Source organism: Megascapheus bottae, chromosome 25 (assembly GCF_031878675.1).
Source record: "Megascapheus bottae isolate mThoBot1 chromosome 25, mThoBot2.hap1, whole genome shotgun sequence".
Classification (NCBI taxonomy): domain Eukaryota; kingdom Metazoa; phylum Chordata; class Mammalia; order Rodentia; family Geomyidae; genus Megascapheus; species Megascapheus bottae.
The window spans coordinates 23,342,043-23,457,380 of NC_143533.1; the positions used below are offsets into that span (position 1 = coordinate 23,342,043).

Genomic DNA, 115,338 nt, shown 5'->3' on the forward strand with positions numbered 1-115,338 from the left:
TCTATCCAATCTTCCTTCTGCTCTCATCCCTTCATACTTACTGGAGTTGTTTTTATTGACTGAAACCCCAAGAAACACAAACGCCATCCGGGTTCTTTCCACCCGGGCTCAGACAGGGGAGTTTCTGAGCGCAGGCGCGAGTCTGAGTGGCAGCTGCAGGGAGGGGAGGGAGAAAAAGGGAACTACGGAGTCAGGGATTGGTGGAAGAGCCTAGCAGTCAGCCTCACAGAGGAAGTCCCGCCCCCAGCAGGCTCGACTTCCGGCCGTAGCGGTCTGGGGCTGTAGCTCACTGGTGGGCCGTGGCGCGCCGCCATGGTGCTGTTGGAGAGCGAGCAGGTGAGTCCAGACGTGACGGGCGCCGGGCGCAGGTCGTCGGGGGGCTCCGCTGGAGACCTGCCTCGTTTGGCGGGAGGGACGGGGCTGGCTCTGAAGTGTCCTCACGGGGCCGGGCCTGTTGTGTTGCAGTTCCTGACGGAGCTGACCAGGCTGTTCCAGAAGTGCCGCCCGCTGGGGAGCGTGTTCATCACCTTGAAGAAGTGTGAGCCTCGGGCGGGGCCGGGGAGGTGGGCGTGGCCAGGGGAGGGCGGGGCAGGGAGGCGGGGCCAGAGGTGGGCGTGACAGGGAGGCGTGGTCGGGAGAGGGCGGGGCCGGGTGGCGGGCGTGGCCAGCCGATGGGCGTGGCCTGGGTCCGCTAACCACGCCCCCACGCCGCTGCCGGCCGGGAGCGGGTCCTGGGCCCCGGGAACTCCGCGGGGCCCCCTCCAGGCGCGTCGCCTCTTGGGTAAGGGAGCACAGCTGCCGCTGTTGGATTTGTTCATTGTCCGGTCAGGGCCCGCTGCTGTCTCCCAGATTTTGGTTTTTTTTTTTGCTCTGTGACAGCATCACTTCCAGTTTTCTGATGGTTAATTGGAGTTTGGTTGACTTTCCTGCCCTGGCTGGCTTCGAACCTCTCGCCCTGGGCCTCCGGAGTAGCTAGGATGACAGACCCGAGCCAACTGTGCCTGGCTCATTTGCGAGGTCTTATATGCTTTGACGTTAGTGTTTTCTGTGGTTTGCCCAACCCCGAGATGATGGATGGTGTGGTTAACAGAATTAGGGCAGTGTCATTGGGTTAGGTCACCTGTGTCAACTCCTACCCCTGCCCTCAATAAGGTATTCTGTAGCTTGAGCCATGCCTAGTGCCCCCCCCTTTTTTTCTGTTTTTCAGATAGGGTCTCAGCTGTGGGGAGGGGGCACAACTCCAACTTAGTTGGGATCCTCCTCCCATTAGAAGCTTATCACCTCATAGTAATGTTCACCATGTTGTCTTCTTCCTGCAGATGATGGTCGGACAAAACCCATTCCAAGGAAGGGTTCTGTGGAGGGTCTTGAACCCGCAGAAAATAAGTGTTTGTTGAGAGCTACTGATGGGAAGAAGAAGATCAGCACTGTGGTGAGCTAGAACATTCTCTTTTGAGACAGGGTTCTGGTCATGTAGCTCTAGCTAGGCACAAGCTCTTTACTTTCCTGTCTGTGCTCCCCAGTGCTGGGATTACACGCCATGCCTGACTGTATACAAGATTTTAACAGCACTGAGGACCAGGGCTTCTTTAGTGGCCTGCTTCTATCTGCCACGTCTTGGTGCAGTTCTCCTGTAGAAAAAGATGCTACTGGGCTGGGAATTTGGCCTAGTGGTAGAGCACTTGCCTAGCGTGCATGAAGACCTGGGTTGGATTCCTTGGTACCACATACATAGGGAAAAAAAAAAAGCCAGAAGTGGTGCTGTGGCTCAAGGGATAGAGCTCCAGACTTGAGGAAAGCCCAAGGACTAAGGACAGTGCTCAGGCCATGAGCTCAAAGTCCAAGACTGGCAAAAAAAGAAAAGAAACAAGACACTACTTTGCTTATTCTCCAAAGGAAGTGGAGTAGAAAACGTCTTTAGAGCCTTCTGACCTGAAGCTGAAGTTTTAAGATTAGAGCCAGGAACTGTGGCTCACTCCTGTAATCCTAGCTACTCAGGAGGCTGAGATCTGATGATTGAAGTTCAAAGCCACCCTGGGCACTAAAGTCTTAAAGTCTGTGACTTTTTTTTTTTTTTGGTGGATCATGAGGTTTGAACTCTAGGCCCAGGCACTGTCCCTGAACTCTTCAGCCCAAGGCAACCATTCTATCTTGAGCCAAATCCCACTTCCTGTTTTCTAGAGGTTAATTGGAGATAAGAGTCTCTGGTCCCTTTGTGCCTGGGCTGGCTTTGAACCTTGATCCTCAGATCTCAGCTTCCTGAGTAGCTAGGATTACAGGCGTGAGCCACCTTACCTGTGCTGGCTTAAGTCCATCAATTAATCACTACAAAATTGGAAGTGGGGCTGTGATCCAGGGGTAGGGCGGTAGCATTAAGCTGAAAAGCTCAGGAAATGTTGTCTTCATGGAGGCCTTTTGAGATGGAGGGGAGCCAGAGGGTGACTTCTTTTTCCTTCCTTTCCAGGTGAGCTCCAAAGAAGTGAATAAATTTCAGATGGTGAGTTCCTAATGTTTCCCTGCCCCCTTCTATGAACTGTGACTTGCTATCTGGTTCACTGCTCTCCTGTTGTTTTACCAGTATTTTCTAAATAAAAGCCATCAGGGCTGGGAGTGTGGCCTAGTGGTAGAGTGCTTGCCTAGCTTGCACGAAGCCCTGGGCTCGATTCCTTGGTTATCATATACACAGAAAAAGCCAGAAGTGGTGCTGTGGCTCAAGTGGTAGAACGCTAGCTTTGAGCAAAAAGTGTCCCAGGACAGTGACCAGACCTTGAATTCAAGCCCCAAGACAGGCCCCCCCCCCCAAAAAAAAACAAAAACAACAAAAAACCCACCCACCCGGCTGAATGTCGCCGCCGATATTTTTGGTGAGGTTTTCCTATCTTAGACTTGATGCTACCTCTAGTGCTGCTGAATGAGAAGCTGCTTGTCCCTTCCCTTTACTTAAAAACCAATGCACCTGCAACTCAGTGGGGCGGGGTGAGTTGCAGAGCTGCAATGATGTGAGCTTCATGTGCACGCTGTTTGCACTGGCCAGCCCCTGGGACGCTTCCCTCAGTCCACTGTGGACGAAGGCAGCTGTCCTGTCAGTGTGCCCTCTGCGTACTGTGCTTGTGCTCTGTCCTCCAGGCTTACTCAAACCTGCTCAGAGCTAACATGGATGGGCTGAAGAAGAGAGACAAGAAGAACAAGAGTAAGAAGGCCAAAACAGCCCAGTGAAGAGCACCAGACTCCCGCCATTACCAGCTAATTACAGAATTGCTGTTTTTCCTTTTTGGCTTTTCCTTTCTCCACTGGTAACTGTTCTCCAGGAAGACAAGGGTTGTGATGTTTCCAGGGTCACTGGTAGGAAGCCAGTGTGTTTGGGATCTGCACTGCATGGCTGTATATTCCTGTTAAATTTCTCTGGGAAGAGCAGTGTATCATTAAACCTGTCTCGTACCGACTATCTTACTTACTCCTCTTTCCACCCTATTTTAATAGTCTTGGTAGCAGCTAGAAATTCTGGGAGTCACATTAATGAGCGGGTTTTAAGATGTATACTGGACTTGAAGTCTGACAATTTTATAAACATTTTGTATCTTATGGAAATACTTCTTACCTGCTTGTGCAGTTTTGCCATCACAGTGCCTTTGGCAAATGTAAATGAAGACTGGGAATGTGGCTTAGTGGTAAAGTGCTTGCCTGGCATGCATGAAGCCCTGGGTTCAATTCCTCAGTACCACATATGCAGAAGTGGTGCTGCGGCTCAAGTGGTAGAGCTCTGGCTTTGAGCAAAAGCAGCTCAGGGACAGTGCCTGGGCCCTGAGTTCAAGCCCCACAACTGGCAAAATAAAAGTAAGTGAGTTACACCAAATAAGAGTGTGCCTAACATTAGGGCAAACATACTGTGAAGCTGTGAAAATGGAAGGTTCTCTGGGCATGGTGATAGATGCCTGTAACCCTGGTGCCCCAGAGGCCGAGGCAGTACCATGAAGAAGAGTGTGGCCTCAGCTGGGCTACACGGTGAGACACTGTCCCAAAAAACCCCTCCTCCAAGAAACAAAAACAATGCGGAGCCCAAGGTAATGAGTTTTGGTCTTTTTAACCAATTTGGAAAAAAAATATTAGTATTCTTCACGTGCTTGCACATTGGATCAAGGGAAGAGCAGGACCCCTGTGTCTCAATTCCATAAAATCACAGTGTTAACAATAGATTCCTAGCAGAAAAGCAGCAGTTATATGAAAGCATTTATTACATCCAAAAAGATAAATTTATAATACATTACATATGAAAAAAATGACAAAGCTAAACTTGGCAGGACAGTTTCCTAGAATTTAAAGTTAATTAAAATGACCCCGAATGTACAACATTCCATTCACTATTCTAGTGTGGGCCGTGTGTGTGTGAACTCCATCCCAGTGACCGTCCCGTGGGGTCAGAACAGAATTCTGTAGTAGTCATCTCTGTAGCTGTACAGGAACAGCACAGAAACTCTGCAAAAGAAGTATTTTTAGAACACACGGTAAGCGCTTTGGGATGATGGAGGGGAGTCAAGCCTCTAAGCTGACAAGCTGTGGCCATCATGGGTCTGCAGTGAGCGGTCCTAGTAAGGAGACCCTTCGTCCCTCCTACCCTCCTCCTGGTCCTTTGAGTGGGACAGTGACACCAAAGGTTGGCATTTGATACTCGACGTAAGGCTAAGTGAGCGACAAGGGTGATGTCTGCTGGGGCTCGCTGTGCTGATACACGACTGATGAGCTGGTTGCCAGCTGTGGTCTTAACAACACACTTTACTCTGAAGCTCTTCTGTAAACTTTTTTTTTAAAGTGCAGGCAAAGTACATGGAAGTCTTCGCTTTTGTGCTCAAGGCTAGGGTTCTACCACAAGCTCCTGCTTCTGGCTTTTTGGAGTCTAACTGGAGATAAGTGTCTCATGGACTTTCCTGCCTAGTCTGGCTTTGAACCACAATTTTCAGATCTCAGCCTCCTGAGAAGTTCGGATTATAGGTGTGAGCCACCAGAACCTGGCAGTTGTCTCCCACTTTTAAACCATACTTTTCATGTGCATATATAAAGTACTTTGCCTACAACGGCTCTATCACTCTTCCTGTCCTACCAACAAACAGTCTTGCCTTTTTTTGGGGGGGCGGGGGAGGCTGTTCAAGATCCCACACACGAGTGACAATGTGATCTGTCTTCTGCCATGTGAAACCTGCCAGACTGAAGAGATGACTTACTTTTTTTCAACTTTGATGTTGTAAATTTCATCACAGACTAGTTTGAGGTATCTTTGCTTTGGCAGGCGAGACAGCAGCTGCTTCACAGTCATGTTAAATGCCTGCTCATCACCATCCCACTAGGATGAGAGAAACACACACACACACTTGGCAACATGGCAGCTGGGTTCTGATTCATCACCGCAGTGCTCATGCCATTCTTCCCTTTTGATGTGCCAGTATAGTGAAATGAGAGGAACACAACTGGAGCCTGCATCGTTTGTTTTTCCTGGTTCTGGGCCTTGAACTCTGGATCTGGGCACTGACTGTAAGCTTCTTTTACTCAAGACTCTACTACTTAAGCTACAGCACAACTTTGGGCTTTTTCTGTGATTAACGGGAAATAAGCCACCCCTGCCTGGGCTGGCTTTGAATCAGATCTCAGCCTCCTGAGTAGCTAGGATTACAGGTATGGGTCACCAGGGCCAGGCTGAAAGTTTATTTACACGATTGGATGATAAAAGTATGTTTTTGTAATATACACACACACACAGGCATACATACATACATATATATGTGTATGTGTATGTGTGTGTGTGTGTACACACACACGAAAGGATCTATGTAGTTTTTTTTTTTTTTTTTTTTTTTTTTTTTGCCAGTCCTGGGCTTGAGCTCAGGGCCTGAGCAATGACCTTGGATTTTCTCAAGGCTAGAGCTCTACCACTTGAGCTCAGCACCACTTCTGGCTTTTTTCTATGTATGTGGTACCGAGGAATCGAACCTAGGTCTTCATGCATGCTAGGCAAGCACTTTAACCACTAGGCCAAACTCCCGGCCCGATTTTTTTTTTTTTTTCCCCAGTCCTGGGCTTGAGCTCAGGGCCTGAGCACTGTCCTTGGACTTTCTCAAGGCTAGAGCTCTACCACTTGAGCCTCAGCACCACTTCCGGCTTTTTCCTATGTATGTGGTACCAAGGAATCGAACCCCGGTCTTCGTGCATGCTAGGCAAGCACTTTAACCAGTAGGCCAAACTCCCGGCCCCTTATGTAGTTCTTATCTACAAATGAATTTCCTTATCTGGGATGGTTTGAGACAGCATGGTCAAACCTCAACAGGACAAAACACATTTCGTGCTGAACTTCAGCATGAATTTAACCTCATGAGATTTTTTTTTTTTTGCCTAAGTGGTGACTTCCCAACTTCAATGTTATAAGATAAAACGTAGATCTACTTACTAGCTGGGTATCATGAATTTAGTACTAATTAATACCTAAAAGTACCAACATCATGAAATTTCTGCTAGACAAATAGTATCTGTTACAAAACAGAATGCCATTTTCAGTTTTCATTTTCCCTTTTTTTTGTCAGTCCTGGGGTTTGAACTTATGGCCTGGGCACTGTCCTTGAGCTTTCTCCCTGTATGTGACAACCCAAAAATCAAACCCAAGGCATGCTAGGCAAGCATTCTACCACCACGCCACACTCCCAGTCCCATTTTCAGTTTTCTTTTAGTAAAGTAACAGCAAAGGACACAGTATAGCAGAGTTCACATCACTTACCTCTAGTGATAAGAACTGCAGGATTGTTTCTTTGGGCAAGTCGACCTGTGAACACACAGAAATGCGTATCAACTGCGGGAGGACTCAAAGCAGCCTTGTTGACTTGAGATGCTGTCACTTTGATGGCTGGTAGCATGTGAAATGCTACTGGGCTAAACTTAGAGCACGCAGTAATAACATCTCAGCATAGCGGGGCTAAGAAGCAGTGGGGGCCACAGCCCAGACCCATGCCCTGAACCTCAAAGCTTTGAAACTTCTGCAGGTACTTGTAAGCTTAGTAAGGAATGATCTGAAACAGAAAAATTATTCTCCTCCTCCTCCTGTTTCAGAGGAAGAAAGAAGCAACAAAGAAATCTTCCATTCCCCCTCCCCCTTTTTTTGGGCCGGTCCCAGGGCTTGAACTCAGGGCCTGGACACTGTACTTGAGCACTTTTGCTTAAGCCTAGCACTCTACCACTTGAGCCACAGCATCACTTGTGCCTTTTTCTGTGTATGCGGTACCAAAGACTCAAACCTAGGGCTTTCATGTATGCGAGGCGAGCACTCTACCACGAGGCCCCACTCCTGGCCCCTCCCCACTTTGTATACGTTTAGATTTGTGTATGGCTCACATCAGAACAACCAAGTCTGCAGACATAAAAGTGCCCGGAGTGCTCAGGGCTTCACCGACAGCATGGCCAGTGCTAAGGAAGGACTTACAGCCAAAATTTCAATTTCACTGCTTTTCTGATGTAAGTTGGCAAGGGTGGTCTGAAGTCGGGTTTGTACCTAGTAAGACGAAAGGAAGTGCACGTTAAACCAAGATGTCTTCCCAGACAACAAAGCCCAGTGTTTAGGGAAGTACTCTTACTCTGCCTCAGAGAGGCGGGGATATCTAGCCTGTGATCTCATGGAAAAAAAGATTCTACAACTATCTTGATCATCTACGAATCCTTCATGCTGCTTGTTGCTTGTGTCGAAATGAAATGATGCCAGGTAATGGCTGGTGCGGGGGGGAGGGCATGCTGGTGGCATGGCTCAGGTGGTAGAATGCCAGACGATGAGTGTCAGGCTGGAAGTTTGAATCTTGGTCTCAGGCAATGGGGAAAAAAAAAAAGCTCAGTGCAGTGAACCTGTGCTCATGAGAGCATCGAGTTTTAGGGCTGAGATTTCAGCTCATTTAGGAAGGTGACAGGAGATAAAACTGAAGGGTAGTAGGTGATGGTGGCAGCCAGACAGGAAATGGATCCCAACCAAATCCCAAGAACCAGCTTGGAGAGCCCAGAAAGAGAGGTTGCTTGACCTTCCACTTTTATTTTTGGCCAGTCCTGGGGCTTGGAACTCGGGACCTGGCTGCTGTCTCTGAGCTCCTTTTGCTCAAGGCTAGTGCTCTATCACTTGAGCCACAAGTGCCACTCCTGGCTTTTTTGAGTAATTTATTGGAGGTAAGAGTCTCACTGACTTTCCTGCTTGGGCTGACGTCGAGCTATGACCCTTAGCTCTTCGCCTCCTGAGTAACTAGGATTACAGGCTTGAGACGCTGGCACCTGGCCGTTGCTTTTTTTCTTCCAGCTGCTCAGGGCCCTTTTATGCCCTTCCCACACGTCCTCAGCACACTCTAACATTCACGCTCCCTGCACCGAGCTCAGCATTCTATCTTCATCTTGTCCAGATGGTGCATACACTTCCCAGGCTGCAGTGCCTTGAGGACTAGGCTTGTGTCAGTGTTTTACCCAGCCTAGGGTAGCATCAGGTATACAGCACATAGCAGAACATATGCTTTGCGCCTTGTGATTGACCTCCAATGTTTTGAGAAACCAACCGGCCCCAACTGGGAGACTGGAAAGATTGTGTTAGCAGCAGGCACGCAGACGCCAGTTCCGTATTGTGAGGCCATGGGGCTGAATCCTGCCATCAAAAAATGCTCTGCGCTGAAGACATGTCAGAAGCCACCAGGGCAAGGAAAAGGGAAGACAACTATCTCCAGGAAACCCATGTTTCTTGTTTTCCTTCCTTGCTAGAGCCAAGGGGGAGGGGGGGTGTCGGGCCCCGAGTACCTGGGTCTCATACCGCCGCCTCGTGCTGGCTGACAGCTTCTCTGGGGCTACTACACTCACGATGGGCACAACTGGAGCTCCGTGAATCTCAAACAAACCTGAAAAAGAAAGTGCCAAGGGTACAGCCTTGTCTGTGCTCAGTTTCTAGAGAACACTAGAGAGAGACAGCGGTTTCTCAGCAGACATCCTGCCGTGCTTCTAAGGGCTTGATCACAGTGGGCTTTGCATTGTTTTATTCCTTATGTTTCTGAGATAGCTCAATCTGGCCTCAAACTCCTCATCTCCCGCCTCAGCTTCCCGAGGACTGGGTTTGCAGGTGAGTACCACCATACCTAGCTTGAAATACTTCTCTTCAGTTTTCCTTGGTCTGGTCAAAGTTGTCCACATTCCATCTACTACAATAAATGGAATCAAAGGAAGAATATACAACTTGTAGGAGTGTGACAGGGGGGCCGATGTACCACACCACACTCGCAGTGCTTCTTGGGTGTGGGCTCCGCTGCTTCGTGGAAGGAGTGTGTTCCATGGGGTGCACTTTACTGTAGATGTTACTTTGGAAAGATAATTCCCATGTCCCAAGTGACACACCATCCCCAGTACTTCGGGCAGATGCATGACATGTTCACGATGTAATTAGTCATTATACCTGAAGTGTTAGAAAATGACCCCTTCAGATTCTGCACTGCAAGATTATCGGAAGCTTCTCTAAAAATAAGCAAACAGAAACAATTAGAAACAGTGCATAAGGCAAAAAGCAACAGGTAACCCAGCTGACAGAGTTCCCTTTGCCACTTTTTCTACTGAACACTCTCCTCTTGGTTATTAGTGGGGTGTGTAGGGGGTGGGGGAGGTAAAAAATAAAAAGCCAAAACAAAAATTGCATTGAGTTATGCTTTTGGTCAAGAGCAAGTAAAAGAAGTGTAATTTCAAGTTAATAAATGCCTAAAGAACATTCTGATTTCTCAGCTCGGCAAGCCTGAAATCCTGGCTCTAGAAGGAGGTGTACCAGAGGGCTCTTTCTGCTCCCCACAGGAGAATGTACAGCAAAGGGCATCTCAGAAATGGACGACAGTGCACTTTCAAGCTCTGAGTTAATTTACAGCGTGTAGGAGACACAATAGGACATCGAGGGGAAATGATAATCATGTGCATGGAGAAAGATGCCCGTCCTTTTTTTTTTTTTTGGGTCAGTCATGGGGCTTGAACTCCGGGCCTAGGCGCTGTCCCTGAGCTATTTTGCTCATGGCTAGCACTCTACCACTCTGTGCCACAGCGCCACTCCTGGTTTTCTGGTGGTTAACTGGAGATAAGAATTCCACAGACTTCCTTGCCAGTCTGGCTTTGAACCAAGATCTTCAGATCTCAGCCTCCTGAGTAGTAAGGTGACAGGCGTGAGCCACTGGTGCCCGTCTCCTCTATGCGTCATCGAAGGTCCACCCAGTTACTCAGTTGTGTTATAGGAAGTACGTCAGACAAGAAGTCTGAGAACTATTATAAAATATGTCTTCAGAGATACCTTAGCCGTTCTCCAGTGGAAAAACAATACTGTAGCTGGCATGGTGGCTCACACCTGTTATCCTAGCTGCTCAGGAGGCTAAGATCTAAGGATCAAGGTTCAAAGCCAGCCCTGGCACAAAAGGACTTGAGACTCTCATCTCCAATTAACCTCTAGAAAACGGAAGTGGGGCTTAGCTCAAGGGTGGTAGCCTTGAGCTGAAGAGCTTAGGGACAACACTCAGGTAGAATTCAAGCCCTATGACATTCCCCCCCCAAAAAAAAACCCCAAAAAACAAAAACAAAAAAAATTATAATGTAACTTTCTGAAAGTGGAAGTGTTACATTTATTTGATATCCATCAATCATCTGCCTCTCTTATCAATCACCTGTATTGGAGCTAGGACTTGGTGTCCTTCGTTTTTTGCTCAACATCAGTGCTCTGGCTTTGAACTGAGATCCTTAGACTTCAGCTCCCTCAGTAGCTAGAACTGTAAGTGGGAGCCACAGTGCCCAGCGTTCCGTTTATTTTTAACGCTTTATATTCCTTCGGTAAAAGTGGATTCAGGTGGCTGAACATCTCTCACGCTCTGAGAACATGAGCTATTTTTCCATGACACCAATCAAGGTCCATGCAAAAAATGCAGCCCCAGTCAGCCATTAACAGACTGAAGCAGCAGCAGCATGCACGCGTGGATCCTCGCTTGGAAGCATTCCCATGCTGGGCTGCAGCTCGAGCGTGTCCTTCAAAGGTTCATGTCACAGAGGCTTGGTCCCCAGGTGCAATGGGACATGGTGGGAGTGATAGGAAATGATAGGCCATGGAGGCTTCCAGGACCCAGCTGGGGTTCTTTGTGATAGCAAGACAAAACAGATGAACTCAGTTATGGAAAACTAATGTGGAAAGTGAGGTATGACCCGAAATCAAAGGCCAGATAATTCAGTCATACTGACTGATTGCACAGAAGGAACACAACTGTGAATTCAGGTAGATGCTCGGATTTAAAGTGATCCTGACTTGTTTTGATTTCCCAAAAGAATTACCTTTAAAACTAATCACAGGTATTTTCTGCCAATCTTCTGGGCTTTCGTTCACTAAGTTACCTGGTATTCCTCTCGTCGCTGACTTTGGTCCTCAGTTTTTGCAAAACATGGTCCACGAGATCGGACTCCAAGACACGCTTCTCGGTCTGCCTTTCCTTCTCAAAAGACTTCACCTTAGAAAGGAGGCCATGAGCTTGTCATGTGGGGGTTCCTGAAGCCCACCTCAGGTTTGGTGCCAGTGTTGGGTTTTTTTTGGCCAGCTTTGGGGCTTGCTTGAGCTCAGGCCTGAGCACTGTCCTTGGACTTTCTCAAGGCTAGAACTCTACCACTTGAGCCTCAGCACCACTCCCAGCTTTTTCTATGCATGTGGTACCGAGGAATTGAACCTTGGTCTTGGTGTATGCTAGGCAAGCACTCTAGCACACTGATCTGATGACACAAGTGGTTCCTTACACTTTCCAAAAATGAGATGCTACTGACCTACCATAAGTGGAAGCACAAGTAACATTCAAAGGAGCTTGACAGGCTTAGTGATGTAGCTAAATGAACCAGAAATAAACATGAAGTCCTGTACTGGAGCCTTCCTTCTGAAATGCCAGCCAGACGTGGGAACTGTGGAAGAACCATACGGGTGTGAGGTGGTGGTGAGTTCAGTATGCACCGAAAGAGCTGCATGGTTGCTAAGGACCTGTTCATCCGCAGGCTGCATTAGGAGTATGGGTTCTAGAGGCAGGAGATCAGAGAGCTTCCCTATGCAGTCAGAGCATGCTCAAACACTGCAGAATTCCAGTGTCACCCGTAGAGACAAGTTGCCAAAGCATTGTGGGTTCACAGCGAGCAGAAGAGGCTCACCAGGCAGTGGAGGGTTTGGAATGCATGCCACCATGCTAGTACCTGGCATGTCTAGGTCAGAAAAGAGGATTCTTTGCTGGGGAGATGTCAATTATTCCCTAAGCTTTGTTTTGGAGAAGGAGGAAGTTATTTTGACTATACTAAAGGGCAGATGTAGCACCAGTTGATGTAAAATTTAGGAACCATGTCCTGACTCTTCAGTTTAAGTTTGTTAATAGTCAAAGCAGTGTACTATGATTCTGGAATTCTCTACCAAGTGCCAGAAATGGTAAGTAGGTAGGTAAAATATAAACGATACCCCTAAGCTGGGCACTGGTGGCTTACGCCTGTAATCCTAGCTACTCCGGAGGTTGAGATCTAAGGATCACAGTTCAAAGCCAGTCTGGGCAGTAAAGTCTCTGAGATTCTTATCCTCAATTAACCATTAGAAAACCAGAAGTGGTATTATGGCTGAAATGGAACAGTGCTAGCCTCGAGAAAGCCCAAGGACAGTGCTCAGGCCTTGAGTTCAAGCCCCAGGACTGTGAAAAAAGGAAAAAGAAGAAAGAAAGAGAAGGAAGGTGGTGGCTCAGTGACAGCACCCAGGCCCTGAGATCAAGCCCAATACCTGACCAAAAAAAAACCCCAAAAAACAATTTTAGAAAGCCCTTTATGAAAAAATAATTAAATTTAAAAAGCATATTTATAGTTCCATGAAGTAGCTCATGCCTGTAATTCATCTTCTCAGGAGGCAGAGATAAGGAGGACTGTAGTTCAAGCTCAGGACAGGCAAAAAGTTTGAGACCCAATCTCAACCAACATACTAATGTATGTCTGTCATTCTAGCTACAGTGGGAATTGTAAGAGGATCACATATAGTTCAGGTCTGCCCAGGCAAAATCCAAGACCTTATCTGGATAACAATGAAAGTAAATGGGCAGGGGTATGGCTCAAGTGGGAGGTGGTTTCCAAGACAAATGTGAATCCTCAAGTTTGAACCCCAGTAGCAACAAAAAAATTATATATATATATATATAACATATATATATATATAACATACATATGAGATATTATGGGGCACAACACAAAAATATTTGGCAATAATAGCACAGAAGATGAGGGAGAAACAGAAGCATGCTGTTATAAAATGCATATATATATGTATATGTCTCATGATAGAAATTAAATACTTTCACATTTGAAATTTCCTTTTTTTTTTTTGGTCCAAGGCTGGGAATTGAGTTCAGTACCTTTTTGCCTTTTTGGTACTGAGTTTACTTTTGGTCACTGGCTGGTGCTATACCCACTGAGCCATACCTCCAACCCTTGAACTTTTTTTCTTTTGGTCATGATTGCGTAAATCCACTCATAAGGCAGGCTTACAATACAGCTTTGTTATTCTTTTTTATTTTTTTGTCGGTCATGGGACTTGAACTCTGGGCCTGGGCGCTGTCCCTGAGCTCTTCAGCTCAAGGCTAACGCCCTACCCCTGGAGCCTCAGTTCCACTTCTGGGCTGGCTTTGAACCAAGATCCTCAGATCTCATCCTCCTGAATAGCTAGGATTACAGGCCTGAGCCATCACACCCGGCTTTGTCTGTTATTCTTATTCTTATTTTTATTTTTTTTTTTTTTGCTAGTCGTGGGGCTTAAACTCAGGGCCTGAGCACTGTCCTTGGGCTTTTCTCAAGGCTAGCATTCCGCCACTTGAGCCACAGCACCACTTCCAGCTTTTTCTATGTATGCGGTACCAAGGAATTGAACCCAGGTCTTCATGCATGCTAGGCAAGCACTCTTACCACTAGGCCAAACTCCTGGCCCATATTATTATTTTTTAAGGTGGAGAAAGAACGAGGGAAGAAAGCAGGAAGAAACTCAATCACAGTTCTCCCTGGTTTTGTTTCCAAGCATGGCAAGTGCTCAGGTACCCCTCCTCACTGTATCCCCTTTCCCCAGAGTGACACAGGATAGGGCCAGCCACCGCATGGGTGTCCCGCCTCCCCTGCAGCCGGCACCCCCGTGGCCTCGGTGCCCAGGCAGGTGGTGCCCAGCTTGGGAAACGCGTCTTTACCTTGACGTGGCTTCCTTCTTTATCGGAGACCAGCGCCACGTAGGTGATCTCGTGATGGCGGCAGTGCTCCTGCAGTTCCTCTAGGGACTGAAACACACGCAGTGGAGCCGGGTCAGGAACGAGGGAGAGGAGAACAAGGCACGCACGCTCATTTCAGGGACGTGAGTATTGCGCAAGAAGACCCAGGACGCAGGGCAGGCGGGCTGCTAGGGGTGTGAGCAACTGTGCTCACGGTGCCTTTGAAGTGCTGTAGCCAGGACATGGGCCCTGCAAAGAGGCTGCCCCGGCCAACCGTGGCCCGAGCGCCGCTGACTTTGACCCCCGGCTTTCAGAAATGCAAGTCACCCAGCTGTGAGGCAGTGTGTGGATGGGGCCACAGGCCATGGCAGGCGCCCACGGCTGTTACCTGTGACCAGTCGTACATGACTTCCGCCGTGATGCCCGCCGCCCAGAGTTTCTGGGTTAGGGTGATGGCCCTGGACATGGACATCTGCCCGACGCTGACCACCAGGAGGTCACAGGAGCTCACTGTCACCTGGTCAGACACAGAGGGCGACACTGAGAGACAACCGTACAGGTGTGGCAGGGTCCCCACAGTGGTGCCCATGGGCACCTAGGCACTTTTGGAATTCTGAGCCACAGCCCAGTTGTGGATGGCTTTGCTTTTGAAAAGGACATTGGTGCTGGGAACGTGGCTTAGTGGTAGGGTGCTTACCTAGCATGCATGAAGCCCTGGGTTCCATTCCTCAGTACCACATAAGGAGAAAAGGCCGGAAGTGGCACTGTGGCTCAAGTGGTAGAGTGCAAGCCCTGAGGAAATGAAGCTCAGAGACAGTGCCCAGTGCCTCTCACTTTGGCTTTTTGCTGGCTAACTGTAGATAAGAGTCTTGAGGATTTGTCTGGCTTAGAACGCCGACCCTGAGCTCTCAGTTTCCTGAGTAGCTAGGATTACAGGTGTGAGCCACGGGCGCCCAGTCTTGCTTGACATTTTTGCTCTAGGTTGGAGTTCTCCCACTTACGCCACAGCTACAGTGGAGCTTTTCTGGCTTGTTAATTTAGTAGAGTCTTTTGGAGTATTCTACCTGGCCTGGCTTTGAACCATGATTCTCAGCCTTCAGCCCCCAAGCAGCTAGGATTACAGGTGAGGGCTAGCTTCAACTATTCAGCTTTTACGACAGGAATGGCTTTACGACCCTGAGCCTTGAGGACCCTTCCTCTGGGAAAGCCGTGCTGCCCGAAACACAAGGAAAGAGAACCGTGTGTAGCTTTCCAGGCCACAGCGGGATGTGTGACCAAGACGTTTGGCAAGTCTGCATGGAGCACACCCACAGTGCACTGCAGATGTTTGCAGGAGGCTTGGCGGGAGGAGCAGCTGAGGAAAGTCACCAGCTGGAGAGCCAAGGACATGGCAGGGGATGCTGGGGATGCCAGGACTGCTGCCCTGGCCCCGTGGAACGGCAGACTACGCTGCCACATCTGAGGCCTACTCATGTCCCAAATCCAGGGAGGACTCATAGTTGGTCTATCAGAAGCTACACCACCTGCAGCATGCATCTCAAAGTGGCTCCGGGTGGGGAGAAACAGAACCGAGTTGAATTGGAGGTGGGTGGCTCATGCCTATAATCCTAGCGACGCAGAAGGCTGAGATCTGAGGGTGGAAGTTCAAAGGCAGCTGGGGCGTGAAAGTCCTTGAGACTCCTATCTCCAATTAACCACCAGAAAACTGAAAATGACACTGTGGCTCAAGTGGTGGAGCGCTATCCTTGAGCTAAAGAGCTCAGGGACAGTGCCCATGTCCTGAGTTCAAGCCCAGGACTGGCAAAAGAAACAAAACCAAAAGAAACACAAGTGAGCCGAGCACAGCCTCTGTGGCACTGCTGCAGCATGGACTAGCGAGGGCATGAGGACAGGAGAGGCGCTTAGCCCGCCTCTTGCGCTTAGCCAGGACAAGCAAACGTGGCGCGAGGGATGGGAAGGTCCGGCACACTCACAGGATCTTCTGTGTTGAGGACAGCGGCAAATATTTTGTCTATGGCGATGCTGACACCAATGGCAGTAGGAACGGGCCCTAGAGCCTGTGGGCCTCGAAACTGGGGGATCTGTGGAGGGACCCAGAGTTCTGGTTAGGAAATAGGAAATCAGATTACAGGGCAAGAAACTCTTAAAAAGCAAGGTCTTACCATTATTGCTATGTATAGTACCTGTAAACCCCACTTTGGAGGCAAAGATTCAGAGTAAAAAGCAAAGAAAAAACAAATCCCCCCCCCTGCCCCCGAGATCCAATTAGAAAAGTAACTAAAGCAGAAAGGGCTCGAGGGTATGGCTCGTGTGATGGAGTACCTGACCTCAAACCCTCGAAAGGCTGAGATAGCAAGTGCCAAACTTGGGGAAAATTCAGAACTGAAGGGAGCTCCAGAGAAGCCCAACCTCCAGAGTCTCCTGGAGCTGGGGGCGCCAGGGGGTTTTCGAGGCAGACACAGACTGTTGACCAGAAGCGGGGACAGTGGTATGTGCCTGTCACCCCAGCTACATGGGAGGGTGACATCCCAGGCAGAAACATCTGCAAGAGTCCATCTTCACAGAAGAAGCTGGCATGGTGGGGTGTGCCTGTCACGGGCAAGCCTGGCAGTAAGTGAGACCCTAGCTCAAAGATAACCACTGCAAACACTCAGGTACACTGCCGCTTCAACGTTTTGCTTAATTCCTCACCAGCAGGTCATATCTGCCGCCGGCGGCGAGGATTTCTGGCACAGCCCTCTGCCTCCGCCGGATGAATGCCACGAACTGGAAGATGATCCCGCTGTGCTGCTGCACCTTGTAAACCAGGCCCAGGTTGACCAGCACCTGCGGAGATGGTGTCACACAGACCTGTCACAGGCTGACAGGTCCTGCCCTGGCCTGGCTAAGGGTGGGGCCTGCCGCGCAAGCGACGCTCAACCTCTCAGGCTTCTGTACAAGGACAGGATCCCTCTCCAAAACAACCAGATGGAAACAGAACCGAATTCTAGGAATGTAGGTCTTCTGGCATCAAGGAAGCGAACCCATTCGAACCCTGAATCCCTGCCAGGACGGAAGAGTTGCCAAACCTGTAACTTGATGCCAAATTTCTTCAGCAGGCCGATAACCTCCTCTAGGTCTTTTAAGCCGTATTTCACCAATGGTGCAACACCCGTTTTCTGTTTTATTAGGGAGTTTATCACTGGCATTACATCTTGCAAATCCCCCTTCTGCTCAATAAACTTGTAGAGTCGACACAGCTGGAAAAGAAAGAGGTAGGTCAGCTGCCAGGGCCACCCCAGCTGCCCGACGCTGCGCACACTGGGGGCCTGGGTGGAGATCCTGCACTTCCTCCAGGAGTGGGGATCCTGTAGCCAAACATGAGTTTAGCCCTTGCTGCAGTTTGGAAGTAGAAGTGCTTTAAACCCATCTGGACCACGCATCATGCCTTTAGGTAATGCAGAGCAGACTCTGGTCCTAGCAAAGCATTCTGTCTGAGGATAAGCACAGAATGCTCCCCTGCCTTTTCCTTCTCATTTCTGTTACCACAGGTGCGCACACAGGGGCCAAGAAGGCAAAAATCTGACCTGCTCTAAAGGATTAGCAATGGAAACTTCCCTTCATTCCTGCAAGAAGCCTCACGAGAGTCCCCTGTAGACAGCCTCTGGGTTCTCAACCAACGGGCCCCATCCTGCTGGAGGTGGGAGCCAGGGATATTAGCACAGACTCGGGCGTCCGACAGGAGGAAGTCAAAAACGGGGAGGTACACAGGTGCGAGGAACAGCCAGGGAGAAGTGACCAGAGCCTAAACTAGAAATCACTAAGACATAGCATGACAGCGACTTGAAGACGACAGGCAGATCCTGGCTCATCTAAATGGAACAGGTTCATCATCAAACTTGCAGAAGTAGTAGAGTAGGCACCATTTAACTAACAATGTGTGACTCTGGACAAGTCAGTCTCTTTGGGTTTTAGGCAGCTCATGTATAGAGAAAGACTGAGTGGGATACTGAAGGTTCTTTCGTACCATTTTCTCCTTTCTCCAACCTGCATTTAAAAATAATGCAAATATCAATGCTTCAATCAGAACCTACTTTCCTTCTGAAAACTAAACAAACATAAACCTGGATGACACTATCACCAAGAACCAGAAACGCAGCAAGAAGAAAGGAATCGGGCTGGGTGCTGGTGGCTCACACCTGGTAATCCTAGCTACTCAGGAGGCTGAGATCTGAGGATCTGGGTTCAAAGCCAGCAGAGCACTAAAGTCCCTGAGATTCTTATCTCCAATTAACCACTAGAAATTTGGAAGTGGCAATGTGGCTCCAGGGGTAGGGTTGTAGCCTTGAGCTGAAGAGCTCAGGGACAAAGCCCAGGCCCAGAGTTCAAATCCCAGGACAATAAATCAATAAATCATAAATAAATAATTTTTTTTTTTTGCCAGTCCTGGGCTTGAGCTCAGGGCCTGAGCACTGTCCTTGGACTTTCTCAAGGCTAGAGCTCTAACACTTGAGCCTCAGCACCACTTCCAGCTTTTTTCTATGTATGTGGTACCAAGGAATTGAACCCGGGTCTTCGTGCATGCTAGGCAAGCACTTTAACCACTAGGCCAAACTCCCGGCCCCAAATAAATAATTTTTATTTTTTTTTGTCTAGTCATGAGACTTGAATTCTGGGCCTGGGCACTGTCCCTGAGCTCTTCAGCTCAAGGCTACCACCCTACCCCTGGAGCCACAGTGCCATTTCCAGTTTTCTGGTGGTAAATTGGAGATAGGAATCTCACCTCGATCCTCAGATCCCAACCTCCTGAGTAGCTGGGATTACAGGCATGAGCCACCTTGCCTGGCATATAACTAAAAGTTTTTAAAAGAAAGGAAGTGGGAATTTTAGCCACACTGCAGCTATCACAAGGATGTGGTATTTGCGACACTTTTTGCTTCTCGACACTGGTTCAAAGAATCTTTTGGGAGTCAGGTACGGTGGTGTACTCCTGCAATCCCAGCACTCATCAGGCTGAGGCAGGAGGAACGCGAGTTCAAGGCCAGTCTGAGCTCCATAGTGGGACTTTGTCTCAAATCCTCCCACCCACTAAAAAGAGAAAGAGACAGGAGGGGATGGGTAAGGGAGAGGAAGCTGACTCTAGCACATCAAGAAGACATGTGGAGAGTCTTTGCTGGCAGTAACAGTTTCTCTCTTCAGACACCAGATGTTGCCATGATACCCAGCACTGAAGGGGAAGCGGCGTCTGCGAGCTGCGGGGAAGCAAGGGCCCCACCTCCCGGCTAACAAGAAGCTGGCAACGCCATCTGGCCTCGTGGAATGAATGGAGCACGGTGTGCCAGTCCATCGAAGGGCACTTACACTGTTCGAAGGCAAAGACAGATTGCAAAATTTAGCCTCTACTTCTCTCCTTGTCAGCTTCTCTGTCTGAAACAGAAAAGGAACTGTGAAAGACTGGACTTCAGCCCCAACCCAGGTACCATTTCTGGGAGTGTTCTGACAATGATATCCTTCATGCAGGACAAAGTGTACCTAACTGCAGAGGATAGATCTAATTCTATGAATAAAGTAACTGCCCCCACCCCCCTTCACAGAAAACCATACTTAACATTAGTTTTAAAATCTGAAAAATCCTGACAGAAGATGCTGGAAGGGCAAGATCTATCTGTTTAATAGCAGGCCCAGTGCTAGGTGATTCTGTGTGGACAGGATAGCACGTGTTTGTCATTTCAACTGTGGCAAGAAAGAGATAGGACCTCTGCTAACCAGACCTGTGCTAACAAAAAGTAAGACATTGTCAAAAAAAGAAAAGCAGAGCCCAGGTGCTGGGCTCACACCTGTAATCCCAGCTACTCAAGAGGCTGAGATCTGAGGACTGCAGTTCAAAACCAGACCAGGCTGCGAAGTCCCTGAGACTCTTATCTCCCATTAACCACCAGAAAACAAGAAGAAGTGCTATGGCTCAAAGTGGAAGTGAAGAATTTAAATGACAAGGGCCAGGGAGTTTGGCCTAGTGGTAGAGTGCTTGCCTCGCATGCACAAAGACCCGGGTTCGATTCCTCACTACCACATACATAGAAAAGCTGGAAGTGGTGCTGTGGCTCAAGTAGCAGGACACTAGTCTTGAGGAAAAACCCCAAGGACAGTGCTCAGGCCGGAGGCTACTAGTGGCTGGGTGCTGAGCACAGAATTAAAGCTCAGAAACCCTTGTTAGCAGTTAATGTAATTAACACCATTTGGTTGTTTTATCTCATGGTAATGAAGGAGATAAAGCTCCTGATTTCGTTTTATGGTTTCCTCAGCAACAAAACAGTCGTTCAACACCAAGTGACGTCATCAAGCGCTTACCACAGCATCACACAGGATGACATAGACCTGGCTCAGTTTGTCTTCTGGAATCCCACAGTGCAGGAGTACCGCTTCCAGTATCATTGTATGGTTCAAGTAAATGCTGTAAGTTCTTTCCTGGGACACAGAGAAATTCCCATTATATTCCTCCCAGAAGGGATGCAGGTTCACGACCAAGTCTAGAATCCTACCATAAATTTATCATTTTAACACCTCGGAAGGAGTGGATTTTAGCATCCCGGCGCCCAGTTGGGGTACGGTGGGATACAGGCAACAGTGTGAGGGCTGTGCTGGGAACGAGCTCCCCTGGTGTTTGGAGAAAAGGAGCCCAGGGCCACCTGCGTCCCAGGGAACTGGGAGGGTGGGGAAGACAAGGGCGAGGCAGGACGGTCAGGCTGTCTGGACAGGGCCAGTGCGATGCCGGCAGAGCATGCGTGGGGAGGGGTGGGGGCCACAGAGCCTCATCTCCTGAATCTTGCAAGAATGAGCAGAGAAACGATCCAGATCCATCAGTCCTGTGGGCCAGTTCCTGCCAGGGTGTCGAGGCCAGCCCGAGAGGAGCCTCAGAGCCTCATGGCAGTTGCTCAGGGGAGCACAAAGCCAGGCGTCCCCGCCATCTACAAGGAGAACATGAGGTGCTACAACGGGAACCTGGAGCGCCGAGAACTCCTGGATGACCTCGTAGATGGTGTAGATGGTCTCCGCCGTGGGCAGAGAGCTGTTGGTGGTGGACGTGACGATGTCAAAGGCACACTCCAGAAGCATCTTGGGGTGGAAGCGATCTAGCTTGCGAGGTCTGAACACCCGCTCTATGCAGTAACTGCAGCGACAAAGGCAGATTTCTGAGGTTACTGCTTAGAGGAAACAAATCTGTACAGGGAATTGTGAGACACAAGACATACGGATACAAACGTGGTCAGTGCTAGAATCGAAAAGGCTGCTGGGCCAGAAGCCAGTGGCTCATGCCGGGATCATGGTTCAAAGCCAGCTAGGTCAGGAAAGTCCGTAAGACTTTTATCTCCAATTAACCACCAGAAGCGGAGCTGTGGCTCATGTAGTACAATGCCAGCCTTGAGCAAAAAATGCGACGGGGCAGTGCCCAGGCCCTGAGAACAAGCCCCAGGGCTGTGCCAGCTTGGGATAGAAAGGTATCACGGGACCTAGGGCAGGATTCCCATTTCTGCATTAGTCTGCTATGGGACTTCGTTTGTTTAATGTGGAAAGGAGGGTGAAACTATACACCAAAATGACTCTCCTTTGGTGCCTGCTGCTACTGGGAGAAGCTCATCAAGGACTGGCTGGTAACGGCTCTCTTGGAGCCATAATAAAAGCACGAGGCTGCCTCTATGCGACAATGCCTCGTCACCTCTCCAGCTCTCAGCCTCTGAACCCTGCGCCATCTGAGTGTCCAGACACCTTCCCCAGCACCGAGAGCCTTCATCTCAGCATTCTTGCGGGCTTACTGTTTCGCTACACATGGCTTTTGTTCCATTACCTGTGTGAGCCGTTCTCACACAGAGGGCGGGCTGGTTGGCCCTCCAACTGAAATTTAAAGCGGCCATCTGTGATCAAGGGCAGCCCCCTCCCCCCTTAAGTGGCCATTTGTGAATGTAATGAGCTGCAGGGCCTTGGGAGGGAAGGAGGGAGGAGTCAGGCTGCAGTACTTGGATCCCAGAACTCTCTACTGTGGAAGGACCACTGAGGATAAGGACCGCCCTCTCTGGTTCTTCCCATGTCCGCCACATGGGAGCAAGGCTCTTTTCTCACCGTTTTAAGTTCAGGATGTTATTTCTTGCCACATATCTCGCAAAAGGGACCTGCAAGATACAGTTTTAAAATGCATTATTCGAGTTTTACAATAATAGCATTATTGAACTTTAACTCACAAATTATCGTTTTTCCTTTTAAACTGTTATCGTTCATGTTAAAAAAAAAAAACAAAAAACAAAAACAAAACTGCCTATATGATCTGGGCACCAGTGGCTCACGCCTGTCATCCTAGCTACTCAGCAGGCTGAGATCTGAGGATCATGGTTCAAAGCCAGCCCAGGCACAGAAGTCTGTGAGACACTAATCTCCAATTAATCACCAGAAAACTGGAAGTGGTGCTGTGGCTTAAGTGGTAGAGTGCTAGCCTTGAGCTGAAGAGCTCAGGGATAGCGTCAAGGCCCAGAGTTGAAGCCCCATGACCAAAACAAACAAAAACCTGCCTATGTACCAGTGGTACATAGATTTAATGGCCCAGCACTGCAGTAGCCTACCAGCCTTACATAGGGACAAACTCTAATGCTTGCATGGGTTTTGGAATGCAACCTGTCCCTGGGTGACGGGGCCTTCAGCTGTACACCAGATGTTTGAAATGTCCCCGCATCCTTCAGTCAGTGGATGCCACTTCTAGTCAGGCCATCTGGCAAAGGCGTTTCTTAGACTTGAGGAAAACTCACTGTCACTTGAATTTAGTCTGCTCTATTTTAATACAATCAAACTAAAAGCTTTACAAGTCACTAATCTTCTGGTGAGTTTTACAAACGTCACAATAATATAATCAGAGTACTATTATCTCATAGAATGAATATCCCACTTTTCCTACCAATCTTTTGGAAATTGTTTTTCTTTGAGATACTGGGGTTTGAACTCAAAGGTCTTCCATTTACTAAGTCTAAATGTGTGGCTCAAATGGTAAGATACCCCTTTACAAGCATGAGCCCCGAGACCCAAATCCAGTACTGTTAAAATAACAACAACAACAACACTATAGATGACTTTTTTTTCCTTTGCTGGTCCTAGGGCTTGAACTCAGGGCCTGGATGCTGTCCCTGAGCTTCTTTAGCTCAAGGCTAGCACTCTACCACAGGACCACTTCTGGCTTTTTCTGCGTATGTGGTATTGAGGAATTGAACCCAAGGCTTCATGCACGCTAGGCAAGCACTCTAACACTAAGCCAACATTCTCAGCCCTAAAGATGGCTTTTAGACAAAAGCTTGGCAGAAAGTGCAGTCTGGTCTTTTTACCAGAGCTGCTGTGTGCACGCAGGAGGTGTAGGATGGGAGAAGACAGTGCCCGCTCACCCGCAGGTCGAAAGGCAGCATCACCAGCATCCCACTGTGGTCGACGAACACAGCGGCTTCGTTGTGCTCGTAGATCTGCCTGTTGCGGGGAAGCAGGAGCGGGGTACACAACTGGACAGCTCCTGTGCCAAATCAGAAAACAGAACGCATCAGCAGGCTCCTCTGAGGCCGCCTCCACGATGCAAGTCTGGCAGGTGAGCAAGCTGCCACCACGACTGCTGAAGCCACCACGGGATTCGCTCCGGCTCTAAACTCACAGATGGAGAGCCCGTCCAGGGTGGTCTGTTAGCTTAGTTCTGAGGGGCTGTTCCAAGTTCACTAACAGTGCTTTCTACTGGCAAGCCCATCCTTCCGAGAAGGGAGGGGATGCCGAGAGGACATACCATGCCGTTTAAAGATGCGGATGACAGCTTCACACACGTGTTGCTGGATCTTGGCGGTGCGGATGGAGAAGTTGCCCTGAAATAGGACCAGTTAAACAACCACTGACATCTAATCAGACAGACCCCTAAAATACGAGCCAGTGGCTGACATTTGTCACTTGCATATTCTCCGGTCAGCAGAGATCTTAAGTCAGCCTGTCTGGATCTATTCAGGGAAGGGATCATGCTAACACTGCTCACATGCCCTCCCTGGGGGCTGCTGGGGACACCAAGAAGTGACCAGAGCTGCTTCTCTTCCTCCCCTCCAGGTATTAATTAATGTGATTGGCTGTCAGCCTACTGAGAGCCACAAGGCACTTTTGCATGTTCTGTCAATGGCTGTTCTTGCATAGCATGCATAAGGCCCCAATTTAATCCTGTCTTGCTAATTCTGCCTGGCCTGCCTCTGAACTGGAGACCCTCCTGTTTCCCCCTCCCAAGTGACTGCGATCTATATGTGTGTGTCACCACACCCAGCTTTTTGGAAGAACAGAAAATGCACAAGGATCTCCCAACTGGCAACCCAGCCACACTTCAGAAACGATGGGGGAGCACCCGAAGAGGCCCTGGAAACCTCCAAATGCTCCCTGCTGGCAATGCCCGCCACTGGCGCCAAGGGGCCCGCAGGCACCAGAGCTTCCCTGGTGGTCTGTGTGGGCAGCCAGCACGGCAGCCACTCTTCTGTCCTCAGCCTGACTGCTGCCATGTTTCTGGTCCTGGACAGCTGGTCTGGGCAGCAATCAATGTCTCCACCTCTGTGAGGGGGGTGTGAAAGGTGGGGGACAGGCAGAAATCCTGCACCTAAGCCATGAGCAGTGTGGCTGTCCTTACAGAATGTGCATTTGAAAGGACTCCTGCGAGCCGAGGACCGGCCGTGCGGGTGGGTAGGCGGGGGGGGGGGGGGGGGGGGGGGAACGCGCACCTTGAGGATGTCGCTGTCGTAGGTGTAGTCGATGGCCGGGGGGATGCGCTGGGAGAAGATTTGGGCCATCATAGTGCGGTAGGCCTTCCCGTCCACGTTGGCCAGCGTGTGGTGCAGCACCTCATGCAGCTCCGACTCCTCCATCTGGGGTGGGGGCAGCAGCTCGCTCTTCAGCAGTTCCGTGGCCGTGGGCCGTTTTGCCGGATCGTGGTTCAGCAGCCAGGAGATGACGGACTTCTGCAGCGAGACGCGGGCAAGCCCGCATTCGCTTCACGTCAAACACAGAAGCACCCGTCTTGCACTAAGCTGGCATGTTTTAATAGGTATTTCTGACATCCCGGACCATGTCATTAACCAATCCCACCTCAGGACGGCCACAGGACTGCGCCATAGCACAAAGCAGCAGTTCTGTAAGGCAGAGGTTTTTCACAAACAACTAAAAGGAAAACACAAACTCATGGGAGCTGTCCTTTCCTATGTGCTGCAGGGGTCGACGGTGCGCAAGGCCCGGCTACATTTCATAACTTGTTGCACTGACATCAGCAGTCCAACCAGCGTGTCTTCATCAACAGCCACACACTCAGGTTTCTCGCTCCCCTGCCAAGTCCATGATGTTTAACGCCAGATTATTTACATCAAAGCAAATAACCCCTTAATCGGATAGGTGAGCAAAGGGCAGGCTCAGAGGACTGACAGGACCTGTCCACCCAGACACAAAAGCCACAAGGGAGAGGCACCAAGCTACTGCCGTGGGGCCCCACGCTCCGCTCCTCAACAACAATGGCTGACGTAGGGGATTTTTGGCCTTGACTCTGATTGTCAACAAAGGCCAGCGTAAGGAAGCAATTTCCACAAGATAGGAGTCTTCAACAGCAAAGCTTCACCAACACAAATGACTAGAACTAAGAAGAAAGGCACACCGTAGAAGAGTACCCGGAGTCGCTTGGAAGTACTTCCTTTCTGATTCCCTGGGCTCAGGGTTAGCCTTCCCCACGAGTGACAAAGACATGCGTGCACACTCAGGACATTTATGGCAGATAGGAGACATTATCTTGCTTTAAAAACAGCAACAGCAACGGCCGGGAGTTTGGCCTAGTAGTTAAAGCGCTTGCCTAGCATGCATGAAGACCCGGGTTTGATTCCTTGGTACCACATACATAGAAAAAAGCCGGTAGTGGTGCTGAGGCTCAAGTGGTAGAGCTCTAGCCTTGAGAAAGTCCAAGAACAGTGCTCAGGCCCTGAGCTCAAGCCTAGGACTGGCAAAAAATAAAAAAAAATAAAATAAAAACAGCAACAGCAGATTGTCTACAAAATGCTATCCTTTCCCTGAAATCTGAGCTAAGTCACACAATTATACCTTTTTTTTTTTTTTTGGTCAGTCCTGGGGTTTGAACTCAGGGACTGGGCACTGTCCTTGGGCTTTCTTTTTCTTCTTCTGGTCAGTCAGGAACTCCAGGCCTGGGTGCTGTTCCTGAGCTCTTCAGCTAAAAGCTAGTGCTCTACCACTTTGAGCCACAGTGGCACATCCTCCTTGAGCTTTCTTAAAGCGAGGGCTCTACCACTTGAGTCACAGCACCACTTCTGGCCTTTCCTGTGTATATGGCACCAAGGAATCAAACCCAGGGCTTTGTGCATGCTAGGCAAGCACTCTACCACTAGGCCACCCTCGCAGGCCTGCCACTGGCATTTTTATGGGGCATTTCAAGTCTAATAACAGCCCAAGTCCTTTATCTTCTGTTTTTGTCCCCTTGCTGTTCTTAGGGCACTTAAGCAAGTGGCAGAAGCTTACTAACTGAAGAAGAAGGAAAACAGTAATTAAAACTAAAAACTGAAGACTGCAACGAAAGCATCAGAAAATTACCTGCTTCATGTGTTCACCATCGTCGAAGTCTTCCGGGAACTTTGGTGAAGAGGGCTGGAAGAATATCACCGTGGAATCAGCATGTGCGTGGCAGATTGCCAGGGCATAAGCACTTATTCTCCACAAGTAGGAAAACCAAATAAGAAATTACAATTTGCTGGGAAGGAAAGACTGTTGCTTGCTCTTCCAAATACGGACACCTGACCGGTACTGCTGTTACTGTTATTATTATCACTATCACGTCTACTACTACCACCAGTCTTCCTTTTTTGTGTGATAGTGGTGTCTTCAATTCAGGATACTGTACCCACTAGGCAGCAGCTCTACCACTCAGCCATGCTCCTGGTCTTACATGGTATTAACATAAACTTCATCATATTGTTGTTTCCAAAGCATTTCCTCTGAGGACAACGTATTTAAGCAGTCTGACGGTGTCAAGGAAATCCAAAGTAATTTTATTAAGAGTGTCATTGAAAAAGGGACCAGACCCTGGTTGCTCACGCATGTAACCACAGCTACTCAGGGGGCTGAGACCTGAGGAATGCAATGTAAACCTAAGGCCAGGCAGCAAAGTCCGGGAGACTTTTAGCTCCAATAAGCTACTCAGAAAAGGCCAGAAATGGTGCTGTGGCTCAAGTGGTAGAGTGCTAGTCTTGAAAACAAAAGAGGCTCAGGGATGGCACCTAAATCCTGAGTTCAAACCTCAGGACCCCCAAAAAAGTAAAGAAAAAAGGCCAAAAAAGTGCAAAACATCAACACCAGGTAATAGAGAAACATTAATTTATGGTTAAAAACCACTTCATCCTCCTAAGTTCTCACTTTCCTGACAAAGGCCTCATTGTAAGACTACCTCGGTAGCTTACATAGTCTTGAAATGAGAAAACAGACAGGTCAGATGAAAAGAACCTGCATTCAAAGTCAAAGTAAGAACGTGGTTGAGGATGGAATCACCTCAGGACACTGCCACCACCCTGGACGGGGGCAACCTCCTTCCTCTCTCGCGTGCTGCAAACGCAGCCACCATCTTCTAGGCTGACATTTGAGTGCAGGGTGGCCCTGGCGAGGCAAGGGATATCTACAGCCTGAGCCAGATGTTCAGCCATTTCTGCCTTGAGGACCCGGAGCTGGCCGGAAAGCCACCCGTGTGCTACGTACGTCTCGGAGTTGGTTGAGAACGAAGATCCTTTCGGAGGCTGTCACCATGGGGTGGTAGGACATCTCAAAGAAGATGATCCCCAGGCTGAAGAGATCCACTTTCTGAGAGAAAAGAAGAGAGCTTTGACCAGACAGCCACTTCCCACGAATGACAGAAAAAGCATGCTTAGGTGTCAGACAAGCCACGCTGGGAATGCACATTATCTGTTCTCAAAAACCACCGGGATGAAAACGGTTTAGATGATGAGAAAGGCATCTGCCACAATTTCTCCCGGCAATCTCTGCGCTTGCCTACCAGGGGTGAGACTCTGGGTGTCATCCCTAGTACCTAAATAAATAAATAAATAAAAGTACATGGCGAGGTGCTGATGGCTCACGCCTGCAATCCTAGTTACTCAGGAGGCTGAGATCGGAGGATCCAGGTCCAGTGTTAGCCCGGGGAACCAAAGTCCATGAGGCTCTTATCTCCAATTAACCACCAGAAAACTGCAAGTGGCGCTGAGGAGCTCAGGGAGAGCTCAGGCCCAGAGTGCAAGTCCCAAGACTGACAAAAACAAAAGAAAAAACCAAGGACCTAAAAAGACACTCTCTGGCCAACCAGCCCAGTATGTGTCTTCCTCTGACTGGCAGACTCCAGCCATCAATTTTTTTTTTTTTGGTGGTGCCAGGGTTTGAACTCAGGGCTTTGCACTTGCTGGGCAGGTGCTCTACCACTTGAAGCACTGTACTCCCCCAGCACATTGGCTTTGGGTTTTTAGTTGGCTCGCAGGACTGGCCCAGGACGGGACCCCAAGCTCTTGGCAGCAGCAGTGCCGCCTAAGTGTCTAACCTTGGGCACTGCTGACCCTCCCAGTGAGTCTCTGAGCCTGAGCGCTGCACAGCCAGTGCTCCACCTCCTCCCCCGCTGCTCCCCACACCGTCACACCTGGTTGTATGCAGACCTGGTGCTTCCTTGGACTTCAGGGCTCACATACAGAGCGGTGCCAACCATGCCGGTGAGATGGCCTGTGTGGAGGAGACAGGGAGAGCTTGCCATTAGCAGGACCACAGAGAAGGCGAGCTCAGAAGAAAACCAACGCACAGGCGTCATTAGAGTGAGGCCTGGGGACGTGGCTCAGGCGGTAGAGCACAAGTCTAGTAAACAGGAGGCTTGAGGCAATCCCTGGTACTAGAAAAATAAACACATAAGTAAACAGGTAAAGAAGGAGCGAGGCCCTACCGGCTGTCTGCAGTGCATGCGCAGGAGCAGCCAAAAGCTGAGCAGGGGCCCAGGACGGCCTTGTTGCCTGCTTTGTAAGCAGGGCCCTGCTGCAGTGACAAGGCCCTGGGCAGAGCCTGTGGTGAGCACTCGGGGTAAAAAGTACAGCTCTGTTCCACCAACTGAGAACAACGAATACAGTTAAAAAAAAAAAAAGCCTTTCATGATTATCCAAGTTTAATAAATACTAATTGAATTAGCCTTAGGCTAAGGGAGTTTGTGATCTGTTTTATTTATTTATTTATCTGGTGCCAGTAACTGGGGCTTGAACTCAGGGCTTGAGCCTTTTTTGCTCAAGCCTGGTACTCTACCACTTGAGGCACAGCTCCATGGTGGTGTTTGTTAATTAACTGGAAATAATAAGAATCTTATAGTCTTTCCTGATCAGGCTGGCTTTGAACAATGGTGTTCAGATCTCAGCCTCCTGAGTAGCTAGGTGACAGGCGTGAGTCCCTGGTGCCCACACTTCTGGGTTTACCTGAAGGGTCTGTCTTCATCAAGTGATCTCCGGCCTGCTCGTCCTGTTTGCCATCAGCCTAAAAACACCAACAAACGAAACGGCACCATGAGATGCTGTCAGATTCCACGGGAGTGCCCTGTCCCTTTCTCAGTGAGGACAGAAAAACCCTTACACAAAATCAGAACAGCTACAAGAACTGTGTCTGGAGAGTTGTGAGCCACTACTCCCAGCTGACACTGCCTTTCAGACTCTCTTATTCTTCCAAGAATATACATTCTGTTTGGACATTTTCAGTAGGAAAATGAAGGGCTTGTCTAGAGGATGTCTCTTTGTGTGACTATAAAAAAATACACTAAAACTCAAAACACATAACTGTCATAATCTTCCCTCCCGCTCTCTCCCCCTCCCTGCTTTGGGGAGATGGGGTCTGGATCAGACTGAGCCATCAATCTCCGCCTCTCTCAAGCTTCCTGAGCTCAAGGCTAATGCTCTACCATTTGAGCCAAGGTTCCACTTTGAGTATTTTGGTGGTTAACTGGAGATAAGAATCTTTTTTTTTTTTTTTTTTTGCCAGTCCTGGGCTTGAGCTCAGGGCCTGAGCACTGTCCTTGGACTTTCTCAAGGCTAGAGCTCTACCACTTGAGCCTCAGCACCACTTCCGGCTTTTTTCTATGTATGTGGTACCGAGGAATCGAACCCGGGTCTTCGTGCATGCTAGGCAAGCACTTTAACCACTAGGCCAAACTCCCAGCCCTGGAGATAAGAATCTTATGGGACATTTCTGCCCAGGCTAGCTTTGAACCACAATCCTCAGATCTCAGCGTGAGCCACCAGCAGTTGGCCCTCATTTTTAAAATACTCACAGCAAAGGCTAGATGGTCTGTGGCCAAACCAAAATCACCGATCTTCACATGGTCATCGGAATCCAGAAAAATGTTGACAGGCTTCAGATCCCGATGAATCATCCCCTGTTGGAGAATAAGAAGCAAGCATGGCTTCCCGTGGTGGTTCCCGAAGCTGCAAGGCCAGTGCAGCTAGCCTCTGCATACCCATGATGCCAGGCCCTCGCCCCCTACTGCACCACCCAATGCCTGTCTTCCCTGGTCAGCAGACGCCCCAGCATCCAGGTCCCTTTCAACTTGAGGTTTGAGAAAACTGAAGCAGAAGAAAAATGCATGCTATTTCCAATGATCATCAAGAAAACGTTCCGCCCTAAAGCTATAGTCCCAGCAGTATTCCCACCAGGCTGGCAATTTCTGCCTTCAAAATGACTCTGCTACAACTACGCAAATTGCAAGTTAGGGGCATTGCATAATGAAACAGTCGTGGCTCTGTTTCAATAAGACTTTACTGGTACACAATGCACTCCGGGTTTCCTTGCCCCCCAGAGCCAGGCAAGCTCCCTGTCTTCACTTGCCAGGGTTTTCTGTGAACTCTGACACTCACTTCTGTTGCTTGTCTTTTGACACTTTGATCTATCAGCTAGAAACCAGAATATCTCAATATACCCATCGTCCTCTCTCTATTTTGCTTTGCCTTCCTTCCTTTCATTTGACTTGCAGACATCAGCTTGTGAAGAGGGCTGAAAGGCTTACTTTCTCGTGGATGTAAGCCAGTCCATCCAGAATCTCTCGGAAAAGCCTCCAGAGCCTGCTGGTGTCACGGTACAGCCCCTGGTCGATGGTGTCCCGTAAAGTGCTCTTTTCACAGTACTCCATCTACAGACAAGAACAATCCAGGCGGGACTTGTCACACAGTATCCACACTGAAACTCCCAACGTGGTTTGTAAGCAGTTACAGAAAGATCTGACTTTTGACGTGTGGTGGTGATGGTGTTACTGAATCCAGGGCCTTGTGTATATTAGGAAAGCATATCTCTAGCTAACACTTCATTATTTTTATAATGAAAAAAGGAGCTGAGTGCTCAAAATAAATAAAACCACAATAAGACAGAAATTGGGCTAATAGCCTAATGATGTCATTCGCTTCTCATGGGTATATGAAAGCTAAATGGCCATCAAGTCTGAAGCAATGACTGAAAATGATTCTCCACCCACCCCCCCAAAAGACCAACAGCATATGGTGGGAGGTGTGCAGTACCAGCCGAGGAGGGACAGACACGTGAGTGGGGCTGCAAAGACACCTGGTGGACAAGGCTGCAAACCAGCGCCACTGCCGGGAAAGCATGGCTGTAGTCCCCTGGCGGAGGCATCCTTTTCCTACAGAGCCCTGCCCTCCTGCAAAGACTCTTGACCCTGACCACAGGCCTGTCCGCTCAGAGGACAGGAAGCCTTCTTTGGTCCGAGGCTGCTGGCAGGGCATGGAGACAGGTCTCTCGGTTCTGTTTGCATCCCACATTCCTTTTTTTTTTTTTGCCAATCCTGGGGTTTGAACTCAGGGCTATCACTCTACCACTTGAGCCTCTTCCGGCTTTTTTCTTTTTTGTTTCTCTAGGTCATGGGGCTTGACAGGGCCTGGGCCCTGTCCCTGAGCTCATCAGTTCAAGGCTACTGCTCTACCCCTGGGTCTGGGTGTTGTCCCTGAGATCTTCAGCTTAAGGTTATCACCCTACCCTTGAGCCAAGCCCCATCTCTTATTTTCTTTTTCTTTCTTTCTTTCCTTTTTTTTTTTTTGGCCAGTCCTGGGTCTTGAACTCAGCGCCTGACCACTGTCCTTGGGCTTTCTCAAGGCTAGTGCTCTACCACTGGAGCCACAGCACCATTTCCAGCCTTTTTCTGGCTTTTTTCTATGTATGTGATACTGAGGAATCGAACTTGGGTCTTCGTGCATGCTCGGCAAGCACTCTAGCATGAGGCAAACTCCCGGCCCCTTCCCACATTACTTGATGGGACCTGAACGGTGTTTGTGGACATGCCAATATCTGTGAGATTAGCTACCGTCATTCAATTTGTAGAGGAATGGAGGCATAAAGGGCTGGAGAATCTCCTCTGAGCTCACATGGGTGAGATGCGCAGATCCAGGTGGGAACTGACCCAGCAGAGTCAGCGGCTACCCCGACACCCCGTTACCCATGGGAGGCATGGGTTCTGTTCCGAGTAGCTGACGGAGCCTCCGGCCTCCCTTCTGTCTGAAATGTGCCCACTGGCAGCTGCTGGCCCTGCGTGTCCTCACCTGGATGTACAGGTAGTGCACGGCCTCCGCGCCTGCCGACGGCTCGCTTCCATGGTGACTGCTCTTTCCATGGCCGTCTTCATCCTAAGCCAAGAGGAACATGGTGGTGGGGGGGGGTGTCAAAATGGGGGCTGCCGTGAAACCAAACCAAGGCCACCACTGCCAACCTGTGCCCGCCCCGATGACATGGCCACCCTGCCGCCACAGAGAAGGTGAAGGGGCAGTGGGCAGCCCAGGCTCTTCAGTAGCTCACGGCAATTTTAAGTCTGCTCTGAGCAGAGGGCTCTGCGTAGCTCGGAAGTGTCTGCTACACGAGGCAGCGGGAACAGCAGAAAGCGAGTAGGTACTGAAGTTGGGCCAACCCAAGCTACCATGGACATCCAAGGGATAAGAAGGCTGACACGGAAGTGCCACCATGAAAGCGATTTTAAGGAGAGCACAGGGTCTATGGCTACACCATTGCACAGTGAGCACGTGGTGTCTTCTCCAGGTGGGAAGCATGAGGCTAAGGACGATTTGTATGGCTGGAGAATATGCAATGGCCCTGGGCGTCCCTGTTCCATTTCTCTACGTACTTATCTGGCTTGTTTCCCCATGGCTAATTTTATTTCTAATACGTGGTACTTTTTTTTTTTTTTTTTTTTTTTTTTGCCAGTCCTGGGCTTGAGCTCAGGGCCTGGGCACTGTCCTTGAATTTTTTTTTTTTTTTGCCAGTCCTGGGCTTGAGCTCAGGGCCTGAGCACTGTCCTTGGACTTTCTCAAGGCTAGAGCTCTACCACTTGAGCCTCAGCACCACTTCCGGCTTTTTTCTATGTATGTGGTACCAAGGAATCGAACCCGGGTCTTCATGCATGCTAGGCAAGCACTTTAACCACTAGGCCAAACTTCCGGCCTGGTTTATACTTTCTATGAGGAAAGATTTTTTTTTTTTGCATTTTTCCTTGATTAAAGAAAATAAAAGGGCTGGGAATGTGGCTGAGCAGTAGAGTGCTGACCAAGCATGCGTGAAGCCTGAGGCTTGATTCCTCAGTACCACATACACAGAAAAAGCTGCAAGTGGTGCTCTGGCTCAAGGGGTAGAGTGCTAGCCTTGGAGCACAGAGAGCTCAGGGACAGAGCCCAGGCCTTGAGTTCAAAAAAAGAAAAGAGAAGTTTGGCTCTGGACACAAGTGGGTTCTACTCTTGAATAACTCCCATCCTCTCCAGAGACTCTGCTCAAGAGGGCTGACTTTTCGAGGCTCCCTTCATCCCTCAGGATGCAGTGGGTCGTTGCTCAGGAGAGAATTTTGCTGCCCACGTGAGAATAGAGTATACCCTGACTCTAGGGACAAGCATAACCTCTGCCTTACCAGCCGGGTGGATTATTTATGCTATTATCCTGATTAAACTTGTAAGTTAAAATTTAAGAGTGTAAAGTGGTTTTAACTAGCAAGTGATTTTAATTAAAGGTACTTCTAAAAATCACACTCACTAATGTTATTCCAATCTCCTTGAAATCAATTTACATGCTCACCTAGCCGAGTCCACACGTGAACTGTTCTTTATTTACAATGGGTGCATCCTGTAACAGCTGGTGATTATTCTCTTCCTCCCATGAGAAAGTTATCCCAGGCAAGGCCTGCTCAGAGCACTCCCTGAACAGGCGTCTCCCAGCATTCCCCGCTACATTGGCTCTCCATACCAGCAGGGGGCGCTGCAGCCCAAGCAGAGTAACCAGCCAGCCTGAGTGGGGCCCCAAGCCCATGATTTTGAAGTTTTCTCAAGCTATGTGAATAAACACATTTTATATCACATCTAGGACACAGACTCTTGAAACAAGTTCAACCCATTGCATGCTTACCTCATGCTGACTTTTGCTGTTCTCGTCTTCGTTGTCAAAGATGATGTCACTTTCAGAATCTGAAGTAGGTCTTAAAAGAGAGAAAACAGGGGTTGGGAATGTGGCTTAGTGATAGAGCACTCGTTTTAGCATGCATGAAGCCCTGGGTTCAATTCCTCAGTACCACATTCACACTTGTTCAGGGATGCTGGCTGTGATCCACAGCATTAGTTGCTAAGCTGACTAAAAGATAAGTTGTATTCCTGGATGCGATGAAGTAAGACCAGAGTGGGTTCTGGTAATTCGGAGTTCCGTGGCTCTGCAGGGAGCATTCTATCCAGATTTAAAACTAGCTCCTACACAGCCCGAGTATCCTACAGGATGCTCTCTTAAATTAGCTAACAATGATGAAGTACTGAAAGTAATTTCTGTTCTTGAGTCTCCACTTTTTCCTTCCCCTTGGGCTTGGATGTTACAAGATGTATGTATTTTTATTTGGTGGTACTGGGGTTTGAACCCAGGGCCTTGTGCTTTGCCGGTCAGGTGCTCTTCACTCGAGGCACGCCTCTTTGTGCTTTCTCATTTTGTGAACAGGGTCCTGTGTGGCCCAGGCTCATGTGGTCCCTGGTCCTCCTACTTATGCTTCTTAGGTAGCTGGGATGACAGGCAGATGCCAGCCAACGGGCCTTCTTACTGGCCGAGATGGCACCTCATGGACTTTTCTGGCCTCCCAGTCTGGGCGCCCCGAGTGGCTGGGATCACAGGCGCCAGCCACTCCTCCAGGCAGACGCTGGAGAGCTTTTGAAGACAGTGGGGACAAATCTTTGAGGGTGGCATTTGGCACTTCCCTGACCACAGGCCTAACAGGGTCAAGGCCGTGGGGTCCCCCACCCTGTGGCTCCTTACAAGAAGGATTGGGAGAAGACCCCGTCATGCTCATCCTCGTCCTCCTCGTCGCTGCTGCTGCCTCCGGGGCCGGCTGGGGAGCGCTCCGAAGTGCTCCACTCCACCGAGCTGCTGATGGGTGGCGGGGCGGCTGCCTCCACGCTGTCCTCCTCCGGCATGGCCTCACCCACGGGTGGCCCCGGCTCTGCTCCTCCGTCCGCAGGCGGGCCCCGAGCCGGGGGCCTGGCGTCCAGGGGCCGCTCATGCCGCTCGATCCAGGCGTTGTAGTAGCGCACGATGTTCTCGTGGTGCAGGCGCGACAGCAGCGTCACCTCGCCCTTGATCCTGCGGAAGTGCCTGCTGGCCGGGTTGATGGCGATGCGCTTCACGGCGTAGCAGCAGCCGTCCAGCTTGTTCTGCACCTGCCCCGCGCAGGAGCAAAGACCCCGATCGGGCGTGCAGCTCAGCCCTGAGCACGGTCACCCCGTCCCTACCCCAGCCACAGACCCTAGCAGGAGAGTCTCAACTCCAAACAGAAGACAGCTCATCCCAATCCAGAGGCACCGAGTCCACCAGGGAATCCAGGGGAAACCCGGCTCCCCCCAACCTCCCTTGTTAGAATCCAGGGCTTCATTCTGCAGCCCAGGCTGTCCGAACTTTAAAGTGCTAGATCACAGGCGTGCAACCAGCACACCTCGCTTAAAAAGCAAGTGTTTCTGTAGGGCCTAGGCTACGACCCAGATCCTGCCTCAGCCCTCTGAATGCCGGGACACAGGCACGGGCCATTAAATTCCAACAAAGACCTCCCGCCCACTGTCTGTCTACTAGGATGCAGCCAGCACTTGCAACGCTGCGAACAGGAAGGCACAGAGGCCCTCTACAGAAGAGGGATGCCTCCTCATGATGGTCTCAGTCCTAGACAGAAACACGTCTGACAGTGGGTTATGACTGTATGTGCAAGTGGACGTGTGTGGGGTGTGTGTGTGTGTGTGTGCACATGCACATGTGCTGAGGATTAAATCCATGGCCTTACAAGTGCTATGTCTCTGGTAATATTCAACGAGGTTTAAGAACTAGCTCAGTTATATAAAACAGGACAGAAAATGGAGACTGGAGGACAGAACAACAGCATGCCTTAAAAACACATCACTAAGCCAGACACTGGCAGCTCACGTCTGTAACCCTGGCTGCCGAAGGGGCTGAGATCCGAGGATCGTGGTTCAAAGCCAGCTAGGGCAGAATACTCTGTGAGATGCTGTGGCTAAAAGTGGTAGAGCTCTAGCTTAGTGCAAAAGAGCTCAGGGACAGCGTCCAGGCCTGAATTCAAGCCCCACGACCGAAAAACAACAACAACATCCCACATGGCAAGTTTCCCATTCCCAGAGGAGCTGGGAGTAAAAGCCATGAGGGCCGTCTGGGGCCACTTGGCAGTGTGAGTCCACCTCAGTTCTAGCCTGGGAACCCTCTTCTGTACGGCAACCCCATCAGCCAAGCGGAAAAAGAAAACCTTCTTTGTGAACCGAAGCCCATGAAAGTGTTCTTCAGGTTCTTGTCTACCTCAACACAGAAGCCACCCTGCAAGTCTGTGCCAGTGAAACACAAAGGACCGGGGACAACTCTGTCACACCTTGATGACTGCTCCGAAGGCACCTTTGCCGAGAAGCTGCAGTTCCTCAAATTCAATGAAGTAGCGGGAAAACTGCCTCTGGGTCTCGCTGAAGAACGAGGCGCTGGGCAGCTGGTTGCTGGGGATAACGGTCTCCACATAATCTTGTCCCCCGGAATCTGTAAGGAAAGAGGCAGGGAAGTGGAGAGCGCAGGGAAAGCGGGGCATGGTGGTGGTCACGCCTGCCACCCTGACACCTTGGGGGTGGGAGGGTAAGGGGTACAGAGCAAGAGCCTTGTCTTCAAACCACACCAAAAGAAGTGTGAGGGAAGCCTGCCACAGACGAGCACTGGGCCCCAGCCAGGGCAGTGCAGGAGCTCATCGTCCCTCAAGGGCCTTTAACAAGACCTCTGCTGGCCCTGTCTTCCTTAAGGGAGGGAGAATCAGAAAATCAGCCTGGATACCGGGGGCCCAGTGAATGACTGAAGGAGAAAGCCAGAACCCAAACCAGGTTCCAGCACATCAAGCACGTAGATCAAGAAATCGAAGAGATCCAGCCACCAAGTCCTAAGGGAGACTGGTGTATCACCGAGGCCACGCTACTACATGTCCACTCTATCAGAAAACCCTGGAAAATCAAGGTGGCCCAAACAGTTCCTAACTGACCATATTTATGTGGAGTTTGGCCTAAAACAGATGAAATAATCTGTGTAGCCTCTTCCAATGTTAGGTGTATTTGCATACATACATATGTACACGCATTCATATATATGTAAAATTACGTCCAATGCCTGTTCTGATGATATAGCACCTGAGTTTAGGCCCTAGTACCACCCCAGTGAAGAAAGGAAAGAAAAGGCAGCCTGGCACAGTGGTGTATGTCTGTAACCCCAGCACTCCGGAGGCGGGGGCTTGCAGTGAGAGCCCATCACGAAGAGGCCGAGAGGGAAAGAGGAAGGAAAAACCCCCAAAGCATGGAGACACTCACCTTCAGGGCTCTGCTCCACTAAAGGCATCTTTGGCTGAGGGCTTATGAAGCTGTGCTTCAGCAACTGCTGGGGACTCCATCTGTCCTTGTCGTCCAGGCAGACGCACCTGGAGGAATGGGGACTCATCAACACGCGAGACCAAGGCGGCGCCCTGGGCTCACTCTCAGAAACAGCCGCCAAGGAGCTGCTGGGAGCTGGGGGCTCACTTGGAAGTAAACTGCATGCCTGTGATTCTCAGCTGGGGCCACCTAGGACCTGGCGGCTTTCTCAGCCCGAGGAGAGAAGCCAGGCACTGCTGGCTCATGCACATAAGCCTAGCTACTCAGAAGGCTGAGATCTGAGGATATCAGTTCAAAGCCAGCCCAAGCAGGAAAATCCATGAGGCTTCTCTCCAATTAACCAGCAAGAAGCCACAAGTGGAGGTGTGGCTCAACAGGTATAGTGCCAGCCTGGAGAGAAAAAGCAAATGGACAGGGCATAGGATCTGAGTTTAAGCCCCAGCAGTGGCACAGCACACACATACAAAAGTGGGAGGGCAAGAGCTTCTGTGTGCCAGGCCCGGCATTCCTTGCTCTTCCCCACTGTGGCCGCCCTACTGACCCAGATGGCAGTGCTTCCTGGAATGTCCCCTAAATACGTGACACCGCTCATGAACCCGAGCGAGTGCAGGGAGTGTGAGAGCCAAGGCCAAAATAAACAGAGTGACCAAACAGATCCCATCCAGCTGGGTACCACACAAGGCCAGCCTTGCCTGTCCCCGACAGGTCCCACAGGCCGGGGAGCGAGGCTAGCCTTCCTGTCCCCGTCAGGTCTGGTAGCAAGGTGCGGGTTGGTAACGGCGAAGCACTCACTTCTTTAGGAAGTCCCGGAAGTCCGAGGGCAGGTCTCTGGGGATGGTCACAGGGAACTCGACACACTCCTGCCCCTGGCTGAGGGACAGCAGCAGGAGGCCGAGACGCCACACGTCCCCCTTCTTCCCGCTTTTGTAAGGCAGGGCGCTGTCGCTGAATCGAACTCGTGTCTGCTCAAACACGTCGTCCTTGCAGATGTCTGCCAGGCGCTTGGAGATGCTGTAGTCTGTGATCTTGACCGTGCCCTGGGCGTCCACCAGGACGCTCGATGCGCTCAGGACCTTGTGCACCACTGAGTTGCTGTGCAGGTAATCGAGGCCAGACAGGAGCTGGGCGGCGAACCTGCGAAGCTGAGGCACGGGGGTGGGGCCGGCATGGCTCAGGTGCTCAGCAAGGGACTGCCCACTGACATGCTCCACCAACAGGTCCACCACCATGCAGTCCTCCAGCTCTCTGATGCTCAGGGCCAAGTAGCGGACCACATTTGGATGGCTCAGTTTCACCAGAGAGCTGAATTCCGTTTCTGCCCCTTGAATCTAGAAGGACAACGATTCAATAGACATGAATTGGCATTTCACTTCCAAAGCGGCACATTTGTTATCACGTACGCTTTGAGAAAAAAAAAAAAAAAACAACCAAAAAAAAAAAAAACATTTGCTCCAAACCAAATCCTTCCCCTAAACGGTGTGGCCAACCTAGCAGCTAATAAAGATGCAAACCATATGTTTAATTTTCAGCTTCTCCAATTTCATCCACAAGCTTGGACTATAGGCATGGAACTGCTGTGCTCAGCTAGAAGTTACCCAAGATTATGGTGTGTTTACTTCTGTTTTTTTTTTTTCCTTCTTGCTTGCTTGCTTTTGTCTGTTGTAGGGCTTGAACTCGGGGCTTGGGTGCTGTCCCTGAGCTTTTTTTGCCCAAAGCTAGCACTCTACCACTTTGAGCCACGGCTCTACTTCTGATTTTCTGGTAGGCAGAGATAAGAGTCTCAGACTTTCCTTCCTGGGCCAGATCTGAACCGTGATCCTCAGATTTCAGCCTCCTGAGTAGCTATGAGCCACTGGTGCCTGACACATTTTTCTTTCTTTCTCTCTGTGTGTGTGTGTGTGTGTGTGTGTGTTTGTCAGTGGGGGAGCTTGAACTCAGGACTTGGGCACTGTCCCTGAACCTCTTTGTGTCCAAGGCTAGCACTATATCACTTAAGCCACAGTACCATTTCTGGTTTTTGAGACTTTCCTGCCAGAGCTGGCTTTGAACCTTAATCCTCAGATCTCAGGCTTGTGAGTAGCTAGGATTACAGACATGAGCCACCAGCGCTTGGCTGAGTTTTTCTGTTTCATATACAAAGTATACACATTTCTAAATACTATGCCTTTCCTCTTTAGAGCTTCTTTATTTTGTTTTTGTTTGTTTGTTTGTTTTTTGCCAGTCCTGGGCTTGAGCTCAGGGCCTGAGCACTGTCCTTGGACTTTCTCAAGGCTAGAGCTCTACCACTTGAGCCTCAGCACCACTTCCGGCTTTTTTCTATATGTGGTACCGAGGAATCGAACCCGGGTCTTCATGCATGCTAGGCAAGCACTTTAACCACTAGGCCAAACGCCCAGCGAGCTTCTTTATTTTGTAACCACTATAATATACTGTATTAAATATTCTCCTTATACTCTGTATTGCAAATTGATGTTATGATTGTTTTAATTACTGTCACAGCACACACACAAAAAAAACCTTAAAAAAAATTCTAGTTGGTGGGCCGGGGTGTGGCCTAGTGGTAGAGTGTTTCTTCCTAGCATGCACAAAGATTCAGGTTCAATTCCTCTGTACCACATACACAGAAAAAGCTGGAAGTGGTGTTGTGACTCAAGTGGTAGAACACTAGCCTTGAGAAAGCCCAAGGACAGTGCCAGTCCCTGAGTTCAAGCCCCAAGGCTGGCAAAAAAAAAAAAAAAAATCCAGTTGGAAAGGGCCGGGAGAGGTGGTAAGAAGTGTGTCCTCAAAGTCCACTGAAGACTCAGAGAGGCACAGCAGCCTGACTCAGAAGCTCCCCACACTCAGCTCTGCAAGCCAATCAAGTCAGATGTCGAGAGCAAGCCACGCCTACCTGCTTTTTGCACTTGTCAATCTTCTCTTTCTCTTGACTGGTCAAGAATGGACCCATTTTTTTCTGCCACTGAAGGACCCACTCATACAAAAAGACAAAGTTGCCAGTTGCTGTTTCCAAAGCATTGTAGACTAATTTTCCCAGCTGCTCCTCACTGCCTGCAGGTGAAACAGAACAGTAATGAAATCTCATGTAGTATTTCACACATTCGACCATGACTCTACTATGTGCTGACTCTAAAATATATGTACTCTCTACTTGAAAGTCTAGTTTGAACATGACAGTGTCTGTTCTATTCTGTTCCTTTGTGATTAACTTTCAGCGGTGTGAATGCTTTAATGAACTTACATATTTACTCACCAACACATTTTCCTTTGTGCACCATGAGCTGGTCAGAACCTCCCACAGAGAAATGCAGGATTTCACAGGAGCTAGGGGAATCCTCACCACCACACACGGAATACTGACGGTCACGCCTTAAAAAGACAGTTGGACAATGATTTGCTTTCTGTAATTTCCGGTTAGGACACGAAGTCTTGTCCTTGTTCCTGAAGATGACGGGCCCTCCCCACTCTCAACAGATCATTTCCCTTGGTCCTTTGAGCTTGGCTGCCATGGCCACTCATTTCGTCTCATCCCAGGCTGAGGATGGGCAGAGGCCACGGGACAGGAGGGGCTTGGGGTCCTCAAAGGAGGGAGGTGGCCTGGGGGCACTGGAGAGAGGGATGGGGTGAAATGAAATGGGAAGTCCACGTCTCTTCCGCAGTTCCCACACTCAGTGTCCCCTTGGGCAAGGAGTGGGGCATGAAGGTTCAAGAGTAAACCTGAAGGTACCATGCTGCCCAAAACCTCCAGAGCTGTTCAGCAGTATAATTCTCCCTCCCCACCCCAAAACAATTTTTCCCCCAGTCCTAGGGCTTGAACTCAGGGACTTGGCACTGTCCCTGATCTTCTTTTACCTCAAGGCTAGTGCTCTACCACTTGAGCCACAGCAGCACTTCCAGCTTTTTCTGTGTATGTGGTACCAAGGAATCAAACCCAGGGCTTCGTGTATGCTAGGCAAGCATTCTACCGGTAGGCCACACTCCTGGGCCCCCCAAAGAATTCTTGGGACAGGGCATGGTGACATACTTAATCTCAGCTATCCAGGAGGCCAGCCTGAACAACTTATATAGACACCCTGTCTTAAAACGCATTTTTTTTTTGGGGGGGGTAGGTTATGGGGCTTGGACTCTGGGCCTGGGCACTGCCCTGATCTCTTCAGCGCAAGGCTACCCCTCTACCACTTTGAACCACAGCGCCACTTCTGGCTTTCTGGTGGTTAATTGGAGAGATGAGTCTCATGGACTTTTGTGGCCAGGCTGGCTTTAAACAGTGATCCTTAGATCTTAGCCTCTTGAGTAGCTAGGATTATAGGCGTGAGCCACTGACAACTGGCTTAAAATACAATTTTAAACACTCTGGGAGTGTAGTTCACAGACAGAGTGCTTCACTAGTATATGCAAGGCCCTGGGTTCAATCCTTGGCAAACAGAGTAACAAAAAAAATCAAGTAAGGATAGTTGGAAAGTGTTAAATGAAAAACTGGTTCAATGGACCTAAGATAGGCAGGCTAATGACCCACCAAATTTCACAAGTTGTGTGAATCCTTTTATACCTTTCATCCCCCGCATCAGAAGTCCCACAGATTGCCTGATGCTGTTGGTTCACACTTGTAATCCAGTACCAGCACAGCACACACCCATGCACGCATGCACAGACACACACACACACAGAGAAACGCCAGGGGTTTTACCTCGCCCTTCCCGAGGAGCTGGTGCGGTGTTTGCCATTTCCCACAAAGTCAGGAGAGTTTCCATAAAGATTGGCTGCTGCTCTGGGCCCTCCTGGGTCTCTCTTAGAACTAGAATCTTGGTTCGACAAATTAGCAATTTCCAGACGTTCCTCAAAAAAGGAATATGAACCCTACTTTAGGATGTAAGTCTTGATGGAAGATGAGTATGGAATTTAATGGTGAATTCAGGGCAGGACACACATGAATGTCTACAATGGCATAAAATTCAACTTACATCAGCTTCATGCCCAAATACGTAGTGGGTAGAGAACTAAAGTCCAGTTGCAGTTTTAAAGAGAATATGGATTTTTTTTTTTTTTTTGGTGGGTCATGGGGATTTTACTAGGCCTGGGCGCTGTCCCTGAGCTCTTCAGCTCAAGGCTACTGCCCTACCCTTGAGCCAAGCCCCACACCCCATTTTCTAGAAGTTAACTGGAGATAAGAGTCTCAGGTCCTTTTGTGTCCAGGCTTTGAACCTTGATCTTCAGATCTCAGCCTCCTGAGTAGCTAGGGTTACAGGCGTGAGCCACCGTGCCTGGATGAGAATATGGATTTTTATAGATGGGGATACTCAAGAATTTTGGAGACTGAGCTCTTGGGGCAAGCAGAGGAAGGAATTCACAGAGAGAGCCCCGGATGGCTGCTGGGAGGGTGCTAGGGGAGGCAGGAGAGGTCAGAAGCAGAGCTGGGAGCGAGTCACACTTAAGACAGTGGAAGAGAAGGAGCTCTAGCCATGCTGCCATGTCTGCATGTAGCCTCTCTGCACAGGGCCTTTGATCGTTTGCCTATATCTAAGTCAAATGTGCCATTTGTAAAGAACAAGGAATATTTTCTCCGGATTCCTCCAAATATGTCCCTCCCCCCAGTCAGACTCAGGAGAAATGAAGAAAACGCCCACAATATCCTTTCCACTCCTTTGCTGCTGGAACCTTTCCTTTCTACACCCGGGAAGACGTCAGTCCCTCACGGGACTCCCCCAGTCATCTCAATTCCAGCCTTGGTTATCTACAGAGTTGCCCTGCGGCTGCCTGTGACTCCTCCAAGGAGCTGCACAATCACCTGAGCCTAAATTGTCAGCTCCACAGAACACATTACCCTCAACTTTAGGAAACATGAGGGAACTTTAGTATTTAGGAAACATCTGTTACTTCACTGTAAGCGTTACTGTTGGCAGCCATCAAGAGGGAAGGCTGCCGTTGATGGACATGAAAGTAGCCTTTACTTCGCGCAGTGGAGATGGCGGAGTACCTGCTTGGCCATTTCTTTCCGCTTCTTCTCTTCCTTTATCTCTTCTTTCCTTCTCTGAATCTCATGAAGGATTTCACGTTGCTGAAATGAATAAGTCACTGTCAGATGCGGATCTCTGAACACACACCATGAGAATGAGAGCCACAGTGATTGTGCTCCCTGGTGCCTGCTGGAGATACGAGCAAGGGCTGCTGGTAGGGCACTATTCCCCTCTCCACTCTTCACCCTCTTCGTGCTGCCTGCCTGCAGGAACAGTGCTGTGGCTCCAGGGCCAGCTTGCAGGAGGTGGGCAGAGCTGGGTCTTCCCTGGGCAGGATGAAAACTGAGGTTCCACACCAAAACACCCTGACCTTCAGCTGCGGTCTCTAGCTTCCTCAGGATAGAACGTGGCATTTTGATCTCCAGTTTTTTTTAGTTCCCTGAAGTTTCAGATTATAATTATCAAAAGCAATCATATAAAATGCCAGAAAATATCTCCAAATGATATGCAGTTACAACAGTACCAAAACAATGTTGTTAACTACATACCTGCTGTCTCTTAATAATGAAAAACCAGATTCTCTACTCTCAAGGATGACTGGGCTATACAGTTTAATAAAAGCAAGATGGGGCATGGTGGCATATGCATGTAATCTCAGCTACTCAGAAGCCAGAGGCAGGAGGACTTAACAGTTGTAGGCTAATCTGGGCAAAGTTAGTGAGACTCTTTTTCAAAACCCAAACTTCATACAAAAGGGCTGGGGGTGTAGTCCTAGCTAGCAAGCTGGAGGTCTTGGGTTCAGTGTGGGTCTGCTGCATAAAATAAACCGTAACAAAATCCTGGGGATTCACAGACAGGCAGTGCTCGCATAAGCACAGAAAAAGGTGTGACATTCGGAGGAAAGGTCGAAGTTAGGTAGGAGCTGGAAGAAAAGGCAGGAGGGATAGCAGGAGTGGCAAACAGGATGAGAGCATGTTTGGCATACGCATGCATGAAAATGTCACTGCAAACGTTAGCTGGGCGCTGGTGCCTCACTCCTGTAACCCTAGCTACTTAGCTGGCTGGGCAAACAGACCCCGTCTTCATGTGTTCATTAAGATGATTCATGCTTATCACCCCAAATGTAAACAGGAGGATCAGAGTCCTGGCCCGCCTCAGCCAAAGATCCTATTAGAGAGAAATGACGAAAGCTGGCAGGCGTAGAGCCCTGGCTCAGTGGGTTTGTACGTTTGTCTGGACCTTGAGGAAGCAATACTAAGATCAGCACATGAAGCTGGACGTCATGGTGTCTGCCTGTAATCCCAGGCATACAGGACCGAGAGTCTGAGGTCAGCCTTGGGCTACACTGTCTCAGAAAAGCAAGGAGGGAGTACAGGGTGTGGGGCGGAGGGGGATAATTGGGTGTGGCTGAAGCGTCAGCACATTCTAACAACACAGCAGTCCAAGAGCATGCAGCATGGATCCACAGAGCCAACTGACTCCGGCCAATAGAACCCGGGGATGCCTCCTGGAACCAGTGAGTCCCTTCATAAGGCACGGTTATTTAATCAGTGTGTCGCAGAAACATCCAGGAAGGAAGACAAACTTAGGCATTCTTTTCTCTAAGTTTTGGACAACTTGAACAAAAGGAATACACAGGGAAAAAAATTAAGTTGAAACCAAGGAAGGAATTCAGAGGCCCATGTGGTGCTTGGTGAAAAGGGTTGACAGTAAAGCCCAGGGCTCACACCCAGGCAAACAGATGAAAAGGCAGGGCCAAGTGGATAAAGAGTGTGAGGAGCTTCGGTCCGGGAGGAAAGGACTCAGTGGATTCTACCAGCCTGGCCAGCTCAGGAAGATGAGGGGAAGTTGGCAAATGCCCTTTTTCCTCCCAGCAGGGAGGGGTACCCTCCTGCTGCTTCCGCACATGGCAATAGTAGAGACAGAGCCACTGGGCCCACACTGATCAGGGGGTGGGGGGGTGAGGGGTGTCTCACCTCCTGCTCCTCTTTGCGCCTGGCCTCCAGCAGCCTTTGCCGCTCCTCCTGAGCCTGCCGGGCCAGCATTTCTTCATGGAAGGACTTGGGTGGGGGCTTGTTATGCTCGCTGAGAAATGACTGTACATGGTACGCCAGCTCGAATATCATCACCTAAACACAGAACAGCCAGCAAGCACAAGTGACGAAGGGGGAGGGCACAGAGTGGGGGCCGCCCGCTCTGATTCCATCTTCATATATTTGTAAAGTGATTTGAACTCAGGACCTTGCACCTGGTAGCAGGCACTCTACCACTTGAGCCACACCCCCAGTCTTTTGGTTTGTTATGAGAATTCTGTTCTTTTCACCAGTCCTGGGTCTTGAACTTGGGTACTGTTCTTGGGCTTTCTTAAGGCTATCGCTCTACCACTTGCGACACAGCACCACTTCTGGCTTTTTCTGTGTATTGTGGTACCAAGGAACGGAGCCCAGGACTTTGTGCCTGTCAGGCGAGCACTCTATCACTAGGCCACACTCCTTGGCCCTAGTCTTTTCTTTTTTGGTACTGGGAATTGAACCCAGGACTTTATTACACTTGCTGGGCAAGCACTTTGTCACTAAGCCACATCCCAGGCCCTTGGTTTTAGTTATTAAGATAGGGTCTCACACACCCAGGCTGGCTTTGGGTTGAGATAGTTCTAGCCATGCCTCCCACACAACTGGAGTTTCTAATGTATACCACTATGCCCAACTTGTTCCTCAAGATGCGAGTCTCACTATTTTTTGCCTGGGTTGAGTTTGAACTGTAATCTTTTTATCTCTACCTCTCCAATAGCTGGGATTATAAATGTGAGCCATGACACCCAGCCTCTATATTTTTCTTCACAGCGCTCAATGTTGTCTAGTTTTCTAGGTATTGGGGTGTGTTCTGTCTGCTCCCATCACCTGTGGCTGAAAGCTTTGCTCACTGTGGTTTTCCCAGCGTCGGCCCAGTGTCTGTGCAAGGTAACAACGAATTACTGAGAACCGGCAAGTCTGATGTGACTCACCTACGAAAACAGTCTCAGGCCAACGTTAGTTTATGGGGATTTTTTGTTTTTGTTTTTTTTGCCAGTCCTGGGCTTGAGCTCAGGGCCTGAGCACTGTCCTTGGACTTTCCTCAAGGCTAGAGCTCTACCACTTGAGCCTCAGCACCACTTCTGGCTTTTTCTATGTATGTGGTACTGAGGAATCAAACCCGGATCTTTGTGCATGCTAGGCAAGCACTCTACCACTAGGCCAAACTCCCAGCCCCTAGTTTATGTTTATTATGATTAGCGATGAGCTACTAGATTAAGAATCACTTCGAGGTGGATGACAATGGTTCACATGTTACTTTTAGCTGAGATTCCAGCTCTTGGAGGTGGAGGCAACAGGACCAGATATCCCAGGCCACTTCCAGAGAAGTTAGCCCTTGCTGCAAAAACAACACTAAAACAAGTGAAAGGGCTGTGGGCGTGTGTGTCTCGAGTGGTGAAGCGCTTGGCTTACGAAGGCTCGACCCTGGCTTCAATCCCCAGTGCTGGTGCTCTCCCCCTCCCTCCTGCAAACCACACTGCCGGGGCTATCTGCTGCCATCCAGATGATGAAGCACATCTTAATAGCTGGGTGCCGCACCACGATGAATCCCCAAGCCACACTTCAATGCTTAATTATATTCTACTTTACTAGAAAATAAAAACAAATTCTCTAGAATTATAGGCTTCGCCAACCCTCAGGCTCTGGAAACCAACGTCAGGCCAACAAGAACAGGATGTGCAGGGCTCATTCCCTTGTCTAACCCCTCCTCGAGTCTGCCTAAGTGAACCTGCCCTGCAGAAGTACCAAGGGTTTAAAATGTGTGGCAACCCTCTCCCCCCCATTCCCCCCCCCCCGGCCCGGCATGCTATTTTAAACAGGAGGTGGACCACTTTAAATGCTCAGGGCACTTGCAATGTGTACATCCATTTCCAGAATCTTCCCTCTTTCCAAACTGAAACCCTGCACCCACGCAATGGCCATCCACACCCCCAGCCCTGCCCACCGCCATGCCATCCGCTGTACCCAGGAAGCAGGGAAATGGTCACACAGGATAGCCAGCATCCTTCAGTGAGTGAGTAGCCTGTGTCTAAACTGGACTTTGTTGTGAGACGCCAGTCAGGACAGCCAGCTGTAGAGCCCAGCGAGCAACACAATGCCACGGACTTTCTACCACAAAAATGGCCCCACTGAGTTGGGGCTTGTGTGGGTATTGCTATATTATTTCATGTGCCTGTGTGAAAGTCCACATGATGTTAACATTAAAAGGTTTAGAAGAAATCAGGAAACAAATCCCAAGTCGCAAATCTAAGAACCTGGAGATTCTCTGGAGCTGAATTTTCTACAAACTCCCTGGTGTTTTTCAATAGACAGTGGAACCCTTAGACCTTGAAGGGGTTTTGGAAGAATTGCCAAATTCTCAGCTCTCATCCCTCTCTCAGCTTTTCACTCAAGGCTGGTGCTCAACCACTGGAGCCACAGCTCCGTTTCCCACTTACTTTTGCAGGTTAGTTGGGGATAAGGGACTCAGAGACTTTCTTTCCCTCCTGGGCTGACTTGAGGCCATGATCCTCACACCTCAACCCTCTGAGTAGCTAGGATTTCGGGCATGAGACACTGGTACCTGGTCTGCAACCACTTTCTTTATATTGCCAGTCACTCAGGTTCTTGGAAACAGCAACTTCAGTGGATAAAATTTCAATCGCCACAAGCTACCTCCTGACATGGCCCAGCCTGTGAAATTCACTTGCATTATGAACCACCGGCATTAATTAGGGAAGGCCGGGGAGTCTGTTCTCACACTTTATAAGAGAAGGGTGCTTTGTCTTTAACAATGCGAATTAGACAGGATTGTTTGGATAGTCCATGTGGGACTCTTCTCACTTTTCCAAGGGGAGTGTGTCTCCCAGTCAAAGTGCGCGAAACGTCCCCAAGTCTTGGGCACTGGGAAGAGGGCACACTGGGAACCTTTAAGAGGGGGGACTTCCCAGTAGGTCTTCTGACAGGATAGTGGGATGGCAGCCCCTCCTCTTCCTCTCTCACTTCCAGCCCAGAGGTGAATGCTGTTTGTTTTACCACACTCTCCCTACCAAGGGTGTGCTGTCTGGCCACATGTCAGAAATAGCAGGGCCAATCAGTCCTGGATGGAAATCTTCAATACTGGGAGGTAAAATGAACCCTTTTATTATTATTGTTGTTGTTGGTGGTGGTGGTGGTTTTTAACCTTTTTCTGTAAGTTGTTTATCTCTGGCATTTGCTATGCAAACAGAAAGCTGCCTAACACACAACACAATGATACTGAGTGACTGTAAAAGTCTGGGAAAATGGATTCCACTTAAAGGGAACTGGCCACTCTGAGGGAAACACAGGAGGAGTCTCCTAGTCTTGCCCTCCAGAGTGCCACCAGGGAGAAGTTGTATGTAGAGCCCAAAGCTCACAACAAAGAGTGAGAACTGAAGTCAGTGTTAAGTGTTGAGTACACTTAGGGAAGGAGCATAGACATCGCGCCCAATTAGAGAAGGGAAACAAGGAGTTTTTTGATATGCAAAAGGAAAAAGAATACAATCTGATGAGGAACCAATTTCTAACTTTCCCACCAGGAAAGTTCAAGATCCAGTTGTGCTGCCATGCCCAAAGAACGCAAAAACCATGGCCCGGTTGCCAGAGACAGCTTAAACACCGTCAGCATACACTCCAAGCCTTCAAGTGATAAAATCCTGCAACCCAAGAAATACAAACAACCAAGTCCCCCTGCGTGACAACAGTAAGAAATAAAATAAACTGGGTGCTGGTAATTCACACCTGTAATCCCAGCTACTCAAGAGGCAGAGGCTCAGAGGACTGTAATTCAAGGTTCATTGGGACCAAAAAGTCTGTTAAGACTCCAAGATGACCAGTAAAAAAATATCAACCAGGGGGCCGGGAGTTTGGCCTAGTGGTTAAAGTGCCTGCCTAGCATGCACGAAGACCCGGGTTCGATTCCTTGGTACCACATACATAGAAAAAAGCCGGAAGTGGTGCTGTGGCTCTAGCCTTGAGAAAGTCCAAGGACAGTGCTCAAGCCCTGAGCTCAAGCCCAGGACTGGCAAAAAAAAAAAAAAAAAATCAACCAGGGTAGAGGCATGGCTCAAACAACAGCCTGTCAACTGAGCAAACATGAGGCCCAAGTTCAAACTCCAACCCACTACAAAAAAATGTTCTTGTCACAATAGGATCTGAGGCACTGGAAAATCCTGTAAGCCAGGGAAGGCAGGAAGATGAATGCAGGCAACTGGACGCAGTTCAACTAGCTTACCTCCCCGCAATGCTTTCTGGCCAGTTCCTCCAGGCGAGATTTTAACAAATTAACACTTTCATTGGACAGACCTTTGGCATTCTTTAACTCTATCTCAGGAACTCTGAAAAAGACAAAAGCAGCGTCACAAAACAGATCTCACGACAGAGAGAATGGTGAACCTGTGTGCATCCCAATTCACTGAGCTCTCAGCACGCTGGAGACTGAAGGGTCCCAGACACCTCACCACCTCACCACCTCTGATTTACTGAGCTTGAACAACTAACTGCCTCCCCGTCCATGTGTACTGCCACTGACAGCAGATTTACAACCAATTATATTTTCTCAACCTCAATTACTTCTTGCTTCCGATGCGCTTATATCCTTTATGATAAATTGATCACGGTCAGTATTTTCCTTACTCTTTGAGTTGTTCCAGCAAATTCTCAAGTCCAAGGAGAAGGTCATGGGAATCTCCACATGTATAGCCAAATTACAAAAGGTCTATTGGGACTTAGAAGCTGGGTACTGGTGGCTTATGCCTGTAATCCAAGCAACTTGGAAGGCTGGGCAGAAAAATCCATGATTTATTTTTTTTCCTCAACCCATAGCTGTGTGCTATGGAGTGTTCCTGTCAATCCTGCTATGCTGTGAGCAGGAGGAGTGTGATTCTGCTCAGGCAGAGAAGTCTGCATAAGCCCATCTAAGTTGAAGAGGTTGGGTACGCTGACTAATGCCAGTCACCTTAGCTGTGGTGGGAATGGAAAAATAGGACCACAGTCCAGGCACACATCTGGGCAGAGAGCAAGACTATTTCCAAAACAATCAGTCTCCTCCTCCCCCCAAAAAGTGTGAGGACTGGAGGCATAACTCGGCTGAAAGCCGAGAACTATCTAAGGTAGATGCTGTTTGCTGAAATACAAGTTTAACCTTGGAGAGGAAAGCTTACATGCAACAGGGAAAGGAAGGGGGAAAAATGAGCTGGAATAGGGGCTGGAAGTTTGGCCTATTGGCAGAGTGCCTGTTTAGCATGCACAAAGACCTGGGTTTGATTCCTTGGTACCATATACATAAAAAAAAAAAAAAAGCCAGAAACGGTGCTGCTGTGGCTTAATTGGTAGAGCTCTAGGCTTGAGAAAAAGTTAAAGATAATGTTCAGGCCCTCAGCTCAAGCCCCTGGACTGGCAAAGAAAAAAGCCAGAATAAAAACCTTAGAAGCAGTTTCTACAGGTACTCACATGTCTGGGTAGGTTGGGGGGCACTTCACCTTCAAGTCCACTTTCACATACACTTCTTCACCAGCCAGGCCCTGGGGGTACAGAACTAAGTTGATTTCAGGGGGGCCTTTGACCTAAAAGAGAAGATGGACATTCGCTCTAGAGAGTCAACCATAATGGTCAAACTCCAGTACCAACAAAAACAATTATTATTATTATTATTATTTTATTTTTATTTTTTGCCAGCCCTGGAGCTTGAGCTCAGGGCCTGGGCACTGTCCTTGGGCTTTCTTCAAGGCTACTTGCTCTACCACTTGAGCCACAGAATCACTTCTGGCTTTTCCTATGTATGTAGAACTGAGGAATCCAACAACGGTCTCCATGCATCCTAGGCAAGTACACTATCACTAGTCCAAACTCCCAGCCCCCAAAACCAATTATTATGGGAATTTTCAAACAAAAGGAGAGGTGTCATAATGACCCCCTTGTACTTATCACTTGGTTTCAACAACTACCAGTTCTAAGACAACCTTTATAATGGTTCCTCCTACAGCCATGGCCTTAACTTATCCTGAGGTCAGTCCCATTAACTAGTTTTTCATAGTATTTCTCCATTTCTATCAACCATCTTTTTTGTGTGTGTATGTGTGTGGGGGGCGATCATGGGGCTTGAACCCAAGGCCTGGGTGCTGTTCGTGAGCTTTTAAGAGTAGTGTTACACAACTGTGAGTCACAACTCCACATCTGGTTTTCATGTGGTTAATTGGAAATGAGTCTCACAGACTTTCCTGCCTGGGGCGTCTGGATTTGAACTGTGATCCTCAGATCTCAGCCTCCTGAATACTATAATCACAGGTATGAGCTACCAGGGCCTGGCCATCTATCAACAGTCTTTACAAGTATGAGCTTTACTCTCTTCAGGCAGAAATATAAAAACAGAAAGAAAGGTTGCTTCCAAATATCTTACAGGTGCTTTCCACATAGACTTTTGTATAATCACCAAACTACGATTCTGTCAAGAAAATATGTCTTTAAATGGGCATGGTAGCTTACATCTGTAATCTTAGATACTCAGGAGGCTAAGATCTGAGGATTAAGATTCAAAGCCAACCCAGGCACTAAAAAGTCTGAGACTCTTATCTCCAATTAATCACTAGAAAACTGGGAGTGGGGCTGGTGGCTCCAGGGGTAGGGTGGGGTCACCTTGAGCTAAAGAGCTTAGGGACAGCTCCCAGGCCGAGTTCAAGCCCCATGACTAACAAAAAAGAAAATAAAAGAAAAAGAAAATATGTCTTTATGTAGGTCTATATAAGTGATCTATATAGATCACTTCAGAAAATAGATTATTTTAATACTGAAAGTTCAAGAAGGGGACCAGGAGTTTGGCCTAGTGGTGGAGTGCTTACCTAGCATGCATGAAACCCTGGGTTCAATTCCTGGGTACCACATACACAGAAAAAGCTGGAAGGGGTGCTGTGGCTCAAGTGGTAGAGCTCTAGCCTTGAGAAAGCCCAAGGACAGTGCTCAGGCCCTGAGTTCCAGCTCCCGGACTGGCCAAAAAAAAAAAAAAAAAAAAAAGAAGAAGAAAAAGAAATACAACAGAATGCAGTCCCATCCTAAGAAGAGGGGATTTGTCATATACTAATCTCCCTTCACTTACACAGTCTGTGGCACTATGTTATAGCAGCAGAGAATGAATGAAGATCCTAGTCAAGCTGATTCTAACACTGGCTGAAAAACCTACAAAGTAAAACTAGTCTGGAAAGCAAATGGAAACATTAGGCATTCAGGTTTGCTACAAATGTAACTAAAGCAATATTGAGAGTGTTGCTGGAGAAGAGGAACAATGTTAAAAAACAAACAGACAGATACATTTGGGAATCATTTCACTGCCAACAATCTGAAACCCGGACCTGGAGGATCCTGGCTGGAAGCTGGTCATGGAGAAAGCCCCTCAAGACTCCATCTTCAATAGCCAGCAACATGCGAGGCCAGGGGACAGCTCAAGGGATTATGAGACCCTGGGTTCAAACCCCAGTATTATCACATAAGAGAAAATGAAGTCATGGAAGATCGGAATGGATATTTCAAAGATTTCATATTTTGGTAACAACGGAACAACGAAGTGTTTTCCTTTCCTTTTCTATTTATTTATTTAATTATTGGTGATCTTGGGGATTGAACCCTGTGCCACATGAGCTACAACCCCAGCCCTTTTTGTTTTCATTTTGATTTTGAGCTAAGGTCCTCCTAACTTTGTCTGAGCTGGACTCAAACTATTCACCCTCCTGACTTTGCTTCCTGAGTGGCTGAGTGTACTCCGAGTTTATCACCACACCCATTCTGCCTCCAGTCCTGGAGCTCAAACCCACAAAGAAAACAGGTGACTGAGCTACAGCCTCAGCCTGAGAAGTCTTTTCTAGGAAAGCAAATGCAAAGGACAAAACAACAACAACAAAAAGTCCACGGGCAGTATGGAACAAAAAAGTTCATTTTTATTCCATTAAAACTTTTTTAAAAATTTTTCTTTGCCAGTCCTGGGACTTGAACAAAGGGCCTGGGCACTGTCCTTGGGCTTTCTCAAGGCTAGTATGCTACTGCTGAGCCACAGTACCACTTTTGGCTTTTTCTATGTATGTAGAACGAAGGAATTGAACCCAGGGCTTTGTGCATGCAAGGCAAGCACTCTACCACTAGGCCATGCTCCCGGCCCCTCTGTTAAAACATTTAAAATTTTTTATATACTGGGTTTTGAACTTGGATCTTTGCACTTACTAGGCAGATGCTCTGACACTTGGGCCATGCTCCAACCCCACTATTAAATTTTTTATTGCATAAATTAGATAAAAATAAAAATGCATGTGGTTCATTACAGGTAAGTACTTATAAATCATGACCCACAACATTCATCTTCTTAACATATATCTAGAGCTTACAAATGAATAAAAAAATAGCACACAGCAGAAAAAGAAATCAAAGATAAACAGTTTGCAAAAAAAAATCAAGGCTTACATACAAACGTGGTCAACATAGCTAAAACTCACAAGGAGGGTTGGGAGTTTGGCCTAGTGGTAGAGTGCTTGCCTAGCATGCATGAAGACCCAGGTTTGATTCCTTTGGTAGCACATACATAGAAAAAGCCCAAAGTGGTGCTGAGGCTCAAGTGGTAGAGCTCTAGCCTTGAGAAAGCCCAAGGACAGTGCTCAGGCTCTGAGTTTAAGCTCCAGGACTGGTTAAAAAAAAAGAAGAACGAATGAAACAACAAAAAACAACCGACAAGGAGACATTATCTCCTGGCGGAAGTGGATATGAGGTGTGAGAGTCTACAAGAACCCTCACAACTTTGACGTAGCACCAGAGACAGAGATGATAAATTATAAGCCAGCAGACCCTTGCTGATAAGGTAATCTTGAAGACTGATTTGATGACAATGTAGAACCATCTTTCAATTATAAAACTGTATTTTAGGGGCTGGGAGTTTGGCCTAGTGGTTAAAGTGCTTGCCTAGCACGCACTAAGACCGGGGTTCGATTCCTTGATACCACATACATAGACAAAAGCCGGAAATGGTGCTGAGGCTCAAGTGGTAGAGCTCTAGCCTTGAGAAAGTCCAAGGACAGGGCTCAGGACCTGAGCTCAAGCCCAGGACTGGCAAAAACAAAACAAAACAAAAAAAAAACCTGTATTTTAAACTATGACTGTCCAAATTTTTTTGTATGTAAAATAATCTTTACGCGGCATTCTAAAATATTACTTATCATATATATGTCAGTCATGGGACTTGAACTCTGGGCTTGGGCACTGTCCCTGAGCAATTCAGCTCGAGGCTAGCACTCTACCACTTGAGCCAGAATACCACTTCCTATCATATATAACACAAATTTTACCAATATGCAAATTATATATATGCTTGTAAGGTGAAATTTACCTTGAACATATTCCTTCACAAGTTAAAAAAAAGTCTGGGGCCGGGAGTTTGGCCTAGTGGTTAAAGTGCTTGCCTAGCATGCATGAAGACCCGGGTTCGATTCCTCGGTACCACATACATAGAAAAAAGCTGGAAGTGGTGCTGAGGCTCAAGTGGTAGAGCTCTAGCCTTGAGAAAGTCCAAGGACAGTGCTCAGGCCCTGAGCTCAAGCACAGGACTGGCCAAAAAAAAAAAAAAAGTCTGAATTTGTTGGCAGTAATTTGGCCTGACCCGACCTAAGGCGGTGAACAGTCTGCATTCTGCTCAGTGTGAAATGTGAATATTCCTAACTTCCAGCGGTGGTGGATTTTTGGAAGCTCCCCTAGATAGGGGAGAGTTGTCAGCAATGTGGGAAACCCACACACAGTGGAAGGCCACTGCTGAGCTCCGAAAGCCAGCAGGCCTCCAGGGGCTCGACTAGAGGTCGGTGGATCTGCATGGCCTTTCCCTAGACTGTTGCACAGCGGGTCCTAATAAGCACTTGTTAAATGACTAAGCCCCCATTCATCCTTACTGGTTCATCAATGCTCATTTGCCTAGGCGGCCTTTCCAAGTTGTTGAGGCCTTGTGCTCTACGAGCTCAGGCCCACCGATAGTCACTGGATAAGATTTCATGTGTTTTGTGTGGTTCTCTATCATGTTACAATGGCCACCAGCTGTAAATTCGTATGGTTTTGTACTGCTACCTGAAAAAAGCTGCTTTTTGCCTTATTTTTTTCTGGTCTGCATTAGAAGGTAATGAAGGTCAATGCACTGGCTGAGGCCGCGGACGTCGCGGGAGCCTTGCGTTAAGTCCAGTGCACACCTGGGCATCCATTTTTGCTGTCAGTGCCTGGAGACGGAGAGGACGTGAGTGGACCGAAAGCTCTTACTGTGTCAGGACAAGCATGCGTAAGTGGTGCACACCGAGGTAGAGCGTTCACTCGGGAAACGAGGGCCAGGAAGCGAAGGCCCTCGCAGGAGGGCTGTGCCTGTCCGCAACTACCGAGGGACGTGGACCGGCACTTCCCGGAGATGCGGCGTCCCACGGAGACCCGGCGGGCGAGCCGGAGCGGGGCTGCTGAGAGGCCGGGCTGGGCAGGAAGATCCGCGCTGAGCGGCGCGGAGCGTTTCCTGCCCCTTCACGCCGGGCCCACCCCGCAGGGGTGCCGGGAAGGCTCGGGGAGTCCCTCCACGCCGGGGCGCGGGGCGCGGGGCGCGGGGCGCCGGGCGCGAGGCCCGGGCGGGCCCGGAGGGAGCCCCGGAGCGGCCGAGCCGAAAGCCGTGGTGAGCTGGGGACCGGCGGGCTGCAAGACCCGCCCAGCCCGGGAGCGCGCGGGGCGGCCGCGGGGGAGGGGGGCCGCCCGGGGGAGGGGGGGCCGCCCGAGGGAGGGGGGCCGCGGGGGAGGGGGCCGGGCCTGCCACGTTCCTACCGGTCCGGGCGAGTCCCGACGCAGGTCTTGGAAGTCGGCGCCGTAAATGGCCTCCAGGGCCTGCAGCTCGTGGTCCTGCCGCTGCGGGTAAGTCTCCTGCGGCTCGTCGCGGCCGCGCCCGGGGGTCCCGCGGCCACCAGCCATGGCTGCGCGCGGGCCGAGGCAGGGCCGCCGGGCCGCGGCTGCCGGGAGCCCCGGCGGACTCGGGGGCGGGGCCCTGACGGCCGACCGACCTGTGGGCGGGGCCTCGCGTGAGGGACGGTGTCGGAGCGGGCCTTACGCGGGAGACGGGCCTGTGGGCGGGGCCTCGCCGGGGAGGCGGGCTTGTGGGCGGGGCCTTGCGTGAGGGACGGTGTGGGGGCGGGTCTTACGCGCGAGACGGGCCTGTGAGAGCGAGCCTCGCTGGGGAGGCGGGCCTGTGGGCGGGGCCTCGTTTCGGAGACCGCCCTGGGGGCGGAGCCTCAAGCGGGAGACAGCCCTGGGAAGGTGTGTGGAGCGAGGTTCGAGACCAGGGCAGAGGGGTGTCCTGTAGGAGGCTGGGGAGGGAAACCGTAGAGCTTCGCGGAAGTGGGAGGACAAATCACGCAGTTTAGAATGGCACGGACTTGCGTCATTTTCAGGAAGCAAGCCTCCCAGAAGCGCCGGCCGGAACCACGCCCGGCCACACTCCAGAGTCTAGGCACAAGTTCCCCAAAGCCTGCTGTGTCCTCCACCAACTGCACAAGGAATGGTTCTTTTGCTTTGAAATACAGGATTTACTAAGCGGTGTTCTACTTCAATATAAAGAGGGTTTTTTTGTTTTGTTTTTGCGGAATATGAAATCAATTTATTTACGTGTTGTAGCCATTCTCTGGCGCCTTAATGACTTTGTCTTTAAGGCTCCTATCTTGGCACTACTATCGCCAGCTTCCTCTAAATATCTGCATATACATGTTAAGGTGAGAGGGTTTTTTTAAATGTCAGAAAGTAATGCATTTCCATCTTTGATATTTCCTTTAAAGATTAATAAGCAGAAATTGATTGAATAGTTAGCCTCTGTTGATGTTTGGTAGGGAAGGAAACTGAGTTGAGCAAAGGGAAGTGGTGGGATTAGCACTTACCATCTAGTGAAGCACGCCTGCTCCCCTCTCCAGCCTCTCCAACTGTCCTAGATTGACTCTGCAGAGCTGGTGGGTTTGCTGGTGAAAGAGGCAAAAAAAAAAAAGTTACATTAAGCCTAAATGCCATTTCAATATATAAATTTATCAGAGCCTGATGTACTTCTGGTCATGAAAAACCCAAGAATTCAACTCACTGATGCCCATAGCATCTATTATCAGCTAGGTAACAGAACTTCCATTCCTCAGAGATGTAGGAAGTCTTTATTGACACTATCAGTGTGCCCAGGTGTTTTAAAGGTTCTGACGCAGTACCTTTCACTACCTAGAATTAAAACAATCATGCTCTCTCAAAAATGCAGGTCTCTGTTTTCATGATCCTATTTGCTAGGACAGACCGGGACATAGCATGATAACGAATTGAGAAATTCCTGGCTGCCTGGTACATAAATGTTTATTTCTTGCTCATACAAGGTTCAGTGAGGATCAGTGTGGGTCTACCACATGTGGCCTCCTGTGTGGAGACTCGGATACACAGGCTGTGCTATCTTGGGGCTCCTCCATTTCAACTCTAGACCCTTCCACAGTCACAGTGCCTGTGGGACAGGGACTTGACAGTCACAAATGTCATTTCAGCACATGTGCCCCCAAATGACTCATCACCTGACTGCCCACCTGCAAGGACAGCCAAGAAATAGTTTTTGTGTGTGCGTGGCTGGGAGGAGAGCACTAGTAATGTATCTTGATAATAATCCACATTATCTGTCTTTTGTACAGGCCTAGAAATAGTCATCTGGAAATAGAACTCTATTCCAGATGAGCAGCCAGGTGCAATGGACCCACCCTGCTCTCCTCAGCATGCTCCTAGCACAGAACATTTCTGTTTCTCCAGCTCCCCCCCTCATCTCCCTGTGATGTGTGGGGTGAGGGAAGGAGGAGAATAAACACCCCAGATGCCACCTCACAGACCCTTGGTCATCTTGGTTTGCATTTTCCTAATTCCATACCTTCCCTCACCCTATTTTTCTTTTTCTCTTTTTTTTTTGCCAGTCCTGGGACTTGAGCTCAGGGCCTGGGCACTGTCCTTGGACTTTATTTTGCTCAAGGCAAGCACTATCACCAGGCCACACTGTCAGCCCAGTCCTTCTTTTCTTCCAACAAATGTCAAGACTGTTAGAATCTGAAACTTCTTCTGAATGAAGAGAGAAATAGTACCTATCCAGCTTAGTTAATTATTGAGAAAGTGCTTATTGTCAGTGATTTTCCTATCACTATGCCATGGATATTTTAGGGGGAAAAGCAGAATAGGAAATAAGTCTTACTGTCATTTTTGTACCAGCACTGAAGTTTGAAGTCAGGGGTCTGGATGCTGTCCCTTAGCTTTCCACTCAGAGCTTGCCATGATGGCTCACACTTGTAATCTAACCTATTCAGAAGGCTGATCAGAGGATGAAAATTTCAAAGCCCTGCCCAGGGAGGAAAGTCCTCAGATTCTAACCCCCAGTTAACCACCAAAAAGCCAGACATGGATGTGTGTTTCAAGTGGCAGAGCACCAGCCTTGAGAGAGAATGCTAAGGAACAGCACCCAAGCCCTGAGTTCAAGCCTCAGTACCGGCACCAAAAACCAAAACAAACTAAAGAATGTAATTATTAACTTCCTCTTGATTTTGGTTTCCCATTTTTTTTTTTCTTCTTTTCTTTGGTGGGTCATGGGGCTTGAACTCTGGGCCTGGGTGCTGTCCTAGAGCTCTTCCTCTCCAAGTTAACACCCTACTCCTGGAGCCACAGCCATTCTCCCATTTTCTAGTGATTAATTGGAGGTAAGGGACTCAAGGTGTTTTGTGCCTGGGCTGGCTTTAAACCTTGATCCTCAGATCTTGGCCTCCTGAGTAGCTAGGATTCCTAAGCGTGAGCCCTGCCCAAATGTTTAAAATAACTTACATGGATTACCATGTGCAGGTACCCTGAGAACTAAAAGATGTGCAAGACATGGATTTTTGCCCTTTCAAGGCCAGAAAAATAAAAAGCTGGGAGCTGGTGGCTCACACCTATGATCCTAGCTACTCAGGAGGCTGAGATCTGGGGATCTCAGTTGGTTCAAAGCCAACCCGGGCAGCAAAGTCCATGAGACTTCTCACCAGGTCACCATTCACAAACCGGAAGTGGAGCTGTGGCTGAAAGTAGCACAACACCAGCCTTCCATGCCCAGGCCCTGAGTCGAGTCCCCACGACTGCCCAATAGAAACAGAAGATGAAAGGTCACCATGGACCTCGGGACAGGACATGTGAACTCTGGTGCAGTGACTGCCCAGCCATGGGCAAGGCCCTAGGTTTGCTCTGCAGGACTGGGGGAAAAAGAACAAACTACTTGATGAAAACAATAAAAGTAAACAATTTTTTTTTTAAAAAGGTTACACAAGATGACCGGGGTGGTGGTGGTGGGGAAGTGTGAAAGACAACAAAAAACAGAGACAAGAGAAGGGTATATCTGTGCGAGAAACAGCGCAGCTACCGCCTGGGGAATGAATCAGGATCCCGAGAATGGAGAGAAGTTGCCCGGGACAAGAGGCGGCCATGCAGAACCGCCCCGGTGCCGGCCGCGGGGCCGTCCGCACCACTGACCAGGTCCTCTACCGGGTCCGCCCCGGCCGCTCCGGGGACCCCGCGCGCGCCACGCCCCCGCCCCGTCTTCGGGGCTTCTCCCGCCAGAGCCTCGTCCGGCCCCGGCCCCGGCCCCGGCCCCGCCCCACGCCTCCCCGGGGCTGGCAGTCACGCCGCCCAGGACCAACATGGCGCCGTCCTCCCCGACAGGGCGAGGGGCGTGGCCACGCGCGCCACGTGACGTCCCCGCCGGCCGCGCGCTCCCGACCGCCACGGGCACGCGCCGGAGCCCGGCGGCCGTGGGGGCGGTGCCGCTGCCCCGTGAGGGGCGACCTCGCGGGGCGGGCGGGCGGGCGGGCGGGAGGGAGGGGGGGGTCCCCGCGGGGTCACGCGCCGGTGTCCCGGACGTGGGGGGCGCGGGTCCGGGCGCCCGCAGCCCTCGGGGCGGGGCGTCGGCGCGGAGCCCGGGGGACCCCGCGCAGGCAGGGCGGCGGGGGCGCGGCGCCCCTCGGCAGGGCCGCATGCCGGCGGGGGCGTCCGCGGGAGTGGGCGGGCCGGGGAGGCGGGCGGGCGGCATGGGCGCGCGGAGGCGGGGGCCGGCCGGCGCTCCGCGGGCTCTGGCCGCGCGGCCTCCGGGCGTCCCGGGGGCGCGGGCTTCGGGGCGCGGCCTGGCCTCGCCCCCTCCCCGCCTCCGCGCCGGCGGGCCGCGCCGCGAGGAGACGTGAGGAGCCCGGCGGCGGCCGTCGCGGCTGGACTCGGCCGGGCTCCCGCGCGCCCCTCCGCGTGCCGGCGCGAGGCGTCCGCGGGGAGCGGGGCGCCCCGGTGTCACCATGGGGCCCAACGCGAGCTGGGTGCCCCGGAACGCCAGCGAGCCCCGCCACGCGCCGGGCGCCAACCGCAGCGCGCTGGGGGAGCTGGGCGAGGCGCCGCTGTACCGCCAGTTCACCACCACCGTGCAGGTCGTCATCTTCATCGGCTCGCTGCTGGGTAAGGCGCGGGGGGACCGCGGGGGACCCCGGGGCCGCTCCAGTGCCGGGCGCTGAGGACGGGGCCGGCCTGCGCCTGGGGCTCCGGGGTCTCTGGCTCCGGGGTGGGCGCGGGGCTGGGCGCCCGGGAGCGTTGTTTACGCGCAGCAGAGGAATCTGTGTGGAGGTGACTGGTGCACCAGGCTGGAAAGTGACAACTTCCACGTGTGGTCTTCCGTGATCCTGGAAAAAAGAAAGGAAAAACCCCTCCAAGGAAAGCAAAGCCGCCTCGCGCTCCCGCATCCACGCGTCCAGTGTGAACACCGAAGGCAGCCACAACCCTCAAGCCACACACACCTGGTTTTCTTACCCCCCCCCCCCCGGCTCGGGAGGGAAGGAAAGGAAAAAACCTGGCGTGGGGACATGTCCCCGTGTGAGGGGACTGCGTGGTTCCCGAGGAATTGCTGTGCTGGTGGGAACGCGCGTCCACTGTGGCTCCCGTACACTCACGGCTCTTGAATGGGAAATGGTTTCTACCGAGGCTTGTCAGACTCAGTGCTCATTTGTGAAAATCTGGTGTTACGGTCTTGCGAAAAGATTATGATTATAGGGAATATAAGCAAGAGGTCTAAAGTCTTAAAGTTGCAAAGAGATTATCTTTCTTAGTCACTTGGGAATTTCCGTGGAAACAAAAATAATATCCAAAAGTCCTTATTTGGATGAATGTTAAATGTTCGGAATTTTCCTTCATATTTTCTCTAATTGTCCTCATTCCATTCCATTCTATTCTTTCGTAATATTGATCTTTATTTATTTATTTATTTTTGCCAGTCCTGGGCTTGAGACTTTCTCAAGGCTAGAGCTCTACCACTTGAGCCTCAACACCGTTTCCAGCTCTTCTCTATGTATGTAGTACCGAGGAATCGAACCCCGGGTCTTTGCTCTTGCTAGGCAAGCACTCTGCCACTAGGCCAAACTCCTGGCCCCTGATCTTTATTTTTGTCATGAAGGTGTTTTCAGGAATGGACACCAGTGGTGATGCCTGTGTTTTAAGATCGACTGAAATGTGGAATGCATGTAAACAGATCAAAAGCTTACCAGGTCCCAAGCACTTTTGACATTCACTTCATAAACATTTACTAGAAGCTGGGCAAGTATTATCGGGCTTTACTTGTGCATATCCTTCATTTCATCTATACCAGTCCATCGCTCTGTCATGTTTTAGGTTTTCCTGATTGGCAACTTTGAAGAAAAACAGGGAAAATTTTTTTTTTCACATTTTACTCTGAAAATAGAAGACAGAGGATGGTGTGTGTAAGATTGAGCAGTAGATGACACTCAGTAAATCGTGGTGCCCTTTCTAGTCTAGCAGCTAAAGTTGAAGCTCCTGGGTAAATTTGTTCTGGTTTCAACTCCTTTCCACTTATCACTTGCCAATGACTTGCAAAGCTGCTCCCAAATGTCTCTGAAGAGGAGACTGATTTATCCTTGATCTTTGGTGATGTCTGGCTTCACCTAATGACACACTTTCTTCCTGTGTCTTCTTCCTAAGAGAGAATTTTATCTGCTCCTTCCTATTTTCAAAAAGTATGGGTAGAATTGCTGGTTTCCATGAAAGCTTAGTTGAATCAAACTTTACTGGTGTATTTATTTCTAGTACATTTGATTCATTATCGGGTCCATTCTAACATGTCTATGTGCATTGAAACATTCCTGGTAATGCCAGGAAAAATGAGCTTAGTAAGTTCTAAAGCATGTACCCTCAGTTGCTAGGTAGGTACATTTGGGAATTATGGTTTAGAAGCCCCCAAATAAATTAGGACTAGGACAAAGGTAAATTATGGGAGAACAGTATAGTGTCTAGAATAAATAATTGATTAACTGATTTAGTATCTAATATTTGTACTCCTCTGTTCCCAAATACAAATGAGTTTTTATTTTCTCCCCTCTTTAAACAAATAAAATATACTTTCTACTTCCTCTAAATAGATTTCTTTTTATCAGGCTTTTCAGAGGCTGGCTATTATGTGAAATCAATTCCTACAAAGAAAGAAATTCCAACTACTGATATCTTGTACCTCTTTTTTTTTTTTTTTTTTTTTGGCAGTCCTGGGGCTGGAACTCAGGGCCTGGGCACTGTCCTTGGACACTTTTTGCTCAAGGGTAACTCTTCCACTTGAGCCACAGCACCACTTCGGGCTTTTTCTGTGTATGTGGTTCCAGGGAATCAAACCCAGGGCTTTGTGCATGCTAGGCGAGCACTCTACCACTAGGCCACGCTCCCAGCCTCTATCTTGTACCTCTTTTTGAAAACTTTTGATGTCAACCCTTTACAGTTTGGAATACCTAACTTACTCCAATTATAGGGAACATTATTTGCCCATGACCTCAGGAATTGTATACGGTATTACTCAAATACTATGGCTTTGGAGGGTTTGGGTAAAGGAGTGTTTCTCAGTCTTCATGTAATATTTTTGGGATATCTTCAGATAGGTACATACAGTCAGATAATTGAGCCAGAAGTTTCAAGCCAGATGATTGAGATTCCTTTTCTGTAACAAATGGCTCACACCACTTTTAGTAGTCAACAGTGAGAGGTCAAAGGCTCAAAGTTCTGGAATCACCACCGCCAGTTCGTGCTTTGGATGGAACTCTCTGAGATTGAGCTTTCTTTTCCTCACTTTCCCTGGATTCACAACTCAAATGCTTTGTTCTACCTTGGAGCGATGACTTAGTAGTGACTTAGTAATGAGCTAGCTTATTGCCACTACTACTACTATACTATTGTATTACTTGTACTACTACTGCTGCATAGATTGCTGGTTGTCCACACTGTCATCTTTGGAGACATGGAGGAGTTTTTAGAACTATAAATGAACTTCTTGTTATTTCAAGAAAAATCACCACTGTGACCCACAGCCAGCACTCATATGTCCTACACTGAAGTTTGAAATACAAGTCAACCACACGTATTGTTTTGTTTTGTTTGGTCAGTCATGGGACTTGAACTCTGGGCCTGGGTGCTGTCCTTGAGCTCTTCAGTTCAAGTCTACTGCCTTACACCTTGAGCCACAGTGCCATAGCATCACTTCTGGTTTTCTAGTGGTCAATTGGAGATAAGAGTCTCATGGACTTAGTACCCAGGCTGGCTTTGAACCGTGATCCCCAGATCTTAACCGCCTGAGTAGCTAGGATTACAGGCTTGAGCCACCGTGCACGGCTGCATGTTCTTTCTATTCTCTCTGTTCTTTCCTTACTCTTAGGAAGGCAGTCCCTCTCCCCTATTTGTACGTGGAGTCTTAACCCCAATGTGAAGGTTGTTTAGGAGGTCGGGCCCTTGGAAGGTAAATAAGTTTGGATGAGGTCGTGAGGGTGGGGTCTCCTGGATGGCTTGGTGTCCAAGAGCTGGCTGTCTGTTTCTCCTCTGGATGATATAACAAGAAGTCAGTCAGATCACTGATCAGTATCAAGCAGTTTCAGAAGACTTAGTCCTAACAGACCACAGCTGTTAGCACACAGGAACCCAAAACCTCTCAGCTAGCTTATCTTGGAGAATGTGGGAAACGGTCCTTCTGACTGTGTGCACCTTTGCATAGTCTTACAGTCCCAATGTTAGGTGTTTTTGTGCTGGTCCTCAACTTGAGCTCAGGGCCTGGGTGCTGTCCCTGAGCTTTTATGCTCAAGGTTAGCATTCTACCACTGGAGCCACAGCTTCACTTCTAATTTTTAAAAAAAGTTTCACAGACTTTCCTGCCTGAGCTGGCTTTGAACCAAAGTCCTCTGATCTCAGCCTCCTGAGTAGCTAGGATTACAGGCATGAGCCATTGATGTACAGCTAGTAAGTTTTATTTTTACACCAATTTTGATAGTTTATAAAGAAAGAAATTTGTCGTAGGTATTAGGTTTTGTTTCGTTTGTGAGAGGGCCTCAGAACCAACTTTGGGTGATGGAGAGCTAAAGCGACAGTCAAGGAGTACAGGCAGACTTACCACTGGTTCTGCAGAAACTGTCATGTGTGGCTGTGAGAGAGTCCACAAAACATCAGCATACAACTGCTTCAGGAGAAGCAGAGGCACTTAGTATCTTGCTGTACTTAAGAAGCATCCTCGGAACACCATGCCCCTGCAGTCAGCCACTGTGAGATGTGAATGTTGTTCACTCCTTGGGACACCTGCTGGGCAGACTGGAGCCCTGCACCTAGTGGCAAGGCGGTCTGAATAGAGGTGGCTTTAGCTCTCCAGCCTTTGTGGCAGAAGGTAGTAGATAGCTGGAGGAAAAGCACATGAACAAAACTATCGTGTCTGTCACTTTGTATTTCATGTGTCCCTGTGTGGCTTCTAGCTCCATCTGGCTCCATTTCCCTGCTAGGATCCTGCTGTGGGCACAGGAACCAGTTCTTAACCATGCAGGTGTCCTGCTTCCCTGTTCCTGGTGGTTTGTCCAGGGCTGGTCATAGTAAATGAGCTCCATCTGGCAAATGGTCAAAGTTGGTGATGGGGAGAAATAGGGATAATGGAGTCAGGAAAGAGCCACAGAGGTGAGAGAAAGAAAGGGAAAATCGTGGCCATGGATGATTGGCTGGGAGGAGTCACAGGATGGGTAAATCCTGATACTTGATTTTTACAGAGGTTCAGAGTCTACTTCTATCTCTTACTTTTGTTTTTATTTTTTGTCAATTTTGGGGCTTGAATTCAGGGCTCGAGCGCTGTCCCAGAGCTTTTTTATGCTCAAGGCTAGCTAGCACTGTACCACTTTGAGCCATAATACCACCTCTGGCTTTGAACCCTAAACCTAAAATGTCAGACTCCTGAATAGCTAGGATTATAGGTATGAGTCAATGCCCAGCTGTGCTTTTTTATTAATTTTTTTAGGTACGGCAATTGGGCCCATTTCTGTATTTTCATTTCTTTTTAAATGTAATTTTATTATTATTTTTGTTTGTTTACGTGGTACTCAGGAATTGAATTAAGGGCCTTATTATGCTAGACAGGCTCTCTGCCACTAAGTCATGTTTCCAGCCCCCCTGTATTTTTCAGTAATGCAACCCACCAAAGAAATTCAAATCTCCTTTTTAAACTTAAATTTGCTTGAGTTGAGTGTCTGTCACAGACAATAGAAGTATTTTTTTTTTTTTTTTGCCAGTCCTGGGCTTGAGCTCAGGGCCTGAGCACTGTCCTTGGACTTTCTCAAGGCTAGAGCTCTACCACTTGAGCCTCAGCACCACTTCCGGCTTTTTCTATATATGTGGTACCAAGGAATCGAACCTGGGTCTTTGTGCATGCTAGGCAAGCACTTGAACCACTAGGCCAAATTCCAGGCCCTATAGAAGTATTTTTTTTTTATCACTGTTTATATCCTGCAAATGGGAAAAGAAATTCAGAGGGTCAGTAATTTTAACAGCACAGTTTTTACAGCCCAGCAAGGCTGGTTCAGTGGAAATGGGATGCTCAGAAAGAGCAGTGGCTGAAGCGCAGAGCTGGGGGAACTGAGCCCGAACCAGAGGGGGCAGCTGGACAGGGGCTCACTGGCATGGAGAAAAATTGTACAGTCTGGCGGTGGAAAGGGCAGCAGTGGAAAATCATGCTCAGGCTCCGAGAGACATGAACCAAGAATGGAAAGGCACTGGAAACTGAGATTGGCAGAGGTTTGTGCGTACACAGGGACGTAAATTTTCAAGAGATTCATTGCACCAGGAAATTTCTTGGCAACTCTCTTGAGTCAGCAGACAGCTTCTGATTCTTTTCATCTCTCAATTAGATGTCTATTTTAATTCACAGATTTTTATACATCACTTTTGACAATTAACAGAAAAATCTAGCAGGAAGGAAAAATATCTTGCTATGTGAGAAAAACAAATACTAGCTGGGTACAGTAGCTCATATCTGTAATGCTTAGCTATTTAGGAGGTAGATTAAGAGAATTGTAGTTCCAAGCCAGCCTAGGCAAAAAGATTCTGAGACTCCCATCTCAATAGAAAAATCTGGGTTTGCACTTAACCATCCTTGCTACAGTGTCAAGTGTAAATAAGAGAATCACAGCCCAGACTGACTCAGGCAAAAAATGAGACCCTGTCTCAAAAATAACAAGAGCAAAAGGTCTGGTGGAGTGGCTTAGAAGGTAGAGCACCTTCCTAGAAGACATAGCTTTTTACTTTGAGGTAATTATAGATTCACATAAGAAACACTTCAGAGATTTCCTATTCCCTTCATGCAGTTTTCCCCAGTGGTAATGTCTGTCTGCCCCCCCCACCCCCCCCTACCCCCGGTGTATGTGTGTGGTGAATACAGTATTGTAACTAGGATGCTGCTGCTACTATTTGCTCTCTCTTACAGGCATATTCATTTTCATTTCTCTTCCACCCCATCCCCTACTTATCCCTGAGAACCACTAATATGTTTTCCTTTTTTCCCCCTGGTCCTAGGGCTAGAACTCAGGGCCTGAGCCTCTTTCGTGTTCAAGGTTAGTGCTCTATCACTTGAGCCACAACACCACTCTGGCTTTTCCTCAGTAGTTATTGGAGTCTAGTGGATTTCATGCCCAGGTTAGCTTTGAACAGTGGTGCTCAAATCTTAGCCTATTGAGAGCCGGGCTTAAAAGTGTGAACCATGGGCACCTGGCCTGTTTTCCAGTTCTATAATTGTATCATTTCAAGAATTTTCTGGAGATTCTTCCAGAATGTGGCATTGTACCAAAAGTTCATTCTTTTTTTATTTCAATTCCATTTATATGATCATGAATGAAAGCATGGCCAATACCACACTTGGCTGGATATTTTTTGACATAAATGCTGTCAACATAGTACATAGTACCTAAAAATGTAAAATTCTCCTCTTCTTGAAATCCCGGGTTTTGACATACAGAAGGCTGAGCTGGGTAGAGGAGTGTGGTCTCCTTTCTCTCCATCCTGAACTTCTGGCCAAGTTTCTTGGCCTTCCAGACGTGGCACTGAGCTGCACTGGTGATGTTGGAGGGAAGAAGGACATGTGCAAGGGGCAGCATATGACTGGCACTCTTCCTTGAGTGACACTCTTGTCAGTGGCTTCACTCTCCTGTCACCTGTTTCCTAGGTAGTGTTGATGGCCTCTCTGATTCTGTCCTCGACTCCTGTGGGGGGACCTCCAACTTTTCTTTGCCCCCTCAGCATTGATGTGGTTTTCCCTACATTGTACCCACACCCTGGCCCACACCTAGGCACTGGAAGACAGTGCCTGGGCTCTTGGGTGCTGGGGATGCCATCGCTTGCTGCCATCAGCCCTTTGAGGGGCCTTCAGGAATCCCACAGAGGCCTCCCGGAATCCAGTAGCTGGGAACGCAAACCAAGCTATCTGAATGGACTTGTTGAAAACCTTACCTAGGCTTGAGGGCAGAGACAGGTGCCCCTTCTTTCTTCCTAGAAATCACTCCCAGTACCCCCACAAGTTCTTTCCTCTAGCCAAGTTAAGCTTTGAGTCTTGGCCATAAATAGGGAACTTTGTATCTTGATCTGGTATCTTCCTGGGAATACTGAATCTATTGCATGTTGGGGCCTTTGTTGAATTTTCTGTTTTCGGTGACAATATACTGTATTAATTTAGAAATGTTTTTATTCCTACTTAAAATTTATGAAGCAATTTTGTTGCAACTCTCCATGTTCCCCTTTGAAATAAGCACCTGCTTCTTTGGGGAGTGTTTTGGAACCATCTCACTTTTTTCAGGGCTCATCATCATCACTTCAAGTGTATTCATGGAACTTCATTAAAAACAAAACCTGCCCAGCATGACTTCAAATGGGGTGGGAGCAGCATGGGGGGAAGAGTATAATGTTGTGAGCCCAAAAGAGCCCAAAGTAGCCTTGACTGAGATAATTTTAGGTCATCATGCCCTTCTCTGAAGCCCCAAATTATTATTACTTCTTCTAGACAAAGTAATTGCGAGAGCGATTATATTAAGAGTGATTTGAGGACCACTCCGCCTTGCATGGGTGGACACATCTACTCCTATCCCTCCGTATCTCATTTGCACCTTTAATTACAGCTACTTCTCGTTGGGGCTCACTGTGCAGGGTTTTTTTTTTGCTTTTTGACAAGAAACACTTTGGAAGCTGCTAAGTGGAAAGGAAAGAATAAATCTCTAAATCAATGTGAGTGTGAATTTAATTTCCAGGAACACCAAGTGCAAGCACAGAGAGAAAATAATCAGATTTGAGTTTCCAAATGCTGTGGCTGATCAGTGAGAACAGCACCTTTCGTATTTGTCCTGTTGTTTTCTGTGCTTTGCTCCTATGGTTGCAACAAGGAATCCATAAATACTCAGAAGCTCTAAGGTGAAGCCCTCTGCTTCTGCCACAGGAAAGTAGGCTTAGGGACTGCCTGTTTCTCAGCAGGATACTGTTATTTTTGAAATTGGGTGGAACTTTTCTCTAAAGAGCATGGAATGCTTTTCTTGTTACTAAGGAGGGAGGAATCATCCATGGGCTCTGGCTAGGGAGGATCACAGCAGGGACTAGGAAAGAGGAAGACTGTTCTGGCCTGGCTGTTTTGTGATGGGTTATGTGTTGGTAAGCCACCTTGCCTCTCTGATTGTAATCACAGGTCAGAGATTCTGTGAACTTGGGGCCTGAGTACTTGCTAGGCAGGTATTGTGCTGCCGATCCGTGCCCCAGCCCTTTTATTATTATTATTATTTTCTCATTGATAGGGTCTTGCCTGGGTGCATACCTGGATGTCAATTCTCCTATAATTTAGGCTTTCTGCTGTATCTGGAAGATGCCTGCCACCAAGCCTCCTTAGCTTCTTCCACTGGTGTGGAGGTTTCCTGGAGTTTCCTGCCCAGGCTGGGCTGGAACCTTATGGAAAGTAGGTAGAATTAGGGGTGTGAGTCACTGGCACCAAGCTTAGAAGTGGAATTCTGGCATTTATGTTTTAGGGCAAACCTTTATACAAGAGTACCATCTCTCATGAATCCCCAGATGTTTTTGCTCTTCTGTGCAGCCTGAGGGATGGTGTACTTGACCGTTGGAAACACAAGGAGCTCTGACGTAACATAAGTTGGAAAACAGTAAATCATTTCACAAAATTTTTATTGATGTAGAAATTGAAAGTTCCAACTGTGCGCTGTCTCATGGGGAGTAGTCATGACCATACCTGGTATTTTGGGGTCTAGTCCCCTTAAGCTATTTGAGTTGTCTTCTGAGAAGGTAGCCAAAGATTTTGTTTGTTTTTAAAGCTGAGCACAAAATAGAACAGTGGGGACAGGTAGGTGATCAGAAGGACCGATTAAGTCCATTGGCCTTGGAGAGAACTGGGCTAGATTTGGCATGTAAATCCAGTGTTAGATGTGGACAGCCAGGGCACATGTGGGCGGCTTTAGAAGTACAGTCCCTTGTGATTTGATCCACTTAATTAGGCCTTGCATTGTTAGTATCAGGCATCCTTTATTTTGACTTTGAGACCTTTGTATACATGAATGCAAAAGCTAGTTTAAATCTCTTCAGCCACTTTTAGTCTCAACAGGAGTCTCTTGGTGTTGGAGAGTGATGTCTATAGGTTTTAACTGAACATATTGTGCTATAGTCAATTTAGTGCTAACTTACGTTGACTCACATTGAATTTATTTATTTATTTTTTTTGCCAATCCTGGGACTTGAACTCAGGGCCTGGGCACTATCCTTAAGCTTCTTTTCCTCAAGGCTAAGCCTCTACCACTTGAGCCACAGCTCCACTTTCAGCTTTTTCTATTTATGTGGTACTGAGGAATCAAAGCCAGGGTTTCATGCATGCTAGGTAAGAACTCTACCTCTAAGCCACATTCCCAGCCCTGAATTTAATATTAACTAAACTTTTGAGCCTTTATTTTACCTGTGGTTACTTTGCCCTCCCTCCCCAATTATTTTTGTATTTATTCAATTTAGAAGCTTGAACTGAAGGCCTAGGCATGGCCCCTGAGCTTTTTTTGCTCAAAGCTAATGCTTTACTGCTTTGCACCACAGTTCTGTTTCTGGTTTTCTGGTGGTTAGTTTGTGATAAGAGTCTCAGGGACTTTCCTACCTGAGATGGCTTTGAACCATAAATCCTCAGATGTCAGCCTCCTGAGTAGCTAGAATTAAAGGCAAGAGCTACCACCAACCAGCTAGATTAGTACTATAATTGTATCATTTTAGTTTAAGCATTATCATTTATATCTTTTTAAATGTAAAATGTTTTAATTCTTTGTATTACCCTATTTATTTTTACTTTGGGTGATGTTTTCTATATATCCTTTATATCTTCATGTAAGTGTCAATTGAAAAAACAGTATATTGCTCAGGAAAAGAACTTGCCACCAAAAGCTGTTAACCCAAGTTGATCTTTACTCAGTCATATATTTTTTGGAATAATTATGGAATCAATTATGAAGGCATTAAATAGAACTATTTATTCAGTCCATATTTCTTTATTTTCCTTATAAAAATACCTGGAGACATCTTGTCAGATGCTTTTCAGAAAGCCATATCTGGGGCCTAGGAATGTGGTCTACGGCTCTCTTCCACTTTGAGCCACAGCTCCACTTTTGGTTTTTGAGTGGTTAATTGGAGGTCTTACAGAGACTTTTCTACCTGGGCTGGCTTTGAACTGCTCCTTGGATCTGTCTTCTGAGTAGCTAGGAGGGCCTTGGCAGTGGTAAGGTTTTCTGATGGTAATTCAGAACTCTGGTATCATCTTGACTTGCCCACCCCTGAAAGCACTGGCCACAGGGTTCCCTGGGTTTGAGAGTGGTCTCATGTAATCAGGTTTTCTCAGCACTCATAGAGAATTGAAGTGGAAATCTGCCAAAGGAGGTTCAGATGCTTTTATAAATGATTAGCTATCTCTCAAGCTGTGATGTTCAGGGTCCCCAGTGAACTAATCCAAAAGAAACTAAATTGTGGCCAAATAAAAATTTGACATTATTTTCTGTAACCATGGTCATGGCCTGTGAAGCAAAAAGTACAGCTTGCTATTGGACGGACAGTGGAAGGTGGAGATTGAAGGGCCACTAGACTGAAAACTGAATTTGCAAACTATCCTTAATGTTCATGCTTCAGAGTTGTCTTAACCCATTGTATACAACAGGTATACACAGTTTACAAATAGGCAAAAAAATAATAGAAATTGTATGAAATATGTGTAAAGCTAATTGAGGGGAATGCCTTTGTTTTACTAAAGGACTGGTCTTTATAATATAATTTTGTGCCTGCTGCAGCTCAGAATGACCTAGATTCCTGTCAGTAGATAAGGGCTTGCAGAAGACAAAGAATTGCCTGCTTCATTAAAGGCATCACATGGATTGATACAATTTTCTTTTCCCTGAGACATGGGCCCATTGATGAATTATTTTCTAGCTGAGATGCTTGAAGTGGGAGCTCTGGCCTTGTTTCTTTTTACTTACTTTACCGTCTGTCTCTGAGTAATGATTCTTGGTTTATATTGCTTTTAGCATAGCACATTTATTCCACGTAAATGAATAACCTAGCCTCTGGTAGGATGTACCAGGCCAAAGAAACGTGACCAGAGTTGGAGGCAGTGTACTAAATTGTGTAAGTCCATAGTTCATAATAGTTTATTTTATGAAAAATACTCACCTGTGCCAAAGCTAAGGAATCCAATATTCCTCTTTCTAAAGATGAATATTGTTTGTTCTGTTAAGATAAGGAAGTTGTGAAGAATTATCCATTCAGTGTGAGATATAGAGAAACTGCCTTCCTGTCTCTTGTTTCACCTCAGCAAGCTGTCTTGTTGTAGAGGAGAGGGGTCCTGCCTGACAGAAATGGTCAAGGACTGCTGTCAGAGCCTGTGGAGGCCAGTGTGCTGTAATTAACAAGTCCTGTGATAGATGTGTCACTGTTAATTAATGGAAGACTTGTCTCTAATTTACTGTGGAGACCTATGGGTTATTCAATTAAAGGACTGGAGCAGCTGCTTGGATACAGGCTGAGGGCTGGAGGATGATTTTGTATTTATTTTTGTATTTCCATTCTTTTTTTCTCATTTTTAGTTCTGGGATTGAAGTCGAGGCCTCACCTTTGCTAGGCAGGTGCTCTTCCACTGGACCCAGGGACAGGTTTGTGTTTGGTAAGGTCATTCTGTTGGCTGTGTATAGGATGCACTGGATTCGAGGAAAAGCCACAAGGCTGAAGACCAATCAGGAGGCTGTCCATAGCATTTTAGGTAAAATATAATGAAGGCTCACAGAAGAGTATGGTTGGGGTAAAGGGTTGTGACGAAAATCAAGAAAAAAATGGTTAGAACTTAGTGGGGTGAAGGTTGGGTTAAAGTGGAGTTGAGAATGGTGCTTTGTTCTCCAGTTTGGGATCTGGTGGGGGTGGGGGTATCATGCAGATCTGGGAGGGCTTGGGCTTAGAAGAAGCTGATGCAATAACGCACTTCAGTTCAGTTCAAGGTGAATTTGGAGTACTTGTGGAATACCCAGTTTGACAGCCTGAAGCTTGGGAGATGTAATGGACGTCACCAGCTCAGCCTATGGGAGGGAGGGAGCTGAGTTCACCTGTGAGAGCATGCTGAGTGGCAGTCCCATGGAGGAGGCAGGGAGGATGGGTCGAGAGGTGGCAGAAGTGTCAAGTGCCTCATAAGCTTTCCAGCAGCGAGGGCCCATGTCACCAGAGCCAGCAGGAAGATGGGACCGGCTGCAGAGAGGATGCACAGAGGGCCTTGGGAAGGACTGCCTGGCTGCTGTGGTCTAGAAGTGAGTTGAAAGTGGACAAGTACATTCTGAGTGCTGAGAAGGCTGAGCCTGTCACTTGCCACTGTGGGTCAGAGAGATGAAGGGAAGATCAGGTTCATCTAGCGGAGTTTAGAAGTATGAGGACCTGGGGGCCTGGTCACCATGTAGCGCTTTGAAATTATCCTACACATGGCAAGGCCTGAGGAGGGCCGGCATGGCGAGGCAGTTTCTAAGGGACAGTGATGTAGACCACCTGTGCTCAGAGCAGCTACCTGCCACTGCACCAGAAATCTACATTGTTGTCTCGTCATGTCTAAGATGCTTTTATTGAGCTCAAAACTTGCTTTGTGTCTCTTGTACTTAGGTATTTACCTTGACATGAGCCAGCTTTGCCTGCTGCCAACAGATGGCGGTATTGGTTGTGCACAGACTTCTGCTTGCTGTCAGTCTCTGGCACACTCTTTTTTTTTTTTTAGGTCAGTCATTGAGCTTGAACTCAGGGCTTAACACTGTCCCTGAGTGCTTTAGCTCAAGGCAGTTACCCCTTGAGCCACAGCACCTCTTCCAGTTTTCTGGTGGTTAGTTGGAGATAAGAGTCTCACTGTCTTTAGGGCCCAGGCTGGAACCTCGATCCTCAGATGTCAGCCTCCTGAATACTAGGAATACAGGCGTGAGCCACTGCGCCTGGCCTCTGGCACACTGTTGTTTGCTAAGCTTGTTCTTAATCTTCAGGACTGTTATAAACCTTATTAACTTTATGAAAGTGATAAGTGGAAACATTTATTCCTCCTAGTTCCTGTTTTTTTCATTGCCGTGAACTCAGGGCCTGGATGCTGTCCTTAAGCGTTTATTGTTATAAAGATGATGTGCAGAGGTGTTGCAGTCACGTAACATTTGTACATTCTTCCTGTGAACCCATTTGTCCCTCCATTTCTGTGCCCCCTTGCCCTTCCAAAGACAGACATATGAACAAGTAAGACAAACAAAACATAAACAACAATGAAGAGAAAACCTTTTGCTTCCATTTCCTGGAGTTTCTGTTGATAAATATTATTTTATGTCAGTAGAGGCATATAGGTATTGCACCTTTGTGTGTCTCTCCTAAAAATATCCTCCTTGGGTCTCACTGTGTGCAAATCTAGAGTCTTGCATCATGTTTTTTTTTCTTCTTAAAATGATATGGGTAGCTGGGCGAGGTGGCTCACGCCTGTAATCCTAGCTAGCTGCTGAGATCTGAGGATCGACGTTCTAAGCCAGCCCAGGCACTAAAGACAGTGAGACTCTTATCTCCAATTAACCACCAGACAGTTGGAAGTGGTGCTGTGGCTCAAGGGGTAGGGCAGTAGCCTTGAGCTAAAGAACTCAGGAATAGCACCTAGGCCCAGGGGTAGGGCAGTAGCCTTGAGCTGAAGAGCTCAGGGACAGGACCCAGGCACAGAGTTCAAGCCCCACAACCAACCAAAAAAAAAGAAAAAAGATAAGGGTGATGCAGGATGAAAGTTATTGATGAGTTCTGCAACCAGAGGTTAAGAATAAACCTAGCACCAGAATGTTCTGGAAGGACAAATTACAAGTCATGCGAGACAAACTACTGTCCTAGCACAACTGACAATATTAGTAAGCAGGGAAAGAGAATGATTGAGGAAATAGAGAACTTTGGAATTTGTTACTCCAGATGAATATATTTTAGATGAGTATGTTTTAAATTCAATGTCTGACCAGTTAGATTTTTAGACAAATTGACTCATGGTTGCTGGGAAGTCATGTAACAAAAGTATCATTCTATCAGGTCACCTAAATGGGTGGAAATGAGTGTCAGTTTTTCTTGAGATGAAGGGAGAAGGCTGAGCTCAACTGGGGAATCTTGGGAAAGGGTTTTGAAGTATTCGCCTGTTGAGTGTTAAGGAAATGCAGGAGAGTGTCAGGGAAAGGGACATAGTGCAGGGTGACAGATTGAGGAAGGCAAGCAGTGTTGGATGGTGCTCTAAGCAGTGAGACCTGTTTGCAGGGGGTACTTTCTGCAGAATAGAATATATGGCCGTATCCCCCTTTCCATCTTGCCCTGCATGAGATGGAAGAACACCCACAGGATGGGATTTGGCCATGCAAGCTTGCTCTGTAAACAGATATGACAAGTGGCTTCTGTTTAGGAGGATTGATGGCCCAGGGTTAGACTCTGGGGAGCCAGGAGACCTGTCAGAGGTCAGTGTCCTGACGGAACTGCAGGGATGTCACATGAACAGCTTTCTGCAGCCTCTGATGTCTGCAGCACCTGTGTCTGGGCTCCAGATCCAAGAATCCCCACTTTATAGAGAAAAAGAGTATTTTTTTTTTTTAATGTCATCAAACTTAAGTAGTCTCCCAAGTAAAAAACTATGGGCAGAACAAAAACCTCATCTAAGGATTTTTGTTGTTCTTGTTTTGGGACTTGAACTCTGGGCCTGGGCATTGTCCCTGAGCTCTTCAGCTCACACAGCTACTGCGTTACTCCTTGAGCCACAGCGCCCTTCCAGGTTTTCTGGTGATTAAGTGGAGATAAGAGTCTCACAAACTTTAGTGCCAGGGCTGGCTTTGAACCTCGATCCTTAGACCTCAGCCTCCTGAGTAGCTAGGATTACAGGTGTGAGCCACCATGCCCAGTTCCTTTTTTCTTTAACAAATACAATTCTAGTATGCAGGGAAGAGCTGCAGAGAATGCAGGGGGAGTGTGTGCGCGTGTGTGGAAGTGTGGCTGCCTCAGAGCAAAGTTGCTTATCTGTGAACATGTCAGCATTTCCCATTTCTGGTGAGCACTGGTCCTTGTGTGAAGCAGCCCCCGTTCACCTGCTGAAGACAGGGCACTGAGGCGAAGGTCCAGTGTGCGGGGAAGGAGAGAATCTGGCTTGTTTGCTCTGGCACAGACATGACCCAAGTGGCCCCTGCAGTTGAGGAGCTGCCTTACAGGACTGGTAGGCTGGTAAGTAGAAAATTACATTGGAAAATTTGTTCTATCCCCATATTTAATTATAAGTGCAAGTCTGATGTTAATAGGATAAGGTTAGTGCTAATTAAAAATACCTTAAAGCCTTTTTTTTTTTAAATTGAGAGCTCATCTAAGTCCAATTTAGAAAACCAGAGCAAGCCTTTTGGTGAAGTCATTTTAAAGATGACTCTGCAGAGAACATTGCTGCCTTTGAGTGGCTTCCCTGATTGCTCCAGATAAGATGCTTAGCAATATAATGCTCTGGTGATGAAGTGTCTCATTTGTGTGTCCTACCAAATCTCCTGACCCACCCTGCTACACTGTTGGATTTGGAACAAGGTTTCTTTGTCACTGTAAAACTTAACATTCACCATTATCTATGCCCCCACAGTTGGCACCTGCTTTTTCTGAGGCTGATGTAAGGGTTGTGTTTGCTGAGAGAAATCAACCTGTCTTCTGATTGCTTGACTAGTCGTTTCTCTAGTAACCAATCAAATGTCTCAAGGGTTTCTGAACATGCAAAGTCATTTAGTGGGAGGTGTTCATCGTCCAGACTTAGGCTCGGCTGGCGTCTTCCCACCGGACCTGTTCCCTGGGCTCTTATAAACTTGAGTGGGTTTATTTCCAGTGCCCTCTTGTGGATGGTGGTATAGTGATGGAGGCTGTCATAAGGCCAACCCACATCTCTAGCGAGCCGCCTTTTATCAGCCGACAGGGACCACTCATGACCTGAGTAACTGTTAAGATCCAGTTAACATTAGGGTCGAAGGAGATGTCCAAGCCCTTGGAAAATTTTGTAGCAGAACTCGGGCAGAAGTGCTGCAGTTGTCACTGCTCCTCTCGGATGGTCCTGATGAGTGGAGGTGGAGGAGCTTCAGGCTCCTCTGTGCACATGCTGCCGGCACTCCTCCCAGGACTCCTCCCTTCTGCCTTTTCGACATCTCTAGACCTCAAGGACCTTTTCTCTTTCTGACTCTTCCTTCTTTTTATTTGACCAATCCTAGGGCTGGGACTCTCCGGGCCTGGATGCTGTGAGCTTCTTTTGCTAAAGGCTGCCACTCTAACACTTGAATCACAGGGCCACTTTGGTTCTTTTTAGTAGTTTATTGGAGATAGACACCTCATGGACTTTCCTGCCAGGTTGGCTTCATCCTGTGAGCCTCAGATCTCATCCTCCGAGTAAACAGGATCACAGATGTGAGCCCCGGTGTCCAGTTCCAGTTTTTCTTCCTGCAGTTCTTCCATGTAGAGCACTTTAAATTCTTACCAGCAACACACAAAATTGTTTCTCCAGCATGCTCATGTGCTCCCCTCCTTTCTCACTCCCCAACACATTGTTAAGATCTGGAGCTTTGTCTTGTTAAGGTCTGATATGAAAATAAAGCTTCCTTCAGCACACCTTACACATCCTATTTTTTCTTTTTGCCAGTCCTAAGTCTTGAACTCAGGGCCTGAGCACTGTCCCTGGGCTTTCCTCAAGGCTAGAGCTCTACCACGTGAGCCACAGCACCACTTCTGGCTTTTCTGTGTATCTGATACGGAGGAATCAAACGTGGGTCTTCGTGCATAGAGGGCAAGCACTCTACCACTAGGCCACACTCCCAGCCCCAAGTTTATTGACTTTTTTCAGTGGCTATTCACTGAGATGGAATTCTTAGGGCATTCAGGCAGTAATGGAGCAATGACTGACAGAGTGAATGTACTTGGGACCAATTCAGAACCTTTTTTAAGGCAATTGCTACTAATTCCTTTAGTAACTCCGCTGGTCACTTGTCTTCTAAGAACAGTCCGTGACAAGGTATTCCATGATGCCTGCCACCATAATCATGATAAATGAATGGAATTGCGTTCAGTTTTGGGATGTGACATTAGTATTGGGAAAGTTGTGAAACCAGAGAACAAACTCACCTATGGTCTTCTTGACTCAGAGCTGTGTAACCTCCCTGGTAAGAAGATCTGGCAGGGCCAGGTGCAGTGGCTCACACCTGTAAATCCTAGCTACTCAGGACGCTGAGATCTGAGGATCGAGGTTCAAAGCCAGCCCAGGAACGACTTTAAAGTCCATGAGACTCTTATCTCCAATTAACTACCAGAAAATCTGAAATGGTGCTGTGGCTCAAGTGGTAGGGTGGTAGCCATGAGCTGAAATGCTCAGGGACAATGCCCAGGCCCAGAGTTCAAGTCCCATGTCTGACCAAAACAAACAAACAAACAAAAAAGATAGGTCTCCAGATGCCTGTGTGTCTGTCTCTCGTTGTGCAGCGATGGAGATTGAAGCCAGTATGGTCCCATTGGCTACATACCTAACCACGGTTCCCTTCACACACTCCTCTACAATGATGGCTAACTGTGGGGACAGCCTCTGGGGGAGAGAGAGCAATATTGAGAGCATTTGCCTTTCCTCTGTATGTTATGTAAATGGGCCTTTTGTCTCCTTTCGGGGACCTGGCGAATGCACAGGGAAGGGCTTTATTGCCCGGGGCAGAGAGGACTGTGCCTGCTTTCTCAGTCTTGAAATGTTAGAGAAAGTGATTCTTGGCCAAGGCAACTTGGAAGCTCTTCAGCCTGGACCTGCCTGAACCAGGATTTTTACTTTAAAATCCTGCCTACCTCCATCTTATTGTGTGTCTGCTCATCCACTGGTTCCCTCCATTGTTACTCTGGCCCACTTCTCACTGGGTAGATAGCATGTTATACTGTAGTGTTTTTGGTAAGGTATTGCTTTGATGTCTAAGAGCCAAGCAATTAATAGAAGTGACTTGTGTGCTCATTAATCATTTGTCTGTAATTAGCAGAAATAACAACGGCTTTTCATTGTGGCAGAACACATATGATTTACTCACCCACATATAACCTTTTTTTTTGACTTTACAGTTCATAATGTTAACTATAGTCACAACATGTGGTGGAATGGGGTGGATGTGCTTTATGTGCATTCAGAAGGCATTTGGGAAATCAATCCATCTACCTACCTCACATTTAAAGAAACCATTGCCTTTATGTTTTTTTGGCCAGTCCTGGGCCTGTACTCAGGACCTGAGCACTGTCCTTGGGCTTTCTCCTCAAGGCTGGAGCTCTACCACCTGAGCTACAGCACCAATTCTAGCTTTTTTCTTTTCTTTTTTTTTTCTTTTTCTTTTTGCTAGTCCTGGGCTATAGCTCAGGGCCTGAGCCCCATCCTTGGACCTTTCTCAAGGCTAGAGCTCTACCACTTGAGCCTCAGCACCACTTTCAGCTTTTTTCTTTGCATGTGGTATCAAGGAATCGAACCTGGGTCTTCATGCATGCTAGGCAAGCACTCTACCACTAGGCCAAACTCCCGGCCCCCGTGATTCTTTTTGTGAATTCTCATACTAGTTTTGTAACTTCGTTATTTTTTTTTCTGGCTGGCAGGAAACATTAGATCACAAGAATAAGGACAGCATAAAATTAAAAAATAGCTCTATCCTTCCCAGGTCTGTCAGTGGATTATTATTGCCTATGGGTTAAATCTGATAATATGGCCTTAGTGTACCCGTGGGACACAGTACTAACAGGTGACTTTCAGGGCAGTGAGCAACCAAAGGAGCAATTACAGTCAAAGGTTGATGGAATGACAAAGCTAGAAATCCTGTTTTGGTTCTGGTCTTCAGTCACTGACATTTCAGAAACATAACATATCCGAGACAAGAGATAACTGGAAATGGCACCAAGTCCTTCATATGATAAAATGCATGCCTTTAAAAAATGTTACTCCAGGTCTGTGTTCTGAGAAAACCATGCTGGTGCATGAAATTGCAGTTGCTATGACAACCAGGGCTGCATACCTGCTGGTGGTGGCCTACGGGGAAAACAAGAAGTGATGTTAATACATGAAAACCAAGTACCTACTTAAAAGAATGAGACTGAAAGGAGTGGGACATAGCTCAAGAAGTAGAGGACCTCCTAGGAGGTACAGGTCTAGAGTTCATTCCCTAGGATGGCACAAAGTAGGGACTTATGTCCCAGGAAATAAATCCCTGTTATCCCATGCCTACCCTACCTTCTGGTGGTGGCTATTCAGTTACCTTCTTTTGAGGGGGGAGGACTTGAACTCAGTCATTTTTTTTTCCCAGTCCTGGAGCTTGAACTCAGGGCCTGAGCACTGTCCTTGGGCTTTCTGAAGGCTAGCGTTCTACCATTTGAGCCACAGCACCACTTCCAGCTTTTTCTGTGGTACCAAGGAATCGAACCCAGGGCTTCATGCTAGACTAGGCAAGCACTCTACCACTAGACCATTCTCCTGGTCCCCTCAGTCTCTTTAGGGCTATTTTAGTCTGCTTCCTATCACTAATTTCTTTTTCTTTTTTTTTTTTTTTGGCCCCCTTCTCTCTCTCTTTCTGGCCCCGCTAGCTCCGGCCCCGCTCGCTCCGGCCCCGCTCGCTCCGGCCCCCTCTCGTTCCAGCCCCGCTCGCTCCGGCCTCGCTGGCTCTGGCTCGGCTCGCTCCCGCACGCTCCGGCCCTGCTCGCTCCGGCCACCACTCGGTTGGGCTCCGCTTGCTCGCCTCCGCTCTCTGTCGCTTGTTGCAGTCTCGTCTCTGTCACTTCCGGCTTGGTTGTGTCTCGTCTCTGCCACTTCCGGCTTGGTTGTGCATGTGGGATACCGAGGAATCGAACCCGGGTCCTTGTGCATGCTAGGCAAGCACTTTAACCGCTAGGCCAAACTCCCGGGCCCTCACTAATTTTTTTTTTAAAGCCACTTAAAAGAGAAAAGGTTTCTTTTGGCTCCCAGTGTAGTAAGTTCCAGCCATGGTGGTTGACCCTAGTGCTTTGGGCCTGTGGCAAGAGAGTACACCATGACGGAGCCAGGCTGCCTGCTGCTTCATGAATTAGGTAGCCAAAAAGAAAGAGGAAAGAAGGGGCCAGGATCCCACAGTCTCCTTTGAAGGCACACTCCAATGATACAAGACCCTTCCACTCTATCCCATCATCTTCTAATAGAGCCATGCTGGGGCCCTCGCTATCCATCTCCTGGATTTTTTTTTTTTTTTTTTTGCCAGTCCTTAAGCTCAGGGCCTGAGCGCTGTCCTTGGATTTTCTCAAGGCTAGAGCTCTACCACTTGAGCCTCAGCACCACTTCCGGCTTTTTTTTTTCTATGTATGTGGTACCGAGGAATCGAACCCGGGTCTTCATGCATGCTAGGCAAGCACTTTAACCACTAGGCCAAACTCCCGGCCCCCATCTCCTGGATTTTTATGTGAGACAGAAAGACCTATTTGTCTTGCTCAAGATATTACTTGGTGGGGCTGGTAATGTGGCTAAGTGGTAGAGTGCTTGGCTAGCATGCATGAAGCCCCAGGTTTGATTCCTCAGTACCACATACACAGAAAAAGCGAGAAGTGGTACTGTAGCTCAAGTGCTAACCTTGAGCGAAAGAAAGAAGCTTAGTGACAGTGCCCAGGCCCTGAGTTCAAGTCCCAGGACTGGAAAAAAGGAAAAGAAAGGAAAGGGAAGGGAAGGGAAGGAAAGAAGGAAGGAAAAGGAAAAGAAGATATGACTTTGTATTTAGCGGAATCTGAAGTGATTCTGTAGAAAGGGGAATTTTGTAGCATTTCCTGGGAACTTACTTTAGGGGTTTATTCATCTATAAGAACAAAAAAAATGAGGAAAGGATTGGGGAGGGGAGGAGTGGGTAAAAATGTTGAAGGGGTGACATTGATCAAGATACATTGTATGCATAAACTGATTTGGTCAATGGCATTTCTTCTGTAAAGATATCTCTATCTTTTAGAAAAATAAAGTATCTTCTCTGGGGGGAAAATCTCATGGACTTTCCTCCCAGTCTGGCTTTTAAACTGCAATCCTCAAATTTTAGCCACCACCACCTAGCTACCTTTGAGAAATGCTTAAAAATTCTTGGTAGAGGAATGCACTAAGATGTGTTCAAAATAAAATAAATTAGCTGGATGCAGTGGCTCACACCTGTAATCTTAGCTACTCAGGAGGCTGAGGTCTGAGGATCAAGGTTCAAAGCTACCCTGGGCACAAGAGGACCTGAGATTCTTATCTCTAATTAACCTCTAGAAAACTGGAAGTGGGGCTTGGCTCAAGGGTAGGGTTGTAGCCTTGAGCTGAAGAGCTCAGGGACAGTGCCCAGGCCAAGTTTAAGCCCCATGACCCCCCCCCCCCCCCAAATAAATAAAATAAATTATGGTCTTTCAGAAATGCTTATTCTTATGTTAAAATGTGTCTTTGATAGCCATTTCTGTTTTCTTTTGTCCAAATCTAAAAAAAAAAATAAACAACTCAAAAAACAGCTTCTTCCTCCACAAATCTTCTTGGAATGTAAGATTTTTATTTGACTTTAATTTACTGTTTTTGCAGTGCTGGAGATTGAACCCAGGGCTTCATCTGTACTAAGTAAATGTTCTGCCACAAATCCATAGCTTTTTGTCAATTAGTAGACTTAGAGTTTTAAACCATTATTTAATTTTATGAAAAATATTCATAACTGTATTCCTTTTTTTTTTAAGTGAGAGAACTGGAAATGCAAGATTCTATTTAGGCCTGTGATTTATTGTTAGTGGTTTACAATCAGCTTGTTTTTAGCAAACTGAGAAAGCTGTTGACTGAACTGTGAAAGGAGATAGTGGAGAAAGTACTCATACTATGTCTAGTGGGAGCTGGGGAGGAAGGAAGAGGGAGAGATCTTCAGAGCAACATACTTCATACAGTTAAAGGCAGCATATTGCATGGATTCTGGGGGAATGGTAGGCTTAATCCAGGAGGGAAGCAATTGGGGACCAGACGCATTTCTGTGCCAGTTTTAAAATTATTAGGGAAACTACGTTCCCTACGACAGTCACTTCAAAGCCAGTTTTACAGGAGATGTCATTGACTGTATATTTGGGCTTCCCTCATTTCTGAAACACGTTCAGAAAAATACTTACTTTTTTAAAGATAACTTTATTGAGATATAATTTATTTGTCATGAGTCATCTCTTAAGAGTACAATTCAGTGTTTCCTCCCCATATTTCAGAGTTGAGAAGCTATTACTGGAATCAGTTATAGAATACTTGATTGCTCCAGATGGGACATTTCATTAGCACCTTCCTTTTTTCCAATATCCTCTTCCTCTGAGCCGTAGGAAATCAGCAGTCTACTTTCCATCTCTAAGGCATTGTTTATTCTGGACTAGGTGGCGTGTGGTCTTTTGTTACCAGTTTCTTCACGTAGCCTCATGTTCATCCATGTTGTCTCTGTCAGTACTTCATTTTTTTTTTAAATGCATAAAGAATATGTATTTAGACAAACAGATAGGATACACAGATAGATAGATCTCAGGGATTTCCAGATTCTGTGCAAGTCTTCTGAGTGCAACATATTGTTCTATTGTTTGTCAAGTTAGAGTCTCTCTAACTTTTGGCCAGCTCCTTGTCCTTTGCTACGTTTTCTTTTTTTTTTTTTTGCGAGTCCTGGGGTTTGAACGCTCAGCCTGGGTGCTGTCACTGAGCTTCTTTCACTCAAGGCAAGTGCTCTACCACTTGAACCACAGCACCCATTCCAGATTTTTTCTGTGGTTTATTGCAGATAAGAGTCTCATGGAGTTTCTGCCCGGGCTGGCTTTGAATTGTGATCTTCGGGTCTCAAATTCCTGAGTAGCTAGGATGACAGGCTTGAGCCACCAGTACCTGGTTTCTTTGATTCTTTTTTTTTTTTTTTACTTATTTTTTTTCCCCAATATATTTTTTATTGTAATTAGTAAAAGGGTTACATGATATTTGCCAGATAGAAGGTGCATTAATTCACATACATTGATACCCTTTCACATGTCTTGGTACTCATTACCCTCCCCCCAGTACTTCATTTTTTAAAATTAATTTTATTGTTATTATTAGTGTTGTACAGATGGGTTACTAATTCATAAGTCAGCCCCTCTTATTCCTGTCCACAAATTACATAGTTCATTTTCCATGTAGTATATACTAAATGCCACACTGCATTTGTTCACTCTTTCTTCATCCCTTTACCCCATAAAAACACAGAATACTAGAGCAAAAACCAACAATAACATTGCTTCATTTTTATAACTAAATAATATTTCATTTTCTTTGTTACTAAATATCCAGGTTGGCTATTATAAATAGTGCTGCTATAATCTTACTTGTATAATTCTCATTTCTCTTGAGTATATGCACATCTCTTGCCAGAAGTGGTAGATAGCAGAATAATGGCCTTTGTCCCAACGGTCCCTAGAGATTTCTCTGCCCTGATCCTTGTGGAAGGGACTGGATGTGGAAGTAAGAATCCCAGTTCCTGCCCAGTAAGCACCCAAGCGAGTGGTAAGGCCAACAGGATGAGATGGGTTACGAATCCGCTGTGATAGGAGAGGAGAGGCTGCTGTAGCTCAGAGGGGGAACAGGGCATTCTGCCTGGACACTCAGGGAAGGCATTCAAGAAAGAGGTGTGTGGGGCTTGAATCCTGAAGGATGGGGAGGAGTTTTAATAGGCAAAGGGCTCCAGAAAAGCAGAGCCTGTTCCAGTGAGACCAAATAACATATGCAGAAGCCAAGAGATGTTTGATAACTCTATCCACTCAAAGGCTGGACCACAGTCTGTTCACACAAGTGTGTGCTGCTGTAGGTATGATATTACAGGGTCCATGCACATGGATGTGTGACATGCATATAGATTTGGGAAGAAATTCCTTCTTTTTTTTCCCCTTTTCCCTTCTTCCCCCTTTTCCCTTCTTCCCTCCTTTCCTTTCTTCTTTTGCTTTTGTTTTTGTTTTTAAGCCATTGTCTTTGTGGGTAGCCTAAGCTGGCTTAGAATTTATAAATCTCCTACCCCCATCTCCTTAGTCCTGGGTCCTGTCATTTCTTAAATTAGGTTATGTTTTACCATCATGGTGTTGTTTAAATCAGTAGAATGTCTTAGAATTGAGAAAGCAGTGCTGGAATTCAAATCTCTGTTATTTGTGGGCATTTTTGACTTTTCTGTTTGCAGAGCATCAGCCATTGATACTTAGCACACAGTATGGACTGACTTTTTTTTTGCCAGTCCTGGGGCATTGACTTAGGGCCTGGGCACTGACTTTGGGTTTTTCTCAAGGCTAGTGCTCTACCACTTGAGCCACAGCACCATTTTTTTTCCTGTGTATATGGAACTGAGGAATGGAACCTGGGGCTTCATGCATGTTAGGCAAGCACCCTATCCCTAGGCCACACTCTTGACCTGGACTGACTTTTTAATTGACACCCAAAGTCACTCTGCCCTCTGACGGGGATCTTTGCACTTGCTGAATCTGCTCTGCATCTGACTTTGGCTGCTCCCTTTCCCAGTCCTGCCCCTTCTGGGGTCTGCCTAAGATTGACCAAATTCTGCTACAGGTCCTCCCTGGTGGTTGGGCCTTGTTCTCTCTCAGCTCCCCAAGTTTCTACATAGTACCCCAGCAGATGATTGGAATCCACTTGCCAGCAATATGCCAAACACACTGGTCAACTCATTGAGATTTTGTTTCAGTAAACCTGATACTTAGTTCAGAGCCCTGAATTCTTTTTTTTTCATATAATTTTTATTGTAATTAATAGAAGGGTTACATTACATTCGCCAGATGGAAGGTGCATTACTTCACATACATCGATACCCTTTCTCATGTCTTGGTCCCCATTTCCCTCCCCCCCATCCTCACCCTCATCTTGTTTCCCCCCCTTTCCTATCCAATTTCAAATAACCAAATACGCATATATCAAATATATCAGATAACAAAGTGAAATACTGTAACAATATGAGATAACCAAGGGAAAGCAAAAGAGATGAGAGATAACATAGTACATTAAGGACAACAATCACTCATTATATGGCTTTTGTTTCTATATCCTAGAGGGCCTTTCATTTAGCGTCATACTGTATGGCCTTATGTATCTAGGTTTTGCTCTATTGCAAATCTCTGCTAGAAGAGTCCAAGGTTTCTACTGATTATGAGAGCTCTGAATTCTATTAAAGCATTAAATACTTTTTGGATAAGAATGTTTTTCTTTACTGTTACCTTATGCACAGTTCAAAGGTTATTTAATATGAATTGATGATAGTCTTTAAGTTTTTTTCTTTCTTTTTTTGGAAATGCAGTCTTGCTGTGTTGCTCAAACCGGTCTCAACCTTACGAGCTCCAGGTAACCTTCCTGTAGGCCACCGCACCCAGCAGTGACTCTTAGTTGGCTCAGTGGGATTCTACCATTATTTAAATTGGATTGTGAAGAATGTCATTAAGATACGGAATAATGATATTGTGTTCTCAGAGCTTTTTCTTTATAACACTTGTTTTAAGATGTAAGTAGGCATGTGGTAGTTTGAGTTTTGTGAATCATACTAGTTATTACCTGACTGATTGGGAAGATGTATAATTATAATATAGGCATTTATGAGGAATACAAAGCTATGGGCTGGAGATGTGGCTCAACTGAGCCCCTGCCTTACAAGCACAAAACACTTGAGTTCAAACCCTAGTAGCTCCAGAAAAAAAAAAAAAAAAGCTGACCTGTCATAATAAGCATGTTGGATTTAATAAAAGAATATGTTAAGTTATTCTAGACCAAGGAAATGAGATATACTGTCAAATTATATTAATTATCCATCCTGGGGTTAAATTTGTAGCCTTGGGTAGTGTAACAACCTAGAAAAGAGGGTCATCAAGCGGTTGAAAGGCTGCCAGCTTAGGGGCCAGGCTGGCTTGTTTGGAGCAGGTTGAAAAGCTGCCAGCTTAGGGGCCAGGCTGGCCTGTTTGGAGCAGGCGTCTGTCTATCGGCTCATCGACTCATGATGATGTTTTAAGTTTTCATATTAGAGCTATAAAGTAAGGTAGTCAGGTTCTCTGGTGGCATAGAACAGTGCTAATAAAGTCAGAACACCAAGCCTGCCGTGTTTTCTTACAGAGAAAGCGTTCACAACGAAGGAGATCATAGACATCTGCCTGAAGTAACTGTTTTCATTTTCATTTGTGACCAGCATCTAGTGGCCAGCTTAGGCGGCTGAGGCTCTTTCAGGTGTGTTAGGTCCAGCCTTCTTTTCTAGGATTGGTTTCGGGTACCTTTGCTCAACTGAGCTTTCCTCGACTTAATGCCAGGGCCCTGGAATCTCCTTACCTCTTGCATGTCCATCTTCCCAGAGGACTTCTGGATTCTTTCTGTTTTCATGGCTTCCTCACAAACATCTGATTTTACTGGTGTCTAAGCCACTGAGTCTAGATGGCTTTTCTGGTCTTTTTGTTCTTTTCAGCATCAGGTTTTATAGTCAGGCATTGTCTGGGATCAGGCAATGGAGCTGGGTTATATCTCAGTGCTTGGGAGCTCTTATTGCTGGCTCTGTTGTGTAATTCTGTAACTGTGGGCAAAATACTAGCATCTCCTTGTCTCAGTATGTTCATCTGTGAACTGGGCTCTGTAGGACTTATCTCTTGGTGCCCTTGCCAAGGATAAATGGTGGAGGCAAAGACCGAAAGGAACAGATGAAGATTTAGTAGGCTTACTAACTGCTGGCAGGTAGTATCTTCTTTTCAACCCTTGTGTGTTCTGTCTGACAACTGGTCTACATTCAGGCAGAGAAGGGAGATTTGCTACGTGCTTATCCAGATCAAGGAACCTTTGCCCTCAGCTTCAAATCCCAGAAGAAATAAATATTAAATTTGTTGCTTCTGCTTTGCCTGTGGTGCAGGCTCGTGTCTTCTTTAATTTCTTATTGATTCTCCTGGCACTTTACAACAAGGGCAGAGAAAATCACACTTTCCTGATTACTTACCTGTTCCCTGGGAGCACTGCAAGATACAGTGTCTGGCACCTTCAATCCCTGCTGGGAAAGTTACTGACTGAGCTGAGGCTCAGACTGAGACTGTCTTTCACCTCTCCATGATCCCTGTTGGCTGCCCTTCCTGCTTCAGGAGGACCAACTCTATGCTCATGCCAATTTCAAGAACCAGGAAGGAAACCTGAGCCTCCTCAGGCACTGGCCCCAATAGTCAGGCTGTGGAACCAGGAGTATGAGCACCCATCAGCCTTTCCATTCAGTGTGTCTTTTCCTCTCTTGATTCTCCTTCTAAGACAGGTATTAGTGTCAGCAAGATGCCTGCAGGCATCCTGAGCTAGACTTTCTCTCCTACTTTTTCTCACTGACACCCATCTGCCCTAGTTTAGGATGCCTCTGTTGGCTTGCTGTCACAGCTGGGAATCAACCAAAGCATTGTCTCTCCACCCCCGGGGCCTGAGGGACCAAAAGGGAAAAAAAACAACAAAAAAAACTCCAACTCCAAGAACAAAAATGAACTCCTAAAGTCGACATTTTCAGCATTATATTCTACTGGCCAGAAGTGGAAATGTGTGTCAGTGCTGTGTGTGTTGTGTATGTGAACAAATATATTTTCCTGTCTGTCTGTCTGTCTGTCTATCTATCTATTTATTGCCAGTCCTGGGCTTAAGCTCAGGGTCTAAACACTGTCCTTGGGTTTTCTCAAAGCTAGAGCTGTACTATTTGAGCCACAGCATTATTTCTGGCTTTTTTTTTTCTACGCATATGGGACTGAGGAATTGAACCTGGTCTTTGTGAGTGGTAGGCAAGCACTCTACCACTAGGCCAAACTCTCAGTCTTCCCTTTTAGTTTTTGAGTTGAGGAACAAATGAAATCACAATTGATTGTGCATCTCTCTAGTCCATTGTAGTTAGGATATTCAGTATTGATACCCAGGCTCTCTACTTTCCTATGGGACCTTCCCACACTTTTGCTAATGACAGACATTTAGGGCATGGGTCACTGTCCAAAGTACATCTAAACATAAAACTTTGGATATTGATTTTTAAAAATATATCTGTAAAACAGACTTCCAAAAGCAGGACTATTCTAGACTCATATACTTAGTAATGCCAGGTTCCCAGACCCCTAAAACAAGTGACTGCCCATCCAGAGTATACAGGGTTACTTCTATCTCCTTACTCTTCGGTAGCTGATGTTACCAGTTTTAGTTTGTTCTTGGCAAATAATGGTACAAAATGGCTTCTCCTTGCTATTTTAATTTGCTTTTTACCATTTCCATAGGATGCAAGGGGTCACTGGTCAGGGTCCCTTTGTGGCTCTTGACTCGCCTGGCAATTTTGGCTCTGCTTTCAGGCTCCACTGGCTTCTGTTTCTCCAGGCAAGAGCTGAAGTGGCGGCTCAAAGAGCATGCTCGATTTTCATCATAATGGCTTTGTCTGTTATATGGATTTCAAACCATCAAAAAGATGGATTTCAAGCAAATGGCATTTGAAAAGCTTACAGAAACAAGGGGGAAAGGATAGCTAATGTCTGCATGGCATTGCTGGGGTGCTCTGGCTTCTCCCAGCTGTTAGCATGCTCACCTGGGGGTTGTGTGCTTGCTGTGAAACCCACAGGGTCCCTCTGCAGGGTGGGTGTTAGGTGTAGAGACATGAGAACCCTCCCGAGCTGAGCAGCTTCTGGACGTGGCTCCCACGCCTCGCCCCCACTCCCACTTGCTGAATCAAGATGCACATTACTTTGGGTTTCTTCTTTTTTGAAGATTTTTTGGCTTTTGCGAAGCTCTGGAGTTCTGACTTTTTTCCACCTGGGAATTTCTTATTTTCCAGAGAGAATCTTCCCCATCAATGTCATTGGTTGAATGGGTAATGGGATTTTCTAAAAGTCTCTTTCCATCTCTGCTTGTAGCCCACACCCTCAGCTGCCTCTTCTGTTGCTCTGGTCTGACTTGTTCTGATTGTATGATCCTGGATTGGAGTGTGAACACAGCTGTGAGCTCTTGTTTGCAGCAGTGGTTTCCTTCTGAGGCCTAAGTTCCCTTCTTTGCTTCTTTCCTGCCACTCCATCTGCATCCAGGGAAGTATGAAGTGGGTCCCCAGCAGGATCAGCCTCCTGGGTGCTTTCCCTCAGCAAGGGACGGAGTGTGATCTATGAGACAGAGGGCTGAGGTAGCACTGTGACCTTCTTGGACCTGTTCCTGAGCATCCAGACAGCTGAGAGCAGCATCCAGCCCCACTTTGCAGAATTTTACAGGCAGCACTGGCCTTAGGATCATAGCCGTGTTATCAGTCCTTGCCGAGGGCTCTGTCCTCAGAGGAACACAGCAGTAAGCAGGGGTCTAAGCTTCTCATTTCAAGCACATGGTACTTCCTCAGGACCCAGAAGACCTTGTTTTCCTCTAGTCCCATGTTCCTCGTATGACCTGAGAATTTAGATTTCATTGTACTTTCCTGCATGTAAGGTTTACACAAAACGTTCTTGGGGGGCTGGGAGTTTGGCCTAGTGGTAGAGTGCTTGCCTAGCATGCATGAAGACCCAGGTTTGATTCCTTGGTACCACATACATAGAAAAAAGTCAGAAATGGTGCTGTGGCTCAAGGGGTAGAGTTCTAGCCTTGAAAAAACCCAAGGACAGTGCTTAGGCCCTGAGTTCAAGCCCCGGACTGACAAAAAAAAAAAAGTTCTTGGAAGTGGAGCTGTGGCTCAAAGTGAAAGCACTAGCCCTGAGTAAAAAGAGCGAGAAAAAGAAAGAAAGAGAAAGAAAGGAAGGAAGAGAAAGGAAGGTAAAGGAAGGTAGGTAGGTTGTTGTTTGGGGCTGGGAATGTGGCTTAGTGGTAGAGTGCTTGCCAAGTATGCTTGAAGCCCTGGGTTCGATTCCTCAGCAGTACATACACAGAAAGAGCTGGAAATAGCACTGTGGCTCAAGTGGTAGAGCAGTTGGGCAAAAGAAGCTCAGGGACAGTGCCCAGGCTGAGTTCAATCCCCAGGACTGGAAAAATGAAATGAGAATTTATTATTGGCTTAAGAAAATGCTAATGCAGTATGGCCATCTTTTGCAGGGGAACATTAAAAAGAAGGACATGAAAGGGGTCAAGACTGAGGCCTGCAGAAAGAAGCAGCAGGAGATACTAGATGTAGCCAAAGCAGTATGTGGAAAACCGGAAGTGTGTACTTGGGATGTGCTGGCCATTCTGAATATCCAGCTGGGGACTGAGTCCAGGCCTTTAGTGGTCTGGTTAAGTAGTGCTCACATAACATCTACCTTCCCATGAGGTGGGTGTGAATGCCGCCCTGGCAGGGTCCCCACTGCCATCCACGGGCCCAGTGTGGTTGGTGGCTTCATGTGTCTTCCAACTGCTACCTAGCAGGGACAGTCACACCCTGCCAGCTGAGTAGCTATCTGATTTCTGAATTGTACATGGCTAGCTCTTCCTGTAAGTCAAATTGATACTCTTATTTTAAGGTTTATTAGTCCTTAGAGGTTTCAGTTTTATGACATATCTGAGAATCAGAGTGAACAGGTATTTTTTTTCATATGCTAAACATCTTTTGAACAGGTATTTTGACTTCAGATGTTACAGAACCACATTTAAGAGAGAAGGGTTTTTGTGTTTACTTTTCTTAAAGAAAGAGTGACTAGGTAATGGGGACCAAGAAATGTGAAAGGGTATCAATATATATGAATTAATGCACCTTCTATCTGGCAAATATCATGTAACCCTTTTATTAATTACAAAAAAAAATAAAGATAAAAAAAAAGAGTGACTAAAATCTAACCCACTGAAGAATGTTCTGTGGTTGCTCCACTATGTAGATTCTTTTAAGCAAGACACCTACAGTTGAGTCTCACTAGTTCATAGATGGTGGTCAATGAGAGAAAGTTCAGAAACAATGCTTACATGGTGTCAAAGTTATGAAACACCCCATGTGGGGAAGTGTTTATCAGTTTTTATACATAATTTCACACAGTAAGCAGCCCTCGAAGGTAAAGTTAATATTCCCATTTCCATGTATAAGAGAAGTAGGGCAGAGCCTCTGAGATGTGTATGGGGGTGGATCTCACTGTGTAACAGCTTAAGAAGCACAATTTTGTTGTCTCCGTTTCTGTAGATCAAGGATGGGATGTGGGAGCAGCTTGGTGAGGTGTCCCTAGCTCCTCTCATAAAGTTGGGATTCAGGCACATGAGGGGCTGAGGGGCCTGGGAACACACTTCGAACCACCCTCATTCACAAGGCTGAGGGTGGAGGCTGCTGCTTCCCTTCCTAGGCCTCTTCCTGGGACGGCTGCTGCTTCCTTGGACTGCATTTTCCCAGGTCACAAGCAGTGCTCTCATACCATGCACGTTACTAACCGAAGAGCTGAAGGCAGACATGCACTGCCTACAATGGCCTAACCTGGGAAGCTCACCAGCGTTTCTGCTTTGTCCTGTGTGCACAGGTTGGCCCTTTCATTGTGGGTGAGGCCCACACAAGCACATGGGTACTGAGAGGAGGACATAATTAGCCATCTTAGAGGCAGACTGCCATGCAGGAGACAGGATATTGCCTTTCCCAGAAGTCTTCACAGTTAGCCAAGTATCTTTTCACTCTATAGGATTTACCTAGTTTCATCTGACTTTCATCTGACAGGTTCCTTCTGTCCATTTGAATATGTAAAATCTGTTTGATATTGTGAATTACCTTCTTGTTCCTGTCGAAGAATTTCAGAAAGTTCATTATTGGAAAATTAACAGTTTATAAAGCAATATGTCACTTGCCTTTGCATATATGCTTACATTTATTTCCATATGTGGTTGGTTGGTAATGTCAAGCTAACAGTCTCTTCAGCCGTGATACTTACATACTTAAACCATTGTGAGAATTATGTCAGGACAGAATAGTGCAAACTGTGGCTTAATGAAAGTGATCAGATTTTCAGCTGTCTTGTTTGCTTCATCCACATTGCATTTTACAAACCCATGATGTAGAAATCCATCTCCCAGGTTGGAAGAAATGTCACCCTGTCTTCTGTTTTCTAATGGGAAAATGAGAGGTCATATCTCCTCATTTATTTCAGTGTTTCATACAGCCTAATAGCATTACATGCTGGTTTTATTTTGAACTAGCAGGAACGTCGTATGGTAAATAACTCAGTGTTATTTAGATTAGCTAATATTAGGAGAGAAATGCAGGCACTGTGGCTACTATCATCTGGAATCCTTGATTCTTAGAAAATAATGCAAAACACAGAAACCTTTTGTCCCACTTTTCAGCATTGTGAGCAAGAAAGATTCAGGCACAGAAAATCTCTTGTTTTAAGTAGTCAATGGCAAATGCATATATAAAATCAGGCAAAAAATGTAACTAATTTTCTCTACTTTTTTGTGGGGGCGGGGAAGGATTTGGTCTGTTGTTGGGGCTTGAACTCAGCTTGGGTGCTATTCCTGAGCTCTTTTGCTCAAAGCTAGTGTTCAACCACGTTGAGCCACAGCTCCCTTTTCAGTTTTTGAGTGATTAATTGGAGATGAATCTCACCAAGACTTTTCTGCCTGGGTTGATGTCAAACCTTGATCCTCAGATCTCAGCCTCCAGAATAGCTAGGATTACAGGTGTGAGCCACTGACACCTGGTTTTCCCATACTGTTTTGTTGTATTTTTCTTCTCTTTCTAGCTCTCACCTATCAAGTAGAATATGGGAGAGCAGAAGAGGAAAAGAGAAAGAAAAGGGTTAGGATTTGCTTTTCACAAAAGGTACTGTTTCTGCCCATGTTTGTGCCTTTTGTTATGATAAGTACTTAGAAAATCATGCCATATCAACAGAGATCTTAAATGCATCTTGTTGGTTTAGACCTTGCCTTAAGAGAACTATTATCCAAGTTTTGACTGGTAGATCGAGTGGGCTAGTTATCCAGCCCTGTGTTGTTGCTATGCCAGTTATTCTGTTGCTTATACTGTCCTACCTCCTTCCAGAGAGTTCTTGGCTCCTGGTGTTCTGGATATTTGTTCCACGCTCTTTATTTTTTATTTGAATGTTTTAATTGTAATTAATAGAAGGGTTACATTATATTCACCAGATAGAAGGTGCAGTACTGCACATACTTTGATATCCTTTCTCATGTTGTTGTTACCATTCCCCTCCCTTCATCCCCTCCCCACATCTTGTTTGCCCCCTTCGGGCTATTTCAAATAAACATATATAATGTACAATATACCAGATAACAAAGTAAGATACTATAACAATAGGAGAATAACCAAGGGACAACAAGAGATGAGAAATAATCTAGTATACATTTTATATAGCTCTTGTTTCCAGATCCCGGTGCTCCTTTCCTTGCTCTTTACTTTATCCGTGGACTGTCATGGATCTGTTCTACAATTCATCCTTTCACTGTGGCATATGTTGTAGTCTTGATCTTGCTCTTACCTTAGCACCGTCACTTCCTTCTAGAACCTTCCCTGTCTAGGCCTTCTGTCTCAGGTTCTGGCCTGATCTACCATCTCCAACTCTCTGCTCTGGCTCTCTCTGCACCTCATTCTCTCTGCGCCTCTCTCCCGTGTCCTGTTGGCCTTCCTCATGGGGGCAGGAGAAAGTGGGGAAGGATTCCTGGAAGGTCTGCTGAAGGGAAAAATCTTCCCGGTAGTGTGAAGGTGACCCAGAATCTGCTGGAATTACTGTCATTCCTAGCTTCTGTCTCCAGTCGTTCCTGCCCCTCCCGCCTCCCCTCCCAAATTCCCCTCTCTACTGTGAACGTCTCAGATTTGCCAAGTCATAAGGAGGAAGCGGCTTCTGTTTCTAGAATCTTGTTCATGCAGCTCATGTCAGTGTTCCTGGGTACTGGTGGACAGACAGAAGCAGGATCGAGTTCTCTGTCCTTTCTTAGTCCTCTAATTACATTATCCTGAGGTCCTTGGAAGCATTTCCAGCCCAGTTTCCCCTGTCCAACTGCATAATTATAGTTTCTGAAACAGAGGGAATAGGAGAATGGAGTATATAAGTATTCCATGCATGTCCATTCGCTAAGGATAGCAGAGCTCAATGTGGCGTTGCTGCATTGCTGAGTGCCTTGCCTCACGCTGCTCTGACACCATGCTGGCAGTGGAGATAGTAAACATTCATCTTGTTGACAGAGGGGCGTCGTCAGCCATACATGGACTCAGAACACAGTGCGTGAAAGTTCCAAAGATTCCATTAGTTAGATTAAATGTCACATTTTATTTACTTATTTACTTACTTATTTAGGTCTTTATGAAGCAGTTCCTAAAACTGTATTCTAAAACTGTGGTTAGTGTTAATGAAGGAAATGACAGAGTTTTCTTAAGGACTTTTTTTTTTTTGAGTGTTTGAGACAAGCTCTCACTATGTAGTCTAGGCTGGCCTGGAACTCACAATCCTGCCATTGTTTGTGAACTAAGATTATAGGCATGTATCACCTTGTCTAGCTCTGATAAGTTTACATGCCTCACAATATGGCATAGGAAAAATAAGCTGTCTAGATTAGATGTAATATGAGTTATGCAGAATGTATGAGGTCTGGTGTCAGAGATGGCAGGGGCCATTTAATACCAGCAAGGTCAATTAGGCCTGCATCCAACCAAGCGTGACTTTCTCCATGATGATAGAGAAAGTTCCTTTCCCTGGAAGCTTTCTCCATGTACCTGTCCTCTTAGGCCATTTGCTGTGGCTATACAGCAGCTTATTTAGCTTGAAGTCGTAGACTCTGGAAGTCCAGGTGTGGGGCACTGGCATCTGTGTGGCTTCTGGTGAAGCCTCATAGGCTTCCGCTCTTGGGGAAGCAGAAGAGCAAGCCGATGCATAGGAAGAGAAGCATGTGTGCAGACGGGGGAGGCACCAGGCTCGTTTCACAGGGACTCACACTTGCCACACCCAATCTTCCCAGCAGAAAAGTGTCCACCCCGCTAATGACTGTGTTGTCCCCTTGTCACCTTTTAATAGTTGCACAAAGGGTTTCAAATCAGCATGCCAATTTATGTAGCCAATGCATCTTATCGGTGTCACCCCTTCCACTCTTCTCCCCCTCCTACGTATCCCCCTCCTGAAATGTTATGTCTATATTTATCCCTCTCATCCTCCTTCTCCCTGCTTCTGATCACCTCTTGAAGGTGCCAGTGTCTCTCTAAACCATTGCCTTGGGGACCAGCCCTTAGCATGGTTTCTGGTGGGGGCAAACTATTCACGCTTGAGAACCTGTGGTTATTAAAAGTTGTCCTTTAGGGCCAGTTGTTCTAAGAGTCTTTCAGGGAGATTGATGTGAGAGCTCAGAGATCAAGGTACTTTGGGAAGTCAGGAAAACATTCTACTTGACTTTTATGGAAAGAAGACTCAATTTATCGAAGAAAGAAGGAGGACAGTTATCAGTTTTAGACCCTGCACCTTTCTTCTTACTCATGCATCTGCATGTATCTTGCTGTGTGTTGCGAGACAGGAGGGAGTAATGTCGGGCCTATGGGGATGGGACAGGCTTGGCATAGCTTTTCGTCTTGATGGTTGTATGGAATTGCCTAACCTTTAGGAATCCATTGTTGCTAAAGCCCATGTACATTTATTGTAGTCTTGCTTAAAAGCCTCTTTAGGATGCCAAGCAGCAGTGGCCCACACCTATAATCCTAGTTACTCAGAAGGCTGAGATCTGAGGATCTCGGTTCAAAGCCATCCTGGGCACAAAAAGTCCATGAGACTCTTACCTGCAATTAAACACCAGAAAACTGGAAGTGGTGCCAGTCTTGAGCTGAAGAGCTCAGGGACAGTGACCAGGCGCACAGTTCAAGCCCCACAACCAAAAAATAAAATCTCTGTGGGAACTCACAGAGGCTCATCAGGGAAGGCTGTTTGTCCTTGGAGTTTCTTTATATATATATATATATATATATATATATATATTTTTTTTTTTTTTTTTTTTTTTGCCAGTCCTGGGCTTGAGCTCAGGGCCTGAGCACTGTCCTTGGACTTTCTCAAGGCTAGAGCTCTACCACTTGAGCCTCAGCACCACTTCTGGCTTTTATCTATGTATGTGGTACCGAGGAATCGAACCCGGGTCTTCATACATGCTAGGCAAGCACTTTAACCACTAGGCCAAACTCCCGGCCCTCTTTATATATTTTTATTTATTTATTTGCCAGTCTTGGGTTTGAACTCAGGGGCCTGAGCACTGTCCTTGGATTTTTCTCAAGGCTAGAGCTCTAGCACTTGAGCCTCAGCACCACTTCCAGCTTTTTTTTTTCTTCTATGTATGTGGTACCTAGGAATCGAACCCGTGTCTTCGTGCATGCTAGGCAAGCACTCTACCACTAGGCCAAACTCCCGGCCCCTCTATATATTTTTATGTATTGTAAAATTGAATTCTGTTAAAATTTTCCCTGAATTATTTATTGTAAAGGAGGAATCTAAGGAGAAACTATTCAAGCTTAAATTGGAGATAAACATTTCTTTTATAAGATGCTTTTCATTCAGAATAATTACTTAAAATTCACTATGCATTTCAATAAACCTACTACCTTGCTTTCTTCTGCTAATTCAATTCATGCTTAATTTGAACTTCCTGTATCATTTAAGAAAAAGCTTGAAAACCAAATTAATTGTAGCTAAACTATCATTTTCTCATCATAATAGCCATCAGCTTAAACAGAGTTGGGCGGATATTAGATAGTCTAATCATAAATTACAGCAAATTGATGCCTCATAAGTAAGGAAAAGGTCCAGAGTTTTAGGCAAGGAGGAAAAGCTAGATGCACTGAAAACCCTGGACCAGCTATCTGGTTATAAACTGGTTTTCCCTCTGGTACTTGTTGATGGCCATGATTCTTCTATTGCCAACAGCAATGACCACTTTTCCTCCAGACAGTGTTGACCTCTGGGTACCTGGTACATTTGTCTGCATTGGTTAAGGAGAGAATGATTTAAAAAGAATAAGAATACTTTTTAGAACTATTTAAGCTTTCCTGGGAAATGTGAACTTTGAGGCCCAGGCCTTTTTTTAATTAAGGAATTTATTAACATTGATTTTTATATCATATTTCAAATGATGTGTTTAACAAACAAGTATTCAAGAAGGGAATCTCTATATACAATCACTGGCACTTAGTTTTTAGAACATAATCAAAGTTAGGCTGAGGGTTTGTATATCATAGATACATATTAATCTATGTAATAAAACATTATGTCTATAGAGTCAAAGGTTTTTTGTTTTTTGGTTTTTTTTTGCCAGACCTGGGCTTGAGCTCAGGGCCTGAGCCCTGTCCTTGGACTTTCTCAAGGCTAGAGCTCTACCACTTGAGCCTCAGCACCACTTCTGGTTTTTTTCTATGTATGTGGTACCGAGTAATTGAACCCAGGTCTTTGTGCATGCTAGGCAAGCACTCTACCACTAGGCCAAACTCCCGGCCCCGAGTCAAAAGTTTTTATGTTTACGTAGTTGTGTTTATATTTCCTGTACCATGTCCATAGCATTGGGTATGCAAATATTGAGTCCTCGCTGTTGTACTGTTTGGATCTAATAGCCACATATTAAGGATACCATGTGTCTTTTGTTCCTTAGGTCTTGACTTGTCTCACTCAACATGATTTGCTCTAGATTCATCCACTTCCCTGCGAATGCCATTATTTTATCTTGTCTGTTGGCTATGTAGAATTCCATTGTGTATATATACCACATTTTCTGTATCCATTCATCTGCAGTAGGGCATCTGGATTGTTTCCATCGCCTGGCTATTGTGAATAGTGCAGAGATGAACATAGCCGAGCAGGTGTCCTTATCATATCTTGGGTTATGATGTTCAGGATAGATGCCCAGAAGTGGTATGGCGGGATCGTAGGGAAGGTCAATTTTCAGTTCTTTAAGAAACCTCCACATGAAACCCAGGCTTTTTAATACTGCTTCCCCCTCACTACAGAAAGTCTGTGAGACACTTATCTCCAGCTAACCAGCAAAAAGCTGAAAGTGGAAAGCCAGTTGTGGTGGCTTACATCAATAATCCTAGCTACTAAGGAGTCTGAGATCTGAGGATCACAGTTCAAAGCCAGCCCGGGCACTAAAGAATGTGAGACTCTTTTTAAAAAACATTTAAAAAATATTTTATTGTTGGGGCAGTATATAGAGGGGTTACAGTTAACATTTGTCAGGTAGTGGGTGCATTACTTCTCGCACATTGATGCCCCTTCTCATGTTTTTGTCCCCATTTCCCTCCCCCCCATAAGAATGTGAGACTCTTATCTCCAGTTAATCCCTGAAAAATGGGAAGGGGGCTGTGACTCAAGGGGTAGGGCCACTTGAGCTGAAGAGCTGAGGGACAGTGCCCAGGCACAAGGGTAGGGCAGGAGCCATGAGCTGAAGAGCGCAGGGACAGTGCCCAGTCCCAGAGTTTAAGCTCCATCACACACACACACACACACACACACACACACGCGCGCGCGCGCACACACACATACACACACACACACACGTACACACACACACAAGCTGGAACTGGAGCTGTGAGCACAAAAGCTCAGGGACAATACCCAGGCTCTGAGTTCAAACTGTAGGATCAGCACACACACATAAATTATTTTTATGAAAATGGATCAGTGGAGTTTGTTGTGATTGATTTAGAAAGCAGGGAAATAGGGCTGGAATGTGGCTTGGTGATAGCATGTTTGCCTAGCATGCATGAAGCCCTGGGTTCAATTCCTCAGTACCACATACACAGAAAAAGCCAGATGAGGTGCTGTGGCTCAAGTGGTAGAGTGTTAGCCTTGAACAAAAGAAGATGAGAGCGGCCGGGACTTTGGCCTAGTGGTAGGGTGCTTGTCTCGCATGCACAAAGTCCGGGGTTCGATTCCTTGGTACCATATACATAGAAAAAAAAGGCAGAAGTAGTGCTGAAGCTCAAGTGGTAGAGCTCTAGCCTTGGAAAGCCTTGAGAAAGGGTAGAGCTCAAGCCCAGGACTGGCAAAAAAAAAAAAAAAAAAAAGATCAGAGGCAGTGTCCAGGCCCTGAGTTCAAGGCCCAGGGCTGGAAAAGAAAAGAAAAGAAAAGAAAGCAGGGAAGCAGAGAAGGAGAATGATAGGGGCTAAGTCTGATCAAGGCTTTTGTGCATTTGTGGCTATGTCAAAGTGAAACACCCTGTACAGCTAATGGATGCTAATAAAAATATGAATTGCTTTAACCTGTATTTTCTTTCTCTCCTTTTTCTGGTCTTTAGATTTACATCCTTGTTTATTTCTTATTTTCTTCTATCTGACCAGGTAACTTCATGGTGTTATGGTCCACATGCCGCACAACTGTGTTCAAATCTGTCACCAATAGGTTCATTAAAAACTTGGCCTGCTCGGGAATTTGTGCCAGCCTGTTCTGCGTGCCCTTTGACATTGTCCTCAGCACCAGCCCTCACTGTTGCTGGTGGATCCACACCGTACACTTCTGCAAGGTCGTCAAATTTTTGCACAAAGTCTTCTGCTCTGTAACTATCCTGAGCTTCCCGGCAATTGCCTTAGACAGGTAAGGTCTGGGCACCATGAGGCAGATGGTGCCTAGTCAATGCTCCGAGTACTGTTTTGCCACGTGCTGATGGTCAGTAGAAAGAGAACGTATGTCCCCAAGAGAGCCTCACAAAGCACAGGTTGAGCGGTGATGTAAGAGACTGGAGGATGCTGAGGCAGAGCTACTGGGTCATGGTGTTGTTTCAGCTTGGATGAAATTCGTATTTGTGTGTAATTCAGGGTAGATTGCTCATCTGATTGTTAGCTCTGCAATTAAGGCTCCTTGGTACAAGACGAAAACATTTCTGAAAGAACAAAGACATGAATTGCCTGTTTTTTAAACAGATAACTGAATGGCTCGGTTGAACCCTCCCAGCTAACCTGAGAATTCTTCTGAAGGGTTCATTTCTAAAAGTTCATGTTGTCCTGATGAATGGCTTCCCCAGCCCCTGTTATGTTTAAAAGATTGTTCCTTTTGGTATGACTCTCACGAATGACTTTGGAATTCATTTGGAGTGAATAGCATGCCTTAGTTCTTGCCATCGTTCAGGATTTGGAAGTCTAGGTTATGGAGGTTCTCTATGCAGTTTGACCCTCCTGTGGTCATAGAAGTTGTCCTTTTGTGGTGTGTGTGCCTGTAGTAGGACTTGAACTCACAGGCTTTGTCCCTGAACTTTTTTTGCGCAGGGCTAGCACTGTACCCCTTGAGCCCCACCTCCACTTCTAGCTTTGATGGTAATTAATTGGAAACACTGTCACAGACTTTCTTGCTTCAGCTGGCTTTGAACCATAATCCGAATGTCTCACCTCCTGAGTAGCTAGGATTAGAGGTGTGAACCACGGTCACCTAGCTGCTTCCTCGGGTTTTATAAAAAGATGATTTGGTGGCATAGAGTTTGAGCTCAGAGCCTTGCACTTGCCAGGCCCTAACACTCGAGTCACACCTCCCCAGACCTTATAGAGCTTTAAATCCTAATAATGCATAATCTAGTGCAAAGGCTGCAGCATGGGTCTGCTTTGGATCTGAGTGTAGACTTTCTTTGTGCCACCAGCTTTGAAAATGTCTCTCAAGCTTCCATAGTGAGTGTAAAACTCTTAAATTGAAATACAGAAATGAAAGGGCGCTCTGCGATTTCAACCCGATGGCAGTGATTATAAGGCTAGCTACGAACTGCAGTTTTTTTCCCTGATCCTGAGAGCCTCGAGCATTACATGAAGCTGGGGCTTGACTCTTTGCAAAAGTTCTTGTTTTCTTTTAGTGTTTGGTTCAGTGATGCTTCCCAGTTTAGGGCCGAGTCCTTACAAGCTAAGGTCTGAATTCCTGCATCGTGTCAGTGGCTCCCTCTTAGGCTGACTAAAAGCACTGGGGCATCTCTCCCTCTTGCCTGCTTCTGGTCACTTGGTCTCCTAGCTAACGAGTGTATTTCTCTGCGAGGTCAATGCTGTGTGTGTTCTGTGTAGGTATTACTCGGTCCTCTATCCTCTGGAGAGAAAGATATCTGATGCCAAGTCCCGGGAGCTGGTGATGTACACCTGGGCCCACGCGGTGGTGGCCAGCGTCCCCGTGTTTGCAGTCACCAACGTGGCTGACATCTATGCCATGTCCACCTGCACGGAGGTCTGGAGCAACTCCTTGGGCCACCTGGTGTACGTGCTCGTCTACAACGTGACCACGGTCATTGTGCCTGTGGCTGTGGTCTTCCTCCTCCTCCTCCTCATCCGCCGGGCGCTGAGTGCCAGCCAGAAGAAGAAGGTGGTCATAGCAGCGCTGCGGACCCCGCAGAGCAGCGTCTCCATCCCCTACGCCTCCCAGCGCGAGGCCCAGCTCCACGCCACCCTGCTCTCCATGGTCCTGGTGTTCAGCCTGTGCAGCGTGCCCTACGCCACCCTGGTCGTCTACCAGACTCTGCTCCACGAGCCCCACACGTCCGTCTTCTTGCTGCTCACAGCCATCTGGCTGCCCAAAGTCTCTCTGCTCGCCAACCCTGTGCTCTTTCTCACCGTGAACAAAGCTGTCCGCAAGTGCTTGGTGGGGACCCTGGTGCAGCTGCACCACCGCTACAGTCGCCGGAACGTGGTCAGTATTGGGGCTGGGGTGCCCGAGGCCAGCCTGGAGCCCAGCCTGCGCTCTGGCAGCCAGCTCCTCGAGATGTTCCACATCGGCCAGCAGCAGATCTTCAAGCCCACGGACGACGACGAAGAGAGCGAAGCCAAATTCCTTGGCCCAGGAGACGTGCAGGCTAAGGAGGTGCTGCCCTCCTGCCTGGGAGGAGAATCGGGGCCACACGGTGTACCCCCCGCACCCCCACTCCTGGGCTCTGTGGACTCCAGATCCCAGGGGGCCCCAGCCACCCCTGAAGAGCCGGAGACCTTTTCAGACAAGTATTCACTGCAGTTCGGGTTTGGGCCTTTCGAGCTGCCCCCTCAGTGGCTCTCAGAGACCCGCAACAGCAGGAAGAGGCTGCTCCCTCCCTTGGGCAATACCCCCGAAGAGTTGATCCAGACCAAGATGCCCAGGGTTGGCAGGGTGGAGCGGAAGATGAGCAGGCACAACAAAGTGAGCGTTTTCCCAAAGGTGGATTCCTAAGTCCCTTCGTGCTGGCATCTGAGCTGTGTGCTCTCTCACTGCAACCCATTGTCGTGGGCCAGAGCTTCTGAATGGAAGGAAAAGCGGTGTCAAATCAGAGGCCCCCTCTACAGAGGAGCCTATGGCATTTATCATGGTGATCTTCATCCTGGGTAACATCTGGATTCCTTGGGGGTGTGGCCCTTGGAACAGGTCCTGGGTGGGTACTTCCTTGTGCATTTTGGGGGATTCCTCATTTCCCTGGGCTCAGCAGAGAACCCCCAGGTAGAAGAGGGTCTGAGAGCTCAAAGGGAGTGGGACATCCTTAAAATGTCTAAATGATTACAGTGTGCGCTGGCCATAAATAAGACACTATGCGGGTAACATACAGTGCTGGAAGTGCTGGCTCATGGAGAAGGGGGTAAGAGCACTCCCCATGGCTTCCTGAAAAGCACCATTGCCTCCTCCCCACCCTGCTCTTCCCTTTCTCTAAGATTTAACTAAAGACTAACTCTCCACCCCTGTTCATATGCCCAAGGGCTGAAGCTGAAGGAGGCCTTTATCACTGCTTATCTTAACTCTCAAATCCACCATTTTCCTGGTGCCCTGCAGGGTTGGCTGGAAAGTCCTGAGAGCTTTCATTGTTCTCCCAGTAAATGAGTGAGAAGCTGAGAAAAGAACTACCCAGGGCTCCCAGCCTTTCTTTCCCACCTGGTTCTCCATGGAAGGGGCAGAGTCATCCTCAGAATAAAGTGTAGCGAAAAGTATACGGGAAATTCTCTTAAGAACACCTTGAGAATGCAAAGTTAGGATAGAATAAACTGGGTCCTTTGGAAATATCAAGCAAACAAGCTAAAAAATATTTGATTAGAAAAGATGATTCTGGCTGCCAGGAATTTGGCCTAATGGTAGAGTGCTTGCCTAGCATGCATGAAGACCCGAGTTCCATTCCTCGGTATCGCATACATAAAAAAGGCTGGAAGCGGTGCTGTGGCTCAAGTGGTAGAGCTCAAGCCTCGAGAAAACTCAAAGATGGTGTTCAAGCCCTAGAGCGGCTTAAAAAAAAAAAGATAAAAGAAAAGATGATATCAAGCCAGGTGCTGATGGCTCATACCTGTAAGCTTCCATGCTCAAGATGTTCAGATCTAGGGATTGCAGTTCAAAGCTGGCCTGGGCTGGAAAGTCTTGGACATGCTTATTTCCAGTTAAGCTTCAGAAAACGAAGTAGAACTCTGGCTCAGAGTGGTAGAGCGCTAGCCCTGAGCGAAAGAGCTCAGGGACAGTGCCTGGGCCTTGGTTCAAGCACCGTGACTGACAGCAACAACAAAAACAGCCATGATTCTAGCTGGATGCCAGTGGCTTATACTTGTAATCCTAGCTACTCAGGAGGCTGAGATCTGAGGATCGTGGTTCAAAGCCAGCCAGGCAGGAAAGTCCATGAATCTCATTTCCAATAAACTACTTGGAAAAAAAGCCCGAAGTGGCGTTTTGGTTCAAGTGGTAGAGCACAAAGAGGCTTGGGGACAGCACCCAGGTCCTGAGTTCAAGCCCAAGAACTGACAAAAAAATGATTCTAGGTATGGAGATATGGCTCAGTAGTAAAGTGCCTACCTTGCAAACATGAGGTCCTGAATTCAAACCTGAATTCTACTTAGTTTAAAAAAATATATATGTATATGTGAATTAATGCACCTTCTATCTGGCAAATATCATGTAACCCTTTTATTAATTATAATAAAAACACAAAGATTGATTCTTCCATAGAGACTGGGAAAACCCTGGCAAAGATGACTGTCAGCCTCCTTTTCAATGTGTTTTATGACTGCGGTTCCAGCAGACAGATGAGCCAAGTGGGAAGAATTACCATTATAAAATGCCAATGGCACACCTAGTCCAGTGAACACTTTATTTCTTCCTTCAGTAGGAGCATACTTCAGTAGGAGCCAGAGTGGGCAGAAGAGGCAAAGAGGGAGGCAGGATCTTTGGTCACTTGGGGGTGGGGTCTCTTAGTCTACTTTGTGATTGTCCTGTAAGGCTGAATTCTAACCCAGCTCTTCATTTCAGGAGGGAAGATCAAGTGCCAGTCTTCCCTACTCCTCTTCTTAGGGGGGTTTGTTCTGGTTTGTTTTTGTTGTTGTTTTTTTTTTTTTTTTTTGCCAGTCCTGGGGCTTGAACTCAGGGCCTGAGAGCTGTCCTGGGTTTTCTCAAGGCTAGAGCTCTACCGCTTGAACCACAGCACCACTTCGAGGTACTGAGGAATTGAACCCGGGTCTTCATCCATGCGAGGCAAGCACTCTACCAGTAGGCCAACCTCCCGGCCCCTGTTCTGTTCTTAAGAGTGGCACTTGGTGGAGCCAATCTGCTGCCTTGGGCAAGTTTGGAGGGAAGAAGGTGGGCATCCTCAGTGGCAAACTTCCAAACAGGCCTGCCTTACTGCACACTGGCCCTTGAGCCTTGGAAGGAGGCTCAGCCATGGGAAGAGTTTCCTTTTCCTCTTTCCCCTTGAGTGTGGTGTCTTGTGCCTGTAGAGGGAGTGCCTCCTCCTCTGTGTGTCACCTCGTAGTGTTGTCTGCTCACAGCAGAAATGGGACTGGCACCCGCTCTCCAGACCCACCCTCTCCTGTGCGCATGCCATCTGTGGCTCCTGGCTCTGCTGGTTAGTGCCGCTACCTTTCCAGCTTGTCTTTCACAGCCTTCATAGTCTTTATAGCCTTTATCAGGAGAACAAAGAATCTGTCAGAAAAGTCTGTGTGCTTTAGAAGAATCTGTCAAATGTAGCCTTTTTGTGTTGTCTGATAATGTATATGTACAGCTTAATAAATTCTGATGAAGCAGAATTTGGACGGATATATTTCTTATGTATGTTCCAAGATGGTTTAATTCTAACAAGATATTTCCACGTGTATTTCTATACTCTGAAGAATGTTTTAATAAAAATTAAAAAGCAGTTTATGAACTCAATAAAAAGGTGCGTGGGCTATGTTTTCCCCTCCTGGTACACTATCGGTACCTCTCTCTTCCTGTAACAGAAAAAAAATTAATTCCCAAAGAGAAAGTGCAGCATTTGAAGAAATGTCGACTGCCAGTTCAGCTGGATGGGCCGCCCTTCTGCAGTAGAGCTGCTCAAGACAGCAGCGCCTTCCGGTGTGCCCTTCCTGAGTCAACCACCGAGATCAGGGCCTTAGCTCTGACCCAAGCTGGCTCTACCACTGACAAGCCTGTGACCTTGGACAGGCTTTATTTTCTGTAAAACAGGATCATGGTAGTAGAGACGTCTCTCACCTTGACTTATGTACCCACCTTTGATCTGATTTTAGCCCTGTCTGTGTTTGGACTTGGCTGGCTACCTCTGCTCTCTCCGCTGGCTGCAGCTGAAGCCTACTTTCTGGGCTTTTCTGGAAGAACTTCCTTCTTCAGGACCCCGTGGGACATGGGGGGTGGGGTGTCACTGAACCAGCAAATGTCTCACGTCTGACCAGTTCTCAGGAGGCTAAGTGGAATTGAGCCCTTGTTGGCTATAGCACCGTCTTGGTTTCTCCAGGTTTATTTATGCCCTCAGCAATCACCTTCTGAGTTACATTACCTGTAGAAAGCTCTTGTTATCCAGCTGTGATTTCAGGAAAATCCAAGTGGGAAAACAATAAAGCTGGTGGAGTTGTGAGAAGTAAATGGTAACTGGCAGTCTGGCCAGTGCAATGTCTAGTACAGCAGCACTAGATCGGTATTGTGTAAGATGCAGTCAGTATTTTAAAAGAGGCCTATCATGTCATTTATTTGGAGTGTTACTCAGAAAAAATGCAGCATAGTCAGAAGAGGTGACCGCCAGTGCACATTCTGAGAGAAGGTAGCATTTGGGATAATGTTTTTCATATATCCATATTCCTCATGCATCTAATTTCTCTGTTTGCTTTGCCTGTTTACTCAAATGGCTTCAGGGGAGAGGACAAGGCATTCATTGCTTCCAGGGAAGGCAGAAAGCCTTCGAGGCTCTTTCCAGGCTTTATTATCAGAGCCCAGGTGTTAGATCAGAGGGGCTCTTGGGGTTAGTCAAGAGGGAGTTTTTGCTAATGATGATAAAGAAACAGCTCATGCTACTCATGGCAAAGGAAAGGTATATTAATAAAGGGATGCTACTAAGCCTGGTGTAATGCTCTGAACCTCACAGAGCTATGTGGTCCAAAATGATCAGCATTGCTAAGGTTAGGACACTCCAGGTTGCCTGAAAGTCTTCTGGGAGTGGAGGGTGGAACGGAAAGCCTCCCTACAATGAAGTCCTAGATAACAACTCAGAGGTCGTGGTGGGGGTGTAGGGCACTGTATTTTCTGGGTTAATAGGCCTAAAGGCTGCCTCTGAGCACAAGTCCCAGGAATGCAGTAAAAAAAAATCTGTGCAATTGGAAAGGGAAACTTCCCATGTTATGGACCCCCAGCAAGTTAGGGTCTTGGAGTGAGTGTAGGCAGCCAGGACATCACAGATGAGTGTCATGAAAGAAAAAGGAAGCTAATAGGACGTGCTGACAAGAATGTCAATGTCTTAGGGACCCTGCTTAGATCACTGAGCAATTCTGTAGAAGACAAATAGCCTTTCAGTGACCCTCATCCCTCACAATGCCATGCTAAAATAAGAAAGGAAAGGAAGCCTTGATTATCTGAGGTTATTTCTATCACCCCAGAAATAAAAATCAAGCTATATCACGGGAGGAAAGAATACTATATATTTTTCACACTAAATTTGTGGACTGAAGTGTGTGTGTACATGCACAAGCTAGTTTTGGAGCTTGAACTCAGGACCTGGGCACTGTCCCTGAGCTTTTCTGCTCAAGGCCTTACCACTTGAGCTGCAACTCTACTTCTGGCTTTTTTGTTTCAGTGTTTAATTGAAGATAAGAGCCTCGAGCCTAGGGGCTGGGACTTTGGGCTGGTGGTAGAGTGCTTGCCTAGCATGCACAAAGACCTGGGTTTGATTCCTTGGTATCACATATATAGAAAAAGCCAGAAGTGGTGCTGTGGCTCAAGTGGTAGAGCTCTAGCCTTGAGAGAGCCCAAGGACAGTGCCCAGGCCCTGAGTTCAAGCCCTAGGACTGGCACAAAAAACCCCCGTCTCCAGCCTATTGCTATTCTACATAAATACACGCCTTAAAAAAATCTCTTGGGGCTGGGGGGAGGGAAATGGGGACAAAAACATGAGAAAGGGTAGCAATGTTTATGAAGTAGTGAACTTTCTGTGGCGAATATAATGCAACCCTTCTATTAATTCCAATAAAAAAATCTCTTGTAGTTTGTTTTGGCTTTGCCCTACCCAAAGTCTCGTTTTCTCTTTTAGTTGTCTCCAGTTTTTAGAATTCAAGGAGTAAGGTTGGTATAAATAGCACTATATAATACTATTCTATGGTCTGTATAGAATTAAATTCTGGCCTTTCTGCCTCCACATTATTTCAGAGGAAAATTAAAGTTCACAATCACTTAAAAAAATAAGTTGACATGTCTTCTCAAACCCAGCCATTCAAAGAGAATACTGTTACTACTCTGTCTAGTTTTAAATATAGGTGAAGGCTTAGCTACATTGCTAGGGAAATGGAGAACGTTAAAATGTGAAAGGTGTAATTAAAATGAAGTTTTCTTTGGCTTACTGACTGCTGACTGGGAAAGGAACACTAATTCATACAGCCATGTTGACTTCTGATACATTGAGAGTGCCTTCATGTGATCACATAGCCCATCGCCTAGAGCAGGAGGAGAGACTCATGTCTGCACCGTCTACCTTCTTTCAAGCAGAAGGTGTTCCATTTTTTATTGGCATGACAAATACTGGAACAATTTAAAGGAATTAAGGACTTATTTGGGCTCATGGTTTTAGAGCTTCCAGTCCATGGTAGGCTGAGTCTATTGCTTTGGGACAGAGGTGAGGCAGGATATTGGGGTGGAAGGATGTGGTGGAGTACAGCTCCTACCTCATGGTGACCAGCAAGCAGAGACAGGAAGGGTCCAGGGACCCTTAATGTCCCCAGCCCCAGGTCCCAACTCCTTCACCTCTTAGCTGTGCCATCAGTGGGTTAACCCATTTATGAAGCCAAACCCTTATCAAGTAATCAAGGACCGCTCAATGAATGCATCCACTAGCTCGGTCCCAGACTTCAACAGATGAAGCTGAGGAGAATGTTTCACAGTATGAACCACAGCCAAGCTTACCCCATCCTCTGCTCTGTGAGTGGATTCTGATGAGAAGGAACTATGCCTCTGGTAACTTACTGCTCTGGGGTTGGGGTTAGAGTAGTCCGACGCGCTCAGTGGAGGGTTGGCAGACCCTGGTCAGTTGGTAGGAACAGGCTCTGGCTAGCATGATGTTTTGAGCTGCTAAATCATATGCTGCCAGCTCTGAGCTTCCAGTTCTGTGAGATAACAAATGTAATGTGAGTGTCTACTAGTTTGAGTCAGGGTTGTAGTTTTTCTGCTCAACAAAGCCTCTGATCTAAAAGACAATTTATTATTTGAAAGACCATTTCTGCTTTGGAATACAACCTCAGGAGAATAGTCTTAGATTAATCTTGTTTTCCTGCTTCAGAGCTACCTCTTCTTGCTGTGGGTTTTTTTTTTTTTTTTTTTTGCCAGTCTTGGGCTTGAGCTCGGTCCTTGGAGTTTCTCAAGGCTAGAACTCTACCACTAGAGCCTCAGCACCATTTCCGGCTTTTCCGGCTTTTTTCTACGTATGTGGTACTGAGGAATCGAACCCGGGCCTTCGTGCATGCTAGGCAATTGCTGTGTGTTTTATATTCAGTGTAGGGGTTATTTGTGGTTCCTGATAAAGAGATGGCCAATTGATTATATGTGCCTAATTTCCTTCAGGCCAGACTGCCACTTTACTCCACTTAAGAGGTTAAAAATGAAAGTCACAAATCCATAAGGACAAAAAGAATGGGAAAGGAGAAAGAAGCACTTTGCTTACAGGGCCCTAGCACAGCAGTACCTGTTAGCAGCAGGGAATGCAAGAAAATCCCAGCACCTCCCCCCCTTTTTCTTTTTTTTTTAATTTTTTAATTTTATTTTTTTATTGTAATTAGTAAAAGGGTTACATGATATTTGCCAGATAGAAGGTGCATTAATTCACATACATTGATACCCTTTCACATGTCCCCCCTTTTTCTTTTTAAGGACATGAAATATTTTCTAACATTTCTCTGTGTGAATTCAGGATAGTTCTCTTTAATGGGTTTGTCCTAGATTCTGCTTTTCATGCAAGAAAGAAGTCTTTCCTTTTCTGATAACGTGAAGCTGCTCTTGTTTGGGACTGAAGATAAAATGAGGGGGGGGGAGGTTTGCAGATGGAGAAGCCGTCAGTAAGGGCCTAGTTAGATGTGTCCCTCAGGTTTCACACTGTTGGGTCAGTCCAGATTCCCTGTCCCTCCCCACATTCCACCTCCAGACCCCTGGTGGTCAGCTCTTCCAGGCTAAGCCTTTTCTGAGGAATCCTAGTAGCTCAATGACAGAGAGACAAAGTTACTGCCCAGTGAGCAACGGGCAGCCAGGTGGCCCTTTTGTGAAGCGAGGAATCAACATGACCCCGCCGCAACTCACACTTTTTTTCCTTGGGTTTGAACTCAGGGCCTGGGCACTGTCGCTTAGCTCTTTCTCTCAAGGTTGGCATTCCATCACTTCAGCCGCAGCTCCACTTTGGCATTATTAGTAGTTCACTGCAGGTAAGAATTTTAGAAACTTCCCTGCCCAGTCTGGCTTCAAACCTCCATCCTCAGGTCTCAGCCTCCCGAGCAGCTAGGATTACAGGGGTGAGCCATGGGTACCTGGCTACAACTCCCACTCTTAAACATGTGCAGACAGCAAGAGGCTATCAGCCAGTGGAGGACAAAGCAAACTGCATAAACTGGAGACAGAAAACTTAATAAGAAGCCCCTCTTTCCTGCCTTTGGAGAGACATAAGCAGATGTTACATGTCTTTAAAGAAACATGCAAAGGACGAAAAAGAGAACTTTTGGGACTTACAAATTTGATGGTAAACAAAAATCTCAATGGAAAATGAGTTAAAATACCTATGAAGCTATGGCAGAAAGAGGTAGGAGGGAAAACAGCCAAGGGAAGAAAAGAAGAGGCATCTAGGAGGTAAACAGGAATTCTAGAAAAAAGGAAGAAACCTTTGGAGAGAAGGAAACCATGGCTGAAATAATTCAAGACACTGTCCTGGAACTGAAGAATACATTCTTCTTATTGGAAGGGAACACGGTGTATCCTCAAAATGGATGAAAACAGCATATGAAATTTAAAATACCTGTGACCAAAAAAGGAAAAGGTTCTGTAAGTTTCCTGAAGAATCAGAATGGTTTGGAACTTAACAGCATGAGCAGATACAAAGTAATAGCCCTGTTATTACAGAGTTTCAAGATTCTGAGAGAGAAAGGAAATGCATATGCATATTTGTCATAACTATGGGCCTGTGTGAATGCCAGAAAATGCATCACAAATTATTCCGGTCTCTAGAACTTGGATTCACTTAAAGCTTTATGGTTGCGCTTTATAACACAAATATATATATATATATTATATACATAATTTTTGAGCAAAGTACAAATTTTAACTATCAAAAGCTTCTGAATTCTGTGGAGTACTGTCAGCTGAACGAAAAAGGAGAGGGGAGAAACTGATGTGTCTTTGGACAGAGCTGAGGAGACGAGGCAGTTAAAGCTGCCGGGTCAAGTCGACCAAAGTCTGTCCTGCCATGGGCACATCATGTCCCCATACACAGATAATTCCTGTCATTTGCTAGGCAGTAGACTGGGCAATGGAGTCATCTGAATTTTACCTTCCCCTCTCCATCTTCTGGATGATTGATTGCCTCTTTTGTGTCTTGCCCATAGTTGCTTGCATTTTTGTTCCCCCCCCCAAGAAGTCCCTTGTCACATCATTACAATATCACAGATTGCTCTTCTAGCCCAGGGTCTTAGTTCTGTAGTTGGGTGACGTAGGCCTTATTCATCATTCTGCAAAACGGTTCCTTTTGTCAGAAACAAACACAATTCCCATATTTTTTCTGATATCCTTATTTTTAACTGTCATAGCTGAGTTGGAAATGAGTTCAGTGTTGTTTCCTGTGAGGATGAACTCATCATTCTGGTCTTGAGACCTTCTCTCGTGATGGAAGCTCACTAAGGTTGACACCCTTGGGCACATTCTCACAGTGCCCGTAGCAGTCAGCTCCTTGCTCTTTCCCCAGCGTGTATCAGCCCACAGCCTCTTCTTCTCTTTGCCAAGGAGACTGAGCTTGATGCTGACATGACTGAAGTGTTCTTCTGGACCTCCTGGGGCTCGTTACCATAGCTGTGACGTGGACATTGCCGGGATGTTAACCGTCCTGATTGCTGAGAACCAGCTTTGTTCTCATAGTAGACACTGTAGAGCTATCACAGTGCTTTTCACATGTTGATTCTTTGTTAGACTAACTTCAGTTGTGTGTGTGTGTGTGTGTGTGTGTGTGTGCACATGCATTTCCCTCTTGGCCCTTAAACTCAGGGTCTGGGCATGGTCCTTCAGCATTTTCACTTGGGCTAATAATGTACTGCTTGAGCCCTACCTCTACTTTCAGCTTTCTGGTAGCTCATTGGAATGAGTCTCATGAACTTTCCTGACTAGGCTGGCTTTGAACCGTGACCCTCAGATCTCAGTCTCCTGAGTAGCTAGGCATGAGCTTTAGGTGCCTCGCTGAATAACTTAATTTAAATGAACACTAGCTGGCTTCAAAATGAATGTGGAACTCAAGTAATGTTTTTGGAGAATGGATACAAAAAATATTGAGCCTAATGAATCAAAGAATCCTAGGACTATTTAATTAAAGTACATTCTCATTTCCTTACAAAATGGAAATTGAATGTAATCTAAATACTTTGGCATTAGCCTCTTCAGGTCATTAGAATATTATTTAGAATCTCTATTACTTTCCATTTATAAAACTGTCTTCTTTTGTAAACTCTTCATTTATAAAATGGTGTCCTGGGGCCGGGAGTTTGGCCTAATAGTAGAGTGTCTAGCATGCACGAAGACCTGGGTTCAATTCCTCCGTACCACGTACATAGAAAAACGCTGGAAGTGATGCTGTGGTTAAGTGGTAGAGCTCTACCCTTGAGAAAAGTCCAAGGACAGTGCTCAGGCCTGATGCTCAAGCCCAGGACTGGCAAAACAAACAAACTAACTAACTGTATCCCCACAGTAGCATTTGCTAGTGTCATTATGGCCTGCTGTGTATTGATATGTGCAGATGGAGAGGCACAGATGGCTGCATTCAGAGCCCAGAGACTAGAAGCAAAGCAGAGGTAACAAAAAGCATGGCAGAGGTACTATGGCAAGGTACTGTTGGCTCACACCTGTAATCCTGGCTACTCAGGAGGCTGAGATCTTAGAATCATGGTTCAAAGCCAGCTGGGACAGGAAAGTTCTCCCATTAACCACCAGAAAACCAAAAGTGGGGTTGTAGCTCAAAGTGGGAGAGCACTAAAGAGCTCAGAGACTGTGTCTAGGTTCTGAGTTCAAGCCCCATGACCTACCCCTCCAAAAAAGGAATTCAGATGTAAATCTCACATGACACAAGCAAGTTCTCAATCTATTCTGGCGCATTGTGCTATCACGTAGTAGATGTCCCTTGTGGCTTTGCTTTGCTTGATTCTTTTTTTGGAAGATCGCAGGGGACAATATTCATGGCTGTCACCACGGTCCAGATGTTCTAAGCAGGCAGTTCTTGCAGCTCTGCACATTGAGCAGATGCCTTTTGCCCTGGTATGTATGTCACTTCTGTTTGGGCTGGGACCATGAGCAGGCTATTTCTAGAGTGCTGTGGGATGAGACTTGCAGAGCTGAAAGTAGAAAAGATTGTCTGCTCCTCCTTGGGGAAGAACCCAAGATTGAGGGAAGTCGAGGTTGGTTCCGGTGCAGGCAAGGCACTAAGTAACATAGAACAGATACACAGATACATGCTTCACAGAGGGGTGACCTAGGGAATTAGAATACATGAGTTTTCAACGATATTGGACTATGAATTCCAGTATATTATGATAAAATATAACTCAGGATGTTGATGCTTTGGTAATATATTAAAATGGAAGTCAAAAGTCATTTAGATGATGAGTTCCCAGACTTAGAAATAAATACACTGTGTTTAGAAGCATTATTTTGAATTTTGCCAAAGAGATCGTTCAGAGATACACAAAGGTGGTG

The 115,338-nt window shown here is 47.2% G+C and overlaps 3 protein-coding genes, 2 long non-coding RNA genes and 1 other non-coding gene across 6 annotated transcripts; 3 read left to right on the forward strand and 3 right to left on the reverse strand.

Annotated features, from left to right (window-relative positions):
- Positions 1-227: 227 nt before the first annotated feature.
- Srp14 (signal recognition particle 14) lies at positions 228-3,443 on the forward strand. The gene is made up of 5 exons (XM_090318620.1): positions 228-336; positions 466-538; positions 1,320-1,432; positions 2,465-2,497; positions 3,127-3,443. The coding sequence occupies exons 1-5, from the start codon at positions 313-315 to the stop codon at positions 3,214-3,216; spliced, it is 333 nt and encodes a 110-aa protein (XP_090174746.1). The 5' UTR covers positions 228-312; the 3' UTR covers positions 3,217-3,443.
- A 737-nt stretch (positions 3,444-4,180) lies between these two features.
- Positions 4,181-57,228, reverse strand: Eif2ak4 (eukaryotic translation initiation factor 2 alpha kinase 4). The gene is made up of 39 exons (XM_090318621.1): positions 57,045-57,228; positions 51,687-51,799; positions 50,470-50,572; positions 46,140-46,292; positions 44,184-44,264; positions 42,897-43,045; positions 41,463-41,578; positions 41,103-41,260; positions 39,005-39,540; positions 38,153-38,259; positions 37,186-37,343; positions 35,580-35,980; positions 34,695-34,764; positions 32,855-32,938; positions 31,318-31,440; positions 30,586-30,690; positions 29,741-29,798; positions 28,930-29,009; positions 28,005-28,106; positions 26,850-26,903; positions 24,989-25,225; positions 24,028-24,103; positions 23,645-23,766; positions 22,344-22,393; positions 21,228-21,396; positions 20,577-20,693; positions 19,590-19,655; positions 17,318-17,488; positions 16,941-17,075; positions 16,223-16,330; positions 14,638-14,766; positions 14,232-14,318; positions 11,392-11,504; positions 9,440-9,498; positions 8,794-8,891; positions 7,457-7,525; positions 6,758-6,802; positions 5,217-5,335; positions 4,181-4,473 (listed from the first exon to the last, which is right to left on the reverse strand). Exons 1-39 carry the CDS (start codon positions 57,186-57,188, stop codon positions 4,416-4,418), a joined length of 4,923 nt encoding a protein of 1,640 aa, XP_090174747.1. The 5' UTR covers positions 57,189-57,228; the 3' UTR covers positions 4,181-4,415.
- On the forward strand, positions 12,183-20,609 carry LOC150046653 (uncharacterized). The gene is made up of 4 exons (XR_016532622.1): positions 12,183-12,451; positions 16,944-17,503; positions 19,428-19,704; positions 20,531-20,609. It is a non-coding gene; the product is annotated as an uncharacterized LOC150046653 (long non-coding RNA).
- Positions 57,229-57,879: 651 nt separating the features above from the next.
- Positions 57,880-58,007, reverse strand: LOC150046654 (small nucleolar RNA SNORA33). Its single transcript, XR_016532659.1, has one exon. It is a non-coding gene; the product is annotated as a small nucleolar RNA SNORA33 (small nucleolar RNA).
- Positions 58,008-61,497: 3,490 nt separating this feature from the next.
- Positions 61,498-105,628, forward strand: Gpr176 (G protein-coupled receptor 176). Its single transcript, XM_090318622.1, has 3 exons — positions 61,498-61,730; positions 101,328-101,580; positions 103,023-105,628. The coding sequence occupies exons 1-3, from the start codon at positions 61,574-61,576 to the stop codon at positions 104,146-104,148; spliced, it is 1,536 nt and encodes a 511-aa protein (XP_090174748.1). The 5' UTR covers positions 61,498-61,573; the 3' UTR covers positions 104,149-105,628.
- Positions 101,081-107,568, reverse strand: LOC150046656 (uncharacterized). The gene is made up of 2 exons (XR_016532623.1): positions 107,428-107,568; positions 101,081-101,866 (listed from the first exon to the last, which is right to left on the reverse strand). It is a non-coding gene; the product is annotated as an uncharacterized LOC150046656 (long non-coding RNA).
- Positions 107,569-115,338: the final 7,770 nt, after the last annotated feature.

Excerpts from the sequence above, each read along its gene's own strand:
- Eif2ak4 (XM_090318621.1), bottom strand. The coding sequence starts at position 57,188 with ATGGCTGGTGGCCGCGGGACCCCCGGGCGCGGCCGCGACGAGCCGCAG. Across the intron at positions 46,293-50,469 it reads CCAGAAAGCATTGCGGGGAG|GTGATGATATTCGAGCTGGC; the intron begins GTAAGCTAGTTG and ends TTCTGTGTTTAG. Across the intron at positions 7,526-8,793 it reads GGCGGCGGTATGAGACCCAG|GTACAAACCCGACTTCAGAC; the intron begins GTACTCGGGGCC and ends TCGTCTTACTAG.
- Srp14 (XM_090318620.1), top strand. The coding sequence starts at position 313 with ATGGTGCTGTTGGAGAGCGAGCAG. Across the intron at positions 337-465 it reads TGCTGTTGGAGAGCGAGCAG|TTCCTGACGGAGCTGACCAG; the intron begins GTGAGTCCAGAC and ends GTTGTGTTGCAG. Across the intron at positions 539-1,319 it reads GTTCATCACCTTGAAGAAGT|ATGATGGTCGGACAAAACCC; the intron begins GTGAGCCTCGGG and ends TTCTTCCTGCAG.
- Gpr176 (XM_090318622.1), top strand. The coding sequence starts at position 61,574 with ATGGGGCCCAACGCGAGCTGGGTGCCCCGGAACGCCAGCGAGCCCCGC. Across the intron at positions 61,731-101,327 it reads CTTCATCGGCTCGCTGCTGG|GTAACTTCATGGTGTTATGG; the intron begins GTAAGGCGCGGG and ends CTATCTGACCAG. Across the intron at positions 101,581-103,022 it reads CCGGCAATTGCCTTAGACAG|GTATTACTCGGTCCTCTATC; the intron begins GTAAGGTCTGGG and ends TGTTCTGTGTAG.